This window comes from Pecten maximus, chromosome 8, assembly GCF_902652985.1.
Source record: "Pecten maximus chromosome 8, xPecMax1.1, whole genome shotgun sequence".
Taxonomy (NCBI): domain Eukaryota; kingdom Metazoa; phylum Mollusca; class Bivalvia; order Pectinida; family Pectinidae; genus Pecten; species Pecten maximus.
Window position 1 is genome coordinate 38,471,361 of NC_047022.1, and position 102,327 is coordinate 38,573,687.

Below are 102,327 nucleotides of genomic sequence, written 5' to 3' on the forward strand. Positions count from 1 at the left end.
CTTCACTAAAGGTCGCATGGGTCAAATAGGCTATAATCTTCAAACGACTTCTTCTCAATAACCAAGAGGCACAGGGACTTGGAATTAGGTATGTAGCATGCTTGGGTGAAGGGCTCTAAAGTTTGTTTAAATAAATGACCTTGACCTTTATTCAAGGTCACATAGGTCAAATAGGCTATAATCTTCAAAAGACTTCTTCTCAATTACCAGGAGGCCCAGGGACTTGGTATTGGGTTTGTAGCATGCTAGGGTAAAGGGCTACACAGTTTGTTCAAATAAATGACCTTCATTCAAGGTCACTAAAGGTCACATTGTTCAAATAGGCTATACTCTTCAATTGACTTCTCCATAATAACCAAGAGGCCCAGGGACTTGAGATGAGGCTTTTAGCATGCTGGGGTGAAGGGCTACCAATTTTGTTCAAATAAATGACATTGACCTACATTCAAGGTCACAGGGGTGAAATTGGCTTCAATCTGTAAACAATAATTTTGCGATAGCCAAGAGGTTCCGAGACCTGATATTAGGCCAATAGAATGCTGGAATGAAGGACTAGAAATTTATTAATATGAATAAACCTAGCTTACTATGATATTTGAACAAAGAGGTAATCAGCATAGTATATGTAGAAATGACCTCAATCAACTTCAAAGTTGCTGTAGAGCCAGGTGAGCGATACAGGCACATTGGGCCTCTTGTTTTTCTACCTGTGATAATAGAGAGTAAACAGTCAGTATTGGGCATGTGGGAGTTTTTCTATCTACGATTCCGTTATACAATAATTACTTGTTACCAATGTCCATTAGTTATATAGACAAAATAGTTCGGCGAATTGCAGTCCCCTGATGTGTAATCATATGCCAAAAATACACAAATTATGAAATTTCAAGTCTTAATTTTGATACACGACCCACCGCCGCACGTAGTTGACCCATACTCCGAGTTGAAAGTTCCAGTTGTAGGACATTAAGCCCGAACAAACAATTTTCTTTTATGTTTGCCAAAGATCAAAATGTAGGTCAGGGTGACCTACTTTTGATGCATGACACACATCTTCCCCCAAATTAACGTATACCTCAAGTATAAAGTTCTAGTGACAAGCATAGATCGTATGGCGACTGGTAATTAGCATTAACAATGAACTAGATAAAACAGGACTAACTTATCTCTGTCATGTAGCTACAGTAAGTTATTATACTTATAGTGTAATAGAAAATATAATTAAGGATGTGTATCAGCAAAATCATTAATAGGATTAATGATACGTCACGAGGAGTAGTATATCAACATTTAGTTGATAATTTGTGTTTACAATTATATGTAATTAAGCCTATTGATAGTGTTTATTAAAAGTGTTTATCTAAAATACACTTTCGTCGCATAATATAAATATAGAGTATGGTAGAAAACATAATGTTCCTAGGGCTAACAGATTGTGCGTTTGCTGCAATTTAGAAGAAATTGAAGACGAGTATCATTTTTGTATTACAGTGTCCATTTTACTACGATCTGTGTCAAAAATATATCAAGAATTATTATGACAGAAAGCCAAGTGTTTTCAAATTAGTAAAACTATCAAGTGCAAACAAGGTAAAAGAACTAAATAAAACCGGCAAATCTATTCATTTAGCTTTTAGAAAAAGGACAGAGAAATTAAATGGTTAAATATCATTTTGTTAAACTATTGAGATGCACGTTTTTTAGAATGAGCTTACAATATCATGTTGATCACCCTCCGTTTTTCATGTTTTTCATATAATTGTACATTTTAATATTTATGTTTGATCGTGTTGTTATATTCACTTAATAAAAAATGAACTGAACTGACAAATAGGCACAGGGCATGTCGGGAAAAGATAGCGGGTGGACAGGGAGGACGGACGTCGTAGTGTATAGGACAAGTCTGGACAAGATAGCGGGATGACGGGGAGGACGGACGTCGTAGTGAATAGGACATGTCTGGACAAGATAGCGGGAGGACGGGGAGGACGGACGTCGTAGTGAATAGGACAAGTCTGGACAAGATAGCGGGAGGACGGGATGACGGGGAGGACGGACGTCGTAGTGTATAGGACAAGTCTGGACATGATAGTGGGAGGACGGGGAGGACGGACGTCGTAGTGTATAGGACAAGTCTGGACATGATAGTGGGAGGACGGGGAGGACGGACGTCGTAGTGTATAGGACAAGTCTGGACAAGATAGTGGGAGGACGGGGAGGACGGACGTCGTAGTGAATAGGACATGTCTGGACAAGATAGTGGGAGGACGGGGAGGACGGACGTAGTACAGTGGATGTGGATATGACAAATCTGGACAAGATAGTGGGCAGATGAAACTCGGGCTAACCACCCCCGTACATTCTGTTCCCGGTGGTGGCAATATTTTCTTCAAGAAATCGGCACGTTATTTTAGATGAGGTAACGTTTACAGTAGCCAAGTCAATACGGTTGTATTCACGTCTCACAATAGCTGATATGACAATAACCTTCATAGTCCCGTATCTCTTGAACCTCTGTGATGTTCATAATGTATCGTTATCTCTAAGTCAGCCGCAATAGCTGGTAGGACTTCAAAACAAAACAAAATAAAAAAAAAAAACAGTCGGCATTTAACAAATCAATTTTAATTTAGAGACCAAGCCCCTAAATATGGAACAAACTAGATTACGTGGGAGAATTAGTGTCAATGAATGGAAAATATCACGGCATTACCTTATTTAAGAAGTCTTTGATTTTAGTCGAAGCCATCCTCAATGCTCCAGGGTTACGTAGCCACTGGAATATGAGAAAGCGAATGTTATGATAGCTCATGAAGTATTGAGGATGAGCCGAACCAATTAATCTTATGATACGTAGGAAAAGCTGGAACTGCACTTTTGTTGTTACTCCATTAAGTTTGACTCAACAAGTGTAAAGGGAATCATCTTCAAAAGAAGAGAACATATTCAAATACCGCAAATACCGCAACACCACACACTGGTCAAAACTGAGGTATTGCGCTATAAACAGTAACTTAGGAAATCGCTCAAAAGGGATATCAACCACTACCGCCGTGATCTTCAGAGTCCTCCAATAGGGATATCAATCAATATCTCCGTGGACTTCCGAGTATTCCAATAGGGATATCAACCACTATCGCCATGGACTTCTGAGTATTCCAATAGGGATATCAACTACTATCTCCGTGGTCTTCAGAGTCCTCCAATAGGGATATCAACCACTATCGCCATGGACTTCTGAGTATTCCAATAGGGATATCAATCAATATCGCCGTGGTCTTCCGAGTATTCCAATAGGGATATCAATCACTATCGCCGTGAACTAACCACTATCTCCGTGGACTTTCGAGTATTCCAATAGGGATATCAACCACTATCTCCGTGGACTTCCGAGTATTCCAATATGGATATCAATCACTATCGCCGTGGTCTTCCGAGTATTCCAATAGGGATATCAATCACTATCGCCGTGAACTAACCACTATCTCCGTGGACTTTCGAGTATTCCAATAGGGATATCAACCACTATCTCCGTGGACTTCCGAGTATTCCAATAGGGATATCAATCAATATCGCCGTGGTCTTCCGAGTATTCCAATAGGGATATCAATCACTATCGCCGTGGACTTCCGAGTATTCCAATAGGGATATCAACCACTATCTCCGTGGTCTTCAGAGTCCTCCAATAGGGATATCAACCCCTATCTCCGTGGTCTTCAGAGTCCTCCAATAGGGATATCAATCACTATCGCCGTGAACTTCAGAGTATTCCAATAGGGATATCAATCACTATCTCCGTGGTCTTCATAGTATTCTAATTGGGATATCCCCACTATCGCCGTGGACTTCCGAATGTTCTAATTGGGATATCACCACTATCGCCGTGGACTTCCGAGTATTCCAATAGGGATATCAACCACTATCGCCGTGGACTTCAGAGTATCCAATAGGGATATCAACCACTATCGCCATGGACTTCCGAGTATTCCAATGGGGATATCAATCAATATCTCCGTGGACTTCCGAATGTTCTAATTGGGATATCACCACTATCGCCGTGGACTTCAGAGTCCTCTAATATGGAATCAATTACTATCGCCGTGGATCCAAATGATTTTGATATTTAGGCCACTTTAGGAAAACGTTATAATCATCAATCACCTTTTTGATACAATCGTATGATTTTGATGTTTTAGTTCCCTCTTCCCCATTCCCGCGGAAGTTCCCATGGACAGAGCCGGATCACGAGAATGGCGTACGGAGGGGCTGATTATTATACGGAGATGATGAAAGAAGCTTACAAGTTATGGGAGGAATTAGAAAAAGGGTCTGGAACGACTTTATACAAGTGAGTTACTCAATCGGGATAAACTAGGTCATAAACATAGTAATTGGTTATTTAATAAAATCATCTAGTGACATGTTTAGTCTTTAAATTATTTGGTATAGTGTCCTCGCTTCAGAATATACACAGGTATATTTTGTTGAAATACCCAATAGCCAATTTTTTTCTAGATTGATTTAGTCATTGAGCAAATGCACCTCCCCTTTAATACCCTAATTACCGTTTATGCCAGTTATGATTTCCCAGCTTCTTTTCCTTATTTCCAAATAGCTGACCCAGTTGGAAACAGTTGTTTATTCAGTTACAGTTTTTCGCTAGAAGAAGTGTTTAGAGAAAACCGCTGGTCGTTTCCAATGAGAAAACAATTGCATAGGCTAAGACCGAGAACACAGACGGTCAATGTACCCGACGGTGTTGTTTAAAAGTACACTTTTCAATGTTAATGAAATGGGCTGCACCATACAACTGTTTCGTTATTTTAGGACTCGTCAGTGATTATCATAGGAGACGTCCAAAACACTAGATGTAGGTCCAAAGAAATGTCATAATCTGCATGAGAAGGTGCAATAACCTACAGTGTAACTCAACCTATGTGTTTGATCTATGTCAAGATAACGTGGTTTGATGTGTGTATCTTACGGAATGTATTGTATCGATGTGTTCTAGATAAGATAAACATTCTTTTACAAAACTCGTGAAGGAAATGGTAATATTGGTTATACAGGAAAACGGGACTTCTGGTGGTCGGGAAAGCGGAAAGCAATCTAATTGCTGGAACGGTCCAGGCACTTCGGAAGTACTCGGTACCGTTCACAAAACTCGATGAACAAGGCCTGCAGTCAAAATATCCGATGTTGAACTATTCTGGAGTTCAGGGTGTGGAGGACCACATTGGAGGCGTGCTGTTCGCTGACAAGGCTTTGGCGGCTTTTCAGGTAATCTATACTCCCGTTACAAGTCGCCAGGTTTTCCCTCGTGTTTGGCAACGGTGACTAAAAAGTAACAAACATCTAAATCCTGAATATTTTGACACGTTAATGAATAATTCTTAATGATTACTAAAATGTTTAACCAGTAAACATTTCAATATATACAGTTCTTGTAATTCTGATAGATAATTCTCTACGTCTGCAACAGGGGATGTTTCAAAGTACAACAAATAATTTTACTGGCGGTCATAATAAAACATTTAAAAAACAGTATATTTTTATCTCGTGCATGTAATCGTGATACTTGACTGACGTACATAAAATAAAAATTTAATAGATTGAAATATATACCATGTGCTCTTCTATTATTCAACATTGCCACCCTAGACAATAAAGACAGCTCTCCGCATGGTTAACTGTCATATATAAAGTTGTGTGATTACTGTATAAATTAGCATGATATCCAAACCGACATTCCCATACACACGGTTGGTTATTGGAATTTAAACATAACGATACAATGCATCTTCTGAAATATATAATGGTTTATATACCACAGCAAAGTTAAAACAAATATCATAGAAATGTTACGGCATCATGTTTAAATGGGACTGGTTATTATAAAAGTTAACTGATCTCGTGAAATCAGGAAAACTTCCGTATGTTATGCTGCTTCAGTACACAATGGCCCTTTCCAGAGTGAGTTTGTCAAGCATGGCGGCGTCCTACGTGATAACGAGTCGATGGTAGACATATTTCCTGGAGACATTGTGACAGTAAAAACCAACAAGGGCAGCTATCGCGGGCGGAATCTGGTCCTAACTGTCGGACCCTGGGCCACCAAAATACTGCCTCCTCTCGGTGTTCATTTACCACTCAAGGTAAGTACGGACAAACCCAGGTAAAGAGGCGGAGAGGATACAGACAGCAATCGTAAAGGAAGTGATTTATAATCCCGAAACTAAGTTCTAATTTCTTAACTTTGAATATAAACAGAATCGACTGCGTTTATGTATGGTATATTTGCAGTTAAAAGTTGATTACTGTAGTTTAATAATTGTCATCCTTGTGCACCACATCCAATTCTTCATTGCATATACCTGCTATACATTCATCTATTAAGCCACCTTAATTGAAATGGAACCGGTGGTTTTCGGTTTTTGCAGCAATTGCCTTTGAACTAATGACGGATCACACACTAAGATATCTACTGTGACCAATACAATTAAACAGTCGCCAAATAAACCAAAATATTAACATGACAAAAACATTTTACGAATTTACGGAAGCTCCTCCGGTTAGTAAAGCATAATTTCGAATTTCAGAATTTTTAGCCACAATTATAGCTGGTAACCTTATTTTAGCCGTTTTGCCCGTTTAATGCTTTAATGAAAATTGTCTCGAATTATAGTTGGTTTTCAATATTTCTTATCGATGCGTTTACCCACTAAGTTGTTAAATTGATAGTATAAGAGAATTCCATCTGCATTAATTTGTGACTTACAGTAGACTGAGTTCACAACTCCAACATGTAAACTAGAAGGACAAAATACCTGAAGTACTTGAAATACCTGTATGGTTAACTTTTCATGATTCGGTACATACCCTACGTGTTACTAATTGATATTTTGAATTGCTTTTTACTAATGGTACATTTGCATAATCCTTCGTGTAATATTCCAAAGTATGTATCATGGTTAGTTTTACAAATGACCACTAATAAGTGTACCGTTATATGTCATACAAGTTTCAGGAAAATTTGGTATGACAGAATCTGTTATATTAATATATTCTGCCGTGTGACTGAAGCCAAACTTCACAAAGACAATCAATAGAATAGCAGTTAACGTTTTGTGTGCCAATGTTTTTCCATTTGTAGGCAGTCCGTATTAGTGTGTTTTATTGGAAAGAGAAAATAGCGGGAGCGTACGGTGCTGAAACCTTCCCAACGTTTTTAGCTGCCAGCGGAAGTGGAGACTTTGACGTGTATGGCCTACCGAGCTTAGAATACCCGGGCTTGTATAAGGTACAATTTGGTTATGCATTGTCTCGACATAGTAATCTGTAGGTCTAGTTGTAAGATTATGTGATGCCGAATGAATATCACTTTTTAAACAAATGTATTAACAATTATTTTGATCCATTTTAGAATTTTCCTGACCTCCCTTCTATAATTAACAGTGATTTGGCTGCTGCTATCACTGTAAAAACAAAAACAACTGTGTAATGGATTTGATATTCATTACCTTTATTATTACTTAATCAATATCTAAAGGTGTTGTTTGTTTACTTACTACTTTCTTTTGTTTAATCATGTTTCATTGTTTAGAGTTTGAGTCAGGCGGTGTATGATTTTATGAAGCTCTATAATGTTCAGGTTATTTTCAGGGAATTTAAGCAGATCGCCGTAGATATAACAAAATCGAGGGAAATAAGAAGCTTGAAAAGTGAATAGCATGGAGAAATAATAGCACAGTTTTCGCGGGGAAAAAGATCCGTTTCGCCTTAAGAGTTTGCTAAAACCGTTGAACAGTGTCCCGATGAAAATAAATTTACAATATACAATGGAACGACATCAGCAATCTCTAAATTACATAAAAAAAACCCGCAAAAATGGTGCTTATATACAACTTGACAAGGAGATCAGTCTTCCGTCCAAGATGGGGATACTTTTATGTACAGTAGTATGATTGGATGTGATATGAATAAACCTAAATCACATAAGTTATCTAAAGGGTTTCTATTACAGTCAATCAATATATCTCTTCGGTATTGGTTCTTGATATTCTAATACAGGCCCGCTGTTAACCATAGTTACCATAAGAGATAATCATCATCATTATGTAGAGGCTGGGTGGTGTTTCATTTAACACTAACTCGTATAACTTGTCTTCAACTTTTATATAATATGAAGTCATGGATAGAGCTTATATAGGCAAAGCATGCTGCTCAATCATTTTGTTATATCAATAAAATATATTATGAACTCGTATCAATATTTCTAGCTGTGCTTGCACTATGGTCCCGAAATCGACCCCGATAGAAGAGACATCGCAGACAGTTCCTGGGTTCTGGAGGATATGAAAAAGTTCGTGGCTAAACACTTCCCACTGTTGGAGCCTCACCCCGCCGTCACAGAAACATGTATTTACACAGTAAGTAAGACGACAACATGATATAGGTCCTTTTGAAGCCCACCGAACTAGGGAAACACTATGATTTAAACACTATGATTTGAGTCCTTTTGAAGCCTACCAAGGTAAGAAAACAAGATGATAGTTCTTTTGAAGCCTACCAAAGTAAGAAAACAATATGATATGAGTCCTTTTGAAGCCTACAAAGTAGGAAAACAATATGATATGAGTCCTTTTGAAGCCTACAAAGTAGGAAAACAATATGATATGAGTCCTTTTGAAGCCTACCAAAGTGTGAAAACAATATGATAGAAGTCCTTTTGAAGTGTTATCTAGCTCACCTCCCTCAGTTCAGTCTATCTGACATGCGTGTGTCGCTCTAAAATCCTAGTTTATTTAGAAACCTTTTTGGTGGTCGGATATCTAAGAGGTAATATACTCTCCTTTTACCTACGCGGTGCTAGATTCCCTGATGGGATATTTTTTATCATGTCACAGTCTAAAAATTGAAAAAAGGGTTATTGAAATTAGGTATAGTCATAAAAAATTGGTCGTATTGCAGAGTAACCTTTTGGATACTAAATCACCTTCGTTACAGTATTGTGTACAGCGTATACCTTTAAGGAATCCGTTGCAATTTCTTTATTTAGTAGAATTAAGGCATTTCTTCGTCAGAGACAAAATGTTATTGAGTGTAAAACATGATATTGTAATATACTGTATATTTAAGAATACCCCGGACCACGACTTGGTACTAGACAGACACCCAGCATGGCGGAACGTAATCATCGGAACAGGCTTCTCTGGTGAGTCCACAATAGTCGACACCTGCTTAAAACCTGAAAAGTATGATAACGTCAATGTCTTAGCCCTCCAGTTGGTTTAACACTCATTACTCAAATCGACTACATTCAATCAGTATTTATTAAAGTAACATTAGAGTTTATTTGGGCAACATGTTAAGTGTATCAGTGAACGAAAATGTCGTTCTTGCCATACAAATTAATCAATTGAAATTCTTATATTGATTCCAACAGAATGAACAGTTTAATGTTATATGTCAAGAGTTGACTGAAATAATTGTTTACTCGATGTTGTTCATATGTCGAAAGTTGACTTAAAGAACTGCCGTCTCAGTGATGTCAATATGTCGAGTGTTGACTGAAAGAACTGCCGTCTCAGTGATGTCAATATGTCGAGTGTTGACTGAAAGAGCTGTTATATCGGTGATGTTAATACGTCGAGAGTTATGTCGATGATTGATATATGTCGAGAGTTGACTGAAAGAACTGTTATGTCGATGATAATGAATAATATGTACATACCGATTCCTTGTTTTACAGGACATGGTTTCAAACTTTCACCAGTTGTGGGAAAAGTCCTGTCTGATTTGGTCATGAGAAAGACACCATCCTACGACCTGTCTCATTTTAGGATCGACCGATTCCAAAAATCATCCAAATTATGAGACTTTAAGCATTCTCGGATAACAAACTAATCAAATAAAACTTATAATAATACACGGATAGCTTCACAAACATATGATTACCTTTTTGTATGTGACACATTTACTTATATGCTTAAAAAGGTAAATCAAAACGTAATGTTGATATTTTCATCGGAGAACGAAAAAAAAGAAGTAAGAATCTAGAAAGCAACAGTATCATACGATACCAACCGTTTCAATACTGAAGATTTGTGTAGAAACGTTACACGCTGTCTCGGGGATGATATGTATGTAAACGTTACACGCTGTCTCGGAGATTAGATATATATAACCGTTACACGCTGTCTCGGAGATGATATATATATAAACGTTACACGCTGTCTCGGAGATTAGATCTATATAACCGTTACACGCTGTCTCGGAGATGATATGTATATAACCGTTACACGCTGTCTCGGAGATGATATATATATAAACGTTACACGCTGTCTCGGGGATGATATGTATATAAACGTTACACTCTGTCTCGGAGATGATATGTATATAAACGTTACACACTGTCTCGGAGATGATATATATATATAAACGTTACACGCTGTCTCGGAGATGATATATATATATAAACGTTACACGCTGTCTCGGAGATGATATGTATATAAACGTTACACGCCGTCTCGGAGATTAGATGTATATAAACGTTACACGCTGTCTCGGAGATGATATGTATATAAACGTTACACGCCGTCTCGGAGATGATATGTATATAAACGTTACACACCGTCTCGGAGATTAGATGTATATAAACGTTACACGCTGTCTCGGAGATGATATGTATATAAACGTTACACGCCGTCTCGGAGATGAGATGTATATAAACGTTACACGCTGTCTCGGAGATGAGATGTATATAAACGTTACACGCCGTCTCGGAGATGATATGTATATAAACGTTACACGCCGTCTCGGAGATGATATGTATATAAACGTTACACACCGTCTCGGAGATAAGATGTATATAAACGTTACACGCCGTCTCGGAGATGATATGTATATAAACGTTACACGCCGTCTCGGGGATGATATGTATATAAACGTTACACGCTGTCTCGGGGATGATATGTATATAAACGTTACACGCTGTCTCGGAGATGAGATGTATATAAACGTTACACGCCGTCTCGGAGATGATATGTATATAAACGTTACACGCTGTCTCGGAGATGATATGTACATAAACGTTACACGCTGTCTCGGAGATGATATGTATATAAACGTTACATGCCGTCTCGGAGATGATATGTATATAAACGTTACACGCTGTCTCCGGGATGATATGTATATAAACGTTACACGCTGTCTCGGAGATGACATGTATATAAACGTTACACGCCGTCTCGGAGATGATATGTATATAAACGTTACACGCTGTCTCGGAGATGATATGTATATAAACGTTACACGCTGTCTCGGAGATGATATGTATATAAACGTTACATGCCGTCTCGGAGATGATATGTATATAAACGTTACACGCTGTCTCCGGGATGATATGTATATAAACGTTACATGCCGTCTCGGAGATGATATGTATATAAACGTTACACGCTGTCTCCGGGATGATATGTATATAAACGTTACATGCTGTCTCGGAGATGATATATATATAAACGTTACATGCCGTCTCGGAGATGATATGTATATAAACGTTACACGCTGTCTCCGGGATGATATGTATATAAACGTTACACGCTGTCTCGGAGATGACATGTATATAAACGTTACACGCCGTCTCGGAGATGATATGTATATAAACGTTACACGCTGTCTCGGAGATGATATGTACATAAACGTTACACGCTGTCTCGGAGATGATATGTATATAAACGTTACATGCCGTCTCGGAGATGATATGTATATAAACGTTACACGCTGTCTCCGGGATGATATGTATATAAACGTTACATGCCGTCTCGGAGATGATATGTATATAAACGTTACACGCTGTCTCCGGGATGATATGTATATAAACGTTACATGCTGTCTCGGAGATGATATATATATAAACGTTACACGCTGTCTCGGAGATGATATATATATAAACGTTACACGCTGTCTCGGAGATGATATGTATATAAACGTTACTCGCTGTCCCAGTGATGCTATGGAGACGGATCGTATATTTGATCATATCATGAGTCATTCTGCTACCATATCTTAGAAACGTTATCACGACACTATTGCTACATATCCTAGATACGATATTACGACATTGCTGCCACATATCCTAGATACGATATAACGAGATTAGTTATACATATCCTAGATACGCTGTAACGACAGTACTGTTACATATCCTAGATACGATGTAACGAGATTAGTTCTACATATCCTAGATACGCTGTAACGACAGTACTGTTACATATCCTAGATACGATATAACGAGATTACTTCTGCATATCCTAGATACGCTATTACGACAGTACTGCTACATATTCTAGATACGATATAACGAGATTACTTCTACATATCCTAGATACGTTATTACGACATTACTTCTACATATCCTAGATACGCTGTAACGACAGTACTGCTACATATTCTAGATACGATATAACGAGATTACTGCTACATATCCTAGATACGATATAACGTCATGTGAACGTCAGAATTAATTTCCTATGTACGAATGAAGATAGGTATATTACTCGAGTAAGTCTATTGATGTATAAAATATAATAAAACATGGCAAGTATAAAATCTTTTGTATGTTTTAAACAAAACCAATTAACCAACCAGAAAGTTCTGTGACGCATAAAAAACACTGACTTTCAGTATAGAATAGAGACATGACTTGTGACTTTACAGAATAGTGACATGACTTGTGACTTTACAGAATAGTGACTTGACTTGTGACTTTCAGTATAGAATAGAGACATGACTTGTGACTTTACAGAATAGTGACATGACTTGTGACTTTACAGAATAGTGACATGACTTGTGACTTTCAGTATAGAATAGAGACATGACTTGTGACTTTACAGAATAGTGACATGACTTGTGACTTTACAGAATAGTGACTTGACTTGTGACTTTACAGAATAGTGACATGACTTGTGACTTTACAGAATAGTGACATGACTTGTGACTTTCAGTACAGAATAGTGACTTGACTTGTGACTTTCAGTATAGAATAGAGACATGACTTGTGACTTTACAGAATAGTGACTTGACTTGTGACTTTACAGAATAGTGACATGACTTGTGACTTTTAGTACAGAATAGTGACATGACTTGTGACTTTCAGTATAGAATAGTGACTTGACTTGTGACTTTTAGTACAGAATAGTGACTTGACTTGTGACTTTCAGTATAGAATAATGACATGACTTGTGACTTTTAGTACAGAATAGTGACATGACTTGTGACTTTCAGTATAGAATAGTGACATGACTTGTGACTTTACAGAATAGTGACTTGACTTGTGACTTTTAGTACAGAATAGTGACATGACTTGTGACTTTCAGTACAGACTAGTGACATGACTTGTGACTTTCAGTATAGAATAGTGACATGACATGTGACATTCAGTACAGAATAGGGACATGACATGTGACATTCAGTACAGACTAGTGACATGACATGTGACATTCAGTACAGACTAGTGACATGACATGTGATATTCAGTACAGAATAGTGACATGACATGTGACATTCAGTACAGAATAGTGACATGACATGTGACTTTCAGTACATAATAGGGACATGACATGTGACTTTCAGTACAGAATAGATGATGTGGTTCAGGTGTTGTCACAGTTGTCCTCCTGACCATATCTTATACAGTAAAGACTAAAGAGCAATAACATGAGCATTTTCATATTAACTATTAGAATTTAAATTGTACTCAAATGTTTTGTCGTTGAAGATTAAACGAGTAATTATATTATTTCGTCCGGAGAGTTTGGCTGTTCTGGTAATTGAACTTGTTGGAACGTCCTGAATTCAACATCTATTTTGTTTCAGTTTATGTACATACACTGTTTAGGGGGAGTGTAAATGTAAGCTCTGAGTTTTTATCTGGAGCTAGTATATTGTCGATATGATGAAACCGACTTAACAGCCATCATTCCATTTGCATGCATCTGTCACCCAAATTGCATTCATATCGACTATATACTAGGATCTAGTAACGGATCAATATTTAATATAGTGGTTATTTACTTCTGAATGCTGAGGCTTGAATAAGTAACATACTTCAATCTTAATCTGATACCGTCACCATCCACCAAATCAATATATAAAAAAGAGCTACATCAGTTTGTAAATGCAGATCGTCAATATACTCAATGGGCTAGGCTCACTTCGCTCTGTAACATCCTCAATACTCCATGGGTAACGTTCACTTCGCTCTGTGATATCCTCAATACTCCATGGGTTACGTTCACCTCGCTCTGTAACATCCTCAATACTCTATGGGTTACGTTCCCTTCGCTCTGTAACATCTTCAATACTCCATGGGTTACGTTCACTTCGCTCTGTAACATCCTCAATACTCCATGGGTTACGTTCCCCTTCGCTCTGTGATATCCTCAATACTCCATGGGCTACGTTCACTTCGCTCTGTAACATCCTAAATACTCCATGTGTTACGTTCCCCTTCGCTCTGTGATATCCTCAATACTCCATGGGTTACGTTCACTTCGCTCTGTGATATCCTCAATACTCCATGAGTTACGTTCACTTCGCTCTGTGACATCCTCAATACTCAATGGATAACGTTCCCTTCGCTCTGTAACATCCTCAATACTCAATGGGTTACGGTCATTTCGCTCTGTAACATCCTCAATACTCCATGGGTTACGTTCCCTTCGTTCTGTGATATCCTCAATACTCCATGGGTTACGTTCCCTTCGCTCTGTAACATCCTCAATACTCCATGGGTAACGTTCACTTCGCTCTGTGATATCCTCAATACTCCATGGGTAACGTTCACTTCGCTCTGTGATATCCTCAATACTCCATGAGTTACGTTCACTTCGCTCTGTGACATCCTCAATACTCAATGGATTACGTTCCCTTCGCTCTGTAACATCCTCAATACTCCATGGGTTACGTTCACTTCGCTCTGTGATATCCTCAATACTCCATGGGTTACGTTCACTTCGCTCTGTAACATCCTCAATACTCCATGGGTTACGTTCACTTCGCTCTGTGACATCCTCAATACTCCATGGGTTACGTTCACTTCTCCTCAATACTCCACGGGTTACGTTCCCTTCGCTCTGTAACATCCTCAATACTCCATGGGTTACGTTCACTTCGCTCTGTGATATCCTCAATACTCCATGGGTTACGTTCCCTTCGGTCTGTGATATCCTCAATACTCCATGGGTTACGTTCACTTCGCTCTGTAACATCCTCAATACTCCATGGGTTACGTTCCCTTCGGTCTGTGATATCCTCAATACTCCATGGGTTACGTTCCCTTCGGTCTGTGATATCCTCAATACTCCATGGGTTACGTTCACTTCGCTCTGTGATATCCTCAATACTCCACGGGTTACGTTCCCTTCGCTCTGTGATATCCTCAATACTCCACGGGTTACGTTCCCTTCGCTCTGTGATATCCTCAATACTCCACGGGCTATAATTACGTTCACTTCGCTCTGTAACATCCTCAATACTCCATGTGTTACGTTCCCTTCGCTCTGTGATATCCTCAATACTCCATGGGTTACGTTCACTTCGCTCTGTAACATCCTCAATACTTCATGGGTAACGTTCACTTCGCTCTGTGATACCCTCAATACTCCATGGGTTACGTTCACTTCGCTCTGTGATATCCTCAATACTCCATGAGTTACGTTCACTTCGCTCTGTGACATCCTCAATACTCAATGAATTACGTTCACTTCGCTCTGTAACATCCTCAATACTCCACGGGTTACGTTCACTTCGCTCTGTGATATCCTCAATACTCCATGGGCTACGTTCCCTTCGCTCTGTGACATCCTCAATACTCAATGGATTACGTTCCCTTCGCTCTGTAACATCCTCAATACTCCATGGGCTACGTTCACTTCGCTCTGTGACATCCTCAATACTCCATGGGCTACGTTCACTTCGCTCTGTAACATCCTCAATACTCCATGGGTTACTTTCCCTTCGCTCTGTGATATCCTCAATACTCCATGGGTTACGTTCACTTCGCTCTGTAACATCCTCAATACTCCATGAGTTACGTTCACTTCGCTCTGTTATATCCTCAATACTCCATGAGTTACGTTCACTTCGCTCTGTGACATCCTCAATACTCCATGGGTTACGTTCCCTTCGCTCTGTTATATCCTCAATACTCCACGGGCTACGTTCACTTCGCTCTGTAACATCCTCAATACTCCATGTGTTACGTTCCCTTCGCTCTGTGATATCCTCAATACTCCATGGGTTACGTTCACTTCGCTCTGTGATATCCTCAATACTCCATGAGTTACGTTCACTTCGCTCTGTGACATCCTTAATACTCAATGGATTACGTTCCCTTCGCTCTGTAACATCCTCAATACTCCATGGGTTACGTAAACTTCGCTCTGTAACATCCTCAATACTCCATGGGTTACGTTCACTTTGCTCTGTGACACCACAATACTCCATGGGTTACGTTCACCTCGCTTTGTAACATCCTCAATACTCCATGGGTTACTTTCCATTCGCTCTGTGATATCCTCAATACTCCATGGGTTACGTTCCCTTCGCACTGTAACATCCTCAATACTCCACGGGTTACGTTCCCTTCGCTCTGTGATATCCTCAATACTCCATGGGTTACGTTCACTTTGCTCTGTGACACCACAATACTCCATGAGTTACGTTCACTTCGCTCTGTTATATCCTCAATACTCCATGAGTTACGTTCACTTCGCTCTGTGACATCCTCAATACTCCATGGGTTACGTTCCCTTCGCTCTGTTATATCCTCAATACTCCACGGGCTACGTTCACTTCGCTCTGTAACATCCTCAATACTCCATGTGTTACGTTCCCTTCGCTCTGTGATATCCTCAATACTCCATGGGTTACGTTCACTTCGCTCTGTGATATCCTCAATACTCCATGAGTTACGTTCACTTCGCTCTGTGACATCCTTAATACTCAATGGATTACGTTCCCTTCGCTCTGTAACATCCTCAATACTCCATGGGTTACGTAAACTTCGCTCTGTTACATCCTCAATACTCCATGGGTTACGTTCACTTTGCTCTGTGACACCACAATACTCCATGGGTTACGTTCACCTCGCTTTGTAACATCCTCAATACTCCACGGGTTACGTTCACTTCGCTCTGTGATATCCTCAATACTCCATGGGTTACGTTCCCCTCGCTTTGTAACATCCTCAAAACTCCATGGGTTACGTTCCCTTCGCTCTGTGATATCCTCAATACTCCATGGTTACGTTCACTTCGCTCTGTGATATCCTCAATACTCCATGGGTTACGTTCACTTCGCTCTGTGATATCCTCAATACTCCACGGGTTACGGTCACTTCTCCTCAATACTCCATGGTTACGTTCACTTCGCTCTGTGATATCCTCAATACTCCATGGGTTACGTTCACTTCGCTCTGTGATATCCTCAATACTCCATGGGTTACGTTCACTTCGCTCTGTGACATCCTCAATACTCCATGGGTTACGTTCCCTTCGCTCTGTTATATCCTCAATACTCCACGGGCTACGTTCACTTCGCTCTGTAACATCCTCAATACTCCATGGGTTACGTTCCCTTCGCTCTGTGATATCCTCAATACTCCATGGGTTACGTTCACTTCGCTCTGTGATATCCTCAATACTCCATGAGTTACGTTCACTTCGCTCTGTGACATCCTTAATACTCAATGGATTACGTTCCCTTCGCTCTGTAACATCCTCAATACTCCATGGGTTACGTAAACTTCGCTCTGTAACATCCTCAATACTCCATGGGTTACGTTCACTTTGCTCTGTGACACCACAATACTCCATGGGTTACGTTCACCTCGCTTTGTAACATCCTCAATACTCCACGGGTTACGTTCACTTCGCTCTGTGATATCCTCAATACTCCATGGGTTACGTTCACCTCGCTTTGTAACATCCTCAATACTCCATGGGTTACGTTCCCTTCGCTCTGTGATATCCTCAATACTCCATGGTTACGTTCACTTCGCTCTGTGATATCCTCAATACTCCATGGGTTACGTTCACTTCGCTCTGTGATATCCTCAATACTCCACGGGTTACGGTCACTCCTCCTCAATACTCCATGGTTACGTTCACTTCGCTCTGTGATATCCTCAATACTCCATGGGTTACGTTCACTTCGCTCTGTGATATCCTCAATACTCCATGGGTTACGTTCACTTCGCTCTGTGATATCCTCAATACTCCATGGGTTACGTTCACTTCGCTCTGTGATATCCTCAATACTCCATGGGTTACGTTCCCTTCGCTCTGTGACATCCTCAATACTCCACGGGTTACGGTCACTTCTCCTCAATAATCCATGGGATGGGTTCACTTCGCTCTGTGATATCCTCAATACTCCATAGGTTACATTCCCTTCACTATGTGACATCCACAATACTCCATGGGTTACATTCCCTTCACTATGTGACATCCACAATACTCCATGGGTTACGTTCACTTCGCTCTGAGATATCCCCAATACTCCATTGGTTACATTCACTTCGCTCTGTGCCATCTTCAAAACTCCATGGCTTACGTTCACTCTATAGGCTACGATCACTTCGCTCAGTGCCGTCATCCTCGATACTTCAGTGACTATTATCTTCGTTTTGTGCCGTCATCCTCGATACTTCAGTGACTATTCACTTCGTTTTGTGCCGTCATCCTCGATACTTCAGTGACTATTATCTTCGTTTTGTGCCGTCATCCTCGATACTTCAGTGACTATTATCTTCGTTTTGTGCCGTCATCCTCGATACTTCAGTGACTATTATCTTCGTTTTGTGCCGTCATCCTCGATACTTCAGTGACTATTATCTTCGTTTTGTGCCGTCATCCTCGATACTTCAGTGACTATTCACTTCGTTTTGTGCCGTCACCCTCGATACTTCAGTGACTATTCACTTCGTTTTGTGCCGTCATCCTCGATACTTCAGTGACTATTCACTTCGTTTTGTGCCGTCATCCTCGATACTTCAGTGACTATTCACTTCGTTTTGTGCCGTCATCCTCGATACTTCAGTGACTATTCACTTCGTTTTGTGCCGTCATCCTCGATACTTCAGTGACTATTCACTTCGTTTTGTGCCGTCATCCTCGATACTTCAGTGACTATTCACTTCGTTTTGTGCCGTCATCCTCGATACTTCAGTGACTATTCACTTCGTTTTGTGCCGTCATCCTCGATACTTCAGTGACTATTCACTTCGTTTTGTGCCGTCATCCTCGATACTTCAGTGACTATTCACTTCGTTTTGTGCCGTCATCCTCGATACTTCAGTGACTATTCACTTCGTTTTGTGCCGTCATCCTCGATACTTCAGTGACTATTCACTTCGTTTTGTGCCGTCATCCTCGATACTTCAGTGACTATTCACTTCGTTTTGTGCCGTCATCCTCGATACTTCAGTGACTATTCACTTCGTTTTGTGCCGTCATCCTCGATACTTCAGTGACTATTCACTTCGTTTTGTGCCGTCATCCTCGATACTTCAGTGACTATTCACTTCGTTTTGTGCCGTCATTCTCGATACTTCAGTGACTATTCACTTCGTTTTGTGCCGTCATCCTCGATACTTCAGTGACTATTCACTTCGTTTTGTGCCGTCATCCTCGATACTTCAGTGACTATTCACTTCGTTTTGTGCCGTCATCCTCGATACTTCAGTGACTATTCACTTCGTTTTGTGCCGTCATCCTCGATACTTCAGTGGCTACTCACATCTGTTTTCTCTTTGCTGTCATCATCGATAACCCCTGTACACTATTACTTAAATATCTGTACGGGTCTTTTCTCTATTTCACATTTAGAATAAACAGCATGAGTAGAAGACATGCAAGTGACATTCCAAGAGTTGCCTCTTTCCTGAGACGTTACCCAATACACCCCTGATCAGCATGTTTGATATATCTGCTATTGTAACGTGGCTTATACCATGTTTATCTGACAACAAACAGTATTTACTAGATACTATATCACTAAACAGACCGCCACCACGCCGTCAATCTAAGATATATCACGGTCTGTAGGTAATTAGTCTACGTAACGATACATATTGCCCACCAGAGAGGTACAGATTTAGAGAAATATCATTTGAGATGCTTACACGTGTTACCCATACATTTCCTTTCCATGTAAATCCACGACATTTACAGATTTATTTTCGTTATGAGTTATATGTGCAAGATTCAATGAAGATGAATGTATACAAACACTGGTTATATATTTTTGAAAAACACGGCATGCAGCTGTTACCCAATCTCCGATTTCTGTTTCAGTTCTCTCGAAACTGTCCCTGCAATTGACATCTTTTTCATATCGGCAATGTATTTGCGAGTGATCCTATCGACAATGTCCTAATGACAGCCCTCTGATTGACATTATTGACATGTTTTCCTATCGGTAGTGACTGACAACTCTGTTCTCATCGTTAGTGTCTTAATGATAAACACCCCTGTCCCTCGGTAATGTCTTAATGATTTACTTCTCTGTTGCTATCGTTAATGTCTTAATGATTGACCTCTATGGTCCTATCGTTAATGTCTTAATGTTTGACCTCTATGGTCCTATCGTTTATGTCTTGATGATTGACCTGTATGGTCCTATCGGTAATGTCTTAATGATTGACTTCTCTGTTCCTATCGGTAATGTCTTAATGATTGACTTAAATGATGCTATCGGTAATGTCTTAATGATTGACTTCTCTGTTCCTATCGTTAATGTCTTAATGATTGACTTCTCTGTTCCTATCAGTAATGTCTTAATGAGTTACTTCTCTGTTCCTATCGGTAATGTCTTAATGAGTTACTTCTCTGTTCCTATCGTGTATGTCTTAATGATTGACCTCTATGGTCCTATCGTTAGTGTCTTAATGTTTGACCTCTATGGTCCTATCGTTAGTGTCTTAATGATTGACTTCTCCGTTCATATCGTTTATGTCTTAATGATTGACTTCTCTGTTCTTATCGTTAATGTCTTAATGACTAACATCTATGATCCTATCCGCAATGTCTTAAGTCAAATAGCCATAATTCAATTACTGTTGACATAAGGACTAGCTTGGCGTGGGAGGTTCCAAAGTACGTGTGGCGTTGTAGATCATCAGTTATTAATATCGTATGTGGTTGTTTATGATGTCTTGTTGCCTCCATGCTGGACGATCATGAGGTAAAAACAAGTTATGGGTTGGTGGTTTCTCCGTACAGCTGTTGGAGGGGGTTTACGCGATTGTGAATTACTAAAGTAATCGCCTTAAATAACTTGCTTAAAGTCAATTATGCTTAATAACTAAGCAAAATCCATATTGTATGATACTGTGTAATATTAAGCTCCTGTGGAGAACTTTTACCTCCATGTCTTTATATATATATTTAAGTAAATTTAAGCACGATGAATACCAGTCTAAAGAGTGGTTATTCTACATTAGTTGGCCAAGCAATATATGGGGACTGTATATATAGGAACAGAGTCAAATATACCACGGCGTCAACACAAAAGGGAAAAATACACCACGGCGTCAACACAAATGGTACAAAAACACCAAGGCGTCAACACAAAAAGTAAAAATACACCACGGCGTCAACACAAAAAGTAAAAATACACCAAGGCGTCAACACAAAAAGTAAAAATACACCACGGCGTCAACACAAAAAGTAAAAATACACCACGGCGTCAACACAAAAAGTAAAAATACACCACGGCGTCAACACAAAAAGTAAAAATACACCACGGCGTCAACACAAAAAGTAAAAATACACCACGGCGTCAACATAAAAAGTAAAAATACACAACGGTGTCAACACGAAAGATAAAAATACACCACGGCGTCAACACAAAAAGTAAAAATACACAACGGTGTCAACACGAAAGATAAAAATACACCACGGCGTCACCACAAAAAGTAAAAATACACCACGATGTCAACACAAAAAGTAAAAATACACCACGGCGTCAACACAAAAAGTAAAAATACACAACGGTGTCAACACGAAAGATAAAAATACACCACGGCGTCACCACAAAAAGTAAAAATACACAACGGTGTCAACACGAAAGATAAAAATACACCACGGCGTCACCACAAAAAGTAAAAATACACCACGATGTCAACACAAAAAGTAAAAATACACCACGGCGTCAACACAAAGATAAAAATACACCAAGGCGTCAGCAGAAATGGTAAAAAATACACCAAGACGTCAACACGAAAAGTAAAAATACACAACGGTGTCAACACGAAAGATAAAAATACACCACGGCGTCAACATGAAAGATAAAAATACACCATGGCATCAACACAAAAAGTAAAAATACACAACGGTGTCAACACAAAAAGTAAAAATACACCACGGCGTCAACACAAAAAGTAAAAATACACCACAGCGTCAACACAAAGTAAAAATGCCTCACTTACAACAAAAACAAAACGCCAAAATGCCTCACTGCCAGCAAAATAAGCCAAGATATCTCGCTAGCAATGCACAAAGCCAGGATACCTCACTGGCAACAAAAAAAAGCCAAAATGGCTTACTGGCAAGACACAAAGCTAAAACGCCTTGCTGTTAACACAAAAAGGCCAAAATGTCTCACTGTCATTACAAAACGCCTCATCGCCAACACACAAAGCCAAAACGCATCACTGTCAACGCACAAAAAAGCCAAAACGCCTCACTTTCAACACACACACACACAAAAAACACCAAATACCTAACTGTCATCACAAAAAGCTTATATACCTTAATGTCAGCACCAAAGGCCAAAATTCTTACTGTCAATATAAAAAGCCAAAATGCCTGAATGACAAAATATCCTCATGGTTAATTGTCAACAAGGACAGAATATATCAATGTCCATCACAAGGATGGTATATTTCACATGGTCAAACAGAGGGATGGAATATTCCACCAGGTCAAACAAAACGTTAATCATTAAAGATCATTACGAAGCGTTTATTAAGAGATATCTCAAACAAACACGTTAGAATCGATCCCAAGTGCATGAAGAAAAACTCTAAATACTTCTCTAAAAGGTTCAATAATGTTATACTATTTTATAAATATTCTTCTTTCATATCTTGACATGTTGTATAGAGTTTGCCTTTGTGAAATATATTGTAGCTATGTAAGAGTCAGCTGACATCGTCGTGTCAGGTTTAAAAAGTTCGAATTAACTAAAAATAAGAAACACATAAATAAATGAAAATAGATATGTATTCAGGAGTTACATGTAAAGAAATTATTTCCTTTAATTGTAATAAATAGTCTATATTATGAGTTTATACGACTGCAGGCACGGAAACTTACAGTCACACTTCAACCTCGTCAATCGAACGTCAATCCAACAAGAAAACACGGTTAGCACGTATAATCCTAGCAAACACGGTTAGCACGTATGTCACAGAACAGATCGAATACTCCTATCGAGTCCCTGTTCTCTCGTTCACACATAAAGTTGTCAAAATCACTTTGTTTAATACCACAAATATTTCAGCACTGAAACATCGCCGTGTCATGGCGGTCGAGAACGACTCCGAATAGCCTTGAACTGAAGTCAATGGTAATGTGACGCAGTATTTAAATAAGTGACTGAACAATAAACAGATATATTACTGAAAATGGTCAAATATGGGGAATTGAAAATGATTTATATGTGAAAATGGAAGTCTTATGCCCTACTTTAAGTTGAGTGATTTTGTTTAAAGTATCATAGCAGAGAATTTCTTTTTCCGGATGTTGACAATTTGATCACGGATGTCAATAGCTATTGTTTTGTGTAGTTTATATCCGTTAATATATCCGTTCAGTAGTAAACCATAAAAAACTTAGATTACTTTAGACTTATAGTTGTGCCATAAACGAGTATGGCCCTTCGGCATTATACTCAAAAGGATTTTTGTTTGGTGAAAATCTCGAATAAAGAATCTAAATACGAAAATAATGGATGGCTGAGAGATAGAAATTCGGTAATGAAACGAGAGAAAATGACTCTTTCATTGTAGGTGTGTGTAGAATAGGGATATCCATCCTCGGGTTTCGCCACATTTTGTGACCTTCGGGTGGAATGCCTCTATCTTACATACACACGTCATATGAAACAGTGTTATACAATGTAATGTTCACAATCTGGTTCATACTCGTGTACTCATTACGTAACCTTGCTAGATGTGAATTTCATTCTATTTACCTGGAGCTGTCGTTGTGATCTGAGTTGATTAAAAAATGGAATCTCCCTGATATACAGGTGTTTACAGTGTTCCTTTGTCACCACGAATGGTTCATTCCACTGGCTTCCTTCGAATTCAATATCAGTCGGACCATTGTTCAAGGCAGATAGACAAAAATCATTAAACTTAGTTCTCGTCTTTCTAAAGTAAGCTAGCTCGTCATAGAAATCTGGTGGCTGTTGTCCTATTTTGTCTTTGATTTTTTTCAGGAAATGATCGTAAAGGGCATAATCAATACGTGCCCAGTTTTTATACAAGTTTTCTTCTTCTGGTCCTATAGCCAATCGAGGGTCTTTCTTCTGCTTTCGAATTTAGTTTACCATATAGGACGTGCTTTAAGTCCCAGTTTAAAACTCGTCTCATCAACACAATGGACTCGTCAAAATATTCCGTTACAATCACCAAGTCCATTTCATTATCCAGTTTTAATAAATATTTTTGAATTTCGGTATGATTGTTTGACCAAAACAATTCTTTAGGAAACCCGAAATCGAAACGCCATTCTGTTATAGGTGGATGGAATGTGATCCCCGAACTTCATATATTTATCATTATGAAGCAGGTACTCCAGAACCGGCCTATCCCCAGGTATCTTTACCACGTACCGCTGACGGTAGTACTGTAAATTAGATTGGAAATGACGAAATGGTTCCCTTACTATTCCGAAGTACTTAGTATCATTCGGTAATATATTTTCAAATGCCTCCCTGTTATATCGAACGTGAGCACACAGTATATCATAACCCATGTTCGGTGGTGGTGGAAGAATATTGTCTGGTTGCACCGTTTGATGAATGCTTATAGTAGAACCGACACTTGGAAGAGCAAACACAAGGTCGTTTTCATATCCATAGCGCAGGAAGATGTTCTGAACAGTTGTGCTGGCAGCTTTGTGTACCTTTACGAAAGCAATATGATTGATAGGACTGGCTTTCACGTTTGGTATTGGGACAAAGTTCGGGTCCTGGGCAGGTGAAGCTTTCGAGTCCTGAATAACGTCGACATCCACGTCTTCGGAAGGGACGACTTTCAAGTCCTGAATATGGTCGACATTCACGTCTTCGGAAGGGACGACTTTCGAGTCCTGAATATGGTCGATATTCACGTCTTCGGAAGGGACGACTTTCGAGTCCTGAATATGGTCGATATTCACGTCTTCGGAAGGGAAGACTTTCGAGTCCTGAAAGGGATCACCTTTTGAGCCTTGGCTAGGTTTGCTATTCACGTTCGAAACATCAGACATCGTTTTCGAGAAGTTGTTCTGTTGCAAGTATTGTTGATACGGTGATGGCTCGTAAAAATCTGTATTGAACGTAGAAACTAATTTCCGCACTGGCGTATGTATTAAGGCACTGCCGAAGTATGTTCCCATACTGACTAAACCCGTCATCACCAAACAGCAGAGGCCAAACATCATCCTTTAAAGTATAAAGAGGAAAGAGGGTCGTTAGATACAACCATCAGTAAAAGGCAATAATCAACATCATGAAATGATGTTTAAAATGAATTTATTAATTAAATCATACTGTAATAAAACAGGGCAGTATACGAAGTGATGCATGTAGTGTAACATTGGTTAAAAATATAATCTCTGTGGTTTGTTTTTTTAATATTTCATTTTTTCGAGGTTTGACATACATTTTACGTAACAATTACAACCCCAGAATTAAACGTTACTTTACAATACCACTCGAAACCTGACAGAAGTAACTGAACTCGAAAGCCAATACATGTACCTAATTAGCCTACCGACTATAGATAGGAGTTTATATATCCCGAGATTTAATGTAACAACTGAATGACTGTTCTGTGAGAGGTTAATTCTGTAAATGTACTTCTGAGTTTATCTTAATGAGGTTACTTTTTAACTATTACTTTAATCCTGTTTTCAGTCCGATATATCACGTTGATCACCAGGAAATATTTGTGTCGATTTAAACCAATAAACACAAATAAATACTTTAACGAAATAATCAATACATACAATGTATCTGTCTGAATGTAAGTTTGAATCACAAAATATCTAGAAAGTCTTGTAAGAGATGAAGTACTTTTAATACACACAAAATGTATTGCAAAACTTTAAAATAGTCATGTATGTGCACGTTTCATACGGACTTACCATAGTGATACCATAGTTTCTTTTATGATAAAAGTTCTGGTACATTAAGCAATCACGTGGTGAAATATATTGGCATATCTTATTTTTAAAGAGAACATTGGCTTTAGACAGTGCTTATCGAATTATTCTACTTACCATATTATTTTCTTATTCTGCATATTAGTTTCCAAATATTAGTCCAAAAGATAACAGCGATGTTATATTTCGTTGGACGGAGGATTTGTATCACGTGTTCCATTTAAGACTGAATGGGTTATACCGCTGAGAGAACCAGCTGTTTCCCAGTGTTGGTTAATGCAGATACTAGTTTTGACAAAGTCAATATCACAAAATATCCTATTATATAGGGAATATGGACATTTGCTTCACATGACTATACAGCTAGACTTTTACTTAACAACCGTAAACAGGACATGTGAAAAGAAAACTAGTTTTATATATGCTCATTATTTACTGGAGAAATTACTATTTAAAACATAATGGATATCGGAATTTTCTATCATCAAGAAAGTTATTTCAAACTTTTTTTCTGTCATCTGCATATGCATGTAATCAAGCAAAAATATATAGTGGCATTAAATGTTACAGAATCAATTACTAAAAACGGACGATAATTAAATCTATTAATACTGAGCATTCGTTTAAAAACAGGACACTATAATCATATCAGGGGGATTTTATTACCAGACTAAGGATATGGCATCCTTAAATCATTGTGTGTCGTTTGTACAACCAACCTGTAGCAAACAGTAATTGCATGGTTACTTATGGATACATAATATCATCAGTCAGAGAGTCGAGACCTCTTAAGATGTAGCTATCAGGCAGTTTTGTATTTCAAACCAAGAAACCAAAATTTATTTCACAAACGCCACGGAATAAGATGGTATGTTAAATATCAATTCGTTAATTATCAAATATGTACTGTATAACAGAGAACATTGCTTTGCTAGGAAGTAGAGCATTTTATTGTAGCAACCTACTCTAAAATATAAATCTGATTGCTTTACTTCAAACATGTCTTTGAACACAAGACTATAATGATTTTCACGAAGTGAAAAAATAACTTACATAGAAAAATGCTTCTTAATACGCCACTCGTGTAGCTATACAGCTTGGAAATGTAGACAAATCGACTAAGCGGATTTTATCAAACATTAGCATTCTAACATGTTTTCTATAGGCAATACGACTGATGCGAATTTATTCTGTATGTGTTTCTATTGTGCAATAACACCCCTTACATATCACACGTGTTACATGAGGTCGTAGATGGCAAGAGAGGTGGTAGTATGTACTTAGAATATTGATCTATCTGTCCGATTATTATAATGACGGACCGGAAGGTTTGCTCCATGTACCACGTCAACTTTAAATCTTTCTACTATTTTGTTTTCAAATCAATGACCCACTATCATAAAACCTTGATGCATCTGGAAAGAATAGTATTAAGTAAAGCAACAGTTTTGATAATTAATATTTTAATGTGTCTCCGGCTCGGGCACTATTCAATATCTCGACAGCACCATGATGCCATAATATATATTTAAACGTTTTCCATCCTTCCTCTCGACTTTTATGTGCAATTGAAATGGTGTGACATCTTCTCAATATCAGTAAGGCTTTAATACTGTAAAGCACATAGATTCCGCGAATTCTTTATTTTGCGAACTTACCACTTCAGGACATATTCGCGGATAGACGATGTCACGAACGCTGATCTTAGAAATGACTTAATTCGCGAATGATGAGGGTTTATAGATTTTGACTCGGCAAGACTCTTATATCATAACCAGTAGGTTTGTCGCCATCCAGGATTGTTATTTTCGTACAAATAATCGCGACTGACTCTCTCGCGTATTAACACAGTAATACATATACCACGTGTAAGTGATTTACTCTCCTCGCGTATTAACACAGTAATACATATACCACGTGTAAGTGATTTACTCTCCTCGCGTATTAACACAGTAATACATATACCACGTGGAAGTGATTTACTCTACTCGCGTATTAACACAGTAATACATATACCACGTATAAGTGATTTACTCTCCTCGCGTATTAACACAGTAATACATATACCACGTGGAAGTGATTTACTCTCCTCGCGTATTAACACAGTAATACATATATACCACGTGTAAGTGATTTACTCTCCTCGCGTATTAACACCGTAATACATATACCACGTGTAAGTGATTTACACTCCTCGCGTATTAACACAGTAATACATATATATCACGTGTAAGTGATTTACTCTCCTCGCGTATTAACACAGTAATACATATACCACGTGTAAGTGATTTACTCTTCTCGCGTATTAACACAGTAATACATATACCACGTGTAAGTGATTTACTCTCCTCGCGTATTAACACAGTAATACATATACCACGTGTAAGTGATTTACTCTACTCGCGTATTAACACAGTAATACATATACCACGTGTAAGTGATTTACAGTTATGGTGTACGACCAAATTTTAGATATAAGGGAGGGGGAATATGACGTTATATAAAATCTATGACGATTGCTCTTCCAATATCAGAAGTAGTTATATTTTGATATGTGGACACATGGAATTTAAGGATATCAACTGGAGAGTTTCGGTAGATAGCTGTCGATTTATATCTAGACTCACCATCCCCTACACCGAAAATGTTCCTAAAAAGATGTGATTCTATTGCCACATAAACACAGGATATCAAAATTACAGGAACACATTCATTCCCCTTTGGCGACGTTTGGATATCATGATAGGGCCAGATAAAGAAGAAACAAGAAAAGTACCATCAAGGAAAAGAATAGGATGAAAGAACAAATATTCATCCCGGCAACGGCCATAACACAGGATTCTCTGAAACATCCTTCACATCCTTAAGATAAAACAATTCAACAGAAAGTCACAGAAAGTGTATATAAATTCGGATGCGAGAACTGCGACGCGTCACATATCAAGATAATATGGAGAAAGTTTGGAGTCCGTCTTTGAAAACACCAGAAAGACAAAACCATGAATAAAGGAATGGTAAAAAAAAATATCATATTTTTTAGCTCAACTTAAAGAAAGCAAGATATGAACAAAACTCAACTTTAGATGCCAAATTACAAGGACAACACGAAAATATGTTCTGGAAGAAAATAAAATGTTCTGATGTACCGACGGCACCTGCCTTTGCTTAACTTTTCATACTCGTAAATTGGTAGCAATATTAGTGACAGCGGAACCAAGAGTCATATTAACCAACACTTATCACACAAGGACAAATGTTAAACGACAAACTTATCACACAAGGGAAAATGTTAAACGACAAACTTATCACACAAGGAGAAATGTTAAACGACAAACTTAACACACAAGGAGAAATGTTAAACGATAAACTTAACACACAAGGAGAAATGTTAAACGATAAACTTATCACACAAGGAGAAATGTTAAACGATAAACTTATCACACAAGGAGAACTGTTAAACGATAAACTTAACACACAAGGAGAAATGTTAAACGACAAACTTATCACACAAGGGAAAATGTTAAACGACAAACTTATCACACAAGGAGAACTGTTAAACGACAAACTTATCACACAAGGGAAAATGTTAAACGACAAACTTATCACACAAGAACAAATGTTAAACGACAAACTTATCACACAAGGGAAAATGTTAAACGACAAACTTATCACACAAGGGAAAATGTTAAACGACAAACTTATCACACAAGGAGAAATGTTAAACGACAAACTTATCACACAAGGAGAACTGTTAAACGATAAACTTATCACACAAGGAGAAATGTTAAACGACAAACTTATCACACAAGGGAAAATGTTAAACGACAAACTTATCACACAAGGGAAATGTTAAACGACAAACTTATCACACAAGGGAAATGTTAAACGACAAACTTATCACACAAGGAGAAATATGAAACGACAAACTTATCACACAAGGAGAAATATTAAACGACAAACTTATCACACAAGGGAAATGTTAAACGACAAACTTATCACACAAGGAGAAATGTTAAACGACAAACTTATCACACAAGGGAAAATGTTAAACGACAAACTTATCACACAAGGGAAAATGTTAAACGACAAACTTATCACACAAGGAGAAATGTTAAACGACAAACTTAACACACAAGGGAAATGTTAAACGACAAACTTATCACACAAGGAGAAATGTTAAACGACAAACTTAACACACAAGGGAAAATGTTAAACGACAATCATTGAACATCTATACATTTGAGAGTTATAGTACGTTGATGAGTTGAACACTGGAGAATTATAGGTTGGTGACTTGAACATTGGAGAATTATAGATTGGTGACATGAACGTTGGAGAATTATAGATTGATGATTTGTACATCGGAGAATTATAGACTGGTGACTTGAACATTGGAGAATTGTAGATTGGTGATTTGTACATTGGAGAATTATAGATTGGTGATCTGTACATTGGAGAATTATAGATTGGTGATCTGTACATTGGAGAATTATAGTTTGGTGATTTGAACACTGGAGAATTATAGATTGGTGACTTGAACATTGGAGAATTATAGTTTGGTGATTTGTACATTGGAGAATTATAGATTGGTGATTTGTACATTGGAGAATTATAGATTGGTGACTTGAACATTGGAGAATTATAGATTGGTGATTTGTACATTGGATAATTATAGTTTGGTGATTTGAACACTGGAGAATTATAGATTGGTGACTTGAACATTGGAGAATAATAGATTGGTTGACTGTACATTGGAGAATTATAGATTGGTGATTTGTACATCGGAGAATTATAGATTGGTGATCTGTACATTGGAGAATTATAGATTGGTGATCTGTACATTGGAGAATTATAGATTGGTGACTTGAACATTGGAGAATTATAGATTGGTGATTTGTACATTGGAGAATTATAGATTGGTGACTTGAACATTGGAGAATTATAGATTGGTGATTTGTACATTGGAGAATTATAGATTGGTGATCTGTACATTGAAGAATTATAGTTTGGTGATTTGAACACTGGAGAATTATAGATTGGTGATCTGTACATTGGAGAATTATAGATTGGTGATCTGTACATTGGAGAATTATAGATTGGTGATCTGTACATTGGAGAATTATAGATGGGTGATCTGTACTTTGGAGAATTATAGGTTGGTGATTTGTACATTGGAGAATTATAGATTGGTGACTTGAACACTGGAGAGTAATTGATTGGAGAGTTGTTATAGATTGATGAACACTGGGGAGTAGTATGTTCAATACAGTACAAATGTCTAGTGTTTTCAAATCATGGATCAAAAATAGGGAACATTAATGCAATATTCTTATTAAACTTTTGTCACTGTTAGAAATGACGATAGAAATCAGAACACCCTGATAGCTTTAACATCAGGAGAACGGGACCTATAAATGTATTGCGAGTCCTTCATATTCGATATATAAACCTTCGTGAAGGATAATAGGAAACACTTATCTCTATGTCACGTGGTATTATATATTGGCTATCACGTGATTCTAGCAGATATCATCGGTATAACACAACCGCCGTATGCTTGTCTATCATAAACAAATATTGGGTACGCTGCTTCACAAACAAGATACCTTTGTATGATGCCTTTCTGGAGTTTAATCTCTATTTACAATGGAAGGCATTGGTATTGATATAGTATTGTTATGTATCTATAAACATCAAGGGAAGTAAACGTTTATGGCTGAACATATAAAATAATGAATTTTCGTTTATGTTACGATCCCTTATGATGTAGTCGAATGACACACAAGCAGTAACATATGTTCAGCACCAGAAACAAGTCGAACGTTTTAGATATAAAACTACATCTCACAGCTGTTTTGTCCTTCTATGACTCATCAGTGATGCAAGTACAAAACGCAGTAGGGAATTTCAAAAATGGATCTAAAGAGAGAGTATAACAAATTGTTTACGTTATACCGCGGTTCGTGATGAATCGGCAGGTACGTGGGTGTCAACGTAACAACAAGATCCATGGAGAAATGCTAGACAGCGTGGCTCGCTCATTTGGTTTGGGGCTTTTCTTACTTTACCGTATCATCTAATCACCGTCGAATACAGGGTGTCCTTCCGATATGTAAGAGTTTCTACTCTTCCATATCACTGGTGGTAGAATGACACGTGCTTTCAACCATAGACCTAGGGGTCTCTGATTGGACAGATCTTTGGTTAAAACATATTAATTTATAACAAACAAGGTACATGAATGATAACATTTCAAAGTAGCCCTTGCTTGATATTTGCGATGAGGGACCATAAGAGTTAGAAAATTGATATTAATTTTAATATATGATGTATTGTTGTGATATTACATTGTACAAACATTAAAATATTTAGACCAAGTGTAATTTATTTGTCTTTTTAAGTCTTTCGAACAAAGTGGAAATTTAGAGAATAAGGACGAATAAAATGTTTTGATAAATAATTAATCATTTAACAAGTAAATTGAAACATATCTATTATATAAAAAAAAAAAACAATTTCACAGGCACCCTACCTTAGACTCCTCACCGCTCATTTAACATTGTCATTGTCATTGTTATTAGGTTACTTAACGATGTGACAATAGGGCCGTTTTGACCGACATTTTTATGACAGGAAGGTCGTTGTAACTAAGAATTTATCACAATTGGATCGTTATGACTGAAGATTGTAATAACAAAGACTTTTATGACAACAAGGCCGTTATAAAGTCGTTATGACACTGAAAAAAGAGGCCGTAATGACACTAGAGGTCGTTATAACAATAGAGGTCGTTATAACATTAGAGGTCGTTATGACACTAGAGGTCGTTATGACAGTGGAGGTCGTTATGACAAAAGAGGTCGTTATTACAATAGAGGTCGTTATGACAGTAGAGGTCGTTATGACACTAGAGGCCGTTATGACAGTAGAAGTCGTTATGACAGTAGATGTCGTTATGACAAAAGAGGTCGTTATGACAGTAGAGGTCGTTATGACACTAGAGGTCGTTATGACAGTGGAGGTCGTTATGACAAAAGAGGTCGTTATTACAATAGAGGTCGTTATGACAGTAGAGGTCGTTATGACACTAGAGGCCGTTATGACACTAGATGTCGTTATGACAATAGAGGTCGTTATATCAAAAGAGGTCGTTATGACAGTAGAGGTCGTTATGATAATAGAGGTCGTTGTTACAATAGAGGTCGTTATGACAGTAGAGGTCGTTATGACAATAGAGGTCGTTATGACAGTAAAGGTCGTTATGACAATAGAGGTCGTTATGACATTAGATGTCGTTATGACAATACAGGTCGTTATGACAGTAGAGGTCGTTATGACACTAGAGGTCGTTATGACATTAGAGGTCGTTATGACAGTAGATGTCGTTATGACAGTAGAGGCCATTATGACAATAGAGGTCGTTATGACAATAGAGGTCGTTATGACAGTAGAGGCCATTATGACAATAGAGGTCGTTATGACAATAGAGGTCGTTATGACATTAGAGGTCGTTATGACAGTAGATGTCGTTATGATAATAGAGGTCGTTATGCTAATAGAGGTCGTTATGATAATAGAGCTCGTTATAACAAAATGACCATAATAACAACCTTTTTGTAATGAAGACGTTTTAACAAGAACCATTGGGACTGTAGAATGTTTTGACTAAGACCGTTAAAGTAATAAGGGCGTTTTAATCAGTTCCGTTTTGACTATAAACTACTTTGACTAAGATCGTTATGACTGTCGGTCTGTTTTAACTAGTGGGCCGTTTTGTATAGGGACGCTTTGACTGTAGAACCTCTTTGACTTTAGGACCGTTTTGACTAGGGAATTTATGACTGTAGGGTCGTTTTGACTAGGGACTTTATGACTGTATGGTCACTTTGACTAGGGACTTTATGACTGTATGGCCGTTTTGACTAGGGACTTTATGACTGTAGGGACGTTTTTCATAGGGACTTTTTGACTGTATGGTCACTTTGACTAGGGACTTTATGAATGTAGGACCGTTTTGACTATGGACTTTATGAATGTAGGACCGTTTTGACTAGGGACTTTATGACTGTAGGGTCGTTTTGACTAGGGACTTTATGACTCTATGGTCACTTTGACTAGGGACTTTATGACTGTTGGGCGGTTTTGACTGGGGACTTTATGACTGTTGGGCGGTTTTGACTAGGGACTTTATGACTGTTGGGCCGTTTTGACTAGGGACTTTATGACTGTTGGGCGGTTTTGACTAGGGACTTTATGACTGTAGGGCCGTTTTGACTGTTGGGCCGTTTTGACTAGGGACTTTATGACTGTATGGTCACTTTGACTAGGGACTTTATGACTGTAGGGCCGTTTTGACTAGGGACTTTATGACTGTAGGGCCGTTTTGACTGGGGACTTTATGACTGTAGGACCGTTTTGACTAGGGACTTTATGACTGTATGGTCACTTTGACTAGGGACTTTATGACTGTAGGGCCGTTTTGACTAGGGACTTTATGTCTGTATGGTCACTTTGACTAGGGACTTTATGACTGTAGGGCCGTTTTGACTGTAGGGCCGTTTTGACTTGGGACTTTATGACTGTAGGGACGTTTTGACTAGGGACTTTATGACTGTATGGTCACTTTGACTAGGGACTTTATGACTGTAGGGCCGTTTTGACTGGGGACTTTATGACTGTAGGGACGTTTTTGATAGGGACTTTTTGACTGTATGGTCACTTTGACTAGGGACTTTATGACTGTAGGACCGTTTTGATTAGGGACTTTATGACTGTAGGGCCGTTTTGACTAGGGACTTTATGACTGTAGGGCCGTTTTGACTAGGGACTTTATGACTGTAGGGCCGTTTTGACTGGGGACTTTATGACTGTAGGGCCGGTTTTGACTAGGGACTTTATGACTGTAGGGCCGTTTTGACTAGGGGACTTTATGACTGTAGGGCCGTTTTGACTAGGGACTTTATGACTGTAGGGACGTTTTGACTGGGGACTTTATGACTGTAGGGCCGTTTTGACTAGGGACTTTATGACTGTAGGGACCGTTTTGATTAGGGACTTTATGACTGTAGGGCCGTTTTGACTAGGGACTTTATGACTGTAGGGCCGTTTTGACTGGGGACTTTATGACTGTAGGGCCGTTTTGACTGGGGACTTTATGACTGTAGGGCCGTTTTGACTAGGGACTTTATGACTGTAGGGCCGTTTTGACTAGGGACTTTATGACTGTAGGGCCGTTTTGACTAGGGACTTTATGACTGTAGGGCCGTTTTGACTGGGGACTTTATGACTGTAGGGCCGTTTTGACTAGGGACTTTATGACTGTAGGGCCGTTTTGACTGGGGACTTTATGACTGTAGGGCCGTTTTGACTAGGGACTTTATGACTGTATGGTCACTTTGACTAGGGACTTTATGACTGTAGGACCGTTTTGACTAGGGACTTCATGACTGTAGGGCCGTTTTGACTGGGGACTTTATGACTGTAGGGCCGTTTTGACTAGGGACTTTATGACTGTAGGGCCGTTTTGACTGGGGACTTTATGACTGTAGGGCCGTTTTGACTGGGGACTTTATGACTGTAGGGCCGTTTTGACTAGGGACTTTATGACTGTAGGGCCGTTTTGACTAGGGACTTTATGACTGTAGGGCCGTTTTGACTGGGGACTTTATGACTGTAGGGCCGTTTTGACTGGGGACTTTATGACTGTAGGACCGTTTTGACTAGGGACTTTATGACTGTAGGGCCGTTTTGACTAGGAACTTTATGACTGTAGGGCTGTTTTGACTAGGGACTTTATGACTGTAGGGCCGTTTTGACTGGGGACTTTATGACTGTAGGGCCGTTTTGACTGGGGACTTTATGACTGTAGGACCGTTTTGACTAGGGACTTTATGACTGTAGGGCCGTTTTGACTGGGGACTTTATGACTGTAGGACCGTTTTGACAAGGGACTTTATGACTGTATGGTCACTTTGACTAGGGACTTTATGACTGTATGGTCACTTTGACTAGGAACTTTATGACTGTATGGTCACTTTGACTAGGAACTTTATGACTGTAGGACCGTTTCGACTAGGGACTTTATGACTGTATGGTCACTTTGACTAGGAACTTTATGACTGTAGGACCGTTTTGACTCGGGACTTTATGACTGTAGGACCGTTTTGATTAGGAACTTTATGATTGTAGGACCGTTTTGACTAGGGACTTTATGACTGTAGGGCCGTTTTGACTGGGGACTTTATGACTGTAGGGCCGTTTTGACTGGGGACTTTATGACTGTAGGGCCGTTTTGACTAGGGACTTAATGACTGTAGGGCCGTTTTGACTGCGGACTTTATGACTGTAGGGCCGTTTTGACTAGGGACTTTATGACTGTATGGTCACTTTGACTAGGGACTTTATGACTGTAGGCCGTTTTGACTAGGGACTTTATGACTGTAGGACCGTTTTGACTGGGGACTTTATGACTGTAGGGCCGTTTTGACTGGGGACTTTATGACTGTAGGACCGTTTTGACTAGGGACTTTATGACTGTAGGGCCGTTTTGACTGGGGACTTTATGACTGTAGGGCCGTTTTGACTGGGGACTTTATGACTGTAGGACCGTTTTGACTAGGGACTTTATGACTGTATGGTCACTTTGACTAGGGACTTTATGACTGTAGGACCGTTTTGACTAGGGACTTCATGACTGTAGGGCCGTTTTGACTGGGGACTTTATGACTGTAGGGCCGTTTTGACTAGGGACTTTATGACTGTAGGGCCGTTTTGACTGGGGACTTTATGACTGTAGGGCCGTTTTGACTGGGGACTTTATGACTGTAGGGCCGTTTTGACTAGGGACTTTATGACTGTAGGGCCGTTTTGACTAGGGACTTTATGACTGTAGGGCCGTTTTGACTGGGGACTTTATGACTGTAGGGCCGTTTTGACTGGGGACTTTATGACTGTAGGACCGTTTTGACTAGGGACTTTATGACTGTAGGGCCGTTTTGACTAGGAACTTTATGACTGTAGGGCTGTTTTGACTAGGGACTTTATGACTGTAGGGCCGTTTTGACTGGGGACTTTATGACTGTAGGGCCGTTTTGACTGGGGACTTTATGACTGTAGGACCGTTTTGACTAGGGACTTTATGACTGTAGGGCCGTTTTGACTGGGGACTTTATGACTGTAGGACCGTTTTGACAAGGGACTTTATGACTGTATGGTCACTTTGACTAGGGACTTTATGACTGTATGGTCACTTTGACTAGGAACTTTATGACTGTATGGTCACTTTGACTAGGAACTTTATGACTGTAGGACCGTTTCGACTAGGGACTTTATGACTGTAGGGCCGTTTTGACTGGGGACTTTATGACTGTAGGACCGTTTTGACTAGGGACTTTATGACTGTAGGGCCGTTTTGACTAGGGACTTTATGACTGTAGGGCCGTTTTGACTGGGGACTTTATGACTGTAGGGCCGTTTTGACTGGGGACTTTATGACTGTAGGACCGTTTTGACTAGGGACTTTATGACTGTAGGGCCGTTTTGACTAGGAACTTTATGACTGTAGGGCTGTTTTGACTAGGGACTTTATGACTGTAGGGCCGTTTTGACTGGGGACTTTATGACTGTAGGGCCGTTTTGACTGGGGACTTTATGACTGTAGGACCGTTTTGACTAGGGACTTTATGACTGTAGGGCCGTTTTGACTGGGGACTTTATGACTGTAGGACCGTTTTGACAAGGGACTTTATGACTGTATGGTCACTTTGACTAGGGACTTTATGACTGTATGGTCACTTTGACTAGGAACTTTATGACTGTATGGTCACTTTGACTAGGAACTTTATGACTGTAGGACCGTTTCGACTAGGGACTTTATGACTGTATGGTCACTTTGACTAGGAACTTTATGACTGTAGGACCGTTTTGACTCGGGACTTTATGACTGTAGGACCGTTTTGATTAGGAACTTTATGATTGTATGGTCACTTTGACTAGGGACTTTATGACTGTAGGCCGTTTTGACTAGGGACTTTATGACTGTAGGACCGTTTTGACTGGGGACTTTATGACTGTAGGGCCGTTTTGACTGGGGACTTTATGACTGTAGGACCGTTTTGACTAGGGACTTTATGACTGTAGGGCCGTTTTGACTGGGGACTTTATGACTGTAGGGCCGTTTTGACTGGGGACTTTATGACTGTAGGACCGTTTTGACTAGGGACTTTATGACTGTAGGGCCGTTTTGACTGGGGACTTTATGACTGTAGGACCGTTTTGACTAGGGACTTTATGACTGTATGGTCACTTTGACTAGGGACTTTATGACTGTATGGTCACTTTGACTAGGAACTTTATGACTGTATGGTCACTTTGACTAGGAACTTTATGACTGTAGGACCGTTTTGACTAGGGACTTTATGACTGTATGGTCACTTTGACTAGGAACTTTATGACTGTAGGACCGTTTTGACTCGGGACTTTATGACTGTAGGACCGTTTTGATTAGGAACTTTATGATTGTAGGACCGTTTTGACTAGGGACTTTATGACTGTAGGACCGTTTTGACTATGGACTTTATGACTGTAGGGCCATTTTGACTAGGGACTTTATGACTGTAGGACCGTTTTGACTGGGGACTTTATGACTGTAGGGCCGTTTTGACTAGGGACTTTATGACTGTAGGGCCGTTTTGACTGGGGACTTTATGACTGTAGGGCCGTTTTGACTGGGGACTTTATGACTGTAGGGCCGTTTTGACTAGCGACTTTATGATTGTAGGGCCGTTTTGATTAGGGACTTTATGACTGTATGGTCACTTTGTCTATAGATCTTTACCTTATATTATCGTGTTGGGGGATCCTCAACACCATAGTATAAGGTGATGAACTGTATTCTAATCAGACTGGTATAATCAGAGATATGTTAAACATGTGATCGATATATAGTTCAGCAGTTAATCTGTGTGTGGACATCAATTAACTTCATTAACAATGAATTGATAATTCATAACTAACTGGCCATGCATTTTGACTGACAGACCTGATGACTGCTACTCATTGGTAGAGTAACATGTTTAGTGCCTTCACGACTCCACTTTGTACTAGGTTTCGTCTCACTTTATATATAGTTAGTAACATGTTTAGTGCCTTCACGACTCCACTTTGTACTAGGTTTCGTCTCACTTTATATATAGTTAGTAACAGGTTTAGTGCCTTCACGACTTCACTTTGTACTAGGTTTCGTCTCACTTTATATATAGTTAGTAACATGTTTAGTGCCTTCACGACTCCACTTTGTACTAGGTTTCGTCTCACTTTATATATAGTTAGTAACAGGTTTAGTGCCTTCACGACTCCACTTTGTACTAGGTTTCGTCTCACTTTATATATAGTTAGTAATAGGTTTAGTGCCTTCACGACTCCACTTTGTACTAGGTTTCGTCTCACTTTATATATAGTTAGTAACAGGTTTAGTGCCTTCACGACTCCACTTTGTACTAGGTTTCGTCTCACTTTATATATAGTTAGTAACAGGTTTAGTGCCTTCACGACTCCACTTTGTACTAGGTTTCGTCTCACTTTATATATAGTTAGTAACAGGTTTAGTGCCTTCACGACTCCACTTTGTACTAGGTTTCGTCTCACTTGATACATAGTTAGTAACACGTTTAGTGCCTTCACGACTCCACTTTGTACTAGGTTTCGTCTCACTTTATATATAGTTAGTAACAGGTTTAGTGCCTTCACGACTCCACTTTGTACTAGGTTTCGTCTCACTTTATATATAGTTAGTAACATGTTAAGTGCCTTCACGACTCCACTTTGTACTAGGTTTCGTCTCACTTTATATATAGTTAGTAACAGGTTTAGTGCCTTCACGACTCCACTTTGTACTAGGTTTCGTCTCACTTTATATATAGTTAGTAACAGGTTTAGTGCCTTCACGACTTCACTTTGTACTAGGTTTCGTCTCACTTTATATATAGTTAGTAACATGTTTAGTGCCTTCACGACTCCACTTTGTACTAGGTTTCGTCTCACTTTATATATAGTTAGTAACATGTTTAGTGCCTTCACGACTCCACTTTGTACTAGGTTTCGTCTCACTTTATATATAGTTAGTAACATGTTTTGTGCCTTCACGACTCCACTGTGTACTAGGTTTCGTCTCACTTTATATATAGTTAGTAACATGTTTTGTGCCTTCACGACTCCACTTTGTACTAGGTTTCGTCTCACTTTATATATAGTTAGTAACAGGTTTAGTGCCTTCACGACTCCACTTTGTACTAGGTTTCGTCTCACTTATATACATAGTTAGTAACAGGTTTAGTGCCTTAACGACTCCACTTTGTACTAGGTTTCGTCTCACTTTATATATAGTTCGTGTTCTGTTGGCGTATACGTATTGGCCATACGTATATATGTTACACAGATTAGGAAGTCAGGTTCAAGTTGAGTAACTGTAGCAATGAAAAACTTAAAGAGATGCGAGAGACTTATATGGTTTTCAAACCTCTTCTTAAGTTATACCAGTGAGATTCAGCTCAATCTTGCCTGAAATGATCATGAGATGAACTTGGCCAAGTGTTGTTAGTTTTGGGGTTAGTGAGAAATCCAAGATGGCCGCCATGGTCAACACTTCCACTGTAATTAATACATGGGTCATTAGAGTCAGATGACCGTTGAGGCATTTTTCACATATAAATACAGTAAGTACGAGAACAAAAACTACTTCAAAACTAATTATGTTACATTCAAGCCATAATACATTGATAAAGTCAATGAAAGACATTTTTTCTGTTGGTATTAAAAATCAAAATACACAGCATGCCCGCTCAAAGTAACTTGTTATATGTTTTCCATGTTTTTAACTAGATTGATGAAATAGCAAGGAAATATAGAAACAGAATGTTGTTTTAACAGAAAAATAGAGCAATGTATTTTATTTTTTTAAATACGTCGCCATAAGAGTATAGCACCAACAGATACAGACAGCCTAACAGCGGTCGCCATAGGGATAGCAACCCTTTGCACAAAAACATTTTGCCAGACTGATTTTTTTCTGCATAGCCGTATAATTTTCTTTTTGTCCCGGATATGACGCGTCAGGTGGCGTTACTGGTCAAGGTGAAGTATTTGATTGGTCAATGTAGCGGTAAATACAAAATGCAGATATACAGTTAAAAACGAAACAAAGTTAAGATTGAATGCAGAATGAAGGCAGAATCTTTTCAAATGACACATTAATAAAATTGTATTCCCGATTCAAATGCAGTCTTATTATCACCAAAAATGATTCAAACTTATATAATTTTGTTACCATTGCTGAACGCATTATATCGTTAATTAATTAATTCAATCAGAGACTGATTTATTTCACCAGCAGTTTTACATTATAACCACCAGAATTAAAACTATGCCGTTTATCTTTTTTTAAAGATATTTCTTGTTACAAAACACGTGATTTGACAACACAGCGCCACTGCTGTTTACACCTGATTGGCATCAGTGTACCACTATAGTCTATATTTAATCTAAACCTAGTGCAATATTCGTCTATAAGTCCATACTCAACTTTATAACTTTATTTCTTTTTGTCTATGATCTTTAACATTTTATGTACCGGGTGTGGTATTAACATTTTTTATCATTTCTTAATGATAAAAAATATCGTATCTTACCGATAGGGAAAAGGAACGACGCTTTTATTATAGCGGCATCGTAACGTGAAAACAGATCCGGAAAATATTGACTCCGCGTCGAATTTTAGTATCCCGCACTCTGTTCCGGTGAAAAAGCTGACGCTGAAGAAATTGCACAGAGAAGAATTATTGCTTATTTAGAGAAAACCACTGGTATGTAATTCATTTATTTCGTGTATTTTATCGAGCAAACAAAGAATGCATGATGTTGGAAGACAACTTATCCACGGGTTCGACGAAGAATTAGGAGAATAAAAAGGCAGCAATTCTACAGACTACAGCGCGGGGTGTCAGGTAGCCCGAGTTTTCTCTGGCCCTGTCACCATGTCTGGTGTAGGGCCAGAGCGCACTACTTTATGAAAACGTGAAATTATCCGACACCGTTTGGTGTCGCTAAGAATTTGGTACAAATACAATAAAATCGGTTGTGACATAACACCTACCTTACATATATGGATAAATGAGATATTTATTTACCCCAGAACATCCATTTGGTACCATCTAGGTGTTTTATTCCGTCCGTATAGACCCTCGCTTTACGCTAGTCAAACTTTTGTACTGTTGACCCGCCATTTTGTAAGTGACATTACGACCAACTACACGAATCGGAACGCAAGGGACCGAAATGCTTCTTGCATTGTTTAAATTAAGAAAACTAAGCTTATTATTTCCCAAAACCTGTTATATTAAATTCAAAAATTCATTATTTATGAATTATAAGGGGTAATATATTTTTAAAAAAATGTTGTATTTATTTTCCTTTTTGCTCCATCATGCACAGATAAGGGTAATTAGGCCACCCGTGACCTACATAGTTAGCAATATGGCGTCGAGTAAAGTATGAAATTTTGACTAGCATAAAGTGAGGGTCTATACGGACGAAATAAAACACCTAGATGTGACTAAATGGGTGTTCTGGGGTAAATAAATATCTCATTTATCCTTGTATGTAAGGTAGGTGTTATGTCACAACCAATTTTATTCTATTTGCACCAATGTAGTAGGAGAGGATTTCAGGGACTCATTAAAACTAGGCATCGTAAAAACAACATATTTAATATTATATGTATCATGTTACCAGTCAGCTCGACGACGATCGTGGGGATTGTGACGTCGCCAGGTCATGTCTGGCTGACCCTGTTATTGGCGCATATCCAGTTGTAGCTGATTATAAATAGTTTCGCACGAGCATGCCTGGGGCGTAATCTCGGGTATATATTCGAGTGTCTGGCTCGCTCAATGGGCAGTCAAACGGATTTGTTTCCGGAGGTGTGCCACATTCCAACAGGCCTTCGCTTAGCTGGATAGTTATAGTAGCAGCAGAGGGGTATGAAGCTTAGGCATAATGTTAGGTGGCGCGGGAGTCAAGCTCCTGTAAGATCATGACCAAGGGAGGGGTCCGTGAGCTGATATAATGTATGTAGTTATTTGTGTGTGAGCATATTTTCATCTGTACATAATTCATCGACCCATATTAAATATCCTTAACTTCAAAATTATGTAGTTTGTTATCTCTTCAATATCCGACAAGTGTTAAAACCTAACCGAACCTGAGTTGTGAGTTGTGAAGTCTTCGGGGTCGAAGACTAAAAAAATAGGAGGGAAGAGTGTAGCGGAACTGGACCGGGTCGATCATCGGCGACCAGGTAGCTCAATCGGTAGAGCATCCGGCTAGTGTTCGGAGTTCCCGGGTTCGAACCCCAGTCTGGAAGAGAGGGTTAAAGTTTGTAAGCAACTTACTTTCATTTCATGATGATAGGTACTGGAGCACAAACATCACACTAGCAATAGCTTTGTGTGAAGGCCGTGTCCAATTTGCGCTGTTTTGCCTGAGTGATCATGTGAACAGACAGATCATGTGATTGTTAAATTTAGCCAAATCTCATCAACAGGAAATGGCGTCAGCCAAAATACTGGAGGGAATTACACAAGATTTTGTTTAATGCTGGAAGGTATGGCATGTAATTAAGCAAATTTGATTTCGGGAAGTCAAAACATACTCTCAAATGTCTACTGGATGACCTGGTTTTTAGTGGCTCTGCTGTAGATCAATCCCAAGATATCTGGGCTCAGTTCAAAATGTGAATCACAGCTTAATAACTTGATTAGTGAAAGTCGCATTTCTCCTTTACTTCAAAATCTGAGCGTGTGTATTCTTTAAAAAAGGTAGCTTAGGTAGGAAGAGACTGAGGAGTACCGCGTTAATTGTTTTTAACAATTTTCTTAAGTTTGTTTCACTAGAAATGATTTTATCAGAGTTTAAAGTTGCTGTGAAACTGTGATTAGCTTCTTTATAACAATGCAACTTGGCCTTATTTTGAATGTAATAGGAATGAGTAATGAAAATACCCTACCTATGCTATGCCTCAAACTAGTGACATTTCACTTTCCAAGTGGACATCATACCACTAGGCTACAGGGAAAATTCTTTCATATATATATATGTAAAACTTACGGGGTCAGTGGGGACATATATTGCTTTGGAAGTATACTCAGTGTTGCATATATATATTTTTTTGTATTATATATGTATTTTGTTTTTTGCAGAACCTGTTGGAAGAATTCCCACACTTCTGAGCAGTGTGTGTTTTTGGTATCCAAGATGAAGAGTGACAGAGTAGCCCAGCATCTTGTCAAGAGATGGTCAGCTTATGTTCCTTCCTTCACAGACATTTTTGATGAAGAAATGTTCTACATTTGTTTCTTTCTGCTGACAGTGGTGAGCATTATAGTTGCAGTTTTTCTGTCACGGCGATTTGAAGTTAAAGATGCAGGTCATGTGGATTAATACTTCAAAAGTTCTTCAAAATATGGACAATGCAAACATGATCTTGTGATGAAAGCCAACTTGTCAGACTTCACACATCAATGAACATGATACATACCAAATGGAAAATCTGAAGAATGAAGACATCGTCTAATCTTAATATTGGTTCCAGTTCATCATTTTCATGTTTCATTCCGTTGACCATTTCCAAATATATGTACACTGGCATGGTCAGTGATCAACAGGCTACAGCCTGTTTGTTATTTGCTCTTGATTGACACTTTCAAGTTTACATAGGACAATTCCTTCCGAATTTCTTTTAAGTAATTTACAGAAATGTATCACTTGGTACTTCTATCATTATGTATATCTAAAATGTCATCTTATGAATATTATTGCTAATTTTCATGTTTGCTGTGTTGTAATACCTCCTAGTTATTTTGTTTTATTTATATAGATAATTAATTTACATTGCATCAGGCCTAAAAGAATCGATCAGCTTTATTTCATAAGTCTTTACTATAAGGATTATATTGAGAAGGAATCCTACCTTTATTAGTATTAGTCCTTCCTTGAAGATGACTTGAAAAGTTAAGGGTAGGTGAAAAAAGTAGTGGGTTGCATCCTGCAGGGTTTCAGGTTCGATTCACTGTCTGGTCATGACATTGTTCCACTTTAATTTAATGCATTTAAGATAGCTGGTATATGTTTACGTATACACTGTTTCTTAAATCCACGTGTCAATTTAATTTGTAATGTCTGCCAATGTAAATTCCTGCTTATATTTTTACGACATGTTGCTTTTTACTAGTTTCTGGGGTTGTTTTTGTCAGAAGAGAATGAGTGATGATTATGTTTGCATCATTTTTTAAACATTCATGTGAGGGTAATTTTAACTTTTACCCTTTGTTATGAGTTTTCCAATGTTATTTTAATTTTTATTTCTCATGTGCAATACATACATGTACAGTGCAGTTCTGTGACACCTGTTCATTGTTACAGGGTCACTAGAGGTCACAGAGAAAGTAGAGGTCACAGCTAGGGTGGACAAGTCTGAACAAAGTAACTTAAAGGTATTTCCCACTTTCTTGAGAGCAGATATAATGACCAATAAATCAGTTTTTGTTAATGCCGATGAATTTTTAACAACAAGTTGTGTTAGAGTGGTTTGAAATAACAGCAGTTTTGACAAATCAAAAGCAATTAAAATACTGGCGGAAAGCCATTTTACTGAAATGCCAGAAGATAAAACTTCCTCTTATCAAAGAAGATATATGTTGAAACGAAAAGTTATATCAAACACTTAAAGGGACATAACTTTTGTGGAAAAAAATTCTATTATAATTATCTTTCTTAAAGATTTATCTGTTGCAAAAACAATGTCTTGTCATATTTTCACATTTAAGCTTACATTACTTTTGCCTTTTGAAGTCAAAGATCTTTAAATATGTAATTTATTTCCATTTCCTTCCAAAATTATACTACAGGAGGGATTTTGATTTGTCAGAATCTGAAAAATAACCTCTTTCTACATATATAGTGTATTGTAATGAGGTGTTATAAAACTCACTTAAATACACTGCCATATGTATACTCTATTTTGTCTTAAACTAAATTCCTTATCAAAATCCCTTTTATACCTTTTATTATTGAAAATGTCTTAAGGAGATTGGGAATGTTAAATGTATAGTAGCTATATAGACCCTTTAGAGTATGTTTTTGACTCCCCAAAAACATATTTGACTCTTAATTGGGTTTGAATGAACATGTCTATTTGGCATATGTTTTGACCCTTCAGATTTCTGAGAAATAGTGAGTTGACTTCTGAAATCTCAAGGGTCAACTGGATGCCCTGTTTAAACAAAGAAAAAAATTCCAAGCCTTGTTACTGTAACTGAGGCTTTGCAATATCTAGATTGTGATTTGGTGAACATGTGAATTTAACAGACACATGGTTTTACATAAATTTTTAGCCCACCAAATATAAACAATTTTACATGAATTGAGCTAGCCATTCTAGTGAGAGGTTCAGGGTTTCCAGTGCCGATTTAAAATACTTTCATTGTATTTTCAGTCTTGACAAAAGATGAACTATCATATGAGAATGATATTTCAGTGAAAAATTTTTAAGTAGAAGGAAAACTCAGTCTTATTAAAAGTATGTCACATTTCGGAGTATAAATTCAGTTGTCTGAGGTTAAATTTAATAAGGTTGTCCCAATAGAAAGATTCGTCATAGTGTGGTATTGTGAGCTGTGTTTGTTTTTATTTCTTGTTAACACAGACTTACATGTTTAATGTGAATCTCACCAGCGTGTTTCTATATATATATTGTGACTGTGACATGTGTAATGTGAATCTCACCAGTTTATTGATTTGTATTTCTTTACTGTCTGTTTCTTTTGTGACAATATATAATGTGCAATAAAACTTTTTTTAATTTTAAGCATCTTCATTACTATTCTATTGTGCTACTTATCATCTGTATTAATTTTTAGCTCACCTGCCCGAAGGGCAAGCGTGCTCATATGCTGTGGTGCCTGTGTGCGGCATCCGTTCGTCCGGCCTTCCGGCGTCAACTTTTTCATTGAAACAACTTCTTCTCAATAACCAAGAGGCCCAGGGACTTGATATTGGGCCTGTAGCATGCTGGGGTGAAGGGCTACCAAGTTTGTTCAAATAAATGGCCTTGACCTTCATTCAAGGTCACATGGGTCAACTTAGCTATAATCTTCAAACGACTTCTTCTCAATAACCAAGAGACACAGGGACTTGATATTGGACCTGTAGCATGCTGGGGTGAAGGGCTACAAAGTTTGTTCAAACAAATGACCTTGACCTTCATTCAAGGTCACATGGGTCAAATAGGCTATAATATTCAAACAAATTCTCAATAAGCAATAGGCCCAGGGACTTGATATTGGGCCTGTAGCATGCTGGGGTGAAGGGCTACAAAGTTTGTTCAAATAAATGACCTTGACATTCATTCAAGGTCACATGGGTCAAATAGGCTATAATCTTCAAACAACTTCTTCTCAATAACCAAGAGGCCCAGGGACTTGATATTGGGCCTATAGCATGCTGGAGTGAAGGGCTACCAAGTTTGTTCATATAAATGACATTGACCTTCATTCAAGGTCATATGGGTCAAAAAAGCTATAATCTTAAAACAACTTCTCAATAATCAAGAGGCCCAGGGACTTGATAATGGGCTTGTAGCATGCTGACGTGAAGGGCTACCAAATTTTTGTTCAAATAATTTACCTTGACCTTCATTCAAGGTCACAGGGATCAAATAGGCTGAAGTCTTTAATCAACTTCTCAATAACTAAGAGTCCCAGGGAGTTGATATTGGTCTGTAGCATGCGGGGTAGAAGTGCTATCAAGTTTGTTCAAATGAATGACCTTGACCTTCACTCAAGGTTACAGGGATCAAATAGGCTGAACTATTTTAACGAATTCTTCGCAATAACCAAGAGTCCCAGGGAGTTGATATTGAGTCTGTAGCATACTGGGATGAGGTGCTACCAAGTTTGTTCAAATAAATGACCTTGACCTTCATTCAATTAAACCTTTTTCTGGGAATATTAATTATTCAAAGCACGATTTAGTGACATTGCCAAATATGCAAATTCCGTAGATCTTGATAGGGACTTGTAATGGGAGAGAAACAAAAGTGCGAGGACAGAAGATAGGTAGGTAGATATAAGAAAAATGAACAAAAATGAACCGTTAAAAAAAAAGAGAAAAAAAACCCAAACAAACAATAGGGATTAAAAGTAAACATAATCAGGATGTACCAAAGATAGAGCTAGCAGGCAACTTTAATTCCTGTAGAATGGAAATTCAAAATCAGGAAGTACCAACGATAGAACTAGCAAGCAACCCTAATTCCTGTAGAATTTAACTTCAAAATCAGAAACTAAAACCTTAATTAGTAGACTCCGGAGCGGAGGTATCGTTTACGATAGACGATTTTATAAAAGACTAAAGGAGCAAACCAAATCTTTTAAAAATGACGGTCAATTTACAAGATATAAATAGCACAGGTATTTAAGTCGATTTCATATTCACTATATTTCTCTTTCCACAAGACATAGTACATGTATAGAGAGACGGACGTACCATACATTTACAATTAACATACATTCATCGTAGTGTTCGTTATCGATACACGGAACTGTTTCGAAGTATAACATATACATTTGTATCAAAGGGGTCAATCATTCTTATAAAACTACACATTTTCATTAGTGTTTTAATATTAGCTGTTATTATAAGTTCATTAAATTTATTATCCTTAAAATGCTGTAACATCTAGCTTTTGATGAATTGTGTACACTATTCTCTCATTTCTGTAAGTACTGGTCATACAGTCTTAACTTACCAACATGTTTTATCCATACATAATTACATTCTGAAAAATATTGGATATCCCAATAAAGGCATCCCATTTTCATTTAAAATACATTTAACAAAACTTGCATATGAATCACCTTATGGAATAATTAGCATTAAATCAGCCACAGGCAAGGTAGAATTTATAGACAATCACTTCCTATATAGTAGCAGACGTTAATAGAAACATTATTCTAGGACAATATTGGCTGATCCATCAAGGAGTAAGATTGTATTATGACTTAGGCTGCCTTCCTACTCGTAATAACTAATGTGTCCAAACTAGGTTATGAAAGTCATTCCATGCCGCATTACCAAATTTTACTTAGTAGAACTTCTTGAAAACTTAAGGAAATCAAACCAATACTAATGACCCAACTGATCGAAGAATTGCAATCCCATAGGCCTATAACTACTGATACTGGTTTCCCATTATAAGGTATGATGGGCATAGGACCAAGAGGCTTAGCGGCTGTTATACTAATGATAACTGTTTACAAGAGATATGGGCTAGGAAGGTTATGTAGGGATCGGTTAGCTATGAGAAAGCGAAAAGGTCGGGTAAGCCAAATAGCGAACCACCCTTTGAAATGGTGCCACTGACGAGAAAGTGAAGGACGATAATGAGGGTCCATGTCCAACAGCACCGATAGTCACCGAAGGCTGCCCAAAGGATGCGGTCCTCAAAATAAATTGACGTATACCAGGTGATCCGCACGCTGCCAACACTTGGAACAACATGCTGGGAAGCAACCGCCAATGCTAATGGAAGCAAACAACAACGGTAATCATCAAGGGCGTACTTCAGGACATGACAACGGTGATCCTATAGAGAAGTCATTGTAATGAGAGACAGGAAGTGGACTCCAAGTTTGAGATGATATCCGGGCATCCACTTTCCATAGGACAAAGTGAAAATACAGTGATACAATACATCGCTGAACATTGTGTTGCATTTATAATGAGAGTGGTCACAAACAGTACTGTGAAATGGAAATCAGGATTGAAATTCAACGTGAGGCAGGAATTCCGGGATTCAATTTCTGCGGAATATAGGAAATATTGTTTTCTGCTGAAAAAAGCCTGGTAGAGCTGTGTTAAATCTGCTGCGAAGAATTCCATGATGGCACACTCTTATAATGGCAATTCATCTGTATGTATATCATACTATTTACGCGAGGAACTTTGATTAAATGAGCTTCATTGTGTGAACGTGTAATATCAGTCGTGGCATGTACTTATGAATAAAAAACTTCTATAATAATCAATATTTCAACCGGGGGTTATATTATGGAAATGTATAAAATATTGATAATCAATATTTCTTAATTGGTAAATACCAGATGTTGGTTCATATACATTCTGTATGTCACATATTTTTAATAATTGAATGTATACCACTAATAGACTTATATGTTGACTTTTGAACTTTTCATAAGACTTTACCAGGCATCATATTGTCACACAGGGACATCTGGAGATATTGATAAGATGTTACAAGGGGACATACGACGTAGGTTAACTCTTTATGTATATAATCGAGTGGGAGACGTTTGGTGTTAGGAAGAGGGTGACTGGTATTTAGAAGCAGGTTGTTAGAATGCTTATTTCTTCCTGAAAAGAACTTTGATTACACAATCAATTTTCTTGTTAGAACGGGACGAATATAACACTATGCCCATGCGAGGTTAGTCGATAGATGGATATAACAGAGATATGACCCTATAAACAGGAAGCAAAATGATTTTAAAATTCATAAACGTCAACCAACGAACTATTGTCTAAGTGTGTTACACATCTTGTTCCTAGTGGGGCACCTATAATTGTGGTGATCGTTAATCTTAGGTGTGCACAGTAAGACTTCGTTTTGAATTCTGAATATCAACATTGGTGATAATTCAATTGAAGCTCTTGTAATCAATACATAATTAAATGTTCAAATATAATACAAAACTTATAGTATGATATTCTGGCCTCTTGCTACAAACGACGCGACGTATATACATATATATATTCTATACTACATATTTCCTATCGACACAATCTTTTCCATTTACAACCTATACACTTCCAGTGTGTGATGTCCGCCACAATACTGTACGTGGATACTAAACTTACATGTACATCCATCAACGTTACACTATAGTCTGATACCTCCATGAACTAAGGGTTGTTTATCAATGATGGAAGAATCTAGAATGCGACCGTCAAGAGTGTGACAGCTTGTTATCCAATTATTTACGATAAGGTAGGAATTTTATGACAAATGTGTCTTGAATTCATATAGTAAAACGTTTGTACAGACCGTTCGTATGTTGGGTGAAACAACTGCCTTCCGTACCTTTTAAGTACGACAGACCGGTTATATGCGTTTCATTATTTTCTATAATACAGTGTATAGACGTTTCCTCTTTAATTTACAAGTTTTTAGCTTTCATAAATAAACTGTCCGATGCAGTTCAATATTTCAATATCGCACACACAATACATATAAATCGTTCAATGTCTTTCCGTCTACCAACAATTTTATTTCCGAGGCGTAATTTAACTTTCAGTTTCGAATGGCGAATGGCGTGAAATGTCACATGGTGACTAATCAATGGTATTTATTTGCTCAACAGTAATAGGAGGATAGCATGAAGCTATAATAACCAACGTACTACCTAGCTTCAACGTGTGTATACATCGAATTTACAATACAAACTGACTACAGTGTTTTCCGTCATCCTGCTCATTATACACAACATATTAAAGCCATTCTTTTTTTTTCTTTTTGAACATAATCACGGTTTTGGCCATGTGCAATTTTGTTTCAGTATTCTGACTAGTCTGAGTGATATGTAGAGTTCTGTAGTGTATCGGTGATTATGTAATCCCTGGTGTTCCGAGGTTGCTGGAAAATCTGAAAGCTCGGCATTATAAAACGATGGCTATTTCAATTCAGACTGTGACTATGTATACAATACTGAATGTATCTGCACCCCTATAAAACTATATGCATGAACTTATAAATATTGCTTGTCAACAGACTATGCACTTATTTTTTTTTACAAATACCCCAATAACTTAATAGTTGTGTAGGGAGACTCTTGTCTGAACAACTACGAGGCATGCACATGTGTGTATAATAGTATACTAGGTATTAAAATTGACCTATCAATCGCTCACTGAGATGGTGCTAAAAACGAATCGGCGTAGCAGTCCAATAATCTTCATGATTGTAGAAATTAATATTTAACCCCTTTTTAAAGCAAAATGTTGAAATTCAATATAAATATGATATCATAATAATCAACATGTCTATTTCAATAATAGTATTTAGTAAGGGTTTCTAGGCCCAGCATGCTTTTAAGACCACACAGCCTCCTGTCATGTTTTGGTTATCTGTTTTTGATAGCCCGTTATTTTAAATTTGTAGAGATATCTGTAGTTTCCATGACAAAATTCATTAGCATCAAATATGGATTTTGGTTGGGCTATAGACGACAAACTTGTTCTTTTTCTCTGTGAACTCTTTTCGTCTAACAGGCAGATCAAGTAACATTAAGCATATCAAAGAAGGTAGCGTGTATCGTCGTCCGCATTTGGTTAAGGAGAATGAAAATTAGTAAGATCAGTTTGGATGTACAAGTGCTTTACTATTCTACATGGTTCAAATTGATCCCAGGAAATGTAAATTCGTCTCTTGAGACTGATCAAGAAAACACAAGTCTCGAGACTGCCATATTGAGTTTTAACAGTTGACGCTTGTTATTGCTATTCCTTGAGAAGCACTGAAGGATATTTCTAAAACTTTATATGTAAGTTCCCATTGGTCCTTAATTGTGCATGTTAAATTATGAGACTTATCAGAAAACAAGTTTGCCGAAAGGCGGCCATTATGAATTTTGACAGTTGAAGTTTGTTATTGTTGTTTCTCAGAAAGTTCTTCATTGATCTTCTTAGTTCCTAGTTGTGCATGTTCAGTGTGTTGACTGCTATGAAAACAAGATGGCCGACAGATTGCCATTTTGAATTTGAACAGATATTTTAAAAGTTTGTTGTCCCTATTTCTCAAAGTTAGTCCCTAAGTTCTTCATGGATCTTTCTCTCATGTGCATAAACAAAATGGTCTAAACGATTCAATGCTCACTTTTCACACCTAATGATGAAAGTTTGTATCATAATTTGTTCAGAAAAATGTATCATCTGACTGACTGCGTATTCAATTGAATAGAACTGATATTTTTCAGTAAGATATCATTCTTTTTTTTTAGAAACAGCCACGATGGTCCGACGAACGCCAGTTGTCATTGGATGCGTCGTCTCAGCTCTTGGTGATGCTGTAGTAACCACTCTTCTTTTTGGACATGGTGATGAGATACTGGACAGATTTTCCACGGCAACAGCTCAATTCTCCATTCTTGATTCTACGTTTGAATTATGGTGGTTTGGTATGCTTCGCGCTTGTGTTCTTTTTGGACTTACTATGGCGGTCATACGGCATCCATTGGAAGCTATCACTCGGATACAAAAGCTAGGAGAAGGCGCTGTCTGCTTTCCTCTACTGATGGGAATATATGACCTTATTAAACTACTAATGCTGTCCGATGTTCCCTCGAGGTTATATGATAAGTGGCTCTGGGCTCAGTTCGCCTGGTGTATGATTGGATGTCTACTATTCCATATACTTTATTCTGCCCTAAGCAGAATCACACTAGTGCTTGACGGGACTTTCTTACATAATGACAATGTATGTATCAACGACGGCGACACAGAGGAAAGGAGACATCTTTTATCCTCCTCAACCTCGAGAAGGAAGTCAGGATGTAATGACAACGATGACGATGACGATGAAGACAGTGATGATGAATCGTCAAAAGCTCGATCTATTGCAGAAAAAAGAGCGACAATTTTTAGATTATTCTCATATTCTAAACCGGATTTAGGATACATAGCAGGGGCATTTATCTTTCTAGTAATCGCAGCAGTGGGTAAGTCTATTTCATCTAACAAATCGTCTTAGCATGATTGTCTATATTAAAGTTTTACCCTGTATATGTTATAGGTATATACTTACTGTTAATGACATGATACATGAGCAAATGGTATACTTTTTTGTGTACTTGACGAAGGAAACGAGATGTTTCTGTCGGTCCACTACAGGTGAACCTGTTGGTCTGTATTATAAATCATATATAACTTAAAATGATATGAACCATTATCTCTTACAGGTCATTTGTTTTTTATATACATATAAAGCTTCAAATGATATAAAACATTATTTATCAAAGATTTGTCATTGGTGTGTACTGTATATTGACCGTCAATTTTGACATTTGTTCTGTACCGTCTTGTGCTGTATCATTGACGATGATATAACCCATTAAACAGGTAAGACATTTATCATTACAGGTGAGATTTTTATACCTTACTACACTGGGCAAGTGGTGGACGGAATAGTGATCGATAAATCAAAGACGAGATTTACACAGGCCATAATATACGTGATCGTCATATCGGCAGGAAGGTGAGTATAGCCATGGACTTTGTTACAGAGTCAACGCCAATTTTTGTATCACAGTATAACATTTCCTCTGACAGTGACCAAGAAGACACTTACCCGACTGGACTGTCTAGATCTGGTCTTATTCTCCTTGTACCTTATCAATGTCTTCATCAAACTGTATTATCGATTCTGAGTTAGAATTACGTTATCGTCAGCATGCCAGTTTTTTTTCTTTTTCTTAAAGTAGATATGATTTGTCATTTGTTGTTAAATGAAGCAAAACATATTTTATTTAAGTTTATTTGATGTTTTTTCCCTTATGTCAAATTGCCATAAATAGTCAAACATCTACCGTTTAATACATATACTGTATTTGTTGGTTTTATTGGTGACCCAATTATGTACACCTGCCTTTGATGTTTCTTTAGAATAAAGATAACAACTATCTTTCTATAGTAAATCATAATATACCAGGGTATGTGCAAATTATAAGACTTCGACTTTAAAATGTGTTCCTCTTTGTCAGAATAAAAACGCATTTAAACCACAGTATATTGATACTATAGTTTAAAAAACTCTGTTGGACCCAACAAGTTCAGAAAATATTGCAAACAAACATACTTTATACAGTGCGATTGCGAGCGGTCTGCGAGGGGGTCTGTTTTCTGTCGCAATGGCGAGACTGAATGTTCGGATCAGGGACCTTCTCTTCTCTAGCATCATTGACCAGGAAATCGGATTTTTTGATAGTGTCAAAACTGGTACGTATTATCGATTTATTCTCTCATATAACCATTAAAGCCTGGAAGTAAAATATTTTAATTATGGAACTGTCTTTGTCATATATAACAGATCATGATTTTCAATTGTTTTAATTATGGAATGGTAATGTTTGATATTTTATGTCTACAGGTGACATAACGTCCAGGCTCACTTCTGACACCACTGTTATGAGTGATACAGTCACCTTGAACATCAACATTTTCTTGCGCAGTGTCATCCAGGCAGTAGGGATGGTCGTGTTTATGGTTAAGTTATCCTGGCGCATGAGTATACTGTCCCTTATCGTAATTCCTCTTGTGTTTGGTGTTTCAAAAGTCTACGGCAAGTACTACAAGGTGAATACAGAGAGACAAGGAATATTTTAGAAATAAAAATTGTGTGGTTTTATAAGTTAAAAAAACAGCCTCTATCATTACACGTACAAGTGTTACTTGCTTTCATGCATGCCTTTCAAAAATCAAAATAGTCATTTTATAATAACACTAAATGGTAATTTGATTTCGGTCATTGCACAGTTTTTTTAACCTATAAAAAATATGCACCCCAGATTGCAAACGAACTGTGCTTGATAAAAGATTTACACCTGTTTAACTATAGCTGTTATAAGCTGGTTTGTTGATCAGATTGTCCCATTATGATTTCAGAGACTCTCCAAACAAGTGCAGAACCGACTTGCCAAAGCTAATGAGGTAGCGGAAGAGGCATTTACGAGCATGCGTACTGTTAGAAGTTTCGCTAACGAAAATTCAGAGAAGGCTCGTTACTATTCCCATCTTCTGCGCATGTACAAAATAAAAAAGAAGCAGGCCGTGTTCTACGCTGGATATGTGTGGACAAATAAAGTATGACGTTGACTAGTTCTCTCATTGATGAATGCTTCTCTAAATTGACATCACAAAAAAAGAACCATTATAAAGACGGCGTATTTTTCTGTACTTTGAGAACGTTGTACTATCGGTAATTAACCTTAATGGGTGTCGACGATGAAACACTCTTACCTCCTGGAAGTCTTATTCTCTTTGTATTTTTTCCATTGAGCCTCGAGTAATATATCCTTCGTTTACATTTTCAGTTTTGGATTGTCGATTACTGTTCACGTGTTGGTATTCTGTTGTTTTGTAGCTGTTTGAGCTGATGTTAACGGCCTCGGTATTGTACTACGGGGGACATCTGGTGGTCAGTGGTAAACTAAGTGGAGGTAACCTGGTCTCATTCATCCTTTATCAAATGCAACTTGGGGAATGCTTTGACGTAAGTCGTTAAGTGTGTTGCAATTATTTCGCAGGTTGGTTTATAGTCTTACTGAAGTAACGCTTACACTATGTACTACATAGAAGTTTGTCACCGTACTTTGAACCCCCGGGCCCAAACATAATGCGCCTCATTGATTAAATATTTGTATAATTATAAGTGAAAATACATGTATATGCTACAAGATGTAAATCAAATCAAGATGACCTTTCAGCTTCTTCATAATCGAAAGTATGTGTTCATTTTAAATTTGGATTGTTTAGAAAATGGAAATAGAAAAATAAAATAAAATGAATAATACGTCAAATCATTAATTCATGAAGTTTCAATTGGTTGATATGCGAAGTCAGCTTCACGCCGTCGTGGAAATGATAACTCACCGAAAGTAATCCACGCTTGCTTTTCTGAAATCAATTGTTAGCTTACCTGGTCCTTTCAAATCTCTACTAGTTTGATGGTGATCATCCTTTGGGGAAAAGGAACAAATTTTGCATAATTTTTTGTTTGACTCTCACCCTAAATGGCCAAATGCTGGAAATAGAGGAACGTCTAATAAATTTCCACTAGTCTTGAAAAAGTGAATACCTTGGTACATTTTGACAAAATTTTAGAAGCATCCTTTGGGGAACATTTTGCATAAATGGTGATTCCTATCCCCCTACAGGACGGAGGGCGGGATCCTATAGGGGAAATAGAAGTTAATGATTTGAATTGCTACTTTTCCTGAACGAATGAATTAATTTTGATGAAATTTGGAATATCTAATGTTGTATGAACAGAGGGTGTTGCTTCCTTGTGTGGCGACTTGCAATTGTCGAACAGGCATTCTCGCGATGATTTTGATGGCTTTAATTTTATCCGAATTAAACACAAAAACTTGATGACGTGAAGAAAGCGAAGATTTCTTTCTAAATGTTAATAGGTAGGAAAAGCGTCCGATTAAAACAACATTTGCATTTCTGTTATTATTTAGAGGTCCTTTTAAAGCGTGCTAGACCAGGGGTGTCCAACTCCGACATTGCAGTGACAACGATTAAAAACATAAGAAAATGCATGTGTTATTATTGGTTGCTTTGACAAAATCAAAAGTAATCATCATATAAATATAAGAAATAAAATTTATTTTTAATGCGATTCATAGTAAATTGTGGAAGGTCACAGGACTCGTGGTTGTTGGATTATTGTATTTACCGTAATTTCTTGCGTATTGCCCGCTCCGTTTGATTGCCCGCACTGACCAAAATTTGGTATTTATGTTTTTAATTCTGCAGATAGCCCGCTCCGTCGCATTGCCCGTGGGTTATCTGCTATATATATATACAAATAAACAATAAGAGCTGCGAAAACGCTCGGGACAAAGCAGAAATGTTTTACTGTTTTTATTTTTAATATTTTCAACCAATTACAAGGACATACTATATATTTTACTTATATATACCGGGTAGCTATATAAAATGTATATCAATCGTAAAACATGTAAACGTTTACCTTGTACACGATTTGGGGAATCCCCTTAGTACCGATGCGTTATACATTACCTAGCTAAGGATTTGGTGAACAGTGTTAATAAACGTAATTCGGGCTCGGGGTCTAGTTGTGAGTTGTTTTTACATGATTTGTACTGGTCAGAATCTCCAATTACGTCCATTATTAAATGGACAGCCATGTGGGCACCAAGGAAACAGTAGCAGTGATGAAGATATTCCCCTCGCAGAAATAGCAAGACTGGACAGGGATCAGTTAGGATTATTTGTGAGTTATTCGGAGCCATCTGATTTCGATGGGTGGGAGTAGATTTGATCAGCAGTAAACGTGATTTGATATTCCGGTGGATGTACTGTGATGACGGACAATTACAATGTATGTTCATTTTTTGATTAAATTTTGTGAAAATCTGTATGTGTTCATATGCTTTTAATATATGTCGTATAGCCCGCAGTTTTCAATGGTTTTTGAAAACATTTCGTCAGATAGCCCGCTTCATCAGTTAGCCCGCAGAAGGCAATTTTCAATGTTTAAAATCGTATAGCCCGCGGGCAATACGCAAGCAATTACGGTATTTCACTTTCTTTAGATTTTCTTTTTTACAGAATGCACTAAAAGCTCGTGTCTTTGTTACTTTAAAAGATAATTATCGAGAGTGAAGCATATACTATATTCAACAACCACGAGTCGTGTGACGTCTATGTAGCTCTCATGATCACTTGACCTTACTTTTACATGATGAAGCTGACGTCATACAAACATGCGTTTTTTGTATAAATACAGAATATCGGCAATGTGTATACCGGATTGATGCAGGCAGTTGGGGCGTCAGAAAAAGTATTCGAATATATTGACCGTGTTCCAAAAATATTAAACAATGGAACTTTAGCTCCTCATTGTGTCCAGGGAAGAATCGAGTTCAAAGACGTTACCTTTGCATACCCTACTCGGAATGATACACCGATTTTGAAGGTACTAGTGACATATGTTTGATTTTATACTGCTAACACTGTTACAATATGGTGGTGAAAGTAACGCTAAATGATTACATGCATAATTCCCTACGTATCCGTCAGTGTAACATAATGAATGTTTTTTAATGCAACTGCTTTTGCTCGAATTCGGGACTGTTACTTATCTTATGCTCAACGGATCAAGTTAATCAATATTTCTCTCTAGTTGAGTTGTAGATTGAAGCTAGTGTTTTATCATGGTTGCATTTCTACATGCATGTTCCTTTTCCAAATGTCACATCTAACCAACATTCCAACATTCTTTCAACAATATTGGCATTAGGTAATATGCTGTATGACACACTGCTATCGCATGCTGTCGTTCATATATAAACTGTACATATTGTGGGTCCTGAATGTGTGCGACATAATGTCCATTTCATGCTTCAGTAACTGATTACGGGTTCGAGAAGGATTAATTTGTCCATATTTAGCTGTATGAATAATCACATCTGCTAATTGCATGTTGTGGATGTTGAATTCTAAGTGTGTGTGTCGTTTATAAGTACTTCATAATTAGCTCTGCTGTATCTTACTTTCAATTTGCTTTAAAATGTCCTGATATCTCGTGCATCTTAAAAAAATCCTCCAGAAAACTAGGTATTAATCATCCATGTTGCAGTAAAAGTTGTTGTTCAGTCATCGTTTTACAGCATAACCTATAATGTAGTATTAGTGACTTTTGTTGGTACTGTTCACATGGTGTAGTATGTTCCTGTTTAATTCAAACATCATGGGTCACTTTAATTATATTAACATTTACTACTTCCAGAATGTCTCATTCTCCGTGGCTCCGGGAGAGGTGGTGGCCCTTGTTGGTCCCAGTGGTAGTGGCAAGACGTCATGTATCAACCTAATGGAACACTTCTACGAGACATGTGCTGGGTCGGTATTACTGGACAGCCATCCGATACAGAGCTACGACCACGCCTATCTCCATACAAAGGTACCAGTATTACAAAAACAGGCAAACAGAGTACATGTAATATACAAGGAATTTATCATATAGCTGATGCTTTTTTTGCCATACACGCCTTTATCAAGACACAAGTATGAAATGTAACATACGAAATAATTACACCGTTACAGTATGCACCAATGCTCATACACAGGAGGAACGTTTTGTTTTCTAGGTTGCTCTAGTAGGTCAGGAGCCCGTGCTTTATGCGCGATCACTAAAGGACAACATCCGGTGCGGCCTGTTGGAAGAGAATTATGGGATGGAGCGCGTTATAAGGGCTGCAGGATTGGCCAATGCTCACCAATTTATCATAGAGATGAAGAAAGGGTATGATACGCAGGCTGGTGAGAAAGGTCTACAGCTCTCAGGTAGGAATATATCGGTAAACATGTGTTGGAATTTACAACGTTCGTGAATGACTTTGATATTTTTATTTTAGATAGATTTATGATTATTTTCCTTTTGTAGTTGCAAAGGTTTTCTATATTTCGTTGGCATTTTCTACTCATTTTATCTATTTTGATATAGAATTTAAGTTACATTTTTTTCTTGTTTGTTTTTCATTTCAAATGTATTGCTTCTTTTATTAAAGGTGGACAAAAACAGAGGATTGCCATTGCGCGTGCTCTGATCCGTAACCCCGCCATTTTGTTACTGGATGAGGCAACCAGTGCACTCGACTCAGAATCAGAACACGTTGTAAGTACGAATTAATTATATAGCAATATAAAGAGTTGATTCTTGATATTGTAACTATATGCAAAATACATTTCGACACATTAAAAATTGAATGTTTTTATTTTACAAAAACATAGCAAATCCTTTTTACTTTATTGATTTGTCACTATGTTGCTTTTTCAACAAAACGGCAAGTTGTGGCGGATTAAGAATGGTTATATGGTGTGAAGTTAGACATAGCTTAATACACAGAGGTATGATATATTAGATCGATTGATGGACAAATAAAACAGTCATTATACGATACAAAATGAAAATGAACCTCACAAAGAAAGCGAATTTAGTTGAAATGTTATGTTCACTAAATAACAATAGTATCCGGTTTCAGGCTTATCTTGTATGATTCTAAAAACTTAAAAATAATATTTGAAATTTGGTTTTTTATGTTAAGGTTCAACAAGCTATCTACAAGAACTTGCAGGGAAAGACAGTGATAATTATAGCACACCGACTCAGCACAGTCGAGAAAGCAGACCGCATTATTGTCATTGATAAAGGCCAAGTAGTTGAACAAGGATCCCATTCGGAACTTCTCTCTCGCAAAGGACTATATGCCAAGCTTGTTAAAAGGCAATTAAAAGAAACTAATTCATCTTGATATATCGAATATTGCTTTATAACTTAAGAAAGAAGTGATAAAGATTATTACGGTTTTCTGTGATAGAATCTGTACCAGTTTACATTTCATTTTTGTGTTTCACTTGCATATCATGCCAGCATTAGGTGTTTGGTTATCTTCAGCGTCAATTTAGTGAACTAACACAAGAACTTAAATCATAGATTCCAAATATGCCATGAGAATTGGCCTGTTTAAAATATTGAATTTACATCAAACAAAGATATAGGTATAAGAATAAATGTGCCAATGATCAAAGCAATGTTAAAACTTTAATTATGTATAATGATGTCAAGAAGTTAGATGCATGGATTCTCTTCTCGCTTCTGCTTCATTTAGTCACAATCTTTGTAAACATTAGCGATTTCCTGGTCAAGGTTTTGACTGCCAAGGAAACAACCCTACTTCAGTCAACATTTTGGTATTAGTCAATACGTGTGATAAGGAGTAATGTTGTTACACAGTAAGAATTCATACGTCACTAAATCGTCCCTTGAAGAAATATTAACAAAAATAATATTACAAGTTTTCATTTATGAATATTTTGTTATCATAATTCACGGTAAGCAATACGCTGTTTTTACAATTCTATAATATTGAAAATGAGGAATTGAAGGCGTACTGTGCCAAATCGTAACCGTTGAAATACGTTATCTTTGACGTAAATACGATAATCCAGAAACAGACATTTATGTCATTAACTCAAAAGAACAGCTAAGTTCGGACCATATTTTACAAGGGTAACAAGTTTGTCAAAAAATGTCTCACCCATAAAGTAATTAAAAAAAGACAAATTCCACTGTTGCGTGTTCATATGTCCTGTTTGTAATTACCTAAATTAAATCATAGTACCAACGTTTATCCTTCATACAGGTGTATGCTCTTTTGTCTCAAAACTGTATAAATATACATCTTATATGATATCAAATATACATTATATTTTGTTTATATTTTTTCACATGGGTATTTTTGTTTTATACACAAGTTCGTGCAAATATTTTACTTTATATTCATGAAATGGTATTTTTATTAAGTAACATTTTTGAGATATTAATTACCTTTTTTTCGTCATTCGATTACCACCAAGGGGTTTTCTCTGTATGAGTTACGTTTATTTTATCATTAATACGTTATTACATACTTAGTTGTGTCCATTTTGTTACCAGGATGGTTACAAATTGGTGGGCGACGTTTTGTTTATAGTAATCTCAATAGCTGCATGGTTGATGATACACCCACCATCGCTTGTCAAAATACGATTGACCACACACCGAAATTAAGGGAGCATTCGAAATCTAGTCCTTTGTTTAATGTATTATAAAAAACTAAGTCAATGTTTTCAGGAATTTCCGGATCTTGTTTCGAGGCACAACGTGACTGGTAATGTTTTTGTTATTAAATATTTGATATGTGATAGTCATGATATTCTAGTCGTTTTCAAAGTCCCCGTTTATGATGATGTTTCCTATTTCGTTTTGAATATAATCTACATATTTTTTATGTTATCCTGCAGGATAATTTTTTCAAAACTATTTGTTAGTCTAATTATTTAAGGTGACACGATTACCTTGTTTTACATTAAAAGTAATCTCAGACTTCTAGTCGAAATTAAGTTCGTATTCTCTGTGCCGATTTTTTGTTAAATGTATTTTGTTTTTGTATTTGTTCAGACACCTTTTGACATTTATTTCTACAGCCTATCCAGGCTACACTGGTGTTCATGAAGTATGTATTATGACAATTGAAATCACCTTATTTGTTGTGAATGCACGGTATGCGCAAGAACGTAATACGTATGTCAGTTTGGAGATACGATACATATAAATTAAGGGAGCGTCAGTGAGAGTTCGTGAATCACCTAACAATTAACATGTTAGAGTTACTAATGATATTATCAATAAAATATCATTGGCAGTGATATATCACAAGTTTTGTTGAGGATCTGTTTTTGTTATCAACAGAAGTGAAGTCGTTGTGTACCTTATATGTAATAAATATGCACTGAAGTAACCATGTCTTCGTCTTTATATACTGCCTAAGAAATATTACATATTATCAATTCATTTGAATTTCGTGTTATTGGCAGCTAATGCATACAAACAATTAAGTGACACAGAAGATAACGATACCGAAATCGGTATAACAATTATCCTAATTACTCGGTTAAAATGAATATAATGGACATCAATGTACAAACGACTACCTAACAGACAAAAAAAACCCATATAATGACACATCTCGTGTATCGGAGTTACCTCCCATTCTTATCATCCAAACAGTGACTTCCTCTATATTATTTCTAGGCAGTGTCAAGAGGTGAATATGGTTAATTAAACATTACCAGGTACTTTGGTAGCCACCATATAACATATAATTTACATATTCTAACTTCATCCCTTACCAGTATCGCGATAATGTTAACATTCGGGGTTTTTTACTACTTACGTCATCTGATATTATATAATATGTTAATTGGAACTGTGGATATATCTGTTTTATGTTGTATGTCCATTTAAATAGTTTGTCATATAGAAAAATTAAGTTATACATATAAATGAAAAAGGAAAGATCACTCGTATTTTAATACAAAATATACTTAGATATCATAATTGACAACGTATTATCAATAAAACAAAAATAAACCGGCATTTAGATACACGCAAGCATTGTAGATCATGTACATAATAAACAAATAAACCATAACTACATGTATTATATATAAGCATGGGGATCATAACAAACAATGATAGTTAATCTGTATTTAACCAAATATATGTTAACTCAATCTTAAGTATGTATTTGATCGTCATCAAAAGATCACGACTCATAAACACGTCAAAACGTAATATCCTGTCAATGTGTTTTCAAAGGAAGCAATAAGTTGTTGACCACGCACACATAAACAAAAATATATACAAATATAATATGTTAATTGGGTTTCATATGAAATGAGGACTTTAACGTTTTGGAATTAAGCATGGTTTAGCAAAACGTACCTGAAGATTATAGAAATATAACAGGTTACGTTATTTGATACAGAATGCATAAAGGATTTTAAATGAGTTTTCATTTCGTACAAGATTTTATCTAAGGAGTCTCGGAGGTTTTTATTCTCGCGATCCTTGGTGAGTAAAAATTTAAAAGCAAATCAAGACGAGTTTGATAAAATCTCATATAAAATGAAAACATTTAAGATACTTTTTATCACATATCTCAGAAAAATTACATTTGAGACAGATTTTTAAGTCAAAATGTCGAGGGCTTAATAAAACAGAGACAACCATTTACAATTCATGTATTTGTCCATATCCTGACGTCACAATCAATATCTGACTGGCACAGCCAATGCGAAACGCTCCAGGTTGTATTACACCAGTGACACGCAAAAATATTACATGGACGAACTTACTGGTTAAACAATTCTTCTGATTTTATATGAAATCCATAAAAAGGTTATTGTATCGATATCATTCATAGACATCTATGTGACTTGTTAATAATTAAATCAAACTGTTTCTGTTTCGTAACCCTGCACAATATGGCCAAGAGTTTTTGAGGTATGTAAGCAAACATCAATAAAGATATGGCTCTGAAACTCAATGTAAAAATTCCTCGCATAAATATAGTCCAATATTTAAATCGACATCTATCTGATGGACACATCTGTATATTACAACATAGCTAATGAATTAAGAAACACGTAAAGCGAGTGTTTACGTATGGGTTTCAATCTTTCAGCAGGTATCGTAATTCTTAAAGGTAAATATGAGTTGAAGCTAAGTTAGAATCTGCTTGCTCTCTATACTTTCCGTAAACACACTTAAAGTTATGAGTGTTAGCCGTTGTTAAGGCTGTGTTCATTTTGACTGCCATGGACGTTGTCTGGAAGATTCTGGTTTTCCCGGACTCGTACCAGCCGTAAAGCTCAATTTAAAGGTCATGGTCATTACAGACTGCTTTTCCTTCATTATCACCGAAATACATTTTGAATGTCCCGCGCCCTAGTAGCTGGAATCGGAAAGAGACCGCTTACTCTCTATAGCCTGCGTGCTCTGACTACTTGAGAAGAATGTCTTCTTATCTTTCGGAGAAGGCGAACTACCTGGGCTGAGGTTGAGGTCAATAAGTGCTGGGGATATACAGTTTGCCATATCCATGGACAACGAGTGTTTCCGTTTCCAGAGTGGAAGTGCAGACCCATTTAGTTGGCGAGGTCGAGAGAGGAGATGACCGTTCGAATGTTTCCTTGTGACAACAGTGAAACACCTTTCTTGACTATCGTCCTTCTTTTGACGTATTTCTGACTTGGGACGTATGTTGTTCGTAGAATTTCCGTTTTGAATGACATGTCCATTCCCAGTTAAAAACTTTCCAGAAAATTTCGTTTTCTCACAAGCGTCTACCCTTGTCAGAAGACGAGACGTTCTTACAAGGACGTCGTTGACGCGATTAACTTCTGCTTGTTTCTTCAAAGTTAGCGCATCTGCTCGGATTTCACATGCTTCCTTAGAAATAGCTACAGGTGCCGTTCTGAGAACTTCGTCAAGGGAAGTTTCAAGTTTAGACCTCCTCGATACTATATGTTCATGTAACTCTCGCTGGATTTTTTCTACGATGGTTGTTCCGTGGACAAATATCCGGTCTTTGAGATGCGACGATTTAGTGACGTCCTCAGCAATGTCTGTGATCTCCCGGCTCATGTCGCGAACCTGATTCCGGTACATGGCGATTTTTTCCTCCAGTAATTTTATCCGACATTCGAGAAACTGTACCTGAGACCTGTATGACTCTGACCTGATCTTCATTACGTCATTGTAATCCTGATCAGAACTACCACGTCTCGTCACTTGACCAAAATTATCTTTCACTTGAAGATCTTTTTGAAAATCAGCCATTTTTTTCTTTTCCAAGTCTAATTGATATTGAAGCATGGACAGTTGCTCACATTTAACGGCCATTTGCTTAGCATTACTCTGCATAGTCTCCTTCAGCTCGTTCATCAGACGGCTTTGTTCCTCTAAATTCCTCTCCATGTTGCTTTTCTCATTAAATAGCTGCAGTTTTTCATCTTGTAGCTTTTGGCATTCTTTATTCCGTTGATCTATCTCTAGTTTCAGCCGAAGGATTTCCTGATTTAGTTTCTGAGCTCGGTCCTCAACATTTCGGTTTTTAGTGTTGTTTTGTTCAGCTACTGCCAGCTTCAATCCCTCAATCTTTGAAGTTTGTTCTACAATGACCTTTTCCTTCTGTTGGAGCTCATTCTCTAGCACGTGTTGCCGGGCGTTGAGAGATTTAAGAGCGTCCTGGCCCTTCTCAAGGTCGAGAAGCAGGAAAGATTGCTTGTGTTCCAGCCTCTTCTCGCGCTGTTTATGTACCATGGCTAGGCTGCTGTCGCTCGATTTGTACTGCTCGAGAAGCTCTGTCTTGAATTTGAGTTCCTTTTGCATTTCAGATAATTTGTCCTCGAGATCAAATACCTGTAATGATTGATGCATAGTGTAAGACGTTGTTCGTGCGTGACGATACATATAAATCGAATAATTCTAATATGGTAATATCTTGTCATTTCACCTGTGCTATACCGGTTACGACGTAAGAACCGAAAAGATAAGATTGTGTTTTCTTGTCTAGTTTAAATTTATTTACTTATCACCTAGTAACAATATTAATCAATATTGAATGTAATTTTGACTAAACACAGACATTTACAGTTTGGAAGTTCGACACATTTTCCACGGTTCTTTGAGATTGGCATTACTGTACAGTGGTATTGTATATTATTAATCTGTTAAACACTACCTTTGCGCTGTATGACGTTTTCAGATTGTCCAGTTCAAAGACCATTTCCCCGTGTTCCTGCATTAGGCAGTTATTTAGGAAGCCACGGAGTGCCTTCATTTCATCCTTCGTTAACTTATTGGCCAGGCGCCGGTGTTCACGGAACAGAACTGAAAATGCACGAGAGAACATGTATTATATTTGCAAAATCAATCAAAATACACACGCGATTGTTTATTATTAGGCACAGTACTAGTGCTAAGCTAAGTGGGGTACTTTTTTCTGAAAAAGCATCATGTTTCATAGAAGAGGTCAAATATATCAAATATCAAAATTGAAATAGGAAAGATTATTTGTATACAGGAAGACTATCCAGGGTTATCCATCGATAGCCTTCCTGTATATAAATGTACATACTCTTTCTTTTTTTTCATTCTAATATTCCATATTTTTGTTCTCTTCTATTAAACATGACGCCTTTCATTCAGTTAGATGAGGACGAATTCACCAATGTCGCTAAAAGCCAATACCAATGCTAATAAGAACCCCGAACTGTAAGATATAAAAAATAAATGATGAATGCGAATTTCAAACGGGACGAAAGTTATCCGGTATATGCAGGTAGTATTCAAACATAAGCATCTGAATGTTCCGAGATTGGTTTCAATCTTTCCGATTCAGAGATGGGGTGGGGGGCAATAGTCGACGGTCGTATCGGGATCGAACGCAGGGTCTTAGGGAAAAAACGCTTTCCACATTTTATGTATCATACCATTAAGGAAACACTTAAATTAAGTGGAAGGAATAGCGATATTTCATTAAACTACTTTTGCACGTTTAGGACAGGTACATGTCAAGAAATAGATATTAGTTTTGCTTCGATCAAAATGGCTAAATTTGCTGTCATATCCATGCACATCTTATTGCCATTTCTTATTTTTATGGTAAATAGCCTGCATGTAAGACCCGGGTCATAGAAATTTATTCAATTTACAGAGATGTCTTTATCTCCAGTACGGCACTTCAGCTCCTCTCTCGGTACCTGATCAGGTATTTAATGACATACAACATCAAGGGCCGAAGACAGATTTATATCTCCTTATTCCAGATAATGAGAGCTTCCGGGGCTTCGCACGGTTTATTACCGAGGAAGATTTGGTTTGGGGCATACTGATTAACGGTCAATAGAAACTTACAGGTAACCATAACAACGACAGACCAGCATGCCGTATACTTTGTAACATTAATTAAACAACTTTGTTATTGGTCCGAGTGCTGATGCGCATTTGGTTACCTTGCCAAATAGATTTTTTTATTTCTAACATTTTGATTTGTATTTGAAATCCCCTACATAGTAGCTCTAATGGCCAGGCGTTATTTTCGTATTACTTTTTATGAAACATAAAACAATGTGATTAGTTATAATGAATTTGAGCTATACAACAAGCAAAACTTGAAGCAGAGGCAACTTTCTTTGTTAAACACGTGTAGCGGCAGCTGATGTTTGCATGAGGTTTAAGAGTTTTTACGAAACCGTAGCGTATATACTAGTATACCTGTAATCTAAATTACAGTTAACTGCTACTACTACCTGTAGGAGAGATTGTCCATATCAATTAGTTATGATTTCCCTCGGTATCTTCTGCCATTAAACATTAATTATCTGTTTGATTCATGAACGATCTCCTTTGTAGCATTCCAAAGCTCCATGATCGAATTCTAAGTAAACTACCCATTAATACTACCGTAGCGGTATATATGAGCGGGCATGTTCTGCTGAAATACATCGCAAACAAGTAGTATGTCATTCACGGAATTATGAACGCATTAAACTTGGTTCAGTTTTAAAATACATTTTTATAATTCAATTTAATTCCATTAAATATACATTCTGGCGTGAATAAAAATTCAGTTTCTTTTTATTTTACTACGTTATCTGACATATAGGCACATTTTGATTCTATGTAGATTATGTTTGCTAACTTCCCTTCTAGATTCCAACGTATCTTGGCCCTCCCATTACTTACATTTCGTAGAACATTGGAGCAGATTTATGTTGCTGTTCTATATTAATAATTCGACATATAATATAAGTACCTTGTATACTGTATCTATACTGTATTTATACTGTATCTACACTGTATCTAAACTGTACCTGTACTGCATCTATACTTATCTACACTGTATCTTTACTATAGTTATTACTGAATTCAATCTTAAATACTCATTTGTATTAATTTATCTGCCGTACAGTCCCTTCCCATTGACATTACGACAAACTGTAGACTTGTTACACATTGCACCTTCACAACGTAGGAATATTAAGATATAAACATTCATCGATCACATTCGTATTATATTTGGATTAATTGAAACAAAACCCCTCGAGTTTTCTATATTGATAATGACGCGGCTATCACGTTCGTAGTCTTGGTTTAGGACATGTAACATCTAATAAAACAATCGGTTGGTATTACTGAGTGACATTACAATCAGGTCGGCACCACTTAAAATTCTAAATACCTAAAATTTGTCTAGAGTCTAAGAAAAAAGTTTCACTACGGCAAACCATCAGAGTAGGTGTAAGTGTGGATGAATTACGGTATTGATGTCGTTTATTTATCATAACGACGAGGGGATTAGTGACGGCCACCACCGTACAGTCCATTGATGTTACGGGGGATATTAGAGAGACGTGGGGAGTTTGATTAAAACCCAATCTGTTACATAAAGAAACGCAACACGCAAACTGCACGTCTCATTTTCCATCTGAAACATATTTGGAATTAATATAGAGCCACACAGGGTCTCCGGAGGGTCAGATATTGTATACAGGTGTATTGAGAATGATTGAAATATCACTGTTATACTGTATATGAATCAAAATATTTCTATTAAACACTGTTTACAGTGACTTGATCATTTATTTATTTATTTATTTTTTTATATATTTACAGTCATGATACTTTAGAAACCAGCTCCACAATAGATTCTTGGACTGTCTTGTTTGAACCATATACAGCATAAATATTCTTACTTTCGTGAATGACTCGCGCGTTTATCAAGCATACGTTCGGATATATCACGTTCACGTTCGGATACCCCTGGACTATGAATACTACTTTATAGGTCATACCCGGCGATTGTTTACAATTTGTTTGTAAGATGTACCACCTGTTTATTACAAATGCATCTAATTACTAGTAAATGGTGGGCTGATCTGACTTATAGCCACCCGTATGATAACCGCTAAGGTTAATATTACAACTACTTCTTACGGTTATAATAAAGTAAAACCTATACCATGTTTAATCTATGAACAAATAACGTTAATATGCACATCTTTATATATACTACTTAAATATCTGAATAAACAATTAAGGACATCGACTCTATGTATATATATATATATTATATACTCGGGAATCTGAAGGTACTTGGTCCACTCACCTCCATAAAATGATTTATCGGATATAAAACTAAATCGATATATGATACTGTTTGCGTTCATGCGCGCCCAGCTTTTGTCTGGGTTGTAAACAATGCACTTATATATTTTACGGATTATTTTCTAAACTACCTTATTATGGCAGTCTAAGTTCGACAGGGACTTGTCAGGCAATCAGGGCGAGTATTTAAATACAAAAGAAATAGGACTCGTGTATGTGTTGAGGAATCGATAGGTTTTACCTCACAAACATACATTTCGGTTGTCATGAAAGTCTGGTTCACTCAACCAACAATTGTCGACAATGGCAATTTCCGTTAGCATATCATTATGTTATTATCTCAGATGTATATGATGAATTGACTTACAAATATAGGACATTAACTTACTAATCTAGGACATTGAATTATATATCTAGGACATTGAATTACAAATCCAGGACATTGACTTACTAATCTAGGACATTGAATTACAAATCTAGGACATTAACTTACTAATCTAGGACATTGAATTATATATCTAGGACATTGACTTATATATCTAGGACATTGAATTACAAATCCAGGACATTGACTTACTAATCTAGGACATTGAATTACAAATCTAGGACATTGAATTATATATCTAGGACATTGACTTACTAATCTAGGACATTGAATTATATATCTAGGACATTGAATTACAAATCTAGGACATTGACGTGCAAATCTAGGACATTGGATTACAAATCCAGGACATTGACTCACAAATCTAGGACATTGAATTACAAATCTAGGACAATGATTCAAATGTAGGACATTGACTTACTAATCTAGGAATTGAATTATATATCTAGGACATTGAATTACAAATCCAGGACATTGACTTACTAATCTAGGACATTGACTTACTAATCTAGGACTTGAATTATATATCTAGGACATTGTATTATATCTAGGACATTGAATTATAAATCTAAGACATTGAATTACAAATCCAGGACATTGAATTATAAATCTAGGACATTGACGTACAAATCCAGGACATTGAATTACTAATCTAGGACATTGAATTATATATCTAGGACATTGAATTATATATCTAGGACATTGAATTATATATCTAGGACATTTAATTATATATCTAAGCCATTGACTTACAAATCTAGGACATTGAATTATATATCTAGGACATTGAATTTATATATCTAGGACATTGAATTACAAATCCAGGACATTGACTTACAAATCTAGGACATTTAATTACAAATCTAGGACATTGAATTATATATCTAGGACATTGAATTGTATATCTAGGACATTGAATTATATATCTAGGACATTGAATTACAAATCCAGGACATTGACTTACAAATCTAGGACATTTGATTACAAATCTAGGACATTGACGTACAAATCTAGGACATTGAATTACAAATCCGGGACATTGACTTACAAATCTAGGACATTGAATTACAAATCCAGGACATTGACTTACAAATCTAGGACATTGACGTACAAATCTAGGACATTGAATTACAAATCCAGGACATTGACTTACAAATCTAGGATATTGAATTATATATCTAGGACATTGAATTATATATCTAGGACATTGAATTACTAATCTAGGACAATGATTTACATACCTTAGAGTCGGACATTGATTTACATATCTAGGACATTGAATTACAAATCTAGGACATTGACTTACTAATCTAGGACATTAAATTATATATCTAGGACTTTGAATTATATATCTAGGACATTGAATTATATATCTAGGACATTGACTTATATATCTAGGACATTGAATTATATATCTAGGACATTGACTTACTAATCTAGGACATTGAATTATATATCTAGGACATTGAATTATATATCTAGGACAATGATTTACATATCTAGGGCATTGAATTATATATCTAGGACAATGATTTACATATCTAGGACATTGAATTACATATCTACCTCAGATGTTTTGTCCTACGACAATACCGTACGACCACTGCTCGTATCAAACGTCACAGTTTTTCACATTTAGCTATGTAACCTTCAAACATGGGGAACTTAAAAATGCAATATCAATTTCAATATGAAATTGAACATTAGAAATAATTGTTATCTATGTTAACGGATACCAATATACATTTAGGAACACCACTGAGCTATACGGAAGCGCATTTAGGACACGAGAAATTTACTTTTTAGTGTTTGTGTTTTATTCTGCCCAGGCAGTATAACATTGAGTTACTGGTGCTTTATTCACCTCGATTGGAAACTTGAGAAAACTGTTTAACTGACAAGAAATAGAAAATCAACACATGATAAAACAAGTACAGACTAATGTTATAGAATGGAGGTGAGGGTAACGAGAATGACACAGGCAACAAAACTACCCGTAACGTGGTTAGACGACACACTAGCGCCCCCTGACGGGTGAAATGTGACACGTTTACCGCTCCCGACCGCGTGAGATTTCAAAAACCAGGTGTTTTTACTGTATTTTTTTTGTTTTTTTTTTGTTTCAGTTGCTTACCGATATCGTTTGTCTGCATCTGTCCATTTAACAGGATTTTAGTAAAATATATAGTACTTGTGATTGTTGTACATGTGTATCTAGTTAAAAAGTTGTTTCAGTCCAATATACAAAAATGTGTATAGATATTAAATTACTACATTCAGTATGTTACCGTTAAGATAACCAGGCTTTGTCAAACATGCCATGGACTTTTAATTGCGTGACACTAGCACCTTTCTCGGTTTCCCTTTTAACATATAACATTTATCGAAACTATTCTAAAAGTGATCTGGCTGACATTTATAATAAGTGCAGTCATCTAGAATGTCTTTTTAATTTATATTATTTATTTGTCAGTGTATCTCGTCTGTGTGGAGTGTTAACTCCGGTCCGTGGGCCTTAACAGTTAAAACACACGGGTGAAAGGGACAGATATTACAATGAAATGTTAACACAACTAGCTGTCAAGAGAATATCGATCGAGGTCAAAGCATTCTTATGACATTTATTGTAAATACCATGTCAACAACCTTAATCCAGGTTTCTAACAGTACTTATGACTGGCCACAACGAAACCTAAAACAATACTCAATATCCGGTGTGATGGACTGGCAGTATGACATGTCTTAAGACATTACTATGGTAAACTCTGAATCCTTTTCTAGATTGAATAATTCTCCGACATATCGATCATCCGCGTTAACTCTTTCCTGAATACCTGAAATATGCTTTGATCAATATATTTAGATGAAGTATTATCATTAAAACTGTGATAAAAACCAAACAATATTGTAACTGTAATGGATAAAGTGCTATCCAGTAGGGGATGTAAAAGGGAAATAACTTGAGCGTTCTCTTAAATAATTCTTTATAGTCTGATTCTGTAATTAGGTGCATTTCCGGAATATCTCGATCGCTATTAAAACGCAATTTAAACATTGATTCTGAGTGCGTTATAAAAATTTAAAATATGTCATTCATCATGTGGCGTTTTAAAGCGATGTAGGTGACCGTATCCTTAGCCAAAATAGAAACAGAGAATCATTTTATGAACTTGTACATCCGAACACTGAGTACGTTTATTCTTTAGCAATGTATCTCGTCTCTATTCCATTCAACATTCCTACAGCACCTCCACCCCTATTTCGTCGTCGTATGTCTCCTCAGTGTTAGGATGTGTGTCCTTTAGATGACGTCATGGTATACTTTGTATTATACGATGTCATGGTAAACTGTTTACCAAGTTAATAAATATATCAACAAAATGTTCTCAATGTGCTATTTGTTATAAACAAAGGGTATTTACTTTATACAAAAGCAAGAATATCTAATATATGTTCGAACTGTAATGATACATTGTACAACGTGGGATATCTTACTGTAATGATACAATGTATAACGTGAGATATATTACTGTAATGATACAATGTATAACGTGAAGTATCGTACTGTAATTATACAATGTATAACGTGGGATATCGTACTGTAATGATACAATGTATAACGTGAGGTATCATACTGTAATGATACAATGTATAACGTGAAGTATCGTACTGTAATTATACAATGTATAACGTGGGATATCGTACTGTAATGATACAATGTATGACGTGAGGTATCATACTGTAATGATACAATGTACAACGTGGGGTATCGTACAGTAATGATACAATGTATAACGTGAGGTATCGTACTGTAATGATACAATGTATAACGTGAGGTATCGTACTGTAATGATACAATGTATGACGTGATGTATCGTACTGTAATGATACAATGTATAACGTGGGGTATCGTACTGTAATGATACAATGTATGACGTGATGTATCGTACTGTAATGATACAATGTATAACGTGAGGTATCTTACTGTAATGATACAATGTATAACGTGGGGTATCGTACTGTAATGATACAATGTATAACGTGAGGTATCTTACTGTAATGATACAATGTATAACGTGAGGTATCGTACTGTAATGATACAATGTACGACGTGAGGTATCGTACTGTAATGATACAATGTATAACGTGAGGTATCTTACTGTAATGATACAATGTACAACGTGAGGTATCGTACTGTAATGATACAATGTATAACGTGAGGTATCTTACTGTAATGATACAATGTACAACGTGAGGTATCGTACTGTAATGATACAATGTAAAACGTGAGGTATCTTACTGTAATGATACAATGTACAACGTGAGGTATCGTACTGTAATGATACAATGTATAACGTGAGGTATCGTACTGTAATGATACAATGTACAACGTGGGGTATCGTACTGTAATGATACAATGTATAACGTGAGGTATCTTACTGTAATGATACAATGTACAACGTGAGGTATCGTACTGTAATGATACAATGTATAACGTGAGGTATCGTACTGTAATGATACAATGTATAACGTGAGGTATCGTACTGTAATGATACAATGTATAACGTGGGGTATCGTACTGTAATGATACAATGTATAACGTGGGGTATCGTACTGTAATGATACAATGTATAGCGTGAGGTATCTTACTGTAATGATACAATATATGACGTGGGGTATCGTACTGTAATGATACAATATATAACGTGAGGTATTGTACTGTAATGATACAATGTATAACGTGAGGTATCGTACTGTAATGATACAATGTACAACGTGGGATATAGTACTGTAATGATACAATGCATGATGTGAGGTATCTTACTGTAATGATACAATGTATAACGGGACATAGGAATAATCAAGAAAACAATAGCAATACCCTCTCAATGAAAGATAGTACAATATAAAGAAAAACACAATACATTAAAACAATGGTTTGTGTTGACAATTTACGTTGATGTTATAATATACGAATAACGATGTAGCTGAAGTTGTCACTATTATCGGTTGTAAATGTATGGCCGATGTCTTTAAGTCTAACTGAGAGTTGTCAGTCATTGATTGCTATCTAAAGACTTTCTCTTAATGAGTTCAGCAACGGCACAATTACTCCGAGGATGATTACAGGTATCGATTGTTATACTGGTGTCTACCTGGCCAGATATAATTCCTCATAAAACACGATAAACGATTAATATCCACTAACGAATAAATAACAAGCACGGTTGGGATTAAATCATACACGTACATACATTTCTCTCATATCGCGTTATCACTTCCTGAGAAAAAAGTGTATCTGTTGACATTACGACGAATATAACTGAACCTGAATGGTTTTAGGCTAAAATGTATATCATTGTATGTGTCCGAATTGATTTAATTCACAAATATCCATTGGATACATGATTTATCAAATATGTCATCTTTATCATTGTGGCTCAGCAACTCGGGCCACGGCCTGATGTTCCTGTTATTACTGCAGCTGAGATTTGATCAGTGTCAACAGGAAGATGAGGTCTGTACCAATACAACTATCACAAAGTATAACAGATATAGATAGGTAATCATTTTCAGACATTGCTGTTTGTATAGATCGACGACCGTTAATAGTTTAACGGTTTCATGATTATATATGTTTACATGGTGGACATAGACGAGATTAATTGATAAACGCTTAAGGCTAGATTTCTGATTTTTATGATTTATATCATAAAGATGTAATTGTGGGGAAATGTGTAAATTATGTAAAAATGAAATAACGTTTCACGAAATGTTTAAACGGAAAGTCATCTCCTGCAAACGGGACTGTTTTTGAAGAGCAACATCAGTATTTTTTTTTTATTTTTTTTTTATATATTTTTTTATTTTTTTTTAAAACCTTTGTCACTATATAAAATAAAAGTGGTACACTATGAGTAATACTGTCCTTTTGTGATGATACTACAGTAATCTCGTGTCATCAGTGCCAGCACCAAATCTACTTATTTAACATATTTTATACACCAAACCGTATTACACAAATCATTGCCATCGTTGGCTTCATTTGTCAGTCAATTTTCTTTTAAACAATGTACAGTATAGGGAATATGTGCCGATTATTTCATATGTCGAGATGTAACTGGGAGTTATCTGTTTGGGTCAGCCATCCCCGAGTAATGTGGACAATATTTCTTGGTGAAATATTTATGTGCCTAGCTGATACATCCACCTCGCCTGTGTGTCACAGTTAATCCGATTAGCCGGACCTTTATAGCAGAAATCTATACCTTCGATTCACTCTGTACTATACACCGCGCAGAGGGTTTAATTATTCAAATATCATTGATATGAATTGAATAGACATTTATTCAATTAATCGATCTTCACGATCATTCAGTACCTTGTATGTCAAAATTTTGGAATTATTTCGACAATTTTTCGACGTTAGATATACACACCAATTTTACGAAGAGAACTTTCACGCTAATTACGACGTTACATATATATATTAATTTTACCATATGTAACTTTCACGTTAATTACGACGTTACATATATATATTAATTTTACAATATGTAACTTTCACGTTAATAACGACGTAACATGTATATATTAAGTTTAAAATATGTAACTTCCACGTTAATTATGACGTTACATAATTAAACAATGTACATATTATATTTAGAAAAGTAACCATCACGTTAATTACGACGTTACATATGCATATCAATTTTAGGAAGGTAACTTCCACGTTAATTATGACGCTACAACATGACACCACATCGCTACAGATCACGTAACATTTTTGCATGTGTCATTAGTGTAATAGTTTGATATGGACAATGGTGTTACGTCACAAATTGAAAATGGCTCAGCAAAATAGTTGACTTTTCCTTCACATTTTCACTTTAAAATCTATCAAAATGTAAGTTTTTTTAGTTATGTGTTGAAAGTTATCTTAAGTTTGCGTTTGTTTTCATTCCATATGATATTTTATGAAACTCGTCCCGAAGTTTTAATTTTCGCTCGCTACACACCACATTGATTACTACAATGTATGACGCCACAACGCTACATATCTTGGTGTGACGTAAATTTCGTCTGTGATAAGAGAAAGAAACGCCAAACCAAGATACACCATTGTCTCATTTTCATATGAAACTGAAAATAAATAGCAACTCTGTCCATTCCATTTGATATAATATAATAAATCGTCCAAAGAAAGTTCCGTAAATATAGAGATTCAGGATAGTCCCTTTGTCTTACATTATCACATGATTTATAACGATGATGTATTTCATAAAATACATTAATTACTACTGATTTTGATTCTGACCCTATACATTAGTACATCATTACATCACACTTAACGTTATATCCCATTTATTACTGTCTACATTTCACACAATTCTTACAATTATATCATTACAATAAAAATGCCATTAAATGACACCCGATATACCAATACAAGTTTGAATGTAAAACTTATAGCCAATATGTCATTGTGAAATCATACAGAGCATCATTCATACAGTTATACTGCTAAATCATGCTTACATTAAAATCCTTAAATAACTAGGGTCAATGTGGGATATAGTTCTCACGATCGACCCACAAAGGAAACTGGAATTGCACATTTAATTTAATTTTGATATTCAATTCATAACTTTTTCTGCTTTGTGATACTTTAAAAGTAGCTATGGCATTGCGCATGTGACATCTACTTGAATAGGTTTCCCACTGGTAGTATTAACAATAAAACCAACAACATTGTATTATATTATATCAATGGTAACGTAGTAGGATCTTGGGTGAACTGTACATTATATATATAGTAGTTTATCAATAACGTCAAAAGACCAGGCTTTTAGACATTCTGAATCTTCGTTTGTTGTCAATACAGAAGAATAAGCTTTGGTATGAACAGATAATCGTCACGTCACTAGAATAAAAAAGAAAAGAAATTAAACTGAATCTTCAGATGTGAATTATATTTCAGGACGGGTTCTTCGGGTGTGATGTTGAAGCATAGTTTTTATCTGAGCAGGAAGTATACTCGTTTATGGTTAAAATTGTGAGGACTGTGGGAATAAATATTTAAATGCGGAAGGTACGTTTTAGAAACTGACAGTTATATATAGGTTAGTTTAAATCAATTTTATTGCATAATGGCAAATGGATTGGACAAAAGTTATGCAACTTACCAACGTCCTTTCCGTAACAAATGTGTATATACAATGTTTCACGTGACATAATTATTAAACTTTTTTTAAACAAAAGGTTGGAAAATGTAAAGCAGCGAAATAGATTGTGAACACCAAGTATGATATAATGTTTATCGTTTATGCATGCAAGAGGTTTCAGTGGCCCTGACGGCGCAAGTAAAACACTGTAACGTATACTAGATTTACATTTTGTACATCAATAGTGTTTCATTACAAGTTACCAACATTTAACAATACCTTCTATTCCTGGTAAGTCGTTCATTGTTAACTAATGCCTCCTCAGCTTCCTCAGCTTCCTCCTCTTCCTCCTCACTCTCGACTTAGCCTTGGTTACTAATCCCTCCTCATTCTCGACTTGGCCTTGGTTACTTGGCCTCAGCCTCCTCTCCTCCTCCTCCTCCTCACTATCGTCTTAGCCTTGTACTGATCTGACAGTGTACGACAGATAAAATCGATGTCCAAGTAGAGCCTATAGAGATTTGTAATCCTTGCATATTGCAGTTCTCCGAATGTTGTTTAATTTCCATATATGGTAATTCGACTTCCTCGTATGTAGCAAGATTTGTTTGGTGTAGTTTTACTCTAAACGCGTTTACGTAAATCCCCACGACGCCTGCTTTTAAAAACCATGTCCATTTTCTGGGTAAATCCCCAAGAAGGAAAAACAGATATGTGTATGACAAATATATAAATCTTGTCCATCTATATAATCCAACGTTCTCCTTTTCAAAGAAAAACCAAATCTTTTTCAGTGAAGAATCAGGTGAATCATTTGTCTAGTGCAGGTAATACAGACGGTTTTTATAAGGCTGTTGTCAATAATACGATGGATTCCGTGTTACCATGGATACAGGCTTCACGGAGTGATAATTGTCATCACGATGACGCCTAAATAGACGAACGATACATGGTTACACAAATGGTATTGTTTTGAACACATCCATACCCAAACACGTACCTCTGTTACGACTGATGGTATGTATGATCGACACGTTTTACCTGTTCAGGTAAACAGTGGAAACTGTGTTAGATACCCTACGTCATCACCCCGTTTTGTGGTGTTTCTAACCCGTACACTCAAATGATAAGGTAAACTATTATTTATTTGAAGTTGATAGCGATTTGTTTCATAATCATAATACATTGTACATTAAAATGTCTGTCTGATAGTTATCATTATCACAAAACCATATACTCTTAGACACACTATACTGGGTATATAATAACAGTTTAATTATTGATTGTGCATGTCCAGCTATACAATTTGTACACATATATTTGTATATATGTATGTGTACATATGTATTTGTATATATGTATGTGTACATACATTGTATGTATTTGTATATATGTATTTTACATATATATGTGTATTTGTAAATGTGTATGTGTAAATGTGTATTTGTACACATGTACAAAAATTATTTGTACATAATATTTATATGTATATGACTGTATACATGTATATGTATTTGTATATGTCTGCATATTTGTATTTGTATATGTCTGTATATTTGTATTTGTACATGTCTGTATATTTGTATATGTCTGTATATTATGTATTTGTATATGTCTGTACATATGTATTTGTTTATGTCTGTATATTTGTATATGTCTGTACATATGTATTTGTATATGTCTGTATATTTGTATATGTCTGTATATTTGTATATGTCTGTACATATGTATTTGTATATGTCTGTATATTTGTATATGTCTGTATATTTGTACATGTCTGTATATTTGTTTATGTCTGTATATTTGTATATGTCTGTATATTTGTATATGTCTGTATATTTGTTTATGTCTGTATATTTGTATATGTCTGTACATATGTATTTGTTTATGTCTGTATATTTGTATATGTCTGTATATTTGTATATGTCTGTATATTTGTACATGTCTGTATATTTGTACATGTCTGTATATTTGTATATGTCTGTATATTTGTATATGTCTGTATATTTGTATATGTCTGTATATTTGTACATTTTGTATATGTCTGTATATTTGTATATGTCTGTATATTTGTATATGTCTGTATATTTTGTATATGTCTGTATATTTGTATATGTCTGTATATTTGTATTTGTATATGTCTGTATATTTGTATATGTCTGTATATTATGTCTGTATATTTGTAATGCGTATATGTTATTTGATATGTCTGTATATTTGTATATGTCTGTATATATGTATTTGTATATGTCTGTATATGTATTTGTATATGTCTGTATATTTGTACATTTTGTATAAGTCTGTATATTTGTATATGTCTGTATATGTATACATTTGTATATGTCTGTATATTTGTATATGTATATGTCTGTATATTTGTATATGTCTGTATATTTGTACATTTTGTATATGTCTGTATATTTGTATATGTCTGTATATATGTATTTGTATATGTCTGTATATGTATACATTTGTATATGTCTGTATATTTGTATATGTATATGTCTGTACATTTGTATTTGTATATGTCTGCATATGTATTTGTACATATGGATTTGTATATGTGTGTATATTTTTATTTGTATATATGGATTTCTATATTTGCGTTGCTTATTTATATGGTATTAATTCGATGTCTTTACCGTTTCACCTGACAGAGCGATTCCAGCGACGCGTGATTAATTCCCGCACCTTACCAATGACGGTCTGTACAGGTAAATTTACATAATAATGACGCCTCTGTGCATGCGCACAGACGGAGTTGCAATGGATATACCTTTTATCATTAAAAGCCATCTTTACAATATTTGTTCATGGGTAAGGGGAGAAAGCGGGCTCGATAATGTCGTCTTTGATCACAGCAAACCTTGTGCAATTTAGCTTGTAATGGTATGTAAGAAAATAAATACAAAAGCAAGTACGTTAAATGTAGCTCGAATGACATGGCGATATTGCGTGTAGAAATCATTGACAGGTAATATTTATATATATTTGAGAAATATATAAATTTTCCTTTTCACCGCAGACACCCATCACAGTAATCTGGCGTCGTTTATCTGTTCCGTGGGGTTCCATCTCGTCATGCCATTGTAATGGTAGAGCCAAAGGACGCTAATCTCACAACACTGACAGCACATTCCCAAAACACCTGGCACCCCTATCAAACACATTTTTCCTTTTTTTTTCCTCAATTCAAATTAGTTTAGATTACTTTTATTCCTTTTCATTTAAAATGACAAGTGTTCTACTAAACGAGAGTTTTATGGTAGCGTTTGATGGTAGCGGTTGTTGGTTTTGCTGTGCAGGAAGCCCGTATAAATATGTCTAGCTAACGGATAAAACGAGATCTACAGTCATAAACTAACCGAGGAAAAGATAAACAACAAACCCATATACATGTGTACTGGTTGAGGTTCTGTGATGAGAATAACTGCTTTTACAATTCAATTATTGCTATTGTTTTATTATCATATCCGGAACAAGGGAGCTCATTCCCGTCCCCCAATCACATTACATTTTGTACATACAAAGATATAAACAAACAGGATTTTATCGTATGGCTATTTATGGATATTCAAAGTAAGTAAAGACGTAGATCATCAACGATCTTTTTCTGTTCTTATTGGAACAATTAAAACTTATTTTAATACCATGTTCTTAGCTTTAAGTACTACACATCTGCCCATTGACGTATCGGTTATCTCCCCTTACAAATGTAAGAACACTGTCAAAATGTAACTTGGAAAAACTTCTCTTACGGACATGGTCAGTAAGGCGGGGTAAACTTAGCAGTCGATTGTTTAATCTGAGTGTAATACATGTATTTCCGTCAATAACGATTGGAAATATTTTCTAGGACTAAGCCAAAAAACTAATATAAGCTACATCTGTAAAACATTGACTGTGTCCATCAATTGTTGATACCAGGTAATATATTTTATTGTTGTTGTTTATATAGAAATATAGACAATCTGTTTATATATCAAACTTACTTATTAATAAAGTCAAGAATCCACCACCTCAGTCTACTTTTCGGGTACTTATTGATGAGAAATAGAGCACGCTCTGTGTGGGTACCCGCTATGTTCTATATTTACGTATCACAATGCTTAATACCTTTACTGCTTGATAAATTACTTCAGTAATAGCTTGAGTATGAATATATTTTCCCCAAAATTCACAACAAATTACAATATGTCCTGTATGTACCAATCAGAATGTAAAATAACGCACATCTTGTGACGAGATAACAAACCAAGAAATGATCATCCTACTATTGAAATAATATACCGGTATATCGTCTGTACTCCCATCCCACCAGATATATATCGTTTGTACTCCTCTCCCACCAGATATGTATCGTTTGTACTCCCCTCCCACCAGATATAATCCCACCAGATATATATCGTTTGTACTCCCCTCCCACCAGATATGTATCGTTTGTACTCCCCTCCCACCAGATATATATCGTCTGTACTCCCCTCCCACCAGATATATATCGTTTGTACTCCCCTCCCACCAGATATATATCGTTTGTACTCCCCTCCCACCAGATATATATCGTTTGTACTCCCCTCCCACCAGATATATATCGTTTGTACTCCCCTCCCACCAGATATATATCGTTTGTACTCCCCTCCTACCAGATATATATCGTTTGTACTCCCCTCCCACCAGATATATATCGTCTGTACTCCCCTCCCACCAGATATATATCGTTTGTACTCCCCTCCCACCAGATATATATCGTCTGTACTCCCCTCCCACCAGATATATATCGTTTGTACTCCCCTCCCACCAGATATATATCGTCTGTACTCCCCTCCCACCAGATATGTATCGTTTGTACTCCCCTCCCACCAGATATATATCGTTTGTACTCCCCTCCCACCAGATATATATAGTTTGTACTCCCCTCCCACCAGATATATATCGTTTGTACTCCCCTCCCACCAGATATGTATCGTTTGTACTCCCCTCCCACCAGATATATATCGTTTGTACTCCCCTCCCACCAGATATGTATCGTTTGTACTCCCCTCCCACCAGATATATATCGTCTGTACTCCCCTCCCACCAGATATATATCGTTTGTACTCCCCTCCCACCAGATATGTATCGTTTGTACTCCCCTCCCACCAGATATATATCGTTTGTACTCCCCTCCCACCAGATATGTATCGTTTGTACTCCCCTCCCACCAGATATATATCGTTTGTACTCCCCTCCCACCAGATATATATCGTTTGTACTCCCCTCCCACCAGATATGTATCGTTTGTACTCCCCTCCCACCAGATATATATCGTTTGTACTCCCCTCCCACCAGATATATATCGTTTGTACTCCCCTCCCACCAGATATATATCGTTTGTACTCCCCTCCCACCAGATATATATCGTTTGTACTCCCCTCCCACCAGATATATATCGTATACTCCCCTCCCACCAGATATATATCGTTTGTACTCCCCTCCCACCAGATATATATCGTTTGTACTCCCCTCCCACCAGATATGTATCGTGTGTACTCCCCTCCCACCAGATATATATCGTCTGTACTCCCCTCCCACCAGATATATATCGTTTGTACTCCCCTCCCACCAGATATATATCGTTTGTACTCCCCTCCCACCAGATATATATCGTTTGTACTCCCCTCCCACCAGATATATATCGTTTGTACTCCCCTCCCACCCAGATATATATCGTCTGTACTCCCCTCCCACCAGATATATCGTTTGTACTCCCCTCCCACCAGATATATATCGTTTGTACTCCCCTCCCACCAGATATATATCGTTTGTACTCCCCTCCCACCAGATATATATCGTTTGTACTCCCCTCCCACCAGATATATATCGTTTGTACTCCCCTCCCACCAGATATATATCGTTTGTACTCCCCTCCCACCAGATATATATCGTTTGTACTCCCCTCCCACCAAAGTTCGTGCTGACCGTACGCGCTAATGTTGTGATGTCAGTAATGGTTGACCTTTCCCATGTCATTGTGACAAAACGACAACGCCATTTCCAGCCTTTGTAAACGAGTTTCTGAGATGATACATTTCACACTACAGTTGTCATGGTAACGTTTTTCTAATCTTTCCGACGGAACTTGAATATAGAGTTTTCCTTGTTGGGTCTCTCCAGTACATAACGTTTACATTTTATTTGTTTTTTATTTTATTTTTAAAGTAAATTACGCGACTGTAATACGTGTTTTCTACTGAAGGGTGATTTTTTGAGTACAAAAATGTTATATATGATTTACTTCTGATGTATATATTGATGTATATAACGATTGGGGGACGATTTTTTCCATTGATGTAAGCACATTGTATCTTGATTAAGGCAAGAGTTCCTTTTCCCCGACAGAATTAAGACGTCTTTATTGACTTAAATTTCCCGACTGAAATACCATGTCAAAAATATTGATGTAAATATTGATGTAAACTTCCCGACTGAAATACCATGTCAAAAATATTGATGTAAATATTGATGTAAACTTCCCGACTGAAATACCATGCCTTTATTGATGTAAACTTCCCGACTGAAAAACTATGTCTTTATTGACGTAAATTCCCCGACTAGAATACGATGTCCTCTTTATTGACGTAAATTGCCCGACTAGAATACGATGTCCTCTTTATTGACGTAAATTCCCCCGACTAGAATACGATGTCCTCTTTATTGACGTAAATTCCCCGACTTGCCTCGACTGAAGTACCATCTCCGTACAGCTGTACTACTCCATTTTAATACACCCTCGAATGATGCTTTCATTTTGATTTCATTGTTGATTCACAGCAGCTAGAAAGTTTACCGAGTTGGTTATGTCAATACTGACAATTAATACAGATGTTTTTAACCATTGCTTACAACATGTTAAGAAATCATGCATTCACACATTTGTTTATATACTGGAGGGGAAGTATCACGGAATATATAACATTAATATAGCATAAACAACCTCCATGTTTTATATACTGGAGGGGGAGTATCACGGAATATATAACATTAATATAACATAAACAACCTCCATGTTTTATATACTGGAGGGGAAGTATCATGGAATATATAACATTAATATAACATAAACAACCTCCATGTTTTATATACTGGAGGGGAAGTATCATGGAATATATAACATTAATATAACATAAACAACCTCCATGTTTTATATACTGGAGGGGAAATATCATGGAATATATAACATTAATATAACATAAACAACCTCCATGTTTTATATACTGGAGGGGAAGTATCACGGAATATATAACATTAATATAACATAAACAACCTCCATGTTTTATATACTGGAGGGGAAGTATCACGGAATATATAACATAAACAACCTCCATGTTTTATATACTGGAGGGGAAATATCATGGAATATATAACATTAATATAACATAAACAACCTCCATGTTTTATATACTGGAGGGGAAGTATCACGGAATATATAACATTAATATAACATAAACAACCTCCATGTTTTATATACTGGAGGGGAAGTATCACGGAATATATAACATAAACAACCTCCATGTTTTATATACTGGAGGGGAAGTATCATGGGATATATAACATGAATATAACATAAACAACCTCCATGTTTTATATACTGGAGGGGAAGTATCATGGGATATATAACATTAATATAACATAGACAACCTCCATGTTTTATATACTGGAGGGGGAGTATCATGGAATATACAACATTAATATAACATAAACAACCTCTATGTTTTATATACTGGAGGGGAAGTATCGTGGAATATATAACATAAATATAACATAAACAACCTCCATGTTTTATATACTGGAGGGGAAGTATCACGGAATATATAACATAAACAGCCTCCATGTTTTTTTATACTGGAGGGGGAGTATCATGGAATAGATAACATTAATATAACAAACAACCACCATGTTTTATATACTGGAGGGGAAGTATCATGGGATATATAACATAAACAACCTCCATGTTTTATATACTGGAGGGGGAGTATCATGGAATATATAACATAAACAACCTCCATGTTTTATATACTGGAGGGGAAGTATCATGGGATATATAACATAAACAACCTCCATGTTTTATATACTGGAGGGGGAGTGTCATGGAATATATAACATAAATATAACATAAACAACCTCCATGTTTTATATACTGGAGGGGGAGTATCACGGAATATATAACAAAAATATAACATAAACAACCTCCATGTTTTATATACTGGAGGGGAAGTATCACGGAATATATAACATAAACAACCTCCATGTTTTATATACTGGAGGGGAAGTATCATGGGATATATAACATGAATATAACATAAACAACCTCCATGTTTTATATACTGGAGGGGAAGTATCATGGGATATATAACATTAATATAACATAGACAACCTCCATGTTTTATATACTGGAGGGGGAGTATCATGGAATATACAACATTAATATAACATAAACAACCTCTATGTTTTATATACTGGAGGGGAAGTATCGTGGAATATATAACATAAATATAACATAAACAACCTCCATGTTTTATATACTGGAGGGGAAGTATCACGGAATATATAACATAAACAGCCTCCATGTTTTTTTATACTGGAGGGGGAGTATCATGGAATATATAACATTAATATAACAAACAACCTCCATGTTTTATGTACTCGAGGGGGAGTATCATGGAATATATAACATTAATATAACATAAACAACCTCCATGTTTTATATACTGGAGGGGGAGTATCATGGAATATATAACATAAATATAACATAAACAACCTCCATGTTTTATATACTGGAGGGGAAGTATCACGGAATATATAACATCAACAACCTCCATGTTTTTTTATACTGGAGGGGGAGTATCATGGAATAGATAACATTAATATAACAAACAACCTCCATGTTTTATATACTGGAGGGGAAGTATCATGGGATATATAACATAAACAACCTCCATGTTTTATATACTGGAGGGGGAGTATCATGGAATATATAACATAAACAACCTCCATGTTTTATATACTGGAGGGGAAGTATCATGGGATATATAACATAAACAACCTCCATGTTTTATATACTGGAGGGGGAGTGTCATGGAATATATAACATAAATATAACATAAACAACCTCCATGTTTTATATACTGGAGGGGGAGTATCACGGAATATATAACAAAAATATAACATAAACAACCTCCATGTTTTATATACTGGAGGGGGAGTATCATGGGATATATAACATTAATATAACATAAACAACCTCCATGTTTATATACTGGAGGGGGAGTATCATGGAATATATAACATTAATATAACATAAACAACCTCCATGTTTTATATACTGGAGGGGGAGTATCACGGAATATATAACATAAACAACCTCCATGTTTTTTTATACTGGAGGGGAAGTATCATGGAATATACAACATAAACAACCTCCATGTTTTATATACTGGAGGGGAAGTATCATGGGATATATAACATTAATATAACATAAACAACCTCCATGTTTTATATACTGGAGGGGAAGTATCACGGAATATACAACATTAATATAACATAAACAACCTCCATGTTTTATATACTGGAGGGGAAGTATCATGGAATATATAACATTAATATAACATAAACAACCTCCGTGTTTTATATACTGGAGGGGAAGTATCATGGGATATATAACATAGATATAACATAAACAACCTCCATGTTTTATATACTGGAGGGGAAGTATCATGGAATAAATAACATAAATATAACATAAACAACCTCTATATGTTTTATATACTGGAGGGGGAGTATCATGGAATATACAACATTAATATAACATAAACAACCTCCATGTTTTATATACTGGAGGGGGAGTATCACGGAATATATAACATAAACAACCTCCATGTTTTTTATACTGGAGGGGAAGTATCATGGAATATACAACATAAACAACCTCCATGTTTTATATACTGGAGGGGAAGTATCATGGATATATAACATTATATAACATAAACAACCTCCATGTTTTATATACTGGAGGGAAGTATCACGGAATATACAACATTAATATAACATAAACAACCTCCATGTTTTATATACTGGAGGGGAAGTATCATGGAATATATAACATTAATATAACATAAACAACCTCCGTGTTTTATATACTGGAGGGGAAGTATCATGGAATATATAACATTAATATAACATAAACAACCTCCATGTTTTATATACTGGAGAGGAAGTATCATGGAATATATAACATAAATATAACATAAACAACCTCCATGTTTTATATACTGGAGGGGAAGTATCACGGAATATATAACATTAATATAACATAAACAACCTCCATGTTTTATATACTGGAGGGGAAGTATCATGGAATATATAACATAAATATAACATAAACAATCTCCATGTTTTATATACTGGAGGGGAGGTATCACGGAATATATAACATAAACAACCTCCATGTTTTATATACTGGAGGGGAAGTATCATGGAATATATAACATTAATAGAACATAAACAACCTCCATGTTTTATATACTGGAGGGGAAGTATCATGGAATATATAACATTAATAGAACATAAACAACCTCCATGTTTTATATACTGGAGGGGAAGTATCATGGGATATATAACATAGATATAACATAAACAACCTCCATGTTTTATATACTGGAGGGGAAGTATCATGGAAATTTATAACATAAATATACCATAAACAACCTCCATGTTTTATATACTGGAGGGGAAGTATCATGGAATATATAACATAAATATACCATAAACAACCTCCATGTTTTATATACTGGAGGGGGAGTATCATGGAATATATAACATTAATATAACATAAACAACCTCTATATGTTTTATATACTGGAGGGGGAGTATCATGGAATATACAACATTAATATAACATAAACAACCTCCATGTTTTATATACTGGAGGGGGAGTATCATGGGATATATAACATAGATATAACATAAACAACCTCCATGTTTTATATACTGGAGGGGAAGTATCATGGGATATATAACATAAACAACCTCCATGTTTTATATACTGGAGGGGGAGTATCATGGAATATATAACATAAATATAACATAAACAACCTCCATGTTTTATATACTGGAGGGGGAGTATCACGGAATATATAACATAAATATAACATAAACAACCTCCATGTTTATATACTGGAGGGGGGAGTATCATGGGATATATAACATTAATATAACATAAACAACCTCCATGTTTTATATACTGGAGGGGGAGTATCATGGAATATATAACATAAATATAACATAAACAACCTCCATGTTTTATATACTGGAGGGGGAGTATCACGGAATATATAACAAAAATATAACATAAACAACCTCCATGTTTTATATACTGGAGGGGGAGTATCATGGGATATATAACATTAATATAACATAAACAACCTCCATGTTTATATACTGGAGGGGGAGTATCATGGAATATATAACATGAATATAAAATAAACAACCTCCATGTTTTATATACTGGAGGGGAAGTATCATGGGATATATAACATTAATATAACATAGACAACCTCCATGTTTTATATACTGGAGGGGGAGTATCATGGAATATACAACATTAATATAACATAACAACCTCTATGTTTTATATACTGGAGGGGAAGTATCGTGGAATATATAACATAAATATAACATAAACAACCTCCATGTTTTATATACTGGAGGGGAAGTATCACGGAATATATAACATAAACAGCCTCCATGTTTTTTTTATACTGGAGGGGAAGTATCATGGAATATATAACATTAATATAACAAACAACCTCCATGTTTTATGTACTCGAAGGGGAGTATCATGGAATATATAACATTAATATAACATAAACAACCTCCATGTTTTATATACTGGAGGGGGAGTATCATGGAATATATAACATAAATATAACATAAACAACCTCCATGTTTTATATACTGGAGGGGAAGTATCACGGAATATATAACATCAACAACCTCCATGTTTTTTTATACTGGAGGGGGAGTATCATGGAATATATAACATTAATATAACAAACAACCTCCATGTTTTATATACTGGAGGGGAAGTATCATGGGATATATAACATAAACAACCTCCATGTTTTATATACTGGAGGGGGGAGTATCATGGGATATATAACATTAATATAACATAAACAACCTCCATGTTTTATATACTGGAGGGGAAGTATCATGGAATATATAACATTAATAGAACATAAACAACCTCCATGTTTTATATACTGGAGGGGAAGTATCATGGAATATATAACATTAATATAACATAAACAACCTCCATGTTTTATATACTGGAGGGGAAGTATCATGGAATTATAACATAATATACATAAACAACCTCCATGTTTTATATACTGGAGGGGAAGTATCATGGAATATATAACATAAATATACCATAAACAACCTCCATGTTTTATATACTGGAGGGGAAGTATCATGGAATATATAACATTAATATAACATAAACAACCTCCATGTTTTATATACTGGAGGGGGAGTATCATGGAATATACAACATTAATATAACATAAACAACCTCCATGTTTTATATACTGGAGGGGAAGTATCATGGAATATATAACATTAATATAACATAAACAACCTCCGTGTTTTATATACTGGAGGGGAAGTATCATGGGATATATAACATAGATATAACATAAACAACCTCCATGTTTTATATACTGGAGGGGAAGTATCATGGAATAAATAACATAAATATAACATAAACAACCTCCATGTTTTATATACTGGAGGGGAAGTATCATGGGATATATAACATTAATATAACATAAACAACCTCCATGTTTTATATACTGGAGGGGAAGTATCACGGAATATACAACATTAATATAACATAAACAACCTCCATGTTTTATATACTGGAGGGGAAGTATCATGGAATATATAACATTAATATAACATAAACAACCTCCATGTTTTATATACTGGAGGGGAAGTATCATGGGATATATAACATAGATATAACATAAACAACCTCCATGTTTTATATACTGGAGGGGAAGTATCATGGAATATATAACATAAATATACCATAAGCAACCTCCATGTTTTATATACTGGAGGGGGAGTATCATTGAATATATAACATTAATATAACATAAACAACCTCTATATGTTTTATATACTGGAGGGGGAGTATCATGGAATATACAACATTAATATAACATAAACAACCTCCATATTTTATATACTGGAGGGGGAGTATCATGGGATATATAACATAGATATAACATAAACAACCTCCATGTTTTATATACTGGAGGGGAAGTATCATGGGATATATAACATAAACAACCTCCATGTTTTATATACTGGAGGGGGAGTATCATGGAATATATAACATAAATATAACATAAACAACCTCCATGTTTTATATACTGGAGGGGAAGTATCACGGAATATATAACATCAACAACCTCCATGTTTTTTTATACTGGAGGGGGAGTATCATGGAATATATAACATTAATATAACAAACAACCTCCATGTTTTATATACTGGAGGGGAAGTATCATGGGATATATAACATAAACAACCTCCATGTTTTATATACTGGAGGGGGAGTATCATGGGATATATAACATAGATATAACATAAACAACCTCCATGTTTTATATACTGGAGGGGGAGTATCATGGGATATATAACATTAATATAACATAAACAACCTCCATGTTTATATACTGGAGGGGGAGTATCATGGAATATATAACATTAATATAACATAAACAACCTCCATGTTTTATATACTGGAGGGGGAGTATCACGGAATATATAACATAAACAACCTCCATGTTTTTTATACTGGAGGGGAAGTATCATGGAATATACAACATAAACAACCTCCATGTTTTATATACTGGAGGGGAAGTATCATGGGATATATAACATTAATATAACATAAACAACCTCCATGTTTTATATACTGGAGGGGAATTATCACGGAATATACAACATTAATATAACATAAACAACCTCCATGTTTTATATACTGGAGGGGAAGTATCATGGAATATATAACATTAATATAACATAAACAACCTCCGTGTTTTATATACTGGAGGGGAAGTATCATGGGATATATAACATAGATATAACATAAACAACCTCCATGTTTTATATACTGGAGGGGAAGTATCATGGAATAAATAACATAAATATACCATAAACAACCTCCATGTTTTATATACTGGAGGGGAAGTATCATGGGATATATAACATTAATATAACATAAACAACCTCCATGTTTTATATACTGGAGGGGAAGTATCACGGAATATACAACATTAATATAACATAAACAACCTCCATGTTTTATATACTGGAGGGGAAGTATCATGGAATATATAACATTAATATAACATAAACAACCTCCGTGTTTTATATACTGGAGGGGAAGTATCATGGGATATATAACATAGATATAACATAAACAACCTCCATGTTTTATATACTGGAGGGGAAGTATCATGGAATATATAACATAAATATACCATAAGCAACCTCCATGTTTTATATACTGGAGGGGGAGTATCATTGAATATATAACATTAATATAACATAAACAACCTCTATATGTTTTATATACTGGAGGGGGAGTATCATGGAATATACAACATTAATATAACATAAACAACCTCCATATTTTATATACTGGAGGGGGAGTATCATGGGATATATAACATAGATATAACATAAACAACCTCCATGTTTTATATACTGGAGGGGAAGTATCATGGGATATATAACATAAACAACCTCCATGTTTTATATACTGGAGGGGGAGTATCATGGAATATATAACATAAATATAACATAAACAACCTCCATGTTTTATATACTGGAGGGGGAGTATCACGGAATATATAACAAAAATATAACATAAACAACCTCCATGTTTTATATACTGGAGGGAGAGTATCATGGGATATATAACATTAATATAACATAAACAACCTCCATGTTTATATACTGGAGGGGGAGTATCATGGAATATATAACATGAATATAACATAAACAACCTCCATGTTTTATATACTGGAGGGGAAGTATCATGGGATATATAACATTAATATAACATAGACAACCTCCATGTTTTATATACTGGAGGGGGAGTATCATGGAATATACAACATTAATATAACATAAACAACCTCTATGTTTTATATACTGGAGGGGAAGTATCGTGGAATATATAACATAAATATAACATAAACAACCTCCATGTTTTATATACTGGAGGGGAAGTATCACGGAATATATAACATCAACAGCCTCCATGTTTTTTTTTATACTGGAGGGGGAGTATCATGGAATATATAACATTAATATAACAAACAACCTCCATGTTTTATGTACTCGAGGGGGAGTATCATGGAATATATAACATTAATATAACATAAACAACCTCCATGTTTTATATACTGGAGGGGGAGTATCATGGAATATATAACATTAATATAACATAAACAACCTCCATGTTTTATATACTGGAGGGGAAGTATCACGGAATATATAACATCAACAACCTCCATGTTTTTTTATACTGGAGGGGGAGTATCATGGAATATATAACATTAATATAACAAACAACCTCCATGTTTTATATACTGGAGGGGAAGTATCATGGGATATATAACATAAACAACCTCCATGTTTTATATACTGGAGGGGGAGTATCATGGAATATATAACATTAATATAACATAAACAACCTCTATATGTTTTATATACTGGAGGGGGAGTATCATGGAATATACAACATTAATATAACATAAACAACCTCCATGTTTTATATACTGGAGGGGGAGTATCATGGGATATATAACATAGATATAACATAAACAACCTCCATGTTTTATATACTGGAGGGGAAGTATCATGGGATATATAACATAAACAACCTCCATGTTTTATATACTGGAGGGGGAGTATCATGGAATATATAACATAAATATAACATAAACAACCTCCATGTTTTATATACTGGAGGGGAGTATCATGGGATATATAACATTAATATAACATAAACAACCTCCATGTTTATATACTGGAGGGGGACTATCATGGAATATATAACATGAATATAACATAAACAACCTCCATGTTTTATATACTGGAGGGGAAGTATCATGGGATATATAACATTAATATAACATAGACAACCTCCATGTTTTATATACTGGAGGGGGAGTATCATGGAATATACAACATTAATATAACATAAACAACCTCTATGTTTTATATACTGGAGGGGAAGTATCGTGGAATATATAACATAAATATAACATAAACAACCTCCATGTTTTATATACTGGAGGGGAAGTATCACGGAATATATAACATAAACAGCCTCCATGTTTTTTTATACTGGAGGGGGAGTATCATGGAATATATAACATTAATATAACAAACAACCTCCATGTTTTATATACTGGAGGGGGAGTATCATGGGATATATAACATAGAGATAACATAAACAACCTCCATGTTTTATATACTGGAGGGGAAGTATCATGGGATATATAACATAAACAACCTCCATGTTTTATATACTGGAGGGGGAGTATCATGGAATATATAACATAAATATAACATAAACAACCTCCATGTTTTATATACTGGAGGGGGAGTATCACGGAATATATAACAAAAATATAACATAAACAACCTCCATGTTTTATATACTGGAGGGGGAGTATCATGGGATATATAACATTAATATAACATAAACAACCTCCATGTTTATATACTGGAGGGGGAGTATCATGGAATATATAACATGAATATAACATAAACAACCTCCATGTTTTATATACTGGAGGGGAAGTATCATGGGATATATAACATTAATATAACATAGACAACCTCCATGTTTTATATACTGGAGGGGGAGTATCATGGAATATACAACATTAATATAACATAAACAACCTCTATGTTTTATATACTGGAGGGGAAGTATCGTGGAATATATAACATAAATATAACATAAACAACCTCCATGTTTTATATACTGGAGGGGAAGTATCACGGAATATATAACATAAACAGCCTCCATGTTTTTTTATACTGGAGGGGGAGTATCATGGAATATATAACATTAATATAACAAACAATCTCCATGTTTTATATACTGGAGGGGGAGTATCATGGAATATATAACATAAATATAACATAGACAACCTCCATGTTTTATGTACTCGAGGGGGAGTATCATGGAATATATAACATTAATATAACATAAACAACCTCCATGTTTTATATACTGGAGGGGGAGTATCATGGAATATATAACATAAATATAACATAAACAACCTCCATGTTTTATATACTGGAGGGGAAGTATCACGGAATATATAACATCAACAACCTCCATGTTTTTTTATACTGGAGGGGGAGTATCATGGAATATATAACATTAATATAACAAACAACCTCCATGTTTTATATACTGGAGGGGAAGTATCATGGGATATATAACATAAACAACCTCCATGTTTTATATACTGGAGGGGGAGTATCATGGAATATATAACATTAATATAACATAAACAACCTCTATATGTTTTATATACTGGAGGGGGAGTATCATGGAATATACAACATTAATATAACATAAACAACCTCCATGTTTTATATACTGGAGGGGGAGTATCATGGGATATATAACATAGATATAACATAAACAACCTCCATGTTTTATATACTGGAGGGGAAGTATCATGGGATATATAACATAAACAACCTCCATGTTTTATATACTGGAGGGGGAGTATCACGGAATATATAACAAAAATATAACATAAACAACCTCCATGTTTTATATACTGGAGGGGGAGTATCATGGGATATATAACATTGATATAACATAAACAACCTCCATGTTTATATACTGGAGGGGGAGTATCATGGAATATATAACATTAATATAACATAAACAACCTCCATGTTTTATATACTGGAGGGGGAGTATCATGGAATATATAACATAAATATAACATAAACAACCTCCATGTTTACTATACTGGAGGGGAAGTATCACGGAATATATAACATCAACAACCTCCATGTTTTTTTATACTGGAGGGGGAGTATCATGGAATATATAACATTAATATAACAAACAACCTCCATGTTTTATATACTGGAGGGGAAGTATCATGGGATATATAACATAAACAACCTCCATGTTTTATATACTGGAAGGGGAGTATCATGGAATATATAACATTAATATAACATAAACAACCTCTATATGTTTTATATACTGGAGGGGGAGTATCATGGAATATACAACATTAATATAACATAAACAACCTCCATGTTTTATATACTGGAGGGGGAGTATCGTGGGATATATAACATAGATATAACATAAACAACCTCCATGTTTTATATACTGGAGGGGAAGTATCATGGGATATATAACATAAACAACCTCCATGTTTTATATACTGGAGGGGGAGTATCACGGAATATATAACAAAAATATAACATAAACAACCTCCATGTTTTATATACTGGAGGGGGAGTATCATGGGATATATAACATTAATATAACATAAACAACCTCCATGTTTATATACTGGAGGGGGAGTATCATGGAATATATAACATTAATATAACAAACAATCTCCATGTTTTATGTACTCGAGGGGGAGTATCATGGAATATATAACATTAATATAACATAAACAACCTCCATGTTTTATATACTGGAGGGGGAGTATCATGGAATATATAACATAAATATAACATAAACAACCTCCATGTTTTATATACTGGAGGGGAAGTATCACGGAATATATAACATCAACAGCCTCCATGTTTTTTTTTATACTGGAGGGGGAGTATCATGGAATATATAACATTAATATAACAAACAACCTCCATGTTTTATGTACTCGAGGGGGAGTATCATGGAATATATAACATTAATATAACATAAACAACCTCCATGTTTTATATACTGGAGGGGGAGTATCATGGAATATATAACATTAATATAACATAAACAACCTCCATGTTTTATATACTGGAGGGGAAGTATCACGGAATATATAACATCAACAACCTCCATGTTTTTTTATACTGGAGGGGGAGTATCATGGAATATATAACATTAATATAACAAACAACCTCCATGTTTTATATACTGGAGGGGAAGTATCATGGGATATATAACATAAACAACCTCCATGTTTTATATACTGGAGGGGGAGTATCATGGAATATATAACATTAATATAACATAAACAACCTCTATATGTTTTATATACTGGAGGGGGAGTATCATGGAATATACAACATTAATATAACATAAACAACCTCCATGTTTTATATACTGGAGGGGGAGTATCATGGGATATATAACATAGATATAACATAAACAACCTCCATGTTTTATATACTGGAGGGGAAGTATCATGGGATATATAACATAAACAACCTCCATGTTTTATATACTGGAGGGGGAGTATCACGGAATATATAACAAAAATATAACATAAACAACCTCCATGTTTTATATACTGGAGGGGGAGTATCATGGGATATATAACATTAATATAACATAAACAACCTCCATGTTTATATACTGGAGGGGGACTATCATGGAATATATAACATGAATATAACATAAACAACCTCCATGTTTTATATACTGGAGGGGAAGTATCATGGGATATATAACATTAATATAACATAGACAACCTCCATGTTTTATATACTGGAGGGGGAGTATCATGGAATATACAACATTAATATAACATAAACAACCTCTATGTTTTATATACTGGAGGGGAAGTATCGTGGAATATATAACATAAATATAACATAAACAACCTCCATGTTTTATATACTGGAGGGGAAGTATCACGGAATATATAACATAAACAGCCTCCATGTTTTTTTATACTGGAGGGGGAGTATCATGGAATATATAACATTAATATAACAAACAACCTCCATGTTTTATATACTGGAGGGGGAGTATCATGGGATATATAACATAGATATAACATAAACAACCTCCATGTTTTATATACTGGAGGGGAAGTATCATGGGATATATAACATAAACAACCTCCATGTTTTATATACTGGAGGGGGAGTATCATGGAATATATAACATAAATATAACATAAACAACCTCCATGTTTTATATACTGGAGGGGGAGTATCACGGAATATATAACAAAAATATAACATAAACAACCTCCATGTTTTATATACTGGAGGGGGAGTATCATGGGATATATAACATTAATATAACATAAACAACCTCCATGTTTATATACTGGAGGGGGAGTATCATGGAATATATAACATTAATATAACATAAACAACCTCCATGTTTTATATACTGGAGGGGGAGTATCATGGGATATATAACATAGATATAACATAAACAACCTCCATGTTTTATATACTGGAGGGGAAGTATCATGGGATATATAACATAAACAACCTCCATGTTTTATATACTGGAGGGGGAGTATCACGGAATATATAACAAAAATATAACATAAACAACCTCCATGTTTTATATACTGGAGGGGGAGTATCATGGGATATATAACATTAATATAACATAAACAACCTCCATGTTTATATACTGGAGGGGGAGTATCATGGAATATATAACATTAATATAACATAAACAACCTCCATGTTTCATATACTGGAGGGGGAGTATCACGGAATATATAACATAAACAACCTCCATGTTTTTTTATACTGGAGGGGAAGTATCACGGAATATATAACATAAACAACCTCCATGTTTTATATACTGGAGGGGAAGTATCATGGGATATATTACATTAATATAACATAAACAACCTCCATGTTTTATATACTGGAGGGGAAGTATCACGGAATATACAACATTAATATAACATAAACAACCCCCATGTTTTATATACTGGAGGGGAAGTATCATGGAATATACAACATTAATATAACATAAACAACCTCTATATGTTTTATATACTGGATGGGGAGTATCATGGAATATATAACATAAATATAACATAAACAACCTCCTTGTTTTATATACTTGAGGGGAAGTATCATGGAAATATATAACATTAATATAACATAAACAACCTCCTTGTTTTATTGCTTTAAGTTATTCCGTCATTTATTCATGTTTCTTTCAGGTTAAAAATAGTTTTATTGAAAATAAAAGGAGATTCACTCAACACCCATCATTCATACAGCTTAATTTCCGAGATAAATTGATCATACAATATCATCTAAAACGGTAAAAATGGATATCCATTGTACTATACCTCTCAACTAGGGCGAAGATCCCAGACTTTATTGTTTGGATGATGAGATAAACTCACCTAACCTTCTTACTTCCATCTTCATGTAGTGACGTTATATTATCTGTTTAAAGGCTATCATCAGAATCAGAATTTCTCTTACCATAATCGACTTTATTTTAAGTTCATGAACATATTATTGAAGATAAAATATTACAAGTATGTTAACTGACAATTACTACTTCTTTACCGACATCTAAAGTGTTAGTTATTTTATTGCCAAAACTACATGTTGTAAGTTTATGTTACATACGAAATATGATAGTATAATATACATATGGCAATAAATATAAAGCAGGCGTCGTATTTTTGTAACCATTCTACAAATTCTGTCAAATCCTCACCGATTACATGGCTAAAGAATAACACATTCCTTTTGTGCAAGTCAATATTTGATGAACAAATACTACGATCGCTCAAGTTACGTACCCAAGTCACAAAGGAGAATATAAGTGACGTATTTATGAAGCCCTTACGTAAACTTAACCAGGTATTATTAGTCAATCTGAAGTTGTTCATCCGGACGTGTGTACGATGTATAGTAAATATAGATATAGATTATAATTTATGATTTTAACTCCATAAGAACTTATGATAATTACACCTTTATGTTCAAAGCAAAACTCCTTTATACTTCAAAACTGAAGTTTACGATTCAGAAAACGAACAGGTTGTAAAACAAAACTAAAGTTAAATCAAATATTTAACAATGTTCTCGTATTATAACGGAGTTTGAAGTACAGAAACGCGAATCTATCGTCTGATAAAAGTGATTACTATAGAGATACAAATAATATTATAATCTATCGTCTATTAATAGTGATTACTATACAGATACAAATTATATTATAATCTATCGTCTATTAATAGTGATTACTATACAGATACAAATAATATTATAATCTATCGTCTATTAATAGTGATTACTATACAGATACAAATAATATTATAATCTATCGTCTGATAATAGTGATTACTATACAGATACAAATTATATTATAATCTATCGTCTATTAATAGTGATTACTATACAGATACAAATAATATTATAATCTATCGTCTATTAATAGTGATTACTATACAGATACAAATTATATTATAATCTATCGTCTATTAATAGTGATTACTATACAGATACAAATAATATTATAATCTATCGTCTATTAATAGTGATTACTATACAGATACAAATTATATTATAATCTATCGTCTGATAATAGTGATTACTATACAGATACAAATTATATTATAATCTATCGTCTGATAATAGTGATTACTATACAGATACAAATTATATTATAATCTATCGTCTATTGATAGTGATTACTATACAGATACAAATTATATTATAATCTATCGTCTATTGATAGTGATTACTATACAGATACAAATTATATTATAATCTATCGTCTATTAATAGTGATTACTATACAGATACAAATAATATTATAATCTATCGTCTATTAATAGT

General features: G+C 36.0%; 4 protein-coding genes and 1 long non-coding RNA gene across 5 annotated transcripts in view; 3 read left to right on the top strand and 2 right to left on the bottom strand.

The window, feature by feature from the left end:
- The window catches only part of LOC117333440 (peroxisomal sarcosine oxidase-like), an 11,727-nt gene extending 1,720 nt beyond the window's left edge, over positions 1 to 10,007 (top strand). The window contains exons 2-8 of the mRNA XM_033892737.1: positions 4,197 to 4,348; positions 5,070 to 5,280; positions 5,973 to 6,155; positions 7,154 to 7,300; positions 8,280 to 8,429; positions 9,139 to 9,214; positions 9,752 to 10,007. Of these exons, the coding sequence (XP_033748628.1) occupies positions 4,197 to 4,348; positions 5,070 to 5,280; positions 5,973 to 6,155; positions 7,154 to 7,300; positions 8,280 to 8,429; positions 9,139 to 9,214; positions 9,752 to 9,876 (1,044 nt within the window). The 3' untranslated portion in view covers positions 9,877 to 10,007. The remainder of the gene's footprint in view (positions 1 to 4,196; positions 4,349 to 5,069; positions 5,281 to 5,972; positions 6,156 to 7,153; positions 7,301 to 8,279; positions 8,430 to 9,138; positions 9,215 to 9,751) is intronic.
- A 4,494-nt stretch (positions 10,008 to 14,501) lies between these two features.
- Positions 14,502 to 18,660, bottom strand: LOC117332316 (interaptin-like). The gene is made up of 7 exons (XM_033891202.1): positions 18,054 to 18,660; positions 17,312 to 17,857; positions 16,726 to 17,115; positions 16,098 to 16,487; positions 15,657 to 15,983; positions 15,294 to 15,521; positions 14,502 to 14,980 (listed from the first exon to the last, which is right to left on the bottom strand). Exons 1-7 carry the CDS (start codon positions 18,658 to 18,660, stop codon positions 14,502 to 14,504), a joined length of 2,967 nt encoding a protein of 988 aa, XP_033747093.1.
- A 23,569-nt stretch (positions 18,661 to 42,229) lies between these two features.
- On the top strand, positions 42,230 to 47,361 carry LOC117333441. Its single transcript, XR_004533898.1, has 2 exons — positions 42,230 to 42,301; positions 44,696 to 47,361. It is a non-coding gene; the product is annotated as an uncharacterized LOC117333441 (long non-coding RNA).
- Positions 47,362 to 53,573: 6,212 nt separating this feature from the next.
- Positions 53,574 to 63,658, top strand: LOC117333442 (ATP-binding cassette sub-family B member 9-like). The gene is made up of 11 exons (XM_033892738.1): positions 53,574 to 54,286; positions 54,708 to 54,822; positions 55,432 to 55,562; positions 55,714 to 55,919; positions 56,229 to 56,426; positions 56,707 to 56,835; positions 59,104 to 59,292; positions 60,106 to 60,279; positions 60,467 to 60,662; positions 60,887 to 60,993; positions 61,424 to 63,658. The coding sequence occupies exons 1-11, from the start codon at positions 53,581 to 53,583 to the stop codon at positions 61,628 to 61,630; spliced, it is 2,358 nt and encodes a 785-aa protein (XP_033748629.1). The 5' UTR covers positions 53,574 to 53,580; the 3' UTR covers positions 61,631 to 63,658.
- A 547-nt stretch (positions 63,659 to 64,205) lies between these two features.
- Positions 64,206 to 80,318, bottom strand: LOC117333444 (spindle assembly abnormal protein 6 homolog). Its single transcript, XM_033892739.1, has 3 exons — positions 79,705 to 80,318; positions 67,448 to 67,596; positions 64,206 to 67,125 (listed from the first exon to the last, which is right to left on the bottom strand). The coding sequence occupies exons 1-3, from the start codon at positions 79,727 to 79,729 to the stop codon at positions 65,650 to 65,652; spliced, it is 1,650 nt and encodes a 549-aa protein (XP_033748630.1). The 5' UTR covers positions 79,730 to 80,318; the 3' UTR covers positions 64,206 to 65,649.
- Positions 80,319 to 102,327: the final 22,009 nt, after the last annotated feature.

Excerpts from the sequence above, each read along its gene's own strand:
- LOC117332316 (XM_033891202.1), bottom strand. The coding sequence starts at position 18,660 with ATGACGGCACTGAGCGAAGTGATCGTAGCCTATAGAGTGAACGTAAGC. Across the intron at positions 17,858-18,053 it reads TATCACAGAGCGAAGTGAAC|AGCAAAGTGAACGTAACCCA; the intron begins GTAACCATGGAG and ends GTGGTGTCACAG. Across the intron at positions 17,116-17,311 it reads TATCACAGAGCGAAGTGAAC|AGCAAAGTGAACGTAACCCA; the intron begins GTAACCATGGAG and ends GTGGTGTCACAG.
- LOC117333442 (XM_033892738.1), top strand. The coding sequence starts at position 53,581 with ATGGTCCGACGAACGCCAGTTGTCATTGGATGCGTCGTCTCAGCTCTT. Across the intron at positions 60,280-60,466 it reads ACGCCTATCTCCATACAAAG|GTTGCTCTAGTAGGTCAGGA; the intron begins GTACCAGTATTA and ends TTTGTTTTCTAG. Across the intron at positions 60,994-61,423 it reads ACTCAGAATCAGAACACGTT|GTTCAACAAGCTATCTACAA; the intron begins GTAAGTACGAAT and ends TTTTATGTTAAG.
- LOC117333444 (XM_033892739.1), bottom strand. The coding sequence starts at position 79,729 with ATGAACGACTTACCAGGAATAGAAG. Across the intron at positions 67,597-79,704 it reads CGACTTACCAGGAATAGAAG|TTCTGTTCCGTGAACACCGG; the intron begins GTATTGTTAAAT and ends GTGCATTTTCAG. Across the intron at positions 67,126-67,447 it reads AAACGTCATACAGCGCAAAG|GTATTTGATCTCGAGGACAA; the intron begins GTAGTGTTTAAC and ends CAATCATTACAG.